This window comes from Prionailurus viverrinus, chromosome E2, assembly GCF_022837055.1.
Source record: "Prionailurus viverrinus isolate Anna chromosome E2, UM_Priviv_1.0, whole genome shotgun sequence".
Classification (NCBI taxonomy): domain Eukaryota; kingdom Metazoa; phylum Chordata; class Mammalia; order Carnivora; family Felidae; genus Prionailurus; species Prionailurus viverrinus.
The window spans coordinates 49638812-49761482 of NC_062575.1; the positions used below are offsets into that span (position 1 = coordinate 49638812).

At 54.6% G+C, this 122671-nt stretch overlaps 3 protein-coding genes across 21 annotated transcripts; 2 read left to right on the plus strand and 1 right to left on the minus strand.

The window, feature by feature from the left end:
- The first annotated feature begins 15621 nt into the window (after nt 1-15621).
- Nucleotides 15622-50824, plus strand: POU2F2 (POU class 2 homeobox 2). Of its 11 annotated transcripts, XM_047835487.1 has the most exons (17): nt 16256-16311; nt 22997-23234; nt 23448-23513; nt 23618-23652; nt 23792-23848; nt 27522-27638; nt 27903-28181; nt 40948-41053; nt 41142-41233; nt 42838-42999; nt 43233-43374; nt 43465-43613; nt 43715-43891; nt 45166-45232; nt 46460-46661; nt 46802-46875; nt 47130-50824. In XM_047835487.1, exons 3-17 carry the CDS (start codon nt 23456-23458, stop codon nt 47459-47461), a joined length of 2049 nt encoding a protein of 682 aa, XP_047691443.1. In that variant the 5' UTR covers nt 16256-16311; nt 22997-23234; nt 23448-23455; the 3' UTR covers nt 47462-50824. The 11 variants fall into 11 exon arrangements, with proteins under 11 accessions (XP_047691444.1, XP_047691443.1, XP_047691442.1 ...); XM_047835488.1 differs by lacking the exons at nt 16256-16311; nt 22997-23234 and adding an exon at nt 15622-15646; XM_047835486.1 differs by lacking the exon at nt 22997-23234 and having other exon boundaries at nt 16266-16311.
- Nucleotides 50825-57132: 6308 nt separating this feature from the next.
- On the minus strand, nt 57133-62663 carry ZNF574 (zinc finger protein 574). Of its 6 annotated transcripts, none has more exons than XM_047835862.1 (2): nt 62510-62663; nt 57133-60108 (listed from the first exon to the last, which is right to left on the minus strand). In XM_047835862.1, the coding sequence occupies exon 2, from the start codon at nt 60086-60088 to the stop codon at nt 57398-57400; it is 2691 nt and encodes an 896-aa protein (XP_047691818.1). In that variant the 5' UTR covers nt 60089-60108; nt 62510-62663; the 3' UTR covers nt 57133-57397. The 6 variants fall into 6 exon arrangements, with proteins under 6 accessions (XP_047691818.1, XP_047691821.1, XP_047691817.1 ...); XM_047835865.1 differs by lacking the exon at nt 62510-62663 and adding an exon at nt 60996-62155; XM_047835861.1 differs by lacking the exon at nt 62510-62663 and adding an exon at nt 60938-62155.
- Nucleotides 62664-62875: 212 nt separating this feature from the next.
- On the plus strand, nt 62876-121642 carry GRIK5 (glutamate ionotropic receptor kainate type subunit 5). 4 transcript variants are annotated; one of them, XM_047835855.1, is made up of 20 exons: nt 62876-63498; nt 70778-70906; nt 71212-71376; nt 73635-73732; nt 73829-73994; nt 75971-76149; nt 77628-77681; nt 77784-77945; nt 79553-79705; nt 80099-80203; nt 80287-80394; nt 88210-88413; nt 102437-102553; nt 102750-102859; nt 103238-103411; nt 113530-113695; nt 114989-115214; nt 117004-117132; nt 117227-117348; nt 120604-121642. In XM_047835855.1, exons 2-20 carry the CDS (start codon nt 70828-70830, stop codon nt 121030-121032), a joined length of 2946 nt encoding a protein of 981 aa, XP_047691811.1. In that variant the 5' UTR covers nt 62876-63498; nt 70778-70827; the 3' UTR covers nt 121033-121642. The 4 variants fall into 4 exon arrangements, with proteins under 4 accessions (XP_047691811.1, XP_047691813.1, XP_047691814.1 ...); XM_047835857.1 differs by having other exon boundaries at nt 62877-63498; nt 102440-102553; XM_047835856.1 differs by lacking the exon at nt 62876-63498 and adding an exon at nt 66307-67251.
- The last annotated feature ends 1029 nt before the right edge of the window (nt 121643-122671 follow it).

Genomic DNA, 122671 nt, shown 5'->3' on the forward strand with positions numbered 1-122671 from the left:
GGGTGCCTGCTGCCCCTCCCTCAGCTGGGGCTGCCTGGGTCCCAGGTGCGGGGGACCCCCCCCAGCCCCCAACTCCCGGGGGCTCCGGTTCTTTGTCTGTCCAGATCCTCCTCCCTTCCCAGCCCAGCCCAGCCTCCCAGAGAGGTTGAGGAATCACCTTAGCCTTGACCCGAGGGGGAGGGCAGAGGAGGGGCAGGCGAGCCCCACCCCCGCCTCCTGCCCATGGCCATCCCCACAGTCCTTCTCTCCCTGCTTCCCTGAGTACCAGGCCGCCCCCACCCAGCATAGGGATGGCTGTTCCCTTTGTTAGGAAGGGGGAGGGGAAAGAGCTGAGCTGAGGGGACGTGGCCTGACCCCCGACCTCTCCCCTTCCCTCCTCCCATCTGGGTCCCCAGGGGCTCAGAGCCCCCTTGACGGACAGTTCTGACCATCAGCCAAATGGCTCTGGGAGTGAGCAGGGGGCCAGGTAGGGGGGAGGGGAGGAAGGCCTGGCCAGGGCCCTGGGCCCATCAGAGAGGGGGGTATTTTATGGGTGGAGGGAGGCCCTTAGGATGAGTGGCAGGGGAGATAGGCACCCACAGGGGCAGGCTCTGGGGGGAGACTGATTGAACAAGGGATGTGGAGGCAAAGAGGGGCTCAGCCCAGAGCCAGTAGCTCTGGATGCCCTGTGGGTAGGGGTCTGGCCTGGGCAGGAGCCCCCACCCCACCCCCAACCGGCCTTCGGCATTGGGAGTGCAGCGAGTTTAAAAAAAAAAAAAATTAAAAGAAAAAAAAAATAACAGGAGCAGGAGAAGCTGGGGGAAAAAATATATAAGAAAAAATATAATAAGAACTAAGCGGTGGCTGCAGGAGAGAGAAAGGGCAGGAGGCGGGGAGGGGGGCGCAGGGGGGAGGGCAGCTCGGGCCCTGGTCGCTGCGGAGGCCCGGCCGCCGGCCTCTGCGCTGAGCCCTCCGCGTCCCCCCTGCCGGCCCCCTCCAGCCCCGATCGATCCAGTTTCTTGGCAATAAAGCATTTTTATTGTCAGCTGCCCTGAATGCCAAATGTGAGCCTGGTCCTGCTCCCCCCTCAACCCGCTTCCTCACCACCCCTCCCCCAGTCCTCCTCCACCCCCTCCCCGCCACCCCCCACTGCAGAACCAGCATCGTCCATCACCAAGACCCCCTCCTCTTCCTCCTCATCCGTGTCAGCCGCAGTCCAGTACATCCTCAATAATCCACCAGGCCCCCTCCCCATCAAGGCTGCTAACCCCAAACCTGCAGGGGAGCAGAAAGGTGGGCTGTGGACGAGTCATCTGGGGGGCCACGGGGATGGACAGGTCGGTGTCAGGGTGGGCAGGCAGGGAGATGATGGCCACAGGTTGAGGGAGATGCGGGCAGAAGTCAGGAGAGCTGGAGCCGGCCCCCAGAGCAGGGGATAAGAACAGGTGGGGGAAGGCAGGCCCCTGCCCCTGGGGCTGGCTGGTTGCGTTCAGGGGCCTGCACCCACCCCTTGCACACTGTCTGGGGACCAGGGGAAGGGATAGTGTGGGATTAGACACCCCTCCCACACCAGCTCCTCAAGGGCTGGGGACAATGACCCCTCCTCCACAGGACTTCCCCCCTGGGGTGTCGGGGGAAGCAGTTTACAGAGGCCCTGGGAGCCCCACCCGGCTTGCTCTTGCTCCCCCCAATTCTGTTCTCTCTTTCTCTTTGTCTCTCTTTCTTTGCATCTTTCTGTCTCTGTCTCTGTATTATTCCTGACTCTCTCCTCCCTCCAGGGATGTAAGAACCCCCACACCCTTCTCTGTTCTACCTGCAGAGTCCCCAGTTATTCTTTTCCCGCCACACGCTTTTTCTCTGCCCACTCACTACACACTTTTCCCTCTGACCTCTCCTGCCCTGCCTGCCCCCACATCGCTCCTCTTTCTTGGTTTCTCCCCGCTCCCTCAGCGTGAAAATAAACAGAGGCCCAGGCCCTTAGAACATCAGCAGGAAGTGCAGAGAGATCTCAAGCCCCTCTTCTCTTCTCCCCGGGGGGCCTCAGTGCCTGGAGTTAGAACGAGTCTGTACCTGCTGAGCCAGAGCAGGAGAACTGGGGATTGGGTCCCCCAGATGTGCCGTGTGACTTTGCTCCTGTCACCTGCCTGCCCTGAACCTCTGTTTTCCCCGTCCTGTGGGTGACCTGTGGGTGCCTTGAGAGTCTGGAGTTCTCTCAGGCTCCTGGGGAGGCAGCTAGGCAGGGTTCTGCTGCAGAGCCTGGTCATAACCCTGTCCAGGTGTCCTACGATGCAGCCTCAATGCTGCAGACCTGCCCTCTCACCTTCTCCTGGAGACCCAGAAGGGGAAGCTGGGGAAAGCCCAAGATGCCAAGACTTTCCCTCTGGTCCTGCCAGGGCAGGTGGAGCTTTAGGGGGTGGTGTAGGGCACGGGTTCCTGACCCCAGGTAACGCTTCCAGCATCAGCCCTGGAGGGCGAGGACAGCGTCACTTGTCCCTAGCTCAGTGTCTGCCATGAGCCATGGGTTCAAGAGGTCTCTGTGGATGGGTAAGCAAACAAGGAAGTGAGGAGGAGCCTGTGTAATGGTGGGGCATGCCGGAGGAGAAAGAGAGAGGGGGCGCTGAGGTGGGGGGGTGGGGGTGGGGGCGGGGCTGGGGGCAGAGCAGGGAGGAGCAGAGGGATTGGGACATCTCTAGGTTGAACCGATGGGGAGTGGACAGGTAGGGGGGCACTCGCGAGAGGGAGGATTCCAGGATGAACCCCAGTCTCCTTTCCAAGCCGCCATCCTTCACCTAGAACTCAGCGACCCCCCAGTCACCAAGCCCCTACACTAGTGCCGCATTCCCATTTCCTCCTGTCAGGCCCCGCAGCTCCCTGGCTTGTGAAGGGGAGTAAAGAGCTGTGTGTCTTTGATCCCGCTGGCACGTGGAAAGAGGCAGTGTGTGTTAAAAATGTGGTGTATATATACACACACGTACCTCCCCACACGCCATGTGCTTGCTTATGCCTAAAACGTTCCTACTTTTCGCCATCATGAAATGTTTTGTCCTATCTTCAGATAATAATTTTTTCTTTTTTTAAAAATGTTTTATTTATTTTTGAGAGAGAGAGAGAGAGAGACAGAGCATCGGCAGGGGAGGGGCAGAGAGAGAGGGAGACACAAAATCTGAAGCAGGCTCCAGGCTCTGAGCTGTCAGCACAGAGCCCGATGTGGGGCTCGAACCCACAAACCGTGAGATCATGACCTGAGCCGAAGTCGGACGCCTAAATGACTGAGCCACTCAGGCGCCCCAATTTTCTAATTAGTAAAAGGCCTTCCTAACAGAAGAGCAAAAGATTTCTGTGGGCTGTGTGGGGGAAGGGCCCCACCTGAGTTGGGGCTGGGCTGGACCCTGGGATAGAGATGAGGTTGGCAGGTGACTGAGATGTATGGGATACTGGTGGAGGCCCAGGAGACCTGGAAGGAGGTGAGGGGTCTGGAGACCTGGGAGGAGGCAAGAGGTCTGGAGACCTGGGAGGAGGCGACGGGTCTGGAGACCTCGGAGGAGGCAAGGGGTCTGGAGATCTGGGAGGAGGCAAGGGGTCAGGAGACCTGGAAGGAGGTGAGGGGTCTGGAGACCTGGGAGGAGGCAAGAGGTCTGGAGACCTGGGAGGAGGCGACGGGTCTGGACACCTCGGAGGAGGCAAGGGGTCTGGAGATCTGGGAGGAGGCAAGGGGTCAGGAGACCTGGAAGGAGGCGAGGGGTCTGGAGACCTGGAAGGTGAGGGGTCTGGAAGCAGAAGCTGGAGAGACGGGCAGGAGATGGAGGAACCTTATTGGTGGCCATTTCACCTGCTCCCTGGCTGCTTGAGGACAATCCCCCCAGATTGTCACCTTTATGGAGTGCAGGACATGTCAAGACTTCCCACTGCCCGCCTTGACAGCTGAGCGCAGACTTGGGAGTCCCAGTCCATTTGGCTTCAGGTGCCCCTCCTTTGAGAGGTCCTCTCTGATCAACCTTCTCTCCACTGCCCTCTCATCATCCCCCAAACCTCGTCCCCAAGACTTTGCTCATGCTGTTCCCTCCTGTGCAAGAGTAACGGTCCTAACAGCTGCTCCTGACAGCTTACTTCGTGCTAAGCTCTCGACCTGCAGGCTCTGGCTGAACTCCCAAGCATTGGTGAGCATGGTCATCATTCTCACTTTGCAGATGGAGTACTGAGGCTTAGGGAAGGGAAGTGGCTTGCCCAAGGTCACTAGCCAGTGAGACAGCCATTCAGGTCCAAACAACTCTGGTTGCCCCCCGCCTTTTTTTTCACTGATCCAACTGGTTAAATATTTGTCCAGAGCCCCACTGCAAGAGGTCAAGTTCTGCTGGAGATTCATGGGAAACGTGACTGCCTCCATGTGCCGGGTTCAAATCCTGACTCTTCCACAGACTTACTGTGACACCATGAGCAGGTAGCTTCCCCTTTCTGAGTCTCGGTTTCTCCTCTGGCTCACAGCCACCACCTCCTAGAAGTTAGTGAACGAGGAAATGTAAAATGTTTGGCAGATAAGGCTGCTTGACAAATGGCTGTGCCCTTCTCTCTCACTCTTCCCTGAATGTTGCTCAGCCTCTAGGTTCTAGCTCTTCTGAACTTTTATATTTGAAGAACATTTTTTTCCAGAGGACTTTCAATATTCCTTGTGTGTTTGGATCTTCCACTACCCTGTAAGGGAGGAATTATTATCTTGGTTTTATAGAAGTGGAAACTGAGGCTCAGAAGACTCAAGTCCTGCCTCAGCTGCTCGGCCCCATAAAGGATCCGTTTAATTGACACATTCCACACCTTTGCTGGGCCCTTGCCATGTGCCAGGCCCTGTGTTGGGCACTGGAGATAGAGCAGTAAACAGAACTGGTGCAGTCTACTTTTGTGGAGTCGACAAACCAGAGTGGATGTGGATCTTTAAGTGTAAATATCAATTAAATAAGCAAAATCATGGGGCGCCTGGGTGGCGCAGTCGGTTAAGCGTCCGACTTCAGCCAGGTCACGATCTCGCGGTCCGGGGGTTCGAGCCCCACGTCAGGCTCTGGGCTGATGGCTCGGAGCCTGGAGCCAGTTTCCGATTCTGTGTCTCCCTCTCTCTCTGCCCCTCCCCCGTTCATGCTCTGTCTCTCTCTGTCCCAAAAATAAATAAACGTTGAAAAAAAATTTTTTAAATAAGCAAAATCAGAAATTGTGATAAGTTACTCCAAAGAAGAGACAGTTTATAGGGAGTCAACAGCATCTGGGCAAGACATTTAAGTGGAACCTTGAAAGAGGAATAGGACTTAATTAGACAAAGAGTCTTCTAGGCAGAGGGAATAGCACATGCAAAGGGCCTGGGGTTGCAAAGATTTTGATTTGAGGAACAGAGAGGAGGCAGTGTGGCTTGGAGCAGAGTAGGTAAAGGGGAGAGTGGTAGGGGAAGAGATGAGAGGTGTGGACAGGAGTCGGATCACACAGGACTTCACAGCCTGGGTTAAGGGGTTTGGGTTATTTCTCTAATGCAGGGAAGCCCCTGAAGTCTTAAGCAAGGGAGTGACAGCCTGATTAAGTTTTAGAAAGACCCTCTTGGGGGGCGCCTGGGTGGCTCAGTCGGTTGAGCCACTGACTTCGGCTCAGGTCATGACCTCACAGTTTGTGAGTTCGAGCCCCGTGTCGGGCTCTGTGCTGACAGCTCAGAGCCTGGAGCCTGCTTCAGATTCTGTGTCTCCCTCTGTCTCTGCCCCTCCCCACACATGCGCGCGTGCGCTCTCTCTCCGTCTCAGAAATAAATAAACATTTAAAAAAAATAAAATAAAATAAAGACCCTCTTGGGGTGCCAGGGCGAGAGGAGACTATGAGGGTCAGGCATAGCAACACAGATCCCTGTAGGGAGGAGGCAGGAGATGGCACCCAGCCTGGGGGTGTAGAGGAATCAGAGGGAGCTTTGGGGATGGTGCTCATATGGAGGCTCCGAGCCAATCCAAGGTCACACGGCTGGTCAGGAAGAGGGTCTGACCCCGCACACACCCAAGCCTTTCCTGTCACTGTGCTACTTTTTCTCTAGGAGCTCAGGGGAAGCCTCTGGGAGGCAGAATCCTGCCTTGTATCTATTTCATGTTTTCTACACAAACCTCAAAGTGCCTGGTGTTTTTGGTACAGAGGAGAAGTTCACTGCCAGGCAGAGGTTCTGCATGGAGGTAACTGAGGGTCCTTCCTTAGGATACTCCATGGAGGAGGTGAGCTCTGAGCCAGGTGGTACAGGGGTCTGAAGGTGTTTGCTCTCCTCGCGGCCCTGGCCTTGCTGTGTGAACTTGGAGAAAGTACCGGGGCCCCGGGGACGCTGTTCAGGGTGCATCCCCGTGTTGCCGTGACTCAAGGGAGGCAACCGACACGGAAGCTCTTAGCGAATTGCTCCTATTGGCAGGAGGCCATAGCCAGGACAGGGATGGGAGGCATGTGATGTCTCAGACAGCAAGTCCAGGCCCAAGCCCAGTGTTTTCTGCCAAGCCAAAGGGAAGAAGCGAGTAAGGGTGTGGGGAGAGGTAGAGCAGCAGGATGGCAACATGGGCTTTGGAGTCCAATTGCCTGGATGCCGACCCTGGTTCCATCTGTGTCAGCCCGGGCAAATGATTCAACCTCGCTCAGCATCAGTTTCTTCATGTGTAAAATGGGCACATTGGCAGTAATTCTCTTGTAGAACCACTCAGTGAGAATATTCAATAAGAAAATGCGTGGGAAGTGTTTGTAGTCAGCCGGTGCAGGGTACCTCCTATAACTGTCTAAAGCTGAACTCTGGATTCCTTGTCCCTGAGCTCCTCTAGAAACTTGTCCCATCTCAATAAATGGTTGTCACACCAAAAACCTACACATCTCCCTTGATCTTTCACTTTCCTTCAAATGTCCAGAGAGCTCAGTTTGTTTTCATGGTGGCAGGGACTGTCTCCTACGATGTGGGCCAACCTGGTTCCCTCAAGTTAAACGCCTCCAAATAAATGTGGAGCAGCTCCTGCAGACAAGGATCTGTGGATGCTGCTCAGAGGCCACACAGCTCCGAGAGGGGCTCAGAGAGGTTGGGTGGCTTGCTTGAAATCACACAGCAAGGACTCAGCAAGCTCCATAGAGGCGGAGAGGGGCCCAGGCCACTTCTAATTTTTGAGCTTCCCAGTATGCTGAGAATAAAGGAACACCAAAGTGCAGTTATAGACTCATGCTCTCAGCAGCAGCAACAACAAAATGCCAAACGACTAATATTTGCAAGGTCGTTTATTAAATTATTTGATTTAGTGAAACAAGATTCATAGTGTCCCACAGGCGGTGTGGTTTGCCAGTAGCACTCAACTGGAAAGTTAAAAATGGGAATCTTGTTCAATGAGGCCCTTCATGAATGTGATACCTGGTGCAAATGCCACCCCTGCCCTTGCGTCACTGCCCCTGCCACGGGGACCTTACCACTATGTGACTCCGAACTTGACGCCTTTTCTGCTGCGTTCAGTTGCTTTTGCAGAAATGCGGGAGGTCCAGGACCTTGTGGTCTTCTGACAGGAGAAACCCGCACAGCAGCACACCCGGTGGGAAGGAGAGCCAGGCTCTGGAATCACCCTGCCCCTTCCTGGTCTGAGCAAGTCCTTGCCCACTCTGACCCGCCTCAGGGTGCTCCTCTGGAAAGAGGGGAAAGTAACAGCACCTGCTTTATTGGATCACTGGGAAGATGTCGGGAGATGAGCAAGGAAAGCACGGAGCAGGTGCCGGGTAGCTGTTTGTACTATTTAGGATAACAGTGGACAGCCTGGGGCCAGGGGCATGGTGGCTTGAGAACTCCTCAAGGGTGGGTGCAAGGCTGACATGCTCGGTGTCCTTAGTTCTTGGCACAGGGTCTGGCACAGTGGGCCCTCCATGAAGGTGTAGAATTGCCTTGCAGAGAAGAGGCTTTGGGCCAGGCTGGGTTGGGGATGGGAGCACCTAGGGACGATAGGGGAGCCTGTCCCCTGTGGAGGGCCTGGCCTTTGATTTCTTCTCCACCCCCATCTGCCTCCTTGTGAGGCCAGGCAGGCACTCCCATCAACTCCCTTTTGCATGGTGTGGAGGTCACTGTCCCTTAATTTATTCCTAAGTAAATAGCTACCAAATGCCTCCTATGTGAACATAGCGGTGGGGACATAGCGGTGAACAGGTCAGACAAGAGTCAGAGTGATTATTTTCATGATTCCAATCTGAATGTTAAGCGGTAGGTTCACATGAACACATTATTTAAAATAAATAAAATAAGCAAATAAATAATGGGAGCTCTGCCCAGCCAACAATGGGAGTAGGCAGTGAACCAAAGCTTATGATTAATGCAATTTGGGGTAGCTGAGGCCCTTTTAAAAAAAGGAGGATAAAACTGAACAGGACAGACATGCTCCCTATCCTCCTGGTGTGGAGATTCAAGTGGGGGAGGCAGATAAAAAACAAGTACGTAACCTGCGGAAACTTGAATGTGAGGCAGTGAGAAGTGCTGAAAGAGGATAGAAATGAGAGAAAAGGCTAATGTGAGGCAGGGTGACCAAGACCTCCCTGTTGAGGACATGTAAGTGGAACCCTGGAATGAGTGAGGGAATGGGCCCTGGAACAGCTGGGGAAAGATGGCACCAGGCAGGGGGAGAGCACGAGCAAAGGTCCTGAGGCATGTCAGAGCTTGGGCTTGGGTTGTAGGGACAGAAAGCCAGCAAGAAGGAAGTGAGTGATGGGTGGGGAACAATGGGAGGTGATGTGGTAGAGGCAGGCTCTGGTCGGGTTGCATGGCAGGGTTCAAGGTTGGCCAGCTGGTTAGGATAAGGAGTCTTGAAGCTGGCATATTTGGTCAGCCTCCTGAGGCCTCCCAGGCTTGGGCTGTTAGTACCCTGGACAGCGGCTCAGCCCCTTAGAGCACTTGCAGCTATGGGGCGCACCCTACTGAACACAGACTTCTGTGAAGGTCTGCTTCTGTGGAGTGAGTTAGGGGCAGGTGGGGAGCAAATGATACTACAACGTGTATGAATTGGCCCCTGCCCACAGGAAGCGCAGTCATGTGGACGAATCATAAATGTACAACTTAATCAATCTTTATGGAGCGAACATCTGTGCAGACACCACTTAGGTGGGGATAAAGAAGGCCACCAGCACCCAGCAGCCCCCACCCCTGTGTGTCCCTTCTCCAAGACACCCCTCCCTCCCTGCTGGAAGTAACCACTGTTCCTCACTTTGGAGATAATCATTTCTTTGCTTTTCTTTTGTAGTTAGTCACCTATGTCTCATTTAATGCATTCTAATTTGAATTCAAAAAATGAATACAATCTCCTATAAAAACCAAAACTGTAATAGAAAAGGTTAAAAGCTCTCTGCTTTCCCAGTTGGTCCCCTCACAAAAGGTAGCTGTCATTAGTTAGTTACCTTCAGACCTTTTTGTCTGCGTTTGTCAATTCTTGCACACCCATAGAAAAAGCATGGTGTTTTTTTTTGTAGCTGTTTTACGTGAATGATATTAATTTGTATAAATCCTTCTGCAGTTTGAGTTTTCACTTAACAGTGGCTTGGACAACCTTCTGTGTCCGTACCTGTATGTCTGTCTTGTTCTCTTTCATAACCGCATACTGGGGAGATGCGCATACTACTATAATTTACTTAGCCACTGTCCTATTGGTGGCATCTAGGTTGTTTCCGATTTTTCTCTACTTCAAACCTTGATGTGATGAACACTTCGTGAAATTTCTGAACTCCTTGACGGTGGCAAGTATTATGTTTAAAATTAGTGAAGTTCCTGTCAGCCCATGTTACTGCCCCCATTTCACAGAGGAGGACCCTGAAGCTCAGAGAGGTGAATTCACTTGCCCAGGGTCACACAGCAAGTGAATGAAGGAACCCGTTTCCAAATCCTCGTATGTCTGACTCCTAAACCAGTGCTTATATACACCGTATGGATAATTACAGTCTGCAGAGTGCGGGGCCCCAACGCAACAAACATTCCTGGAGCCCTGGCAGTCTGCAGGCCCAGGGCTGGGCTCCTTCTCCACAGCAACAAATCTGATGCCGCCCTGCCCTCAAGCTCTGCCCTGTGGGGCAGCCTCCATGGGAAGTAATTACAATGCAGTACCATTGGTGCTAAAGCGCAGAATGTTGCCTGGAGCTGTCAGAAGAGGAGGTCATTACTATTAATTGGGACTCTGGCAGAGTTAGAGAAGGCTTCCTGGGAGGGGAAATTTGAGCCAAGGCTGACAAAGGAGGCAGGAAGGCCAACCCAATGTGTTGAAGAAGGTGAGCTCTGAGGGCAAAGTAGCTGCAGAGGTTAGCAGAGGCCCTTACCCACTTGGGCTTGGAGAGCCAGCCTTGGACTTCATTCTGTGGGCTCTGGGAGCCCTGAGGGATTTACTTATTCAACAGAGAAAGTTGGAGCACCTACTGTGTGACAGGCACTGTCTCAGGTGTTGGGAATGTTACAGTGAACAAGACAAAAAAAAAAAAAAGACACCTGCTTTCAGAGAGCTTACATTTCACAGGGGTAACCAGACAGTAAAACAAGTTGACAGTAATTGAGTTCTAGAGAGTGCTACAATGAAAATGAAACCAGGTGATGGAAAGCAGACAGAGTAAGGGAGGGCCCCTCGGAGGAGGCAGCCTTTGAGTTGAGTTCTCAGGGACAAGAGGAATGGAAAGAGATGGGAACAGCATTCTAGGGGAGGGGTCAGCAAGGTCAAAGGCCCCAAGGTGGGGACAGACTTGGCTTCTTCCAGTGTGGCTGGGGTGCAGCGCTCTCCATGGGGAGAGGTGAAGTCTTTCAGAGCCCTGGAGGCCTTGATGGTGCAGGGGCCGGGCTTGTCTGAGGGGCAGAGGGGAGTTATTGGAGGGCTCCTGGACCAAGGACGATGGCCTTTGTGCTTCAGCCTTTGGACAGCTCCCTCCCTGCCCGTGGGACTGTCAGTGGCTTCCCACCTGCGGTCATGCTGGAAGAGTGGGAAGTCTGGGCTGGATTGGTGTGGACAGCATGGGGGTGGGTGGGGGCTCCTGGGTCAAGGGCGGTGCCTTGTCAGGGGAAGGCCCAGGGCCAGGCACCTGTTTCTTTAGCTTCCTTGGAAGCCCTGGTGGGTAGGTGTTGATGGATGCCAAGGACCCTGTTCTCAGGGGACCTACAATCTGAGAGACATATGCAAGCCAAGAGGAGGAGCAGTGAGCTCAGCACAGCAGTTCAGGCACAGGCTTTGGGATCAGGGAGACTGTGGGTGTGCCCTGGCCTAGCTGTGACTGTGGCCCTCACTTTCCCTCATTTCTTTAAAATGGGGATAACAAAAGTCCCTGATAAAAGGCAAGGAGTCAGTGAAATCCTGAGTATAGTCAACCAGGTCCTTCTTAGAATAAGCTGCAATACATTCCCTTTCTCTTCCTATATTTGTTGTGTAGCTAATTGATCCATCAGACTATCTTGCCCATTCTTGTTTCTTTCAAGCACAGAACGTTAGAGCTGGAAGAAGCTTTTGCGAGCTCCTTCAGCACACCTCCCACCTAGAGATGGGGAAACTGAGGCCCAGAGTGTGCCAGGGGCTGCCCTAGGCCACCAAATGGCCAGGTTAGAATGGGGATCTGCTTGGTCTTGTGACTTTTACCTTCTTTAAGTCATATCACAGTGCTTCTCAATTCCTTCTCAGTTGAGGTGAACTCCTGGGAATTCCGGCAGGTTTGGGAAATTGGTGTCAGGAGGCTGGAGGTGGTGCGACAAGAAATGTTGTGTCGATGTGAATTTATTAAGCATCTGCTGACTTCTCAGTCCATGGACTTACTGCTTCCGAGATGCTGCTTCCCGATCTTGTCCCCAGCACTGACCTGAGCATCTTCCCTCCCACTATCCATCTGTGACCCAGGCACTTGCCCAGTCTTCCACTTGCAGGCCCACTAGAGTCCTGTAGAATCTCATGTGAAAGTGGACCCTCATGGCCTCAGCCTCCCTGTCATCTGGGTCTTTGTCCCAGCCTCCTCTCTGTTAATCCTACCTCTAGATTCCACCGCTAGCCTGTCCTCATGCTGTGGATCTCTCTTACACACACTATTCCTGCTCAAAAGTCTCCCACCTACAACATCAAATCCAGCCTAAGGCACGTATGGCGCCCTGCCCAAATCTTTCTCATCCCAGCTTGAGCTCTGCCTCCTCTCCAACCTTTCTGCGGTAGGAAAGGTACTCCTGTGCTCCTGGGTTTCATTCTTGACTCCTCCCTCCTCCCCCCCCCCACACCCTACCTTCAGCAAATCGCCAATTTCGTGGGGTCTACTCTCAAAATTGCTTCTAGGGACACCTGTTCCTTTCCTCCCCCACTGCCACCACGCTGGTCCCAGCCATTATCCCCTCCATCTCATGTGGGCACCACCCATTTCCCCACGGCCGACCTCCCACAGCAGCCCGAATCATCCACAAAAACATTTACAGAGCCACGTCACTTCCCTGCTCAAGACCCCCTCAGTGGCATCTCACTGTGCTTGCAGTAAAATCCAAAATGCTCACCTGGCCTGCAAGGCCCTGGGGTGTGGCCCTGCCTCCCCACCTTGTCTCCTCTATCTTCCTTGTTCAGTCTGTACCGGCCAATCGTGCCTCCCTTCCGCTCCTGGAATGGCTGTGTTGTTTGCTGCCATGTTGTTTGTGAGGAGGACAGGTCTGGGTTTGATTCCTGACTCTACCACTCACACGCTGTGTGACGTGTGGCAATGACTTCACCTCTCTGAGCTCCAATTCATCAGTAAAATGGGGATGATAATAGACCTTACTTCCTCAGATTGTCGTGAAGATGGGAACCGCTGTATTGGCTCAAGTAGCACAGAATAGACAGTGACACTGCTGCTGCTGCTGCTGTTGGTAATGATGATTGATGATGATGATGACGATGATGATGAAGGCAGCAAAGGAGAAATATTTTAAGTCCCTGGATGCTGGGTGCTCCTAAGCAGATCATAGGGTGGCTGCAGCTTGACCTTGACTTAGGGGCACTGGAGAAGCAGTTTTGAGGGCAAGGCCAAGGGTGAACAGGAAATGAAGGCTCAAGCCCAGAAACCAGGAAGGTGGGGGAAGAGGTGGGCAAGCAGTGCCCAGGGCAGGCCAAAGCTAGGTTTGGTCTGAGAGTAGCTGGGGCGCACTGGAGGATGGCATGACCCTGCAGCAGGACTAGCCAAACACCCCTCTGTCTCTGTATCTGTCTGCCACTCCTCATCTTGTTTTCCTATGTGTTTGGGTCCCTAAGCCAGCTTTGCCTGACACCCCCCTGCCCCCAGAGGCTGCCCTGGCCTGGTCTCTGTTGAAGGCCGATGTGCTGAGATGCAGAGGAAGGTTGGTGTCAATGAATCACCAGTTCCTCTCCCGGCCCAGCTGTTGACTCAGTGTGGCCTGCAACCCAGTCTCCCTGTTTCCTGCTAAGCTGGGGGTCGGAGGGGCCTCTCTGAGCTCCCACACGCTGAGCCCTACAGATGAGTCAGCACTTGTGGAGAAAGACCCCTTGGGTCCCCGCGCAGAGCAGGGATGTGTTGGGGGCTGAGTAGAGAGGTTGCCAGAGACAGCGGGAATCCCGAAAGAAGCCAAGGAACCAAGCCACAGAGAGGGTCCCCAGGGGCGACAGAGAGGAAGAGGCCATGGCTGGGGGCCCTGAGGGGTGAAGAATCCCGCTCTGCTGTCCCCGGTGGGCTGGCTGCTCCCCCCCTACCACTCCCCGCCGGGCCCCCGGGGGACCTCGCTCTAATAATGTATTTGATCGACTCGCCGGCCGCGTACAAGCGATTATTGTCTTGTCGGGAGTCAAACGTATCGATCCGGTGAGAAATATGAGCAGAGCAATGGGGCCCGCGTGTCAGTTACCAGCCCCGCTGGCCCTGGGGAGCCCCCTACGTCTCCTTTAATTACCGCTCAGCCCTGAGCCCAGCCTGGCCTCCCCTGCGCTGCCTCCCTCCCAGGCTCCCTGCACCCCGAGAGGCCCCCCACTGCTCCCCAGCTCCCACACCCTACCTGCCTCGCTCAACATGGCTTGAGGCCTCTTCTCTGGCCGAGAGGCCACTATCTGCCCTGCCTGGGCCTCCCATTCCTGGCTGCCAGGGCCTCCTCACCCGGTGGGCCCAAACACTGCCCCTCTGTCCTCTCCCACCAGGCAGACGTCTCAGACCCATTCTCATTGGACTCCCTGACTCCAAGTCAGGGACTCAGTCAGCCTGGGAGGCAAGAGGGGTAGGGCGATTTCATCCCAAGGGGGAGTGCTTGAGCCCTTTCCTGGCTCCCCCACTCAGCTACAGACCTGAGAAGGCAGCGCCCGAAATGGGTGGTGCTTCTTTTCGTGCTCACCATAAGGGGCTGACACCCAGTCATGTCCAGAAAGCACGTACCTGACATGGATGACATTGACTGTGTCCGTGGCGGAGTATGGGGGTGGCTTGGTGAGGTTTTGGCCCCCCATAATGTCCTTATGACCTCATTTCCAACCTCCTCAAGACATAAATCCCAAATCCAAACAAAACCTGCTGTGCAAATGCAGCTTCAAGATGAGGCTCCGGTACCCCACTGCCGCCAGACCGCTATCGGGAAGGCCCTTGTGCACAGAAACCCTGCATCTGAAAGACAGAGAGGGGTGGGTGGACCAGGAGGCAGGAGGTCTGAGTTGAAGCTGGGTTGATGTCGTGTGGTCTGTGGATCTCCTCAGTGAAACGGTCTTTACAATACGGGGTGTTGTGGAGTGTCGGTAGTTGGGAACTGGCCCCTCTGTGTACAGATGTGAAAAACACTGGTCATTACCCTTGAGTGGGCCTGCCCGCTTGGGTGTGTCTGGATGCACAGGGCCTGTGTGCAGAAAGAAGGGCACCGGGGAAGGTCTGCCTGTGTGTTATATATCCCGAGTTAGTGTGCGTGGGTGTGAATGTGGGCACACGTGGCCAGGAGGCGTGCCTGAGCACACATGTGTAGATATGCCCTCGTGCCCACAGGAGGGTGCCCAGGGGTTTCTGTACACAAGAGTTAGGGATGTTGGGTAGGGAGCCTAGGCACACAGAGGAGGGTTCCCGTGTGTCTGCGCGTGGACACATGTGTGTGAAGTGCCGGGGCTCATGTGTAGAAATACTTGAGTGTATGTATACGTTTGGGTGAGTCCAAGCGTCCGTGTGCGCGTGTGGCTTGGGAGTCCTCCTCTAGCGTGGGGCGCGGCGAGTCTCGCGGGGCCCAGGGCGGACAGGCGGCCTGTTTGGAGGCGCCAGGTGGCCTGACAGCCTCGGACCGGGCGCGGGGAAGAGGAAGAGGGCAGCGGGCTCGGCCGCGCCTTTGTCTGCGCCGCCGTGCGCTGGGAGTCCTGCGCCTTTGTGTGACCCTCGCAGGTGTGCGCGCAGGGGTGGGGGTGGGGGGGGCGGGGAGGGGAGCGGAGGGAGGGGCTTCCTCCTCCGCAGCCGGCCCCTCCCTCCGGCCTATTGGCTGGGCGCTGCCGCCCTCTGGCGGGCGCGGAGGGAAATGCTGGGCCGGGAGCGCAGTTCGTGAAAGGCCAGCGGGCAGTCTGTCAGGGGACCCGGGGCTCCTCTCGCCCAAACCGCCTGGGGCGCCCGCATTTGTCCCTGGTGGACATCTTGGCACTCTGGGCCAAGCGGCCCCTCCCCTTCGCCCTCACAGCCACTGTCCCAGGGCACCGCTTCCTTCTCAGTGGACGGACGCCTCACCTGCGGACAGGTGCGTGGCTGGGTACCTCCCTTTCCACAGCCTTGCGGGACACCCACCGCGAACGTCACTTACTGTGCTTCTTGGCTTCAATGCTTCTTGGCTCTGGGCCCTTGGGGAAGCCACCTCAGCTCTCAGGTCCTCAATCTTTTCATCTGTAAAATGGGGCAAATAGTGATCATCTCAAGAGATGATGCCTGTCAGGTGCACCTGTCAAGTGTGGCATTGGGAAAGACCCCAAAAAACTTCTAGCCAGGGTTTAGTGTTGTTGTTGTTGTTGTTGTTGTTGTTGTTGTTATGGGCCCACCCTTTCTCCCAGACCCACATGCCCTGTTCCAGATGTGTTTGCCCTGGTGGAGGCCGCTGAAGGGCTGGGGCAGCTGTTGCAGGAACCTCCTGGAGACCCAGTGGGAGGATTCAGCTCCTCGAGGCTGTTGCCCTCCACCCCACTACCCCCACTGCCCCAACACACACATGATTTGGGGTCCACCGCCTCCTGAGGTGGGCCTTGGGGCCAGAGTATTTTCCCTTCTGAAGGGGGCGGACCCTGTGGTTTCCTCCCTGGGTGACTTCCGGCTGAGAGGGCTTGGCCCCCAGAGAGGGCGGGGAGATGACACAGTTGTTCCCCCAGCCCTGCGGGGCGGGCAGCACGGTTCACTCCAGCATGGGGGCTCCAGGTAAGGGGCCTGGGGCCAGCACCCGCTGCCTGCCCTGCCCTTCCTCCTTAGCTCTCTCCTCTGCACTTTCGCTCTGTACCTCAACAGCTCCCCCGCTCCCACCCTGGGTCCCCGCCCTCAGCTCTTCTTTCCCCTTCCCTTCCACTCCAGACACCTGGGGGCTTCTGTCCTCCCCCCACCTATCTCCGCTGCAGTGTTCTGAGGGCTCTAGGGGAGGGAGGATGGAGCCCAGTGTTGGTAGCAGGCTCTTATCAGGAGGACCAGTGGGTGAGGGCTGCGAAGGGCTGGGAACACTGAGCTGCAGGGCTTTTGGTATGTGCGTTTCTGTGCGTGGATATGTGAGTGGTGGTTCTGAGTCCTCTGAGTGTGACTCATGTGTCTGTGTGTGAGGGTCTGTTGTGTGTGGCACTGTGGGCTAGCCTTGGCAATGACCTCTTGGCTCACTGCCTCACTTCATTTGTCCAGATATCACCTCCTCAGGGAGGCCTTCCCTGATCTCCCCATCTGACTTGGCAACCAATCCCACCATTCTCGGACCCCTTGCCCTGCTCTGTCTTTTCTTTATGGCACTTATCACCACGCAAAAATGTATTATGTGTCAGCTGACTGAGTGAATGTTGTGTGCCGGGCACCCTACAAGGTGATTTGTATTTGTTGGCTCCTTTGGTGAAATGTGTCTATCTCTGCATAATGATAGCTATCTCTCAGCAGTGCTGACGGGAGAGTTAAATGAGGTAATACGTGTAAATGCTTAACACGGTGCCTGGAACACAGCAAGCGTCAGTACTTGGTGATTGTTTCATTTGTGGCCATGTAAGCATGACTGTCGGCTTGTGTCACATTTGCGAGTGTCCGTGGGGATGGGTCTTGATTTGGCATGTGCCATCCTATGCACATCAGTGTATGTGCAGGTATCCCTGTGGCCCTTCAGCAACGTGTATTTATTGAGCACTTTCATGTTGGGTGTTGGAAACACAACGGAAACAGGTCTGTCCTCCTGGAGTTCCCAGTGAGAGAGATGGACCTGTTGCCAGAAAGCGGAGGGAGCACAGGCAGAGGGGTCGGAGGCACGGGGAACTGTGGGAGCCCAGAAGACTTGCCCAGCTGGGCCAGTGGGGTGTCAGAGAGGGCTTCCTGGAGGAGGGGATGTCTGGGCTGAGATGTGAAGGATGAGTGGGTATGAGCAAGGCAAAGGAGGTGAGGGAGGGGGTTGACGTGGAGGGAAGACAACTTGCAGGATGGCACATGATTATTTATCGGGGTGACTCTATGTGCAATTATGTATATGTGTGGGTGCACGTGCAGTGTAGATGCAGAGCTCCGAGCTCTGCTCCACCACTGACTCCTCCCTGTCTGGGGTTGAATGGGGGCCTCGTGTGTGCTAGGTACTGAGTTAGACCCCCTACTTGGGATCTCTCACAGAACTGCCCTGCCTGGGAGGCCCGCCTGGGTTCCCTGCCTGGACATGAATGAATACACTGCGTGGCCTTGGCCAGATCACTTGGCCTGCCTGAGCTCAGGGTTTGGGAGTCCCCCCTGGCCATCTCCCAGGATGAGCTGATTCTAGGCATGTGAGTGTCTACACGTATGTGTGTATGTCTGTCTGAGTGACCTGGGTATGGATATGTATGCACACCTGTGTGTGTCTGTGTGTCTATCTGTGTATCTGTCTGTGAGTGACTCTGGATGTATGAGTGTGTGCACATCTGTGTGTATCTGAGTAACTCTGTGTGTGTGTGTGTGTGTGTGTGTGTGTGTGTGTGTGTGTGTAAACGCAGGTGTGCATGCGCATGTCTGGGTGTGTGTTTTGCATATCTACCCATGTCATTGTGTCTGGGCATATGTCTTCTCTACAAACATCCCGACCCAGGATCTCTGCACACCTGTCCCTGTGTGTGTCTGCATGATCTCTATCCTTGTCTGGGGCCCTGCCTGGCTGAGGCTGTGGTGTGTGTGTTCCGTGGCACAGCTGTGGGGCCACCTCTCTTGTTGTGTCTGCTGCCTGTATCTCCATCCTTCCCTCCTGACAGCTCAGAAGTGTTCACTCCCTTGAGGCCGCTCGCTCGGGGACAGACATGGGGTGGTGGTGGGGGGGGAGGTGCGGTGCTGCTCCTACGGAGGCAGGGACTGGGCCAGCTGGGCCCACAGAGGTTCCCGGCAGCGCAAACCCTGCCCACAGGGGCTCCCAGGCCACAGCCTTGATTGAAGCCGGCTGTGAAGGCAGGAGACCCAGGGGACAGGCCAAGAGGGGCCAGGAGGGGTGAGGGGCAGCCCTTGGGCCCTCTATATTTAGCCCCATTTTCGGTAAGTGCTAACGAGAAGCTGGCCCAAGTCTGCTAAAACCGGCTGGGGGAAATGCAGAGGAGAAGTGAAAGTCCGGAGAGGGAGGGGTAAGGGAGGGGTGGGGAGGGCGGAGGGGACCCAGAGTCCCAGGCCTGAGGCAGTGGGGCAAGCGAGTGTGACCCCAAGGGTGTGGGTAGCCCTGGGTGTGTCTGACCCCAGGATGGTAGGATTCAAGGGGCCCGCTAGGATTCTGCATCGCTTTTTCCTGCCTGGTCCTCTAAAGAGTGACACACTGCCAGGGATGAGAGAAGGGAGGGGTGGCTATGGCATATAACCAAGCAGCCTTTCTGTGTGAATGAGGCTTTGAGATGGATTTTGGAAGGTGCAGGGAGCTGGAGCATATTAGAATCACCTGGTGAAGGTGGCGGTGGCGGTGGCGGTGGGGGCTTTTCAAAATCCAGATGCCCCGGTCTTACCTTGTCCCAGTGAAAGCAGAGTGTCTGAGTGGGAATAGGCGTCAGTATTTCTCCAGAGCCGGGAGAGAGGGGCCTGGGCCGAGGCTGATAGCCTGCAGGATGGGCGCCTCAGCGGGCCTCTTAAGGGGATTGCCAATGTCCTAGAGTGTTAAGGCATCATTTGGCTTTGGATCTGTGGTGGAAATGGAGTCCCCTATTCATGCTTGGTGGGGATGATTCTATGAAACCCTTTTCTCAGATTGGGCTCTGATGGGGGAGGAAAGAAAAGCGAGACAGGCTTGGGTGAAGGGCGACACTGGCCATTTTGCCGTCAGCCCAGCCAAATGCTGTGGGGGTGCCCGGCTGTGTGGGAGTCCGGGTCGGGGAAGAATTAGGGACAACTATGGAAACAGAGTGGTGGAGATTTCTCCTTAAGCCATCTTTGCCTCCTCAGCCACTGTCCCTGCAGAGGAGATGTTACCTTAAAGGTTTAGGTGGGAGTTGCTTGGGGATTGGGGCTCAAGGTCAAGGTGGCAGGTGGCAGCAGGGAGAAAGGCTTGTCTGGGTCAGGATTGGGTCCTGGCCTGTCGGAGATTCTTGCATGCATTAGTGTTGTTATGACACCAGCCTGGGCTCTAAGGAGTTCACAGTTTGGGGCAAGGTGAGGCCATTGCCCAGGGAGTCAGGGTGTGTTAGGGGCACGGGGTTCTCAGACAAGAGACACCAACCACCTGAGGAGGCATGGAGGACCTCACAGAGGAGGTGACGTGTGAGCTGGGACCTTAAAGAGGAGCAGGGGTTTGCTCTTAGAGAAGAAAAGGTCACCAGGTGGAGGAAGAGCAGAGCCAAAAGCCTGGAGCGATGGGGGAGATCAGGGCCTCGGGCCCCCCTTGTTCACTCGACCCACACGTCCTGGGCTGGGCAGTGTTGGGGACCCCAAGAGGAGTCAGACCTGCCCTCAAGGGGTTCCCAGTCTGATAGGGGAGACCTGTTGGGGCCCAGATGGCTACAGCCTCTAGGACAGTCACAAGGGGAGACGCTGGGCCAGCAGGAGCCAGGGTGGAGGAAGCCACCGCCATAGACGACAGAACCTGTTCAGGGTCCTGAAGGATGAGTAGGAGGTCGCCAGGTGGCCAGAGTAAGGAACAGCCTTCCAGGCAGAGGGACCAGCCCACACCAAGGCCTCAGGAAATGTGTTAAATGGCAGAGGGACAACAGAACAGAGGCAGGAACAAGTAAGAGAGAGAGGTGCAGGGAGGGACGTTCGGCCAACATTTATAACCCATTCTTCTAAGCTGGGTGATGCCAGGGACCCAGCAGTGAGTCAGACCCGGCCTGCCTGCCCTCTGGTCTGGTGGGAAAGGACTAAGACACAGAAGGTCACAGCCCTGTGGGCTCAGGGCTAGGACAGTGGGAGGGCATGACCGTGGGAGGCTGTATCATTTTCCCAGGGCTGCCATAATGGGGTACTGCAGATGGGGTGGCTTAAACAACAGAAATTCATTTTCTTGAAATCTGGAAGCTGAAAGTCCAAGGTCAAGGTGTCAGTGGGGTTGCTTTCCTCTGAGGCTTCTCTCTTTGGCTTGGGATGCCCATCTTCTCCCTGTGTCCTCACATGGTCTTTTTCCTGCGCATCTGTGTCCCAATATCTACCTCTCATGAGGACACCAGTCATATTGGATTAAGGCCCACCCTAATGGTCTCATTTAACTTAATTACCTCTTTAAAGACCCTATCTGGGCTTTTCTTGAGGAGATAGGGAGCTGTGGAAAGGTTCAGGGCCAGGTTGTAGGCAGGATCTCCCTGGGGAAAGATGGACGACACTAGTTGGAAGGAGGGGCCAGGAAAGGGGGTTGGGGCAGGGGTTTCAGGGATGCTAGACGGGGTGGGATGCCGGACCACGCTAGCATTAGCAGTTGCCTGGAGCTGGGCCAAGTTCAGGGCCATTTAGAGGCAGGGTTAGGCTGGACCTCTGCCTTTGATATCTCAGAGTCAGGAGTGGGGTCTCCGCGCCTGGCACCAGCACCTGCTGCGTCCTCCTGTGTCTCTCAAGATCATTATCCACTCATGCCCCTCCTAGTGCCTGGAAATAGGACCTGAGCTCCCGTGGCATCCTGGGCACCTGTTCCCCACACCTCCTTCACCAACCTATGCCTTAGTAGGACTGTGTACTCATTTGTTTGTTTGTTTGTTTTAGCTTTTAATTTTTTTTCTTTTTTGTGTGTGAAAACATACATACAATAAAGTGCTCAAATTTTAAGGGTGCAGCTTGATGAATTTTTACATATGTATAGATAGAACCACAGAGCCACCCGACAGATCATGATATGGCACATTTCCAACCCTCTGCAGGCTTCCCCACACCCTTTCCCCATAAGCATCCCCCCAAAGGTACCCATAATCTGACCTTGGTCACCTGATATCATCTGGCCTGTTTTCTGAGCTTCCCGTAACTGGAATCCTACTGTCTGTCTGCTTTTGTGTCTGATGTCTTTTCCTTGGTGTCATGCCTGCAAGATTCAGCAGTGCGTGTGATTCAGGAGCGTGTTCTTTCTCTTGCGGTGGAGTGTTTCGTTGTATGGGCATACCACATTGTGTTGATCCACTGACGGGCCCTTGGGTTGTTGCCAGTTTGGGGTCATTTCGAAAGGGTTGCTGGGTACATGTGCCCATGGGCCTGGTGGGCAGGATGCCCCTCTCTCTCACATGGACACTCGGGAGTGGATGTGATGGGTCCTGGTGGGGGGGGGGGGCGCCTCCCCAGCTTTCCTGAATTGTGCTTATATCGATTCACACTCCCACCAGCAGTGTGTGACCTGGCTTTTTAATCAGGAATTTTAAAGCCGAGCAGCGTTTCATGTCAAGTAACCCTCAATTGCAAAATTCCTGGACATTTTTTTTTTCAGTTGCTGAGGATGTCCTAGCTACTGTAGCTGGCCTTTTTAAAATACCTTGGGTGCAGAACCCACTTGAGTTGGACAGCCCCTTTGATAGGGTGGCATCGTGTTTTAAGGCAGGGATGTGGAGTGAGTTGTGGGGGAGACCTGCTAGTCAGATTCAGGGTCAGGAGAAAGGTCTGAGGTCAAGCTGGGAGTCAAGGTCAGATGAAGGACTCGGACCATCGGGATAGGAGTTGGGATTCAGGGTGGGTAAGGGGATCGAGAACGGATAGGGCAGAAGCCCAGGTTTATGTAGGGTCTACCCGGGTTGGGTTTCCAGTCAGTGTCAGTCAGGGTGAACTTGAATAGGGGTGACAGCTGGAGATGAGGTGGGCGGAAGTCACAGTGGGGTGTTGGCGGGACGGGGGGGGGGGGGGGTCCAGTAGACCATAGCAGTCCTGATTAGAAGCGTGAACCCTGGAGTCATGCAGACAGGTGTCCAGTCAGGGCGCCTCTGCTGTCTCACTGGGCTCTTGGGCCCTCACTTTCCTCGTCTATAAAATGGGGGTAATATCAGCACCAACTGTTACTGTGAGCCCTGAATCATCCTTAACACTGTGCTTAGCACTGGTAAACGATCACCTTTCCATTGCCAGCATCAGAGTGTTGTGAGGACAGAGCATCGCTTTGCCTCCATTGCTTTCTGTCCCCGGTGCTAGCTTGCTGCCTGTCACCTCCTGTCATTTCCTGGGTTTATGGGACTGTAGAACAGGATCGCATTTGTACAGTGGGACACCCAGGCTGGATTGGGGTGTGCAGTTGGGATTCAAGGCTGAAGTCCAGGTGAGGCCTAGGATTAAGTCCAAGGACCAGGTCAGGGGCAGAGCCAGATGCAGTTGGAGTCAGTCGGAGTTCAGAGGTCAGAATGGGGCTGCTGGGCCCCGTGTGCCGAATGCGAGAAGGGAGGCCAGGAGCGGGAGGCCGGGTGGGAGTGAGGTGTGGACGGGAACGTTGTGGGCTGGAGGAGGGGCAGAGATCAGAAGACTCACTCCTTTGGGGACGCTGCAGTCCTTCACACCCCCAGGCCCCACTCAGAGTGGAAAACATGTCTCACCCGAAACCTGGTGAGGCAGGACGGGCGCGCCTCGGGAGGAGGCCCAAGGTTGACTCGCTCCTGTGGAACATCACCCACCTCCTCCTGGGCACCGAAGCCTTCTCACGACCACCGGCTACCTCCCACCCCGCCCCAGGCCTCACGGGAGGTGGCCCTCCCTGTGCCACCTTCTGCAGGGGTGAAAAGGATCAGGCAAGACCCCCAAGGCCTGAAGGCCCTTTCTTGTCCTGCCAGAGGAGGGCAGAGGCCCAGTAAGGAGGGCATGCCTCCTCAAAGAGGCACTTGCAAGGTGGCAGGGGGTGCGGGGGATTTGGGGAGAGGCTGGGGTGGTGCTGGAGGGGGGGCCCCGAGAGCCCTCCTGGCTTCCCCCCTCTCACCCCACTTACATGCCTCTTCTGTCCCCAGAAATAAGAATGTCTAAGCCCCTGGAGGCCGAGAAGCAAGGTCTGGACTCCCCGGCAGAGCACACAGGTGGGTGGGGAGGGGAGCAGAGAGAGCAGAAGTCCCGCATGGTGGGGGAGCTGCGGGGATGTGGGGGGCACAGGTGACACCTCACTCTTTCCCTCTTGTTGCAGACACTGAAAGAAATGGACCAGACACTAACCATCAGGTCCGGAGGGAGTGGATGGGCAGGAGGGGTGGGGAGGGGGAGAAGGGAACAGAGGTGGCCCCTGTGGGCGAGGGGCGAGGTGTCAGAAGCTGCTTCATCTCATTCGTCCCATTCCCCCAACCCAACTTTTTCTTCACAGAACCCGCAGAATAAGACCTCCCCGTTCTCCGTGTCCCCAACTGGCCCCAGCACCAAGGTAAGCACCTATCAGAACCGCCAGGATGGGGGAACCGGAGGGTGTCCTGTCATGGGTGGTGGTTGGTATCGGGGACGGGGTCCCACGCACCTTTGTGGGCCTGGGGCCTGAAGGGCACGGAGCCCCAATAACTCGGTGACAAGGCTCCTCTGGCTCCTTCTCACACTCAGGCTCCCGCCCCAGGCCTGTGACTCACCCAGGCTCCTTCCCCTTCCCTGGGGGGGTGGGGGTGGCCAGGGAAATCCCCCCCAGAGCCCCAGGGCGATGAACAACAGGAAGCTGAGGCCCCGCCCCCATCCCAACTTCCCTGACAGGGGCCTGCCCCACCCCAGCCCCCCAACACACACATTCAGGGGCCAGCCAATGGAGGAGGGTAAGGGGGGGGCAGACCCAGTAAGAATGGCTAAGGATGATGGGGTATCTGGACGTGGCCAGACAGAACAAATCCCTAATCCACATGGGGCCCTGCCTGCTGCTGGGCATCGTTGGGCTTCCTGAGGTGTCTGGGGCCCAGGTCTCCACGCTCCAGCCTGGTGGAGGCAGCCGCAGGTCCAGAGACCTGAAGGCAGCATGGAGGGCACGCGCCGGGTGGTCCTCGGAAGGACTGCTGACCCTGGCCAAAGGTAGCAGAGGGATGGCATTGGGAGCCGAGAGCTACTCTGTGACCATGGGAAAATCACTGCCCACCCCCCACCACCGCTGGGCTTCTCAGTTTCCTTTTCTCTAACATGGGGGCTATCAGATTGGATGGGCTCTGGGGCCCTGGGTGCAGCTTAGTGGGTGGGTATCTCGTGCTGAGTGAGTTGGACAGGGCCCAGGGGAGAAGGGGTCTGGCTCTGGCCTCCTTCCCTCTGATCTCGGGCACAGTTCTGGCCTTAGCCCTTGGAGCAGAGCGTATGTCCATTACCCCCACCCTCTCCTTCCCCAGCTGCATTTTTTGCAGCCTCTCCTAGTCCCACCGCAGCCCTGCTTCTCCATGGGGAAACCAGTGGGGCCCTGGGAAGGAAGGATTCTCGCGGCTCTTCCCCAGCCTGGACCCTGGTTCCCGGAGAAAGCCCGAGGCGGAGAGGGCTTTGGCCTCTGACTCCAGGCCTCTGTCCACACTACGTCCTGTTCTGCATCTCACTCGGCCTCTTCTGTGTTAGTCTTTCCCCAACTTCAGTGATTCATGTGCTCCCATCACGATTTCAGACACATCCATACACCACTGTGTACCATTACTTACATCACAATTTTGTTAATTGGCTTCATTTAAAAAAATATTTTATTATGGAAAATGTGAAGCAGATAACAAAGGAGGGAAAAAAAAAGAGTAGCATGAAAATAACCCCCCAGGTACCCACCAATCAGCTTCAACAATTTTCAGCTCATGAACTGGCTTGCTTTTTCAACAGCTGAAATACATTTTTTTTTTAGCGGAAATTTCATGAATGGAAAACCAGAATCACTTGCCATGGAAATAAATACAGTGATTACAAAAATTTTTTTTTTTTATGTTTATTTGTTTTTGAGAGAGAGACAGAGCGTGAGCAAAGGAGGGGCAGAGAGAGAGGGAGACACAGAATCCAAAGCAGGCTCCAGGCTCTGGGCTGTCAGCACAGAGCCAAACGCGAGGCTTGAACCCACGGACAATGAGATCATGACCTGAGCCGAAGTCGGATGCTTAACCGACTGAGCCCTCCAGGGACCCCAGTGATTTTTTTTTTTTAAAGTAATATCCACGCTCAATGTGGGGCTTGAACTCATGACCCCAAGATCAAGACTCAGTGTCTTTTGACTGAGCCAGCCAGGTGCCCAATACAATGATTATTAAAATGTACCCAGAGACTCTTGCCTGTCAGGTGTAAGCCTGAGGGCTTTCCTTCTTTCCTTAAAAAGGGAGATGAGTCATGCTGGGGACAAGGCCTTAGAGCCATCCTAGCACCTAATGGGGACTTTCTCAAGAGAACCAGAAGGAATGAATGAAAGAAACCTGAAAGAGGACCAATATTCTGACCATGTTGGTGTGGGTTTTTTGTTTTTTTTGTTTTTTGTTTTTTTTTAACATTTAATTAAAATGTGACATACACAGAGATCTTCAATGTATGGCTCTGTGGATTTTCACAAACTGAACACCCATGCAGCCAGCACCAGATCAAGAAGCAGAACATGATCAGACTTCCAGAGGCCCTTGATTCCCTGCTGGGGACGGCCACTGGCCTGGCTTCTAACACTCACGGTGGTTTGATGCATCTCGGCGCCCCTTAAACTTCCTGACGTTTGTATCCGTACCCTGGGACACTCCACTCACCCTCTGTTATTTGGCCTTTTCCCCGACCTCTGTCTGTCTCAGTCTGCATTCCAAATGCCACACCCCTGTCAAGCTGTTGGGTCACCTTGCAGCAGTTGCTTTCCCTCTCTGGACTCCCTTTTGCAAAATGCTGCTGGGCCATTGGGCTGAAGGATTAGGGATCATCCTTTCAGCCCGGTGTCCCCTCTGGGCCTGAGCGTGTGATTCTTCAAGGCATACCTCCTCCTACCCCCACACGTCCTTTACCAACAGCCCAATCAGGCAAGTCCACCATGGTCTGGCTTTCTGTCTAGGAGAGGAGGAAGGCCAGGACTGTGTCGGTCTGTCCTATGCGTTTGATGCGAGAGGCATCCACATCCTACACCGAGATGAAGGAGGGGCTCAGTGGACTTCTGGAGTGGAGGCTGAAAGGTGGCAGCATCTGGGCCACATCTGGCCCTCATACGTGCTTTGCTGGTCTTGCCAGCAATTTTGGTTTGTTTTTAGGTTTTTTTTTTTTTTTTGGTTTTGCTTTAGATTTTATCTATCTATCTATCTATCTATCTATCTATTTTTATTTTAGAGAGAGAGCACAAGCAGGGGGGAGGGGCAGAGAGAGAGAGAGAGAGAGGGAGAGAGAGAGAATCCCAAGCAGGCTCTGCACAACAGCAGAGTACCGATGGGATCATGACCTGAGCCAAAATCGGGAGTCAGACGCTCAACCCCCTGAGCCACCCAGGCGCCCTGTGTTTTTGTTCTCGATTTTAAAATGAGTGATTGGTGGGAACAGAGCGGGAGCTGGGCAAGCTTCTCCTTCGGGAGGGCTGCACACCCTGCCAGCGTACCCCATCCTCATCTGTCCGGGTCACCCATTTGCACTGTCTGCCTGTTTCCACACTTGTTTGAATTCCAGACCCATGTTCTAAGGTGGTGATTTTTTTTTTTTTTAATAACCTGAGACCCTTTCTTCCAGCGAAGTCTTACTCCATTAATAAGAGATGCACCTGTAGCTAACGCAGATGAGGGGTGTGGGACCCAGAACTCTACCCTTTGATGTTCCGAGTCCCCTGATGGCACATTTCCCATTTTACAGATGGGGAAGCTGACCCCCCAGAGGGGAAAACTGCTCCCCAAATGTGACCCTCTTCCTGTAGGGGGTTTGGGTGCAGGGAGTGTGTTAGCCTTATGTGATTGCTGAGGACACTGAGGCCAGAAAGGTGGCCTAAGACCCCCGGCCGGTCAGTACAGGGTCTTGCCTCTATACCCCGGTCCACTCCTCCTCTGCCGGCCGGCCCCAGGCTGCTGTTGCCACACACGTGCCCTCTCTTTGGTTCACAGGTGGGCATTCTCTCTGGCCTCCACTTAACATTCTGGGGTCCCGGACCCTGCCTCTCTCCCCCCCAGATCAAGGCTGAAGACCCCAGTGGCGAATCAGCCCCCGCAGCACCCCCGCCCCCCCAGCCAGCCCAGCCGCATCTGCCCCAGGCCCAACTCATGTTGACAGGCAGCCAGCTAGCCGGGGTAAGTACTCGGGGAAGCACGGGCACGTGGGCAGAGACCAGCCACCCCCCACCTGTTACAGGACCGGTGGCATGGGGTGTCCCGCCAGGACTGCGGCCGCGCTCTCGCGCCTGCCTCCTGTCCCCCTCAGTCGTCCTGCAAGACTTGTGCCCTAACCTGCTTGGCTCAGGCACTAACCCCTCTCTGCCTTCTCTGCTCCTCCCCACACCCCTCCCCCGGCACCCCACCCCCCTGCCGCCCACCCCCCGCCCCCCACCCCCGCAGCTCACGGCGCTGATGCCGGCTCAGCAGCAGCTCCTCCTGCAGCAAGCCCAGGCCCAGCTCCTGGCCGCAGCCGTGCAGCAGTCCAATGCCGCCGCGGCCGCTGCCGCCGCCTCCTCCACCTCCTCCTCCTCTTCCTCCTCCTCCTCCTCTGCCTCCTCCTCGACCTCGCAGCCCCCGGCCTCCTCTGGGGGAGGCGACCTGCCGCCACCACAGCCTGCCAGCCAGCCCCCCGGGACCCCACAGCTCACCCTGTCCCAGCCCATCCAGCTCACAGCACAGGTAAGGGCAGCCCCGGGGGGGGGGCCCACGGCCTCCAGCGGACGATGCGCAGAAGCCCGGCGTGCAGGGGGCCGGCCGGTCCACAGGGGCTGACCGTTGGGACCACCGGTTGTGTGCCAGGCAGTTTCCAGCAACCCCAGGAAGCCTTGGGGGATGCTGCCCCCCATGTCTCGGTGGGGGAAAGCGAGGCTCAGAGGGAGAACATCCCCCGTGTGATGGAGTGTCCAGCTAAGCGCTTTCTGTGTATCTTGGTGGGGTTCGTCCTCGGTTTACAGCTGAGGAAACCAGAGGACTCACCCCCGTGGAAGGGCGCCCATGTGGGCACAAAAAGGAAAGGCTGAGACTCTGAACTAGTGCCCAAAAATGTGTGCCCTGGAGGTTCCAGTGAGAGACTCTCAGAACGGGGGCCTGTGGCCACTGGGTCAGGGAATGCTGTGTCCTCTCTGGCCATTCTGGAGACTTTGGGTACACACTGAATCATGAGTTAGTGGCTGTATTTGTTTCCTGGGGCTGTCATGACAAAGCCCCACAAACTGGGTGGCTCTAGGGAGAACCCCTCTTTGCTTCCTCTAGCGTCTGGAAGTACCAGAAATCCTTGGTGTTCTCATAGCTGGATCGCTCCAATCTCTGCCTCCATGGTCATATGGCCACCTTCTCTCTGTGCTCGTCTGTCTCTGTGTTCACACTTCCCACCGATCACTGGATTAGGGCCCACCCTAATGACCTCATTTACTTTGATTACATCTGCAAAGACCGTGTTTCCGAATACGGTCATTTACTGGCACTGGGGGTAAGGACTTCTGACGTATCTTTTGGGGAGCCCTGATTCAACCCATGATAGTGGCCAAAAAATTTCCCATAAGGATAGTCGGCAGAACAGAGTAGGAGTTGAGCAGGCTTCCCCTCCTGACAGGCCTGCACTCTCCACCCCATTCACACTTGCCCCTGTCACCCATTTGTGCTGTCTGCCTGGGTTCTGTAAACATTTGAGTCTGTAGCCCGTGTTCCAGGGCAGTGAAGGTCCTGAGAAGTCCTGCAGCAAGGAATCTTGTTTGACTTCCCTCAGCCCTGTGTTTCCCACAATGGCTGCTCCTTGGGTTGCTTTTCTTTCTCTCTACCCACCCCTTTCCATGAAACCCCAGGGCCAGATGCCGTCTACACAGAGGTGTCCAGTACCCATAAGGTTGTTCCCTTGACAGAGTTCAGCTTCCAGCAGACCCGTTCCACTACTTACCAATGCTTCCATGTGAGACCGTCCTTAACACTGAGCTGGTATCTGCCTTCTTAGGGCTTCCTGCCTCCGGGTCTGGTTCTGTAGAGACACACACAGCAATCTGTGCCCGCTGCCCCGTGACGGCTCTTCCAAACTTAGCCTCACAATGGCTGGCTCGCCATGGTGACTGTAACTAGAGTCTGGCAGGTGCTGTACTAACGGTGACCTCCTTGAATCCACAAATCCTCATCCTGGCCGAGGTCACCTGGTGAGCACAAGGGGCAGGATAGCCCTGGAGCCAGGCCTGGGAGTCCAGGGCTGTAACCATAGGACCCGGGGCCGCTACCTTTAGCTACTGTCCCCAGCTTTCCCGCTCTGGCCACCAGAGACCCCAGCAGCAGGAGGTCACCTCACAGCACCTGCAGTTAGTTCTTCACGGAGCAACACCAAGGCTCGGGGCTCCTCACTAGGTCCCAAGTATCAGTGCCCCTGCTCTGTTCTCCCTTCTACCTGGAAGTCGGCTCCCTCCCTTTACCTGGACAGCTTCTCTTCAGCCTTTAAGCCTCAGCTTGGGAGTCCACACCTCCAGGAAGTTTTCCATGACTTCCCTCCCTCCAGCTGGTTTATAATCTCCTGCCTCCTGCCTCCTCTGGGGGTCCCCAGCCCTTTCCTCTCCTTCTGGCCCTAATCACCAGTGCTGTGTCTGAAGATGCCTGAGGAAATATCTGTGGAAGGAACAAAGGCCACAGGGAGGGGGAGGGAGAGAGCCACCCAGTGCAAACCGGCCAAACCATTCCCCCTTGGGAGCAGGAGGCATTCCTTCTGTTCGTAAACTCCTAGAACCACCTCCCCCAAGTTCCCTGCGACCCAAGGACCCAGAGACCCAGGCTGTAGCAGGCTAGTCCTCTGCCACCTGCTGTTCCGCCCAGTCTCTGATTCTCAAGGACGCCTCCTCTAACCGTCCTGCCAACCCCTTCCTCTGGCTCCTCCCTCCCCAGCTCTGATCTGCTCAGTCCTGTTGTCTGCAATTGCAAAGCCAGGACCAAGAGTTTGTTTTCTGGGAGTTCTGTCACCCTGTGACCTCGTTTCCCCAACAGACGAATGTTTATCCCCAGTTCCAGGCACCATGCCGACCAGGAACAACCCGGAACGTGGGTACCACATTCCTCCTGCGTTACTGCCTCCCTGCATCCACAGACATTCCACCCCTGGGCTTGACCTCTCTCCTCAGTCTATGTCTCTTGGGCCTGCCAGTTCTACTTCCCATGACTGCTCAGCTCTGTCCTATGGTCATTTCACAGACATTTCCTAGCCCCCCATGTGTCAGGCCCTGGCAGGAAGCTAAAGACTTAGAAGTGACTCAGACCCTTCCTTGCCCCCTAAAGCCTCCCGGTCTTGTAGGGAAACACACACCAATGAACCACTAAGAAATGTTTTACTTGAAAAATACTAAGAAAGTAAAAAACACCCCTAACCCTATCACTTTAAAATTACATAATGTACTAAGGGAAAGTCCCCCATCTGTCCCTGTACCACCAGCTTCCAAAGTAGTGTCAGTTAAACAGTTTGGCAGGAATCTTCCCTGCATTTTCCTAGCTAGTACAGAGAAAGGGACAATTATAACACACTTTTATAATTTGTGTGTCCAGCGCTCAGCATGATGCTTTCCACCAAAGGGGCCACCTGGATGTTTACTGAATCAATGAGGGATGTTTTGCTGCAGCTTTTCAATCAAGGGTAGGGAAGACATCTCTCCAGGGGAGTAATTCAGACTGTCTGGGGTAGGGGTAGACATTGATTGAAAATTTACATTAACTGTTAAAACATCATTTTGTATTTGGAAGGGAATAAAAAAATCCCTATTTTCATAATATGACTATGGCAAATAAAGCTTGACAAGATCTTTTAGGCTGGCAGGCCCTACTGAACGAAGGTTTCCCAGAGAAACCTACTGGGTGTGGTGGGAGTGTGGGAAAAGACAGGTGACCTGTGCCTGAGGGAATCAGAGAAGGCTTCTTGGAGGAGGTGGTGCCTGACCTGAGCCCGGACAAGTAGGAGTTTGCCAGGTATACGGAGTGGAGAAAGCTGTTTCAGGCACGGAAGGTAAAATGAGAGAGTAGGGGGGGCTCCGGGAGGCGGGGGTGGGGGGCCGGCAGTGGAAGACAGCGCAGGATGAGCTAGGAGGGGTGTCAGCTAGACCAGACTCCCCTCCAGGTGGCTGAAGACGTAGAAGGGGATATTTGGCTCAGATCACTGAAGAGGCCCAGCCCCAAACTCTGTCTCTTTTTTCATTCTGAGGCAGGCAGAATGGGTGCCGGCACTTTTAGACTTGTTCCCACCGACCAGGGTTGGGTTAGTGTCCTCAACCACTGCCCCAAGAAGGTAGGGTCAGCCCACTTGGGCCATGTGACCTGAGAATGGGGGAGGGCCAGTCCCCAAGAGGAAGAGATGGCTCCTGAGGCTTGGAGAAGGGGCAGCAGGTGCCAGGGCAGCCAAACCTGGAGGTGTGTCGTCAGTGTACCCACAGGCCCCTGGCGGCCAGGAGCTGGGCCGAGGCGTACCAGTCACTCCACAACTGGTTGGGGTCTGCTGTTGCTCATCTATCCTGGAATTTTAACAGGAGGCAGCACGGCATGTAACACACAATGGGCATGTAGGTGTTTCTTCTCCCCGTCAGATGGGTCTCAGCTTTTTGGTGTCCCGCCCCAATCTCTGGGACTTCCTGGGCTCCACGTGGCAGGGCCAACCTTTGGGGGACGGGGGCACACAGAGAATCCCACACTAGAGACAGGCCACCTCTGTCCATATCCCTTCCCCCCAAACTTTAGGGCTTCCTGTAGGGAAGTGCCTGGAATGACAGAGTCCAGCACTTATTAAGCACCTTGTGTATGCCAGGCGCCCGTTTGTGGCCCCAAGGGGACAGCTGTGAACAAGGCAGCAGTGGCTGCCCTTGAGGACCTTATGTTCTAGTAGGGAGCAGAGAGTAAACAGGTAAACAAAGGAGCAAAACAAGACCATTTTAGAGGAAGCGTACTAAAGAAAATGAAGTGGGCTGGTGTCAGAGAGGGAGGAGGCCACTCTTAATGGGGTGGCCAGGGAAAGTTTCACTGACAGGATGGCCTTTGAAAGCTGAGGTCTGAATGAGTCAGTCATGAAGAAGCCATGGGGAGAACTTAGGAAAAGGCAACAGCAAATGCAAAGGTCCTGAGGTGGAAAGCAGCTTGACATCAGGGCACAGAGGAAAGTGGTATGGCTAGAGCAGAGCAAGTGAGTGGAGGACAAGTTAAGAGGTGAGGGGGAGGCAGGTGGGACCAGGTTTTGCAGGGCCTTGTAGGGCAGATCAAGGAGTTTGGAATGTTTACCAGGGAAACATTGACGGGAAGCTGTTGGGGGTTTTAAGCAGGTGGGTGGCATGACCCCACTGACCCTCTCCACAGCTCCCTCTGGCTGCCATGGGGAGAATGGACTGTGGGGGACCAGAGTAGAAGCGAGGGGCCCAGTGGGAAATCCTTGCAGTGATGCAGGTGGGAGATGAGGGTGATGATGGGGGTCTGGGATGCTATTTTATACGGATAGGATAGATGAAGGATGACTCCTAGGATTTGGGCTTCAGCAATCAGATGGTGGTGAGGGAGCTTCCTGAGTTGGGGAAGACAGGGGAGGCACAGTGTGATTTGGAGGGCTGGAGTAGGGAACCAGGAGTTTCCCTTTGGACACAGCAGGGTATAAAGAGTCTATTAATCATCCCCGTGGAGACATCAGATAGGCAGACGGACATCTGAAGCTGAAGCTCAGTGGAGAGGCTGGGTGTGGACAGCTCACAGCTGCCGGGCAGAGGATGGGGCTTCCTGCCCTTGAGAGTTCATGATCCGGTGGGGTGACGTGGGGGGAGTGACATGGGGGTGCAGGGCTAGCAAATGCTTGTGCTCGGGGAGCGTGTTGTGATTTCCCAGACACCTTGCAGATGCTAATACTACTCGGGCCTCAGAGCAATCCTGTAAACAGTTAGACATTATTAATCCCATTTTGTAGATGAGAAAAACGAGGCCCTGAGAAAGGTGTGACTCAGTAATAATGACTACCATTTACACAGGCCCACTTCAGTGAACAGAGATCGGGCTAAACACGCTATGTGCATTGTCACACTGAATTCCTTTAAGAGCCCCGTGGGGTAACTGAGACTTAAACAGGGGAAGGGGTGCCCAGGGTCCCACAGTGTGTGAAGGACAGTCAGGTTTCCAGGCCTGTGCACTGTCCCCCTATATAGTTAAGGAGGCCGAGGCCCAGAAGAAAGAGCTGGCTTCCCCCGAGTCACACAGCTAGAAGCAGGCAACAGGGCTGAGACTCAGAACCCCCAGGTTCCCAGCCGGCAAGGACCCTTGCACCCCTCTGACTTCCCTCCCACCCGATGTGGGAGCTCCCGCGGCACAGTTCTGGGCAAGTGGGGGTGCAGTTTCTCCCCAGTGGCTCCCAGGACAGGTGTTCTCTGCCTTCCCACGCAGCCCACTCCACCACCGGGTGCCCTGACACGGCTCAGAGGGTCGGGAAGCCCATCCTCATGCTGAACACGACTGATGATAATGTAGTTTACGTGGTCCCCAGACACCCCCTTCCTGTCCTCCCTGCTATGGACTTGACAGCTGTCCATGTCTTGGAATGGGGTGTCCAGAACTGGCCATGGTTTGCCATCTCAGGGGTGACTGCTGAGTGAAACGCAGACACCATCCCAGGCTGGGTGGCTGCCAGAGCATGTGTGGGGGCCTGCAGTTGGGGGATGGGGAGTCTGCCCTGTGCGCTGGAGTGAGGCGCTGCACCTGGGCCCACGCGGCCCAGTTCCTTTTAAAGGCTTTCTCTCCACCTCCCTCCACCCCCAGGTGGAATTGAGTCCAAACGGGAAAATGGACAATTGCCCTCCGGTTCACCCGTGAGTCACGTAAACTGTCAGTCTTTCTGCCCAACTGTGGCCAAGATCTCAGTGCGTCAAAACGCAGCCAGTCTTGCTCTGAGACTCCACCGGTCTGTCCTAGGTTTTACTCATTCACTCATTGGAAATTCACTGATGGCCTGCTGGGTGCCTGTACTAGGGTGGAGGTGATCAGAACGCAGTGATGAACAAGAAACCCAAGAAACCATCTCTTCCCTTTTCAGCGTTGGTGGGGTGTGTTAATTTTTTTCACAGGTTAGGGACAGAGCCACTAAGTATCTTGGCCAGGGGCCCTTCCCCGGTTCTCTCCACTTCCTCTAACCTCTCTACCAGCTTGACTTGGTCGTAACACGCCCCCAAGTGGCTTCAGATTGCTCGCTGCCTGTAGATTGTGGAGAAATGGGGCCTCCTACTGGCTAACCCCAGTCCTGAGACAGCACAGCACCCAGAATCTTCTCTCTTTCTCCCATTCTGTAATTTCTTGGGTCAGCAAATGTTTAGTGAACATCCACTATGCCCGGGTGCCTTTTTGCATGGAGAATACAGTGAGGAATAAGGCAGACAAGTCTGTGCCCTCTCCAAGCTGGTGCCTGCTCATAGCTGATAATTGCTATAAAGGAAGGAAAAGAGTATGATGTAATAGACATTGAGGAGAGGAAGACTCATCAAAGCAGGTAGAGAAGGGAGGCTTCTCTCAGGAGGGGGCATTTTACAGAGACTTGAATGATGAAGAGGGGCCAGTCATGTGCAGATCAAGAAGAGGGGGTGTTGGACAGCATGTGCAAAGGCCCTGAGGTGGGGACCTCTTCTGGGTTCAGTAACAGGAAGGACACTAGTGTGACTGGCTTAGAGTTAGGGAGTGAGAGTTGTGAGAGACAAGGAAGGCGGGGTCATGCAGGGTCAGGGCAAGGAGTTGAATTGTTTCAAATGTGATAAAAACCAGTAGAAGCTTTATTGTTCAATTAACATTTCAGAACAGGAACCTCCTGGAGGGGGCTGTGGATAGAATTCCAGGGAGTCCATGAACTTGGATGGGAAAAGCTTATGTCTCAATTTTTTCTATCCTCTAACTGCAAATGTTGAATTTCCTTCTATTATGAATATAGACAGCAGACCACAATAGCATTAGCAGTACTTGGACTTTGTATAAGTATTTGGACAATGGAATACAAAGATATTTCGATACACTTGTCACAGATCCCTTAAAATAATTGTTTTCGTTCATCATCACTTTGAAATTACAGTAGTCATCAGATGTACTCCTTGACCTTGTTATTTAATGTGCTGTAAAGAAACCCAAAGATTATTATTATCTATTCAAAATGTTTGATGATTTTTTCAATACAGTTGATTTCCTATGAAATCCTATGTATTTCATCTTATGCACTTTTTATTAAAAATTTTTAATATTTATTTTTGAGAGACAGAGAGAGACAGGGTGTGAGCCAGGGAGGGGCAGAGAGGAAGGGAGACACAGAATCCGAAGCAGGCTCCAGGCTCCCGACTGTCAGCACAGAGCCCAACACGGGGCTCAAACCCACGAACCGCGAGATCATGATCTGAGCTGAAGTCGGACGCTTAACCAACTGAGCCATCCAGGCACCCCGTTTCACGCATTTTTTTAACTCTGAGAAGGAGCCAGTAGGTTTTGTCAGACACCAAATAATTCAGAGCACAAAAAAGTTTAGAACTTTTAGCACTTGAAGGTGTATTGGATGGTGGAGAGGAAGGGACGGAGAGTGTCGGGACTGATCCCTAAGTTTCTGGTCTTAGTAACAGTGAATGGGGGTGTGTTTGAGTTTTTCATTTGGACTTCTCACCATGAGACCTTTTGCAAATTGGGTGCATTTCCCCCTCCCTTTTCTTCTCCCTGCTGATTCAGAAAGAAATCTGCAGATACCTCTCTTTTAGACGTCTGGGGAGAAAGTGGGATTTTCACTGAGTCACACTAGGGAGACAGAGTAGTTAACAAATATTGCAATCAGCAAGCTAATCAGAAGAACACTGGTAAGAAGACTTTATTTCTGGCTTTATTCTTGGATTCAGTTCAGTGTGCATTTAATGGGGGCTTGCCAGACTGTGTTGAGGGACAGGGATGCAAGAAAACTAAGACATAGCCTCTGCCTTCTCGAGTTTCAGTGTAGCAGAGGGAAAACTGTATATAAGCAAATGCATTGCAGTTTAGAGCAGGGTGGGTTCAGTTTGTGGGGCCTGATGTTTATATGAGTTACAGGGCCTTAAATTTTTTTTTAATGTTTATTTATTTTTGAGACACAGAGCTCAAGTGGGGTAGGGGCAGAGAGAGGGAGGGAGACACAGAATCTGAAGCAGGCTCCAGGCTCTGAGCTGTCAGCACAGAGCCCGACATGGGGCTCGAACCCACAAACTGTGAGATCGTGACCTTAGCTGAAGTCAGACACTCAACCAACTGAGCCACCCAGGTGTACAGGGCCTTTCTGAGAAAAAGAAGACAAAATTATGAAACCAAAATTAGGTGTGGGGACTGGGAAGGGTTCTTTGTAAAGGGAAGGGGCTGAATCCCAAGCTTCACTCACTTGGGGGCCAGGCCTCATGTGGAAGGGAGGCTGCCATGTGAGTTATCAGGTGGAGGAGTCTTGGAAGAGAAGGCAGAATGGACAGTTTCAAAGGACAGAGTATTGGGACTTCAAACCCCTTAAGCCGAATTCTTAGATGACTGGCAGCTAGAGTGACAAAGCAAGAGGTCAGGAGCATTTGGGTACTCTGCCCACTTTCCGAAGCACCCGGAGAAGGCAGAAGCCTTTGCAGTAGACAGGGAACTGCCTCGAACAGTCGAAACAGGAATGGTTGGAGAAACAGGGATGTTGGGCAGAAGTGACTGTTCACTTGGGTCAGTGGGTGTGGGACAGGTTTATTTCTTTATGTAGGCTAGGTAAATGTTCAAAACTCGAGATACAGAAGGATTTACAGTCTTGCCAGTTTCTGGTGTAGTTTTCCAGGTATAGTCTACGCATACCCAGGGAACACCTAGATATACTTTAAAACACACACACACACACAAACAGCAGCACATCGTACCCTCTGTCATGCCTCTGGAGCTCTCCACTCAACAGGACATCTTGGAGATTGTTCCATATCAGGACACAAAGAGTGTCCTCCTTTTTCATGAATGCATAGTATTGCACCATAAAGACCCACCCTAATTCATTTACCTATTCCCCACTGCTGTGCATTCAGCTTGTTTCCAATCTTTTGCTAAAACACTGCAGGCCGCTAGGAATATCCTTCTAGAGAGATTACTTTGCACAAGTGTGAATGTATCTCTAAGATAAATTCCTAGAAGTGGAATGGGTCAAAGGGTATATGCCTTTGTAATTCTGACAGACATTGCCAAATTATCTTCTCACCAGTGACACCTAAGAGTGTTTGCTTCCTCATACACCCCGACACAGCATGTTATGCACTGCTGTTCTCTTTGTTGATCTGATAAGAGAAAAAAAAAAAGTATCTCAGTGCAGTTGTAGCCATATTTCTCTTCTTGTGAGTGAATCTGAATATTTTTTCATTCATTTGTATTGAATGTATTTTGTATTTGCTGGGCAATCACCAGACCTGTTGGCCAGATTACTATTGGATTGTTAGTTATTTTCTTATTGATTTGTAATCACTCTTTATATGTTGAAGAAATGAACCCATTTGTGTCAAGTTACTTATGTTTTTCCTCAGCTTGTTTACTTCCTAGGACATTAAATTGGTCTTTGGAATAATAATAGCATTGGGAGGAATTGAGGGTCATGAGTCATCCCTCTGTTTCCCCGAAGGCAAAATAATGTCACTCTAAGTAACATAATTTTCAACTGCGCATAAAAGTTGTTGAATAAATTATGAAGCATCAGTGTTGGGTCATTCGACAAATATATGTGGAGTATTTACTGGGTGCCAGATGCTATTCTAGATGCTGAGATTATAATGATGACCAAAACCATCAAGATCACACTCTCGTGGAGCTGACTTACCAGTGAGGGAGATGCACTGTGAAAGCGTAAACAGAAAAAGAGGTACCTTGAGATAGTGATAAGTCTTATAAAGGAGGTGAAATGGAGGTAACAGGAGGTATGGTGGTGGCTGGTTTAGATTAGATGATCAAGGAGGATATCTCTGAAGAGGTGATTTTACATGAGGACCTGAGTGACAAGAAGGGTCCAGGAATATAAGAACTAGAACTGCCTGGCAGAGGGAACCTTTGCACGTGCAAAGGTCCTGAGGTAGGAAGACTAGGACAGGTTTCAGTATTAAGGACCATAGAGATCAAATGAATAGTTTTTATTGTATTGTTCTGGCTACAAGAAGCCATCGGAGTGTTGTGTATGTGTGTGTAAGGGGGTCTTGCTTTTTCTTTTGGAAATGTTCAAACCTAAAAGTAGAGAGTATGATATAAAGAACCGCATGTACCTTCACCCAGCTCAATAGATATCAACATTTTGCCAATCCTGTTTCATCTATCTCCTCACTTTTTTGGTGGAGATGCTGGATTTTTTTTTCTCTCCCTCTTTCCCTTAAAAAAAGGGGCACCTGGGTGGCTCAGTTGGTTAAGTGTCCAACTCATGGTTTCGGCTCAGGTCACGATCTCACAATTTGTGAGTTCGAGCCCCACACTGGGCTCCATGCTGACAGTGTGGAAGCTGCTTGGGATTCTCTCTCTCCCTTTCTCTCTGCCCTTCCCTTGCTCGCTCGCTCTCTCTCTCAAAATAAAGAAATAAGCATAAAAAGGTTTTGAAATTTTTTCATTGAAGTATAACAAATACTAAAAGTGCACAGATCACTGACACTCACAAACTGAGCACACCCATGTAACTCGCACCCAGATTGAGAACTGTATATGGCCAGCTCCCTAGGAGCCCCTGGGATGCCTTCTAACCTCCACCTCCCAAACTTCTATCATGCAAATGGAACCATACAGGATGTTCTCTATCATGTCTAACTTCTTCCACGTATCATGTTTGGGAACTTTATAGTGCTGTGTGTTCTTATAGATTGTAGACTGCCCCTTCTCGTTGTTGTTCCAGTGAATCAGTTTACTTACCTATTCAATTCTTTTTTTTTAACGTTTATTTATTTTTTGAGAGACAGAGAGAGACAGAGCATGAGCAGGGGAGGGGCAGAGAGAGAGGGAGACACAGAATCCGAAGCAGGCTCCAGGCTTTGAGCTGTCAGCACAGAGCCCGATGCAGGGCTCGAACCCACGAGCAGTGAGATCATGACCTGAGCTGAAGCCAGACGTTTAATCAACTGAGCCACCCAGGCGCCCCAGCCTATTCGATTCTTGATGGGTACTTGGGCTTTCTTCAGGTTTTGGCTATTACAGATGGTTCTGCCGTGAACATTATGATACATGTCTTCTGATGAGCACACATATGCACTTATGGGGGCTTATACCCTGGCGTGGCACCACTGGGTCATGAGGCAGGCGTAGGCTCGGCTTTCATAAACAGTGCCAGTATTTGTCTGCTAGGGCCGTCCTAACAAATGACTACAAACTGGCTGTCTTAATGGAAATTTAGGGGCGCCTGGGTGGCTCCGTGGGTGAAGCATCGGACTCTTGATCTCAGCTCGGGTCCTGATCTCAGGGTTGTGAGTCCAAGCCCCTCATTGGGCTCCACACTGGGCGTGAAGCCTATTTAAAAACAACAACAACAACAAACCGTAGACATTATTCCACAGTTCTAGAAGCTCCGAGTCCCAAGCTAGTGTGTTGGCAGGTTGGCCAGTCTTCTCTCTGGGTCTCTTCACAGTGCCTGCCCTCTGTGCATGTTTGTCTCTGTGTCCAAACTCCCCCTTACCCTATAGATACCTGTCATATCGGATTAGGACCCATCCTGAAGACTTAGTTCTACCTTGATCATCTTGACCTTTTCCTCAGCTTGTTTACTTCCTAGGACATTAAGTTGGTCTTTGGAATAATAATAGCACTGGGAGGAATTGAGGGGCATGAGTCATCCCTCTGTTTCCCTGAAGGCAAAATAATGTCACTCTAAGTCACATAATTTTCAACTGCGCGTAAAAGTTGTTGAGTAAATTATGAAGCATCAGTGTTGGTTTATCTGACAAATATACATGGAGCACAAATATATGTGGTTCACATATATGTGAACCCCTCCAGGGTTCTGGAGGTTAGGATTCCTACCTATCTTCTGAGGGGAGGACACAGTTCAAACCATAACATTACCAAAGAGTCTTCCAAAGTGGTTGAACCAATTTACTCACTCACTATTTGCTGGAGTGTTTTAAAGGTAATTCCAGACATGATTATCATTTGCCTTGAGTGTTTTAAAAAGGAGGGAAGAGTTGGTCTGATTTACATTTTTAAACGATGCTATTTGTTCTGTGGGAATGTAAGACAAGGCAAATATTTCTTCAAGAAAGAAAAGGTAAATAAAGAGCGAGCCCTCCCGGGACAGCCCAGATAGGACGCTGTGGTAGCCACGGGGTTGGGGGAAGCCTCCTGGGTGCCCTTAGCTCAGGGGCGCCATTCAGAGACCAGGTTCTATCCCTCACTGCCTGCTGCCCGCTGCCCGGAGCCAGGGCAGGCAATGCAGATGGGGCCGGGCCAGGACTCAGGCTGTCTTTCTGTCCACCCCCCTCCCTGCCAGGACATACAGCAGCTCCTCCAGCTTCAGCAGCTGGTGCTTGTGCCGGGTCACCACCTCCAGCCACCCGCTCAGTTCCTGCTGCCGCAGGCCCAGCAGAGTCAGCCAGGTAAGGTCCCACCAGGATGGGTCCCTGACGATGTTTCCACAAAACTCTCCCTCCCCCCTCACCCCGTGCATTCCCCTTGTCTCTCCAGGCCTGCTACCGACGCCAAATCTCTTCCAGCTACCTCAGCAAACCCAGGGAGCTCTTCTGACCTCCCAGCCCCGGGCCGGGCTGCCCACGCAGGTGAGAATGTCCCCCCACGTGTGCCAGGCTGGGTGAGCAGGGGTGGGAAGGAGAGGGCCTCCTCTCCCTTTGACCCTCCCCACAACTATCAGGACCAGGACAGGAGTCAGGAGATCTGGGGTCCAGCCCTGCTGTGCCACTGATTTGCTATGGGACCTCAGTCAAGCTGCTCTCCCTGTCTGGGTCAGCTTCTTCCTCCACAGAATGAGGGGAGTCAGCCAGGCCAGTGGCTCTTAGCCCTTTCAGACACATGGACTCCTTTGAGAAACCTGATGAATGATTTTGATCTGACCCCTGCTGTCCCAAAATGCACACGTGCCTAAGTACACAAAAAACCTATAGGCTGTGGCCTGGCCTTTCAGTTTGCTGACTGGCTTCTAGACTTTAATAATAATCCTTCATGATTCTTTACGGATTTCAACGCTCCCTCCTACCCATTTTTTTTAACAGTCCTTTCAAAAAATATGAACAATTTCAGAAAGCCCCCCAAATGTACGGACTAATACAGGGCTGAGCTGCAATTCTGAAATCCAAAATGCTTGGAAAACCAAGCTGTTTTTGTAATGTGAGACCAGAAGTCATTTGGCTGCCAAACCCCTCTAGACCTGGGGCAAGGAGTATGGCTTTCCTTCCTCCCTCCTGTGTGATAGTCCTGCTTTGCTGGGGGCTGTTAATGTGTTCAATTATGGGGTGATGCCTTGACCCTGATGGGGGGGTCACCTTATTTCTGATATGTGCCCATGTAGGCTTTCTAAAATCTGCAAAATTTCTGAATTCCAAAACACATCTGGCCCCAGCATTCAGGTAATGGATCAAGGATTTTTGTGACCAACGTGGCTGCACTCACCACCTGCTTCAGATCTTTTATTTTTAGGGAAGTGAAGCATTCCAGAGAGAGAGAGAGCAGTTGCTTCTTTGTAAATCCCCCAGTCACCCTCCCCATCTACTTTAAAAAATACTTTCACTTTAAAAAAGTAAAAATAAAAATACTTTCACTTAAGTTGCAACCTTGAACCGGATTCTCCCAATAACCCCATGGGTTCAGTAGAGCAGCCACGATTATTTCCATCCTGCGGAGGGGAAAACGGAGGCCCAGGGAGATTTTAAGAAACTTGCCCGAGTTACTCTGGAATTCGGTAGCACAGTGCTTGATTCCCTGCCTGAGAGAAGGAGAAAACCATGGCCCGCATCCCACCCCCCCCCCCCCGGGGGGAAAAAACCCTGAAATAGTTCATAGTTTTTGAAAGGGGTGTTAAAAAAAAATGGGTAGGAGGGAGCGTTGAAATCCGTAAAGAATCATGAAGGATTATTATTAAAGGAGCTGGCTGCTCCTTTCTGGGAGTTTGCAGGCTGGGGGTGGGGGTATGTGCAGAGAGTTCCAGGCAGTGAGAGGACCCTAGTGGAGAAGCAGAGTGTCTCTTTGCTGGGGACTGACAATGAGTGATCTGGATCAGCCTCCTGGGGACAGGTAGAGGAGAGTGAGCAGGAAGAGGCTGGACGGCAGGGAGGGAGGGAGGGAGGGAGGGAGGGGGAACCGCGCAGCCGTTGCTGAGCCCCATCCCGGTCCTCGGCCCTGCATCCCACCCTCCTGCCGACCCCACCAGGCCGTGACCCGCCCCACGCTGCCCGACCCGCACCTCTCGCACCCGCAGCCCCCCAAATGCTTGGAGCCACCATCCCACCCCGAGGAGCCCAGTGACCTGGAGGAGCTGGAGCAGTTCGCCCGCACCTTCAAGCAGCGCCGCATCAAGCTGGGCTTCACGCAGGTCTGGGGCCACTGGGCAGGACGGGCTATGGGCAGAGGATGACCGGGCCTGGCCAGGTGGTGGGTGAGGCACGGGCCACGCCTCTCTTGGGCACCGGCTACCCAACTCCTGAGCCGGGGGGCGTGGCCAGGTGGTGGGCGGGACGAGAGGCCGAAGTCGGCTGGTGGGCGGGGCCAGGGTGTGGCCCAGAGGTCTGGCCCTGACGCCTTCCCATTCCCGCCCCACTGGGCCAGGGTGACGTGGGCCTGGCCATGGGCAAGCTCTACGGCAACGACTTTAGCCAGACGACCATCTCCCGTTTCGAGGCCCTCAACCTGAGCTTCAAGAACATGTGCAAACTCAAGCCCCTCCTGGAGAAGTGGCTCAATGACGCAGGTTGGGATTGCGCTGGGGCTCCCAGAGCGGGCGGCCGGCTGTGCGCGCGGGAGGCGCCCTCTCACGCTCCCCGTCTCCTCCCGGGCACAGAGACTATGTCTGTGGACTCAAGTCTGCCCAGTCCCAACCAGCTGAGCAGCCCCAGCCTGGGTTTCGACGGGCTCCCCGGCCGGAGACGCAAGAAGAGGACCAGCATTGAGACAAACGTCCGCTTCGCCTTAGAGAAGAGTTTTCTAGCGGTGAGACCCCGGCCTCCAGGGCGGCCCTGACGGCCGGCGGGGATGGGGGCCGAGGAGGGAGGGGGTCGGACCTGCGGTTAACGGAGCCCTTCTGCCCGCAGAACCAGAAGCCTACCTCAGAGGAGATCCTGCTGATCGCGGAGCAGCTGCACATGGAGAAGGAGGTGATCCGCGTCTGGTTCTGCAACCGGCGCCAGAAGGAAAAACGCATCAACCCCTGCAGCGCAGCCCCCATGTTGCCCAGCCCGGGGAAGCCGGCCAGCTACAGCCCCCATCTGGTACCGAGAACGCTTCTGGGGGGTGGGGGCATAAAGCTCTGGCAGGCTCTGGGAGACCCCCGCCCCTAGGCAGGCGCTTCTGTGAAGCCAGGCCTACTTGGTTGTCCACAGTGCCTGGCACGGAGGCAGGAAGACTCACCCTTGGGGACCGTCTGTCACATGGATAAAGCATAGTCACACAGGGACACAGTTTCCAAGGAACTGCGGTCTTATGTGAGAGATGCAGGCACCCACAGACACACACCGACATAGCCAAAAACAGTTATCACAGGGCGGGGCCTCACAGGGATGGATCCCAGGTAGGGGATGGAGGTACTCCCACACACACAGGTTCACAACCACACAGAGGCAGGCAGGGACAGCATCACATACTGAGTAATGCTCAGGCCCACCGCAGCACGCAGACCCACTCGGGATCAGACACACTGGGACACCCTTTCATTGCATCTAGTGTGGAAAGGGCTGCGACACTACAGTGAGGAACAAGGGGCCCGGAGGAGCGTCCCACCCCTCCCTGGTATGGAGGAAGAAGGGACCATCCGAGCTGAGTTATAAAGGACAAGGGAGAGGTAGCCAGCCCCGTGAAGCCCAGGCAAGGGGCTGCTGTGCAAAAAGGCCTGGAAGACTGGGTGTGCTGAGCCCAATCTGAGGAACTCCAGTGCAATTTAATGTGGTTGGAGTGGGAATGTATATGTATATGAGTAGGGGTAGGGGATAGCCGGGGGCCAGACTCCCAAGTAACATGCTGAGGAGCTCGAACTTGAACCTTAGGCGGTGAGGAACTGAGGAAGAGTTTTGAGTTGAGGAGGGAGAGGGTCACATTAAGAGTGAGGTTTCTAGAGCTGATGGAAGCATGAGACTGGAGGCACGGAGGCCAAGAAGGAGGCTGCTGGGTGGTTCCAGAAAATCAAGGCAATGTGACATCCCAACACTCTGATGCAGAGACACCCCTGGTCATCATAACCCCCCCACACACACACACACACATACACGTGCACGTGTGCACTTCAGACCTGCAACTGGTTGGTGTCAGAAGAGAGGTGGGGGAACACTCTCAGTTGAGGATTATTTCCTCCCTGTGGCTCAGGATCACTTAGGTAGATGCTAAGATAGATATGATGGAAAGAACTTGGCATAATACAAGCATAGCATTGTGCCCAAAGCCCCTTCTCTCCCCAGCCTGGGGGCAGATGAACGGGGGTCTTACCGTCAGAGAGTATCATGGGGGTTGTTGGGAAAGTGGCCTAACCATGCCTTCTTTCCTCTCTCCCCAGGTCACACCCCAAGGGGGCGCCGGGACCTTGCCATTGTCCCAAGCTTCCAGCAGTCTGAGCACAACAGGTCAGGGAGGGCAGAAGCCCGTGAGGGGGCATTGGGAGGACACAGTGCAGGCACCGGTTTTTCTAGTGGCTTAGGGTGCCTGTGGGCCTCAAGGCTGAGCTTGGGGATGAGGGAGGCAGGGGGCACAGAGGGGAGAGAGTGACCTTACCCCTCCTTGCGGGAGCAGTTCAGCTTTCATCTGCTCCAGGATTTCATATGAGAAAAGCCTGGGGTTGCTAAAAGTTGAACTTGGGTTCTGTTCCTGACATTTTAAACTATGTGAACTCCAGAAGTGACTTTACCTCTCTGAGCCTCAGTTTTTTATAAAATTATTGTGAATGTATAATGCCTACAAAGCTATATACGTGAATATGTACATATAAGAGTATGTATAAGTATTTGGGTGTGTGTAATACACACATACATATACACACGGCTACTTGTGCATAAAGCCCCCCTTGCTGCCTTCCTGGGGCAGGGCATGTGTAACGGGAGCCTGGCTGGCTCAGGCAATAGAGTAGCTCTTGATCTTGGGGTCGTGAGATCGAGCCCCGCATTGGGTGTAGAGATTACTGAAATAAATAAAGTAAAAAAGGGATGAAAGAAAAAAAACGCCATATTGATTTTTCTCATGTTAAGAAATAATAAGTGGAAGTTTATAAAGTAGTAAGAGTGTGCCTGGCACTATCTAAACTCTTTAGAAAGAATATTAACTCACTTTATCTTCACACCCTTTTAATGAAGTAGCTTCTATTATTATGCCCATTTTCCACATCAGGGAACTGAAGACCAGAGAGGTAAAGGCACTCGTCCAAGGGTACAGGTGGGGCATAACAGTCAGGAAATTGCTGCCTTGGCTGTCTGGCCTGAGTCTGGGCTCCGAGCCCCGTCCTCCTCGGCGCTCACAGCCGCAACCCCCTGCCTGGCCCCCAGAGGGAGCCACAGGGCGTGGTCTTCAGGGCGCCGGGTTCGGGTGCGCCGGAGAGGGGGAGCCGGCGCTGAGGTTCGGGGCGGGGTTCGCACCGTGTGAGCGCACTGGGCACAGGGCTCGGCTCAGTGCATGGCAGCTGCTCACACTGCGATTAGCGGTTGCTGTCACCGGGGCTGTGGGCAGAGAGGGCGGGAGGCCTGTCTGTTCCTCCGGAGGAGATACGAGCTGGGCCGCAAGACGAGCCGGAGTCGACCCGGGGTCCTCTGAGGAGGACGAGTGGAAGCTCAAGTCTCCATCTCTCTGTCTCTCTCTGGCAGTTACTACCTTATCCTCAGCTGTGGGGACGCTCCACCCCAGCCGGACAGCCGGAGGGGGTGGGGGCGGGGGCGGGGCCGCGCCCCCCCTCAATTCCATCCCCTCTGTCACTCCCCCACCCCCGGCCACCACCAACAGCACAAATCCCAGCCCTCAAGGCAGCCACTCGGCTATCGGCTTGTCGGGCCTGAACCCCAGCACGGGGTAAGTGGACGGCTGCAGTTAGGGAGGCTGTGGGGAGAGAAGCAGGGTCGCCGCCGCTGCTTCCCGGGTGGGAGCCGCGCCCCAGTTCTGCCGCCGGCGGGTCCCTGCCCCTGCTAACGCCTCTGCTTTGCCTCTTGCAGAAGCACAATGGTGGGGTTGAGCTCCGGGCTGAGTCCAGCCCTCATGAGCAACAACCCTTTGGCCACTATCCAAGGTGCGTGCTGCCTCATGTCACTCCCATCGCCTCCAGCCTGGCCCCCTGGGGCCTCGAGCCCCCCCCCATTGCTGCTCCAGCCATGCCATCCTGCCCCTGCTCACTGCATCGCTCGCCTCTTCATACCCATCTCACCTTTGGGGAAGGTGTGAGGGGTGCTGATGGGGATCAGTGGGGCAGATGGGAAGACAGGGGACGCTGCGGGCAGGATGCCAGAAGGCGCCCCCAGCCCAGCTTCTCTCTCTCCCCACCAGCCCTGGCCTCTGGTGGAACCCTGCCCCTTACCAGCCTTGACGGCAGCGGGAACCTGGTGCTGGGGGCGGCCGGCGCGGCCCCGGGGAGCCCCGGCCTGGTGACCTCGCCGCTCTTCTTGAACCACGCTGGGCTGCCCCTGCTCAGCGCCCCGCCTGGCGTGGGCCTGGTCTCGGCAGCGGCTGCGGCCGTGGCAGCCTCCATCTCCAGCAAGTCTCCAGGCCTCTCCTCGTCCTCCTCCTCGTCCTCGTCCTCCTCCTCCACTTGCAGTGAGGCGGCAGCACAGACCCCTGGAGGCCCCGGGGGCCCCGAGGCAGGGTCCAAGCCCGAGTGAGGGCCCACCTTGCCTCCCCTCCTACTCCTCTGACCCCCACCTCAGTCCCCCGCCTGGGAAGAGGGCGAGGAGGCCAGCAGTGGTGGGGCGGAGGGTCCTTGGACAGGAGTGACAAGGGAGGAAAGACCAAAAACAAAAACAAAAAACCCCAACTAACCAAAAACAAAAAAAAAAACCCAAACAAAACACACACACAAAAAGAAAGAAGGAAAGAAAATGAAAGAAACCAACCAACAAAAAAGAAACCAAAAATAATCACAACAGAAACCAGCTGCCCCAAAGGAACCAGAGGTGAAAAACAAAAACCAAAACCAAAAATCCCCCAACAAAACCAAACCAAAAACCAGTTGCGAGCCAGACCTCAGTGTGCTCACCCTCACCGCTACGACACCAAATACGAACCCCAGCCAGGGGCAGAGAAGCCTCTGCAGGGAGGACCTCGCGCCGAGCCTCTGGCTGTGGGGCCAACCCCCAACGTTGCCTCCCCCAGTGGGGGCCAGAGAAGGCAAAAGAGAATGTGCCAGCCTCCAGCCCCAGCCCCCAGCCCTGGGCCAGTGAAGACGGGGCACAGCCTGGGGCCGATGGGGTGGGCCCAGAACCACCCGCCAAATGTTCTTTTCCAGAAGGTGAAAGAGAAAGGGCCTGAACAACCTTACACCAAATATTCAGTAGCTTCATCCAAAGGATGTACAGAATTTTTAGCGTTGCGCTCAACAGAATGTGTCCCTACCATGTGTCCCCCCTTTCCCTCGACCCCCAACTCTCCCCACCTGGGCAGGGGGTCTTGCTTTAACCTCCTCCCCTCCCCCAGCCAGGGGAGAGTTCAGGGGCAGGCCTGGGATGACTTTTCAGCCCTCGTACCTCCCCCCTTTTCCCTTTGAAGGGTGGGCTAGGCTGTTTTGCGAAGTTCTAGCTCTCACATGTCCCCCCTCAACTCTGTCACCCTCCTCTGCTCTGGAATCTACCCCCCTCCCCAGCCCAGGGGAAGGTGGAAGCTTCAGGCAAGAGGGGATGAGGTGAGGGCATTCAAGTTGTCTTTTTTTCCATCCTCGTCTGTCAGTTTCCCTGAAAAAAAAAAAAAAATTTCATATTCCAGTGCCTATCCGTGGGATCCTTCACGTTCTTTGACATTGACCAGAAACCAAAAAGAGAACTCACCTCACTCTTCCCACCCTGTGCCCCTCTGATACTGGCAGATGCCTCTTCCTCTCTCCCCCCCCCCCCCACACATGTATACACGCACGCACCCCAGTGGTGGGGTTCCTCGAGGTGGCATCCCCATCAGGGTCCATGTGGCGGGGACAGTGCCATGATCTGTGGTCCCCATCCGAGAGGGCGCTGTGGTGGCCACCACTCCCACAAGACTTCCCTCGAGTGTTGGCTGGACCCCTGTTTGCCCAGCCCTGGACACATCTCGACGGACAGAGGAGAGACATCGCTGGGAGCCACTTTTGCCCTCCTGCTATTGTGGAGGCCAACAAAGTTTTGAACCAAAAAAACAAAAAACAAAAAAAACCAAACAAACAATAAATTAAAACTAGAAAAAAAAGAATTTATAGATATATATATATTTAAGGGAAAGAAGACGAGGACTCTTCAAGAATAAGAAGGAGCCGCGAGGTGGAACCAAGTCCCTGCGCCAGTGGTCCAGGCCCTTGGTCCCCAAGGCGGATGGAAGGACAGACGCTTCTTTCTCTTCACAAATACCTCATGGACGTCGTCTTCGGGAAAGCCGGAGGGGGAGGCTGGGGCAGGGCCTGTCCCTCAGCCAGGGCGGATGGAAGCGGGTGGGCAGGGCTGAGAGAGGGCGGTCAGGGTCAGGGGTGAAGAGCCCCAAGCTCCCTGCCCCCCAATCAACTGAAAAAGCTTTAAAAAAAAAAAAACAGGAAGAAAGGAATGAGAAAGCAAAAAGAATGGACGAAGGAAAACGAACAAACTTTCGGGCGGTTTGATTCCTCCTTTGATTTCTTTTTCTGTTCTCTTCAGTCTGTTCTCTCTCTGCTTCCCTCTCTCCCTCTTCCTTCGCTTCCCTCTCACCCCTCTCAATCCCCACTTGCTGTGTCTCTCCTCAAACCAAAGTGTTGCTGTGAAGGACGCGAGCCATGGAAATCAGAGGCCTGGCCCCCGCCGGGCAGCGCACACGGGAGCCAGAGGGTGCCGCTGGACACTCGGAGGAGAGGCGGACGCCGCCCTGGGCCCCGAGGCCTCAGCGTTCTCCCTTTCTTTCTTGTCTCCCTTCTCCCACCCGGGAGATGAAACTGTTGGGCTGGGCCACGGAGACGGCAGAGACTCGGCTGTTTCGGGGGTCTCGGGGTGCCTTGTCTGGGCAGCGGCGGAGTGGCCGCCCCTCCCGCCCTGGCACCGCCGGGCCTGGCGTGCCATCGACCCGTCCTCGCCGGAATGTAAGCTTCTCCGCTGAACCGACTCCCTGCCCTTACCCTACCTCTGAGTGTGTCCATTTTTATTTCCTGAAGAGAAGGGACTGGCGAGAGGGCCTGGGCCCCAGCCCAAGGGTGGAGAGGGGGGCCAAGGGCTCCTGAACAGATAGGAAGGACATTTGAGCAGAGCAAAGTGAAAGGAATTGCGACCAAAAACCCCTCCGAGAAGACAGGCAGCATGGAAGGCATGGTGGAGATGACTCAGACAAAAACTATGATTCTAGACCAAAAAAACAAAAACAAAAACAAAAAACACACAAAAAGAAAAAAAAAACCAAAAAAAAAAAAAAAAGAAAAAGAAAAAAAAAAAAGGAAAGAAAATCCAGGACTCACCACCACCCACTTCATTCTGCTTCCTCCCCATCAAGTCCTGCCACCTGGGACCTCTCCCCCACCCCGATGTGGGGGGAGTGGGGCAGAGAGGAGAGGAGGAAGCAGGGGGCAGGGATGGGGCCGATGCCCTGACGCTGGTGGAGGGACCCCTGTGCAGCCGGGGGTGGTGGGGACCCTCCCCATCCAACCCCCATAACTGGGAAAAGAAAAACAAGAAAAAAAGAAAATTCCTGGGAGGGGAAAAATAACCAAATCCCAAGCTTTAACTACAGCTGTGAAACCAAATATTGGGAAGGGGGTGGGAGGGAGGGAGGGGCAAGTGTGCCCCAGGTCTCCCCCCTGGGCCCCCCTCCCCCGAGGACTCGAGATAAGGCACCAAATACCTCATAGAACTTTAATGTTAAAAAAAGGAAACCAAATATCGTTGGCTGGGGGCCAGCCAGGGCAAGGGGCTGGGGGGCTGGAGAGAGCCAGGGTTGGGAAGGTAATGGGGGAATTCATGCCCCCCACCCCGCTCTGCCCCTTCCACTCCAGTACCCCCTGTCTCGACTCCGGGAAACAAAACTATCTCATCGTTTTTATTTTGTGGTCTGTACAGAGCCTGTGTCCGTGTGTCTGTGTGTGAGCGAGAGAGTTGGGGGGCTGGGGGACTTTATGTGGAGGATGGGGAGGGAGACCCCAAACCAGGCTCTGGGCTAGGTGAGATGTCTGAGGTGGGGGGCCAGGGGCCTGGGCTAGAAGGAGAGGAAGATGAGTGGATTGGAGAAAGGGGGAGCCTTCTGAATTTCTCTTCTCCCCAGCCCTGACCTCCTACTTGAGGGAGGGACAGAGAATGGGTCTACCCTAATGGTGGGCCTTTTGTGCCAAAAAAAAAAAAAAGAAAAAAGAAAAAAGAAAAAAAAGAAATGCCAGTAACTAAAACACCTCTCTCTGTTCTCTTCTGGGAGGGTGGGGGCTGGAAATGGGAGGGAGGGGCTGGGGGTATAAGTGGGGGTGGGTGGAAATGGGGAACCCAAACCCTGTATGAGTTGAGGCTAAGATCAGGAGTGGGGGGTGGGGGAAGGGTATGAGTTTCCCAGACATCTTCTCCCTTGGGAGGGCCAAGAGAGGGTCTCCAAGCCCCTTGCCCTGGGAAGACAGGGTAAGGGATTAGCCAAGTAGGCGACTGACCTCTTGACCTGACTAATTTCCTGGCCCACCTGAATCCCAGGGTGCCTCTCTCTCCCTTTAGCCCAGGGTAGGGGGAACTGAGTGAGAGAGAGAGAGTGAGACAGACTGAGCAAGATTGAGACACGCGGGCCCCCACTGGCCTCTGAGTGGGAAAGGCAAGTGCGAGAGATAAAGGCCTCCAAGAGAAAAAAGAAACAAACCAAAGATTTAACCATTTAAAAAAAAAAAAAAACCCACAGACAACTCCGCTACCTTTTTATACGTTGGAAAAAAAAGTGAAAAAAATTAAAAAATAAAAATTAAAAAAAATACACAAAAACTCCAAGCCGCAGTTCCTGCGTGCGGTTTGAACTTTGACCTCAGCAGTCTCCAAAGCAAGATGACGATGACAAAGGCGAAAAAAAAAAGAAAAAATAATGTATATTTTTAAGTATTTGTCCTTGAAATGTTAGCTCCTTGTTAAACAAACACAAAAAGGAGAGCAAAATCTAGAAAGAAGTGTTGCTGGGACGGAGACAACTATTTACTATGTCTGTGATCCCTCCCTACTGCCTCCCCATCCTCTCCTCTATCCCTGCTGCCCCTCCCCCAGCCTGTCCTCCAAGCCCAGGGGCTCAGTATTTATTTATTTACATAATTGCAGGGTGACTGGGGGCCTCTCTCCACTTGTAGAGAGGGCCTTTGGATCATGGTGGGGTGGGAAAGGGGCAAGGAGTCTTTGGGGGAAAAGCAGGGGCCTGATCTTTGATCAACTCCTCTCTCTGCTAGCTCCTTTCTGGCTTCTTATCCCACTGCTGCCACCACCAGCTCCCAAATCCAAGCCTGGAATAGGGCAAGATGACCACCCACCTTGTAAAGATCTGAGTGGCTCAGCCCTTTCTGGGGTGGGTGTCTCTCACCTACTCATTCAGATGACCAGGTTGGAATGGGGAGGGGTAGAGGTGGCTAGTAGTGGGCAAGGGAGACCAGGAAGGGCATCTGGAAATTGAGTAGGCCCTGGAGGAGACCTGCCTTTCATCCGTTCTCAGCAAGTTAGCCCCACTTTCAGTTCTGTCTGACCCCTGTGTTGGTAGCCCCTCCCTCCCCATCCTGTCCCCCCCACCCTGTCTCTTCTCGTGGTAGCGGGTTAGCGTTTCAGTGTTCTTAACTCCAATCTGCTTGTTCATTGTACAATGTGCTTCTTTTAAGGCCCCATTTTTGTAACTTGAGTGTGTCATTCATCTGAACAACATCAAAAAATAAAAAAGTAAAAACTGTACAGAGAGAAACGCTGCCTGCTCTCCCTTGGTCTCCTCTGTGTTCTGGGAAGGGTGGTGGGTACATGTGTGCTATGGAGGGGAGGGCTTTACTTCTGTCCAAACAGTAAATGTTTCAGAAGGAGGGCCCAAGCCAGGTTCTCACCAATCAGAAGACCTAAGTCTCAGAATTTAGGATGAATTCAAACGTCTGGATTCGTTTCTCAGTTCTGCCGTTTTATAGATATGTGTCTTTTCATATATTACCTTCGATGTCCTTCTCATCTGTGGGGTTTGTGGAATTAAATGAGATGATGATGTAATAAGTGCTTAGGACAGATCTCTAGCACACGGTCTTCAATAGATGAGAACGATGGGAAAGTCAGGAAACCGGTGAGTCCTCCCCCACTTCCATCCCCAGAGGACCAGCAAGACCCTTTCAAAACAGTCGACTTCGAAGTTGTCTGGTGGTCGAGGGCACGCTCTTCTTCAGAGTGACATGAACTCATTCACTCAAATTTTTGTGCCCAGCTTGACTACGTCAATTGGCAAGAACAACGGCTTCACAGGCCAGGCCACGGGCTGATCCCCACGACCTCACCACTGAAAATCAGAAACGGTGTCAACAACTGGGTTTTCTCACTGGCACCATGTCACCTTGTCATTGTTCCATCCTCTGATGTACGCTTGGCATACAGATGCTGGTATTCTGCAAACTCAACTGTAGGGGATGGGGAAGACAGGAGAAAGGAAGAATTGAAGAGGGGCTGGATCACTTGGACGAAAAGTATTAATTAGCACTGCCTCGTTTGGGCAAGACTGAAAGAATAAAAAAGCACCTCCCCGGTTCCCAAGGTAAGTCTGGAAGGATGGGGAAGTGGGATGTTGGTACAGAGGAAGGTCATTTGGTCCAGCCCCTTCCTGTAGGGTCGTGCGGTCAGAACCATACAAAGTTCCTTGTCACCCAGGCTATCCAGTGACGAGCACAGACAGCACACCTGAGAGCACTCTTTAGAGTTGAACTTGCATCCACTTGCAGCCCCGTGAATGTGCCCCACGGCACCACATGCCCTCCCTTGTACAGTCGTACTCGGGCCTCTTGTCAGGAACATAGCAGGCACTAGAGGACCACCATTCTGTTCCCTTAACATTTCTGCATAGGCAAGCCTTCCACATCCAACTAAAAACGGACGATTCAGGATCGTTAGAGTGATCAGCAAGTCGCCTGCATCAGAATTGTTTTTATTTATGTTTAAAGATTTTACTTTTAAGTAATCTCTACACTCAATGTGTGCTTGAACTTGTAACCCTGAGATCAAGAGTTGCACACTCAGGGTGTCCGGGTGGCTCAGTTGGTTAAGCGTCCGGCTCGATTTCGGCTCAGGTCGTGATCATGCGGTTCGTGGAGTTCTGTGCTCTATCAGCACAGAGCTTGCTTGGGATTCTCTCTCTCTGCCCCTCCCCCTGCGCTTTCTGTCTCTCAGAATAAATAAATTTAACAAGTCACATGCTCTACTGAGCCAGCCAGGCACCCCAGAATCGGTGTGTTTAAAATGCAGATTCCTGGATCTCATCCACCCGTTTGCTGGATCTGAATCTCTAGGGGAGGGGGGCCTGGGTGGCTCAGTCAGTTGAGCGTCTGGCTTCAGCGCGAGTCATGATCTCATCGTTCACAAGTTCGAGCCCCATGGGCTCTGTGCTGACTGACAGCCTGGAGCCTGGAGCCCGCTTCGGATTGTGTCTCCCTCTTTCTCTCAAATATAAACATTAAAAAAATCAATCTCTAGGGGAATTGCCTAATAAACATTAAAGTTCAAGAACTTTTGCCTGCCCAGGGCGCCTCAGTCGTTAAGCATCGGACTTTGGCTTAGATCGTGATCTTACAGTTGGTGAGTTGGGAGTCCCACACTGGATGAGCTTGAGCCCCGCTTCGGGTAAAAACACAAGCCCCGAGTGAGCCCCGCTTCTCTCTCTCCCTCCTCTCTGCCCCTTGCTCACTTGTGCCCCCCACCAAAAAAAGAAACTTTGCCTAACTCAAAACCCAGCATCCAACAAGGGCTTGATTAGTCCACCGTTTTGTTTAATTTTTATTTATTTTTCAGAGAGAGAGAGAGAGAAAGAGCAGGGGAGGGGCAGAGAGAGAGGGAGACATAGAATCCAAAGCAGGCTCCGGGCTCTGAGCTGTCAGCACAGAGCTCAACGCAGGGCTCGGACCCACAAATCAAGAGATCATGACCCGAGCTAAAGTCAGAAGCTTAACCGAATGAGCCACCCAGACGTTCCATGCCACCCTTTTTAAGACAGTAGTTCAACTGAGGACCATCAAGTTTCAGCAGAGTGACTGTGAACAATGAGTCTTGTCTTCATTAGAAGCTCTGAAAAAGAACCACAATTGAGGAAGGGTGATCATCCCACAGTCACAGAGCCATTCTTCTCTGCTGAATCTTGGAGTCAACCAGCACTCTCAGGGTCCGCCCCCACCCCACCCCCTTCCTGTCCCTTTTGATTTAACCTTATCTTTATCTGGTTTGGCAAGGATAAATCCTCCAATTGTTCTAAGCACTTATTCGATATGACTTTCAGGATGTTGCAGCTCTTCTTGAGGAGGCAGTTTGAGAATGAACCTTTACGTGGGGATTAAAGGGGATCTAGCATGCTGGGCTAAGATGGCTTGAGTCCTTTCTGCAGGGTATGAGGTCACTCAAAGATGGTGCCCACGAGCAACACGCTCTGAAACAACTACTTAACACATAATTGCTCTTCATTAGGAGCTGTCCAGTTGTCAAACAGGTTGAACTTTTATTTATTTTTCCTTTTTTTTTTTTTTTTTAATTTTTTTTCAACGTTTATTTATTTTTGGGACAGAGAGAGACAGAGCATGAACGGGGGAGGGGCAGAGAGAGAGGGAGACACAGAATCGGAAACAGGCTCCAGGCTCTGAGCCATCAGCCCAGAGCCCGACGCGGGGCTCGAACTCACGGACCGCGAGATCGTGACCTGGCTGAAGTCGGACGCTTAACCGACTGCGCCACCCAGGCGCCCCTATTTTTCCTTTTTAATGTTTATTTTTGAGAGAGACAGCGTGAGCAGAGGAGGAAAAGAGAGAGAGGGAGACACAGAATCTGAAGCAGGCTCCAGGCTCTGAGCCGTCAGCACACAGCCTGACGTGGGGCTCGAACCCAGGAGCCACGAGATCATGACCTGAGCCGAAGCTGGACGCTCAACTGACTGAGCCACCCAGGGGTCCCTGAACTTTTTTCAATAAAATGAGGCTTATGTAGTAAAATCTCTATTACTGGTTAGGAGATTTGGCTTCTAGCTCTGGTCTACCACCTATGTGGTCTTGATAAGTCTTCCCTCTCTCAATCCCTCGTTTTCACCTGAACATAAGGCAAAACCAGTGTAGGTCTCTAAGCCCAGTGCCCAGAGGCGACGGGGCTGTTGAGGGGGTGTTCAGAGTAACAGGGTCTGAGTGGACAGCTCTCAAGCCTCCCTCTTCCTGGTTTCCATACAAACGGTTTCCCTTCACCTCTCATTTATTAGGGTCCCAAAAAAGAATTTTCTCCAACACAAAGACTGGAATGACTTTGGCAGGGCTTATTTTTCTTGGGCTGCAGCTCAAGCAAAGCAACTGGACATTCCCACCAGTCACCATCATCCTTCTCAACCGCCCTCCTAAGTAAAAGGCATTAGACTGTGGAGAAAAGCAGAAGGGTGATAAAACCAGATGAAACTAGGCTTAAATTCAAGCTCTATCCTATGTGGGTTGGATGACCTTGGGTAAATCACCTCACTGCTTCTGACTTCAGACTCCTTCCCTGCAAAATGTTCCCCTCACAAGAGGAGTATAATTATTATAAACATGTAAGTACTAGAAGCAAACTAGACGTTCAAATACCAGCCAGTCACTCCAACCACCCCTCTCCCCACGTCTACTAGTTAAGACAGAATCCCATTCTAGGTAGGTGTCAAGGCAGCTCCCCTTATGAGGCTGTCTACCCCCAGAATCGGAGTTCTCCAACTCCACAGCTGGGTCTGGTCCCAGGAGCCACCTTCTTCTGCCCTGGAGATCATACCTTTCGGACCTGCGTTTGCCCTCAGGGTTCCAGTGAGACAACCAGATGGCTTTGAGGGAGATGGCTCACATCAGGCCAAGAATGGGGGTGCAGAAGGGGCAAAAAGAAATCTGAAGACTTTTCCCAATGTTCCTGCCACCAATTGAAACAGCTTCAGGCTTTTCTATGAGGCTGTGGGGACCTCTAGTGGCAAGACAGCTACGCTTCTTCCCCTGGAGCACCAGGGTGATATCCCGCTCCCTGAGCCACACCCTTGGACTCCACGTCCTCTTTCCACTCAGCAAATGTCCACTGAGCTCCTACCACTTGCCAGGCCCTGTTCCAGGTGCTGAGAACACAGCCATAAAAGCTCAGACCCAAGAACCTGGGCTCATGGCTCCCAAATCCCACCCCACACAGCTGGGCCAGACAGAAACACATAAACGTCCAACTCAGTCTTTATTGACTGTTCCATCTTGGGACCACCAGTGCTAAAAGGTGGAAGGTGGGGGGGGGGGCACCTTTACGGACATCAAGGACCGCAGAGCAACCCCCGCACAAGAGAGAATAAATCCAGTTACAGAACTTACACGGCTGTTGGGAGAGATGGAGAGAGGGGCATGGTATCTACAGATTTGAGGGGATGCTGGAGGAGGTTCTTCAGCAACGGGACATGGCGGTGCTGAAGGGGGAGAAGGGACGGGGTCAGCCGCTGATCTGGACCCCCTCGGCCTCAGCCAGAGGGTAGATCTCGATGGCCTCCACCAGGGGCAGCGCCTCTGCTGCAGTCTCCATGACGGCCAGCCCCACGGCAGCCTCCGCCTCTGCCAGCTGCTGGCGCACGGCGGCCTGATGCTGCTGCTGGTGGGTCTTGCGGTGTTTCCACAGGTTGGAGAAGGAGCGGTAGCTCTTGCCACAGTCTGGGCACGAGTAGGGCCGCTCACCCGTGTGAATGCGGCGATGCTCTGCCAAGCGCATGGAAATGGCGAAGGCCTTGCCACACACCTCGCAGGCAAAGGGCCGCTCGCCTGTGTGCAGGCGCCGGTGGTCCTTCAGGTGGGTGCTCTGGCGGAAGGCCTTGCCGCAGTCCGGACACGGGTACGGCCGCTCGCCCGTGTGGATGCGCCGGTGTACCTGCAACGACGTCTCTGTACTGAACAGCTTCTTACACTCGCTACACTCCAGGCCCCGGCGTCGGGCCGGGGCCGCGGGGGCCGCAGGGGCCGCACCCCCCAAGGCGGTCGGGGCGGCCACAGGCGTGCGAGCGGCCCGAGGGGCCCGAGGGGCAGGGGGCTCCTTAGCCAGGACCTCTCCGGGCCCGGCAGCCGCGTGCGCCGCCTCATGCGCCTGCAACCGGGCAGCCGAGCCCACTTTCTTGCCGCAGGTGCCGCACTCGAAGCGCCGCGGGGCCTGTGCGGCAGCAGCCGCGCAGCGGTGCTCGCGGAGCCGCAGCGAGGAAGGGAAGGCGGCCCCGCAGGATGGGCAGCGGTGGGGCTGGCGCCCAGCGTGGGCCACGAGCTGGTGCACCTCCAGCAGCCGGCGCAGCAAGAAGGAGCGGGGGCACTCGCGACACTTGTAGGGGTACTCGCCCGTGTGGTGGTAGCGGTGCATGAGCAGGCGGTAGGGGCGGTGGAAACGCACCCCGCACTCCTGGCAGCGGTAGGGGAAGTGCTGGGCGTGCACCAGGCGATGCTGCCTCAGGGTGGAGCTCTGCGTGAAAGCCTTGCCACAGTCCCCGCACCGGTAGGGCCGCTCCCCCGTGTGCGTGAGCCGGTGGCGTGCCAGGTTGGCGGGCGAGTTGAAGGGCTTGGAGCAGTCCGGGCAGGGGAAGGGCCGCTCGCCCGTGTGCGTGCGCAGGTGGTTACGCACGTGAGACTTCTTCTTGAACATCTTGCCGCAGATGCCACACTTGTGTCGCCGTTCCAGGCGGTGCACGAAACGCTGGTGCCGGGTCAGCTGCAACGCCTTGCCAAATTCGCGGCTGCACAGGAGGCAGCGGTAGGTGCCTGGGGCGGCGGGCCCTCCCGGGCTCTCTTCGGTCACAGGGGGCTCCGGGGCGTCTGCGTCTCCAGTCTCTGCTGCGGCTGGCTCAGGGAAACCAATGACAGGCTCCTCTGGCGGGACTGGTGTTGTGGGCAGAGGGACACCCCCCGCCCCGTGCGTACGCCGATGATACAGGAACTTGGTGAGGTTGACAAACGTCTTTCCACACGGACACGAATGCAGAGGATTCGGGGTGTGGGCTCGCCGGTGGGCCAGGAGGAGGGCCTCGGTGCCAAAGGCCAGGCCGCAGTCCACGCACAGGAAGTGAGACTCGCTGCTGTGGTCTCCAAGGTGCTGGTCCAGACTGGAAGGGCTGGGGAACACACGACTGCACAGAGGGCACTTAAAGACGCCCTCCCGGTGACTCCGCAGGTGCTGCTGTAGCTGGTGAGGGGAGAGAAAGAGCTGGTCACAGGCGGAGCAAAAGAGCTCCTGGGCGGCCGTCCCGCCTGGCTCTCCGCTGTTGTTCCTGCGGGCCTTGCGCCCCCGGCGATCGCGCCCAACGGCTTCACCGTTGCGCAGCTCGTAACTGTGGTCAGAGGACGGCAGGGGATCAGGCTGAGACGCGGGCACCTCTGCAGGGGACGGAGTCAGGGTGTCCTGCTGCAAGGCAGGCTCCTCGGCCTCCGGGGGAGGAGCAGGGAAGTGGGTGGCCTGGTGTTCCAGGAAGTCGGCCGGAAGCTGGAAGAGCTGGGAGCACTCGGAGCATTTGTAGAGGAGCAGCTCCACCTCAGTCACCACCTCAGCGGTGGTGGCAGCAGCAGAAGGGACAGCGGCCCCCTCCCCACCCTCTTCTGCCTTGCGGTATGAGTGCTCCACAGCCACGCGGGCCTGGCCCACAGGGGGCCCCAGGACAACCGGGGACCCCAGGACAACCGGGGCCGGAGGCTTGGTGGGAGTGCCCCGGAGGTGCGTCTGCCGGTGGTTCAGCCAGAGCTCCTGGCTGGCGAAGAGAGCCTTGCAATCCACACACTCGTAGTGGATGGTACTAGAGCTCAGGGCAGGTGCCTTGGGTGGTGGCTCGGCTGGCACTGCCTCCTGGGGAGCCATCATCTTCAGGTGCAGCTCCTGGTGCTCCAGGAGCTGGCTGGGCGACATCAGCAGCTGCCCGCACTCTAGGCACTGGTACTGGCTCTCCTGCACCAGGGTCTGATAGAGGCCCGTGCTGGAAGCTGCCTCTGCGGCTACAGTGACTCCAGGGTCAGCCACGCCCACCAGCTCAAAGTGCTGCTGAGGCACATGGGAGTTCTGGTGCATGAGCACCTCCTCCAGGGATCCATACAGCTGGTTGCACTCAGAGCAGACATAGCGGTGCTCAATGTACAGGACCGTCTCCTCCGACTCCTCAGTCATGGTGGCAGTGAGGCCCTGGGCTGTGAACAGAGGGAGGTGGAGACAAAGCACAGCTAAACTAGCGTTTCTTCAGTCCTTCCCAGGGACGATTCCTTCCCTTCATCACCCACCGAAACCTTAGATGTACCTTACCCTCGGACTTGTTTCCGTTTTCCACTCCCACCCCCCCACCTAACAATCCTTCCTCTCCTGCACACATAAGACCAAGCGCAACACCTCCCAGCGGTCCCTTCCCAGAATCTACCCTTCTCACCTCTGAACCAACACGCATCAAGCTCCACCCACCAGATCCTTAGAACCTGTCCAACCCCTCACCTCCCGTGCCTCACAGCTGGCCCACAGCCACGCACATCACACAGGAGCCCGTGTCTTCTCCACTCAAACCTCCTTCCACTGACTTCCTCTTCTTACCAACTCGCTACCCCATTCCCGCTCCCAGGTGCCCGGGAGCGTCCTCACAGGCCCTGACCGCTGCCGCTTCTTCCAGCCTCACTCCCCCTTTGTTCCCTCCCCCAGGTTCCTGACTTCTATTTACACCCAGAGGACTGCCACAGGGGCCCGCCACTTTCAGGGCCTTCACAGGGTACAGTCCCTCTCCTTTACCCCCAACATCTAGTGTACACGGTCTCTCCCTCTGGTGCCCAGACTCCTCAAACTCTCCCTTCCCTCAATCAACTTGTCTCACGTTGGCCTAACCCATCACATTTTACACTTTTTCCCCCTTCACCACTCCCCATGACACCCAGATCCCCGACTTCAAATTTCTCTCTCTATACCAAAGCCCTCTCCTACAACCCAGCCCCATTTCAAAAACACCTAACCCTTTCTTCACACCTGGATTCTACTCACCACCCTAATTCAAGACACACTTCACCGTAATTGCCTCTTCTTTATGCCGAGACCTCACCTCCAATCCTTATGTCCTCTCCGGTACCCAGATCCCCTCTTCACATTGACCTAAATGCCTCATCTTCATACACAACCACCCCAACCACTATGGGGATACCCACACCCCTCTTCATGTCAACTTCAGCTCCTCTTCTTTACAAAATGACCCACCCTAACCCATCTCAGGGACGCCCACATACCACCTTCACATCAACTTAAACCCTTCCTTACAAACCCACGCCAGGGACACCCAGACCCCCTTTCGCATTATTAACCTAGTATTTTCTTATTTGCAAAAAAGACCCCACCCTCCCTCCCTAACCCATCTAGGGACGCCCAGATCCCCTCTTCGTATCAACCTAAGCCCCTCTTCTTTGCAAAAAGGCCAAACCCCACCCTAACCCACTCCGGCGATAATCCGACCCCCTCTTCATTAACAACTTAGTTTCTCTGCTTTGCAGAAAGATCCCAGCAGAAAGATCTTTGCAGAAAGATAACCCAATCCAGGAATAGCCAGACTACCCCTCACAGAGCCTTAAAACTTTCACGCATACTTTTCCTACTACCCAAAACCCCTTTAGAAATACTCAGACCCTATCTTACTATTATGACGAATCCCTCCAGCCCCCAACCCAGAGGATAGCCAAACCCCTCTTCCTTACACCCAGAACCCTCTCACCAGCTTATTACCCTGGGGATACCCAGACCCCTAACTTCTTGTCAACCTAACATCTCATTCTCATTCCAGAGATACCAAGACCCTCCCCCATCCAGCACACCGATACCAATTCCTACTCTTCATCTGACCGAATTCCCTACTTTTCAAAACATTACCTCTACCCAACCTATCCTGGGGACACCCACCCTTTTTACATAACATAACCCTATGCACAGAGACTCCTCTCAGCCCATTCCAGTGGTATCCACCCCCCTTTGGTTTAACTCCTTTTCACGTTAACGTAACCCCATTCTCCACACTCGGACCTCGTCCTCAACTCTACATCTCCCCTCCAAAGATATCCATTTGCTACCATCTTTTCACACCAAATCCCTGTCACTGGTCTGATTCCTTACAAGCATAACTAGGTTTTCTCTTTATGTTAACTTCATTACCTCTTTCCTCACGCCCTCCCCCCCTCCCCGGACACCCAGGCCGCCTCTAACCTTCCACCCCACCCCCCTCCGGTCCTACACGGCCCACGGCCAGACCGTGGCCCCGATGAGCCTTGGGAGCCTCTCCTAGAGGCAGCCCAAACGCCTCCCTTCCCACCCAGGCCCCTCCCAGCCCCTCGCCCGAGCCTCGCCCCTCCTCACTGGGACCGTCACCCGACTCTAGCCCCCTTCACCACCCCCGCCCCCGGCCCGGCCCCCGCCCCGCCGCCCGCGCGCCCGGCCGGCCGTTGGTGCCGCTCCGCCCTCCCCGCCCGGCGCGCGTCCCCTCCGGCCCTCAGTGCGCAGGCGGGGTGGCACGGGGAGGCCAGGAGGGGGGGAGGGGGAGCCAGGCCGGCTTTCCGCGCGTCCGCCCGCACTCACCCGCCTCCGCCGTCTCGCACGCCCCGGGCCCAGGCCCGGGCCGCAGCTCCCCTCGCGCGGCCACCCTAGCGCTGCGCCCTCTCTAGCTCCCGCCGTAGCCTCTCGTCTGCTCCGCAGCCTCGCTCTCGCCCCCAATCGCCCTCAGCAACGCCCCGCCTACCTTCCTTCTCGGCCTCTCCGCGAACGGCCGAACGCGCCCAATCAGCGCCTGACTGGCTCCTGCCGTTCGACCAATCGACGCTCACGTCTCTGAGCCTTGGGCCAATAGTATGGATCGTCGGGATCCTTCGCAGTGCCCAACCAATCCTCTAGCGATGTTCCCTCACCGGCCAGCCCCGGGGTTGATAGTGCCCGCCCCCTTAAGCCCCCTGGAGGATGCACCTCCTCCAGCTCCTCGTCGACTCCGCCTGACGCCTGAAGAAGGGAGGGCCGCGCGGTGACGTCAGGCGGCGGAGCGAGACTGCGGGCGCCATCTTGGGGGCGCCGGGCTGGAGTCGGGTCGGGGTCGAGTAGGGAAGTCGGAAAAATTGAGGCACACGACACCCAGAGGGTGGGGGTGGGGGAAATGTGGCACTGGAACCGCGGCGGAGCGAACGGAGAAAGTGAAGCATCATCAGTCAGCGCGAAATGGGGAGGGGAAACTGCAGCAGCGAGCACATGGAGGGAGTAAAAAGGGAAACTGAGGCTCCAGACTCGCTTCATTAAAAAGAGGAACGGAAGCAACAAGAAGGAAGGGGAGAGAAGCCGGCGGACTCTTGAGGAAGTGGGGGAAGGGAAATGTCAAAGGAGAAGCGAGGAGCGAGGGAATCTGAGGGAACAAGGAAAACCTGAAGGAGAGGGGAGGAAATGGGGAAAAACGAAAAGCAAAGAGAGTTTCATTTAAGAAACGGGGAGTGTGGGCGGGGTGGGGGGAGAAAACCTGAAGGACGACTAGGATGAAAACCTGCAGAAAGTGACCCTGTAGGAGACGGACTCTGCTTCCTTCCAAGGTGCCTTCCTTCTGCGCTGACCCAGGGGTTCTGGCCGTCACTACTCTCCCCCTTTGGCCCTCAGGGCGTTGGCCTCGCACTGTTAAGTTCCAGAGCTACCCTCTGAACCAACCCAAGGACAGGAGCTTCAAGAGATTCTCTGTACTAACTGCTTCCCCCCCCCCACCACCACCCCATTTCTCAGAGGAGTAAACTAAGTCTCGAGGAGTTGGTCATTACCTTCCTGAAGCTAAAAGCTACTGAGGGACCCCCAAGCACTGAGTAGGACCTAGGTGTGACTTCTCAGTCATCACCTTTGTGGTGTCCTTTAGTTGATTTCTAACTGGCTGTCCTAACTTTCCACTAAATTGAAATCCCTAACACCAAGCCAATATAATTATACCAAGCTGTCTGGATTGACATCCTGACCCTGCCATTTCCAGCTGTTGTCTTGGACAAGCTAAATCCCCTGTGCCTCCGTTTCCTCATCTGTGAAATGAAGGCCCTAACCCCTGCCTCATGGTTGTGGGGCACAGAGTAAAAGCTGTGTGGGAATTGTTTTCATTAGGACCTCAAGAAGCCCAGAGAAGTTAAGTAGCTTGCCTGTCCTTTGGAGGAGACAGAGCCAGGGTTCCAACCCAGGAGTTGACTCCTGGTCTATGCTCTTGGTTCCGCCCCCCCCCCCCCCCCCTCCCCAGGCTCTACTGCCTGGCAGGCGGATGTCCTGTCCTGCAGGGCATGTTGAATGGATGAATGCAAGAAGCAGAAGAAAGAAGTTGGTGGGAATGTGTGAGCTCCAAAGCTGGTAATCTGCGTTTGCCATCAGGGTGAAATCCCCTGGGGTGGGAGCCAGAGAACCTGGAAGTTAGACTCGGGCTTTGATAGGCCCCGTGCACCAGGGCAGGTTCTCACTCCTGCCAAAGCCCCATTTTCTGCCTGAAAATGCAAGGGTCCAGCTTGGCGTGTCAGGCCCCTTTCTGCTCAGACCTTCTGCTTGGACTTTCCAGTTTATCTGGGTTGACTAGGATCTTTCTCTTCTGATGATACATGAGTAGGCTGAGCCCTGGGTCAGTCTTTGTGCAGGTGGTGGCATGGGACTAGATTTCTGGGGTAGGTTTATTTTACAGAGGATAGGCATTCTTTTTTGGGGGGGCCCTGCATAAACAAAGGCCTATAGGCTGGCATGAGTCTGGGCTTTCAGGCTTAGCTGGAGCTGAGGGTGGGTGTTGGGGGACCATGGGTGTTGCCCATGTAGGGTGAGGAAGTGTATGCAAAGTTGGTGGTCCTTCAGGATGCCATATATGTGTCAGACGTATGTCAGGGATGCTCCATATGGGATGAGGGCTTCCTATGCTCAGCTGGTGTAAGGGTTGCCATGTGCTGTGTGTGTGTGTGTGTGTGTGTGTGTGTGTGTGTGTGAGAAAGGCATATGGTCACGTGTGCTGGGGGGCTGCACGTGAGTGTGTCAGTGTCTCCTCCCCATCACGAGCATTGGGGGTGGTGGTGAGTCACGGGCTCAGCCTTCAGCGCCAACTGTCATGTTCCTTCCCCCCAAATTTCACCCCCCCCACCCAGCCGTGCACCACCCACCCCCACTCCGAGATCTGTGTCACTGCTTCTGTCTTCCATCCCCCTGTCCTGCTCAGCTCCCTCTGAGATGCTGCAGTGGGCTCCCTGGAAGGGAGTCTCCCACTTCTGGCTCTGCCCTCCAGTTCCTTGCCCTTTCCCACTGCCTCTCTGCTCAAGTGGTAGCTAGAGAAGGAAGGCCTCTTCGCCCCACCCACTCATGTCTTGGGTGCATCACGTCTCTATGCATTATAGAGAATTCCCATACTTGCCGCCCCATCCCTTCTCCTCCATGGGGCTATTTCTACTTCTGGGGGCTTCTCCCTTGTCTCCAGGAGTTGGCTCCTCCCACCTTAGGGGACCTCTTGTGTCCACATGTCCTTGTGTTTACGGGTTCCTGGTATCTGTGCCCACCCATCCCCATTTCTGTGACCTTCTCCCACTTTGCTTGGCCCGCCTCCCTGTCTCTATGATATGCATTCTTGTTTCCATTTCTGCGGGCCTCTCCTCCTGTCCGTGGCCTTCTCCTGTCCCCGTGGACCACTCCCTATGTCCAGGGAGTGCTTTCTGTTCTCATGGGCCTCTCTCCGTCTTCCTGGGGGACTCTCTCTCTGTCCACCAGCTGCCCTCATCTCTGAGGTCCGTCGCTGTCTCTGGTCTGCTCCCATGCCTCCATAGGCTTTTCTCTTTTTTATCTGGGCTTTTCCCCTGTTCTTGTCCTTGTGGGGTTTGTGGACCTTGGCCCACCTCTGTGAGTTTTGATGGCTGTCTTGCTTTTCCTCTGCATTTTTCTTCATCTCTGTAGCCCTCTCCCCCCAGCTCCATGGCCTTCTCCTCAGGTCTCCCTGCCTCTCATCTCCGTGGGCTCCTGGGCAGGGCGGTGGCATGGTGGTGGAGGGGGTGGCCCAGGGGTGGGCCCTCCATCCAATGCAGCGCCTTCCCCTCATCAGCATTCTCCTCGCAGGCCCCCCAGCCCCGACCAATACGGTCTCCCCCTCCCCCCCCACTCCCTTCCCTCCTCTTTCTCCGCCTGCTGCCCTCCCTTCCTCCTGCCCGCCCTCCTCCCTGCCTCCCTCCCTCCCTCCCCTCCCTCCCTCATCTCTCTCCCCCCCGCCCCGCGCTCCAGGACCCAGCGCGGGCGGGCGGCGGGCGGGCGGGCAGGCAGGCAGGCAGGCAGGCGGCGGCCTCGGAGGGGAGAAGGAGAGGTGGCAGCGGCGGCGGCGGCGGAGGTGGAGGTGGTGGTGGTGGTGGTAGTGTTGGCGGCAGTGGCGGTGGCAGCAGTGGCGGTGGCGGCGGTGGCCGGCAGCAGGGAGGCAGGCCCAGCTGGGGACCCAGAGCCGGCGGCTGCGCCTCGCAGGGGACCAGGAGTCCGTGGCCAGGCCCTCCCACTGAGGCCCTGCACCGGGCGCCCCCGGGACACCCCACCCTCCTCTGCCTTCCTCTTCCACCTGCTCCTCTCCATCCTTCCCTCCCTCCTCCTCTCCCTCCTCCCCATCTCTCCACCTCGCCGCCTGCCCCCTTCTCGGCTCTCCGGGTCTCCCAACACCCCGTCCTCCCCAGCCCCTCCACCCCTCGGCTTCTCTCCGCCCCTAGCATGCTTTTCCCGTGGGGGCTGAGGGCTTGAGGACTCCAGGCCCTTGCCTCATCCAGGGCAGGGCCAAGGCTCCAGGGGGGAGGGGGGAAGGGGTGCCCCCCTCCCCCCAATCAAGCCCTCCCCTCCCCCACTCCTCCTGATGGCCGGCTTCCTAGTCTCCAGCCAGTCCTCGCCCCCGGTGGCCCCCCCAGGCCGGCCCGGCTAGGGGAGGGGGCGGGGGCCCTTTCCTGGGCCGGCTTCCCCCTCCCCCGGCTTTGCCTGTGCCCCCCTCCCTTCCGTTTTCACCTTCCTCTCCTCCTTTCCTCCCTCCTTCCCCTCCATTTGCTCCTTCTCCCTCTCCTCTCTCCCCTTCTCTCCTCCATTTTCTCCTTTCCCCTTCCTCCCTTCCCTGGCCCGCCCTCTCCTCTTCCACCTGTCCTTCCTTCCCGCTCCGGGGAGCCCCCGTTTTGGATTAGTTGGGGGCCACTGCCGGAGGCGGGGGAGGGGGCCCCGTGGACTGCCCTCTCCCCCCCCTCCCCCCCGCCCCCGGCCACACCACCACCCAGCGCCAGAGCATCTCCCCGTTGTCTTTCTCGGGCCTCGAGGGAGCCCAGCCCTCCGTCCCACCAGGATCCGTGAGTGTCTGCAGGGCGGGGGTTGGGCTCGGGCCAGCCTGGGTCCTGGAAGGCTGGGCTCATGACCGTCTGGTGGGGCCCCCACCTCCCCCTGCCCCCCTCCACGAGCAGGGGCCTGCCCTGTGCCTCCCCCGTCTCCCAACCTCTGTTCACCTCAGCCTCTCTTCACCCTTGTTCTGGGTGCACAGCTCAGCCTTGTCCCCAGCCCCTGGGGTCCTGAGGGGCTGCCTGGCTCTTACTTGCAGGCTCACTCCTTCTCTGGGACTCCTGGCCAGTCTCCGCCCCTGCTTTCTCCAGCCGCGGTCCCACGGCGACCGGTGACCGGCTCTGTTCTCCCTCTGTTTCCGCCTCTCTTCTTTCCTCATCCTTTCTGCCTGCCATCCCTGTCCCATCCACTGTCCGTCTCCTGGAAATGTCTTTCCTTTTTTTTCCATCTCCATTTCATGTGTCTCTCAGGCCTCTCTCCGACTCTGTCCAACTTCTCTCTCCTTTGCTGTTAGCCTAACTCTTTCTTGTTGTGTCTCTGTTGATTCTCTCTCTCTCTCTGTCTCTCTCTGTCTCTCTGTCTCTCTGTCTCTCTCTCTCTCTCTCTCTCTCTCTCTCTCTCTCCCTTTTTCAAAACTCCCCTGCATCTCGTCTGGCTCTTTTGGAAGCACCCACAGGTTTGGCCCTCTATCCACTTCTCTCCATCCACGCTTTGCTCTGCCTGTGCCCCTGCTCCCCTGTCCTCCTCTGCCCCTGCACTTGGAGCCTGTCTTCCTGTTCACTTTTCTGCTTTCCTCCCCCAGATCCACTCTGGGTCCAGCTCCTTTCTCCTCAGCCGCAGCCACTCCGTGGTCTACTTTGTCTTTTCCTTGGTGGTCTCACTCACCCCCCATCCTCTGCTCACTTCTACGTCCTGGCCTGGCCTTTTTGTCCTCATCCCTCCCCATGCCTCGGGGCTTGTGGGCTCTGGGATTGACCACCTCCTCAAGACACCCTGGTGGGTGCATCTCTGTGTGGACTGGCCCCCTTATGTGGGCACTCACCCTGTCCCTGCCTGTGCCCCTCGCTCTTCCTCCCTGCCTCCATTTCCCTCCCTGGCCCTCACTGCCCCTTCTAGTGTGTGTCTGCCCCACTCGCCCCTCCCTCTTCTCTAGATCTGCTGTGTGGCTCCTGCATACATTTTCTCCGGCTCTCTTTCCAACTAGCTCTCTTCCTTTGCAGAGTTTTGCGGATTTTTCCCCTTCCTGCAGTCTTTGCACCTGTTGTGTTCTTGTGTTTTTGCCCTCTCCCTCACCCCACTTGTCTCACCGATTTGCCTTCTCACCTTGGTGATGTCTTGCCTTCCTGTCTGTCTGCCTCCCCTGGCAGGGCCCCTCACTCGGCTCCTTCTGCCTGGTTGGCTGCTATGCTTCCACCTTTATTTGGCGTTGCCTAAGTGTCTGGGCCTGTGGGGCTCAGGCCTGCCTGATTCCCTGCCTCTGCTACCTCGCGCTCTCTGTCTTGTCTCCGTTTCCTTTGGTGTCTCACTTCTAGGCGACCTGTGTGGGTCCTTCTCTCTCATTTAGCCCCAGGTACCTCTTTTTGGTCTGTCTGTCTTTCTATCTGGGCCTTCCTGTATGTCTTTGTCCATGTGCTGTCCCAGACCCTGGCCCTACACTCTGTGTTTCTGCTCCCACCCATGTCTGCCACCTGTGGGACCCTGCCCTCTGGTCCCTGTCTCTCCCTCCGTCTTCCCTGTCCTCTAGTCTCTGTTCCCTGGTTTGTCCCCAGAAGCCCCTGATGTCTCGGGATGACCCCCCTTCAACTCTTGCCTCTCTCCAAGCCCCGCCCTCCACAATCCTCCCCCTGAGAGTTCTTCCTCGTCCCCCAACTTCCCTTGCTCCTCCACCCTTGAAGTTTTCACTGTAGATCCGGATTACCATCTGCAGCCCCCAGCCTGTCCATGATGCCCTCCCACCCCTCAGCCTGCCTTTCCCAGAGGCCCTGAGAGAGGGAGCTGCTCAAGGTCATGTGGGAGTCAGGGGCAGAGCAGAGACTGTTGGGTCTCCTGCTGCCATGGCCTAGGTTTTCCTGGCCACCAGCATGGTCCAAAATCTTGCACTGTGCCTCTACCCTCCCCTGCCAGGTTTCATTCTGCTGTCTCACTACCTTAAGCCCTCCATCCATGGGGATCAGGTGGGGTGCAACAAGACCCCGAGGCTCACCTCACAGCACTCTGGGCCTCACAGTAATGCTCTCTCCTGGAAGCCCAACGCCCCTTCTCTTGGGGCACGGCTCTCGGCCAGGAGAAGCCGTGTATCCAGCCAAACTCATCCCTGCCTGGGGGTTGCCCCATAGAAGGCTGGGGTACCTGGAGGACTCTAACTCACTGGGGTTGGAGCCGTTCTGGGAAGCAAAGATGCATTGTCTCCCCCTAATCCTCAGCTCCCCTGAGCAGGGTCGGGGGCTGTAGTCTGGCACCTGCTTTGGCAGACAGCAGACTCCCTGCCTTACTCTTCCCTTCCAGCTCTCTCTGGTGGCATCTCAAGTGGGCTTGTGTCCTCTCTCCGTTCTCTGTATTTCCTGTTCTATTCTGTGTCTCTCTTATGCCTTGATTTCCCTCTCTGCTGCCTGCCCTATGCTCCTCTCCCCACCCTGACCTTCCTCCATCTCCATGGCTCCCTGCCTTCCTGCCTCATCCTTCCTCCTAGTCCTGTCCTTCCCTACCCAGAAACTCCTTTGTCCTCTTCATCTCTGTCCCCCTGTCTTCTTATCTTCTTGTTCCCTTGTATTTTTGTCTGTTTTTTCTCTTTCTCCTTTCCTGGGTGTCTTTGTATTTTCTTTCTCTAAGCCTCTCTTCCTATTTCTGTCTCCCTGTTTCTGTCTTCTCTTTCTTTACTTTTTTTTTTTTTTTTTTTTTTTTTTTTTTTTTAAGCTCCTTAGCTGCCTCGGATCCATCCATCTGTCTCCATCTGTGTGTCTCCACGTGTGTCTCTGTCTCTCTCCATCATTCCCTCTCTCCTCAAGTTTCCTTAACTCCCGGATACTCTCCCCTCCAGACCCCGGATGTCCAGGCCACTCTCCCCACGGGATTGTGGGAACCAGGGACGTCAGGAAAGTGGCAAGTGAGGCCTGGGATGGGGTTGCCTAGCAACCACCGCATCCTCTCCAGCCAGTTTCTGTTGCCTAGTAACCGCTGCCTGCCCAGAGACAGGGGCGGGACTGGGTGGGGGGTGGCACTTCCTGGTTTCCTACTGGGGTGGGGATGGTCCCTGGAATTTGCTCTTACTTGAGATCCCTCCCATTTTGGTAGCTGTGAATGTCCTCTAGCCATGCCTGTCCCACTCAGTGCCGTGAGCTCCTCCCCGGTAGTGCTCCTCAGAGCCTGAGCTTCCTTGGTATCAATGCCTTTGGTGTTGTCAGCTTCTGACAAGGGCAGGGCCTTTCAGCGCTCACTCACAATGTCCCGGGGTCTCCGATCACCACCCCATCTAGCAGTCCTCCAAAGGGCTCTGAGGCCCCCACCTCAGCAATCTCCCCATGGGTGGGGGGCTCCCTGCAGGTGGCGAGTGGGGGCCGCGGCAGCTGCGTCCCCATGAGGAGGGGAGGAAGATGCCGGCTGAGCTGCTGCTGCTGCTGATTGTTGCCTTCGCCAGCCCCAGCTGCCAGGTGCTCTCATCACTGCGCATGGGTGAGGCCCTACAGCCCCTGCCCCGCCTCTGCAGAGACCCTCCCAAGCCTGCCCATCCCTCAGGACCCGGGAATCTGGGCTTCAGGTCTCAGCTTTCCTCAGCAACAGGGAACAGCAGCCCCCAGCGCCTTCTCCCCCCGCCCGGACCCAGCAGTCCAGATCTCCAGCTGTGTCCAACCTTAGATTCAGGAGTCTAGACCCATATCAGCATCCCCACCCCTACCTTAGAGCCCAGGAGTCCAGGACCCCAGCCTCTCCTTTCTCAGGACCCAGGAGTCTGGTCCCCAACCCCCGTGTCCCCTCAGCTGCAATCCTGGACGACCAGACAGTGTGTGGCCGCGGCGAACGTCTGGCCCTGGCTCTGGCCCGGGAGCAGATCAACGGGATCATCGAAGTCCCAGCCAAGGCCCGGGTGGAAGTAGACATCTTTGAGCTTCAGCGGGACAGCCAGTACGAGACCACGGACACCAGTGAGCAGGGCCACAGGGGGCGTGGGGTGAGGCAGGGCAGGCTGGTAGCCCTCGGTCTGTCCCTCAGCTCCTGGCCTCCTCAGCTTGCTTGCTTTGTCTCTTTCTAGCTCCACCTGCCCCTTCCTTCATGTCTGCTCTGCTTTTTCCTTTCCAGAGATGGTGTTGCCGAGCATGGGGAGGTAGGGAGGGTGCCAGCCCCGGTCCTGCCTTGTAAGAGCTGAGAGCCTCATTTGAAAGATAAACTCATGGCTGGCTGGGGACACAGTGCCCAGAGCTGAGTAATGAGGGGCCTGGACAGTGAGGCCAGGGAGCCTCAGGGGCAGGAACAGTGAAGGCATTCTGGAGAAGGCTAAACCAAAGTTCTGAGGTCTGAAAGGCAAGCAGGATATAGAAAAAGTGGCATTGCTCAAAGTATGCCCTGTAGAACAGCAGCCACATAGTAGGGGTGTATAAGTATTTGTTGGATACTGACAGACTGAGCAAATGTTAATGGGTATCTCTTGAACAAATGTGTTGGGGTCGTATACCTCAGGAGATGCTGTCTTCAATGTGTTTTAGATTGGTTTTCTTTCTTACAGGCCTCATCAGAGCCTTTGTTATATTCACGTGTGTTTCGTATTAGCGAGAGGGAGAATGGGGTACAGTGTTTCTTGTACTTTTCTGACTGGCGCAGCACAGAACACAAACTGGGAGAAGCTGGGATGGAGAGTGAGGAGGTAAATGGTGTTCCAGGCATATGCTATAGTCTGGAGCTGGAGCAGAGGAGGGGGATATATGGAGCCAAAGAACAGGGTGTGGGGTTGAACCTGTCCTGGCTACCTGGACTCAGGACATGCTTGGTGAGATCATGAGAGACTTTGGGGCTGAAGTGTGACAGCAGTGGGAGGTGAGGCTGGGCAGAATGGCGGGCCAGTTCAAAGAGGTGACAGTGGCAGGCTAAAAGATGTCACCTTCACCTGTAGGCAGAAGGGAGCCACCAATGGGTTTAGGTCAGGGAGCGGGCTTCTGGAAGGTGAATCTGGAGGCTAGATTTGAACCTGAGTTGGCATGCCTGAGTTGAGAGCCCTAAAAAGTAGGGCAGGGGAGAGAAGGGGAAAGATATGAGAAAATTTGAGGACAAAAGAGACAGGACTTGGTGACTAATTTGTCTATTGAGAGAAGGATTAAAGGCAAGGATTGTTTCTAGATATTTGGTCTGCACAAACGGGGCCTTCAGTAATGTGGAAGGCACAGAAGAATCAAGTTTAGAGGAAGGTAAGGCATTTAGTTAGGATGCTTTTAGTCGGATGTGGCAGAAACCCACTCAGTCTGCCTTAAGGGAAAAAGAGAATTTATCAGCTTATAATACGGAAAGGCCCAAGGACTAATTTCAGGCATGGCTAAGTCCAGGTACTCAAATGATGTCCCAGGACTATTTCAGGCATGGTTAGATCCAGGCACTCATATCATGTCCCAGGAAGCTCTCTGTCTTCATCCGTGGGTCCTGTTTTCCTCTAAGTTGGGTTCATTTTGAGGAATACCCTCCCTAACTGGTGGCAAGACGGCCCCAGTAGCTCAAAGCTTACATCTTACCTATTTAGCAAACTACGTAATAATTGTAGCAGAAACCTGGGGAAGGCTCTTGATGGCCTGCTTTGAGCCCGTCCCCATCTCTGAACCAATCACTGTGGCCAGGACAGTGTGGTTCTGTGATCCTGGCTTGGGTGCCAGCCAGTCCTGGGAAACATATGGTTCCCTGAGGAGAAGTTAGGGTTTTGCCATGAGAATGGGCACCGGGCAGGCAGAAAAAACAGCTTCTGCCTCCCAGTCTTTGAGACACGCGCAAGTTCAAGGGGAAAAAAGAAAAAAAAAAAAACACAGAAGAAAGAGGAGCAAACGAAAGCCACAGGAGAGCGGTGTTTGGGATGTGGGGTGGAGAGGGGCCCTCGCTGTGGTTGTGGGGTGGAGGGGCTGTGAGGTGTTGTTGGAAAGGAGGAGTGAGACAGAGGCTGAGGAGCCGGGCGTTAGCTTTGCAGCCAGGAGGTCCCTGGTTTTTCCTCTTTGTTCTTTCTTTGTTTCTCTCGTGGTCTAACCCATCCCTCTTGCCATTTCTCCCCATTTGTCTCTGTCTTGTCCACTGCTGCGGGTGGGACCGGGGATTGGGCCTCTGGGTCCGGGGCGGCCAAGGGGGATCGGGCAGCTCCAAGGATCGGATGTGCTCCCGGGCCAGGTGGGGACAGAGGAAGGTCCCTGACTGCGGTCTCTTCCCACCCTCGCAGTGTGTCAGATCCTGCCCAAGGGGGTCGTGTCCGTCCTGGGGCCCTCGTCCAGCCCTGCGTCTGCCTCCACCGTGAGCCATATCTGTGGAGAGAAGGAGGTGAGCAGAGTGTGGGACAGGGCAGGGGTGGGTCCCTGGGAGGCGAGGCTGGGGAGGAGGCCGCAGGATAGAAGCAAAGCCTCCTTCTTTGTCCAGATCCCCCACATCAAGGTGGGTCCCGAGGAGACACCCCGCCTGCAGTACCTGCGCTTCGCGTCTGTCAGCCTGTACCCCAGTAACGAGGACGTCAGCCTGGCCGTCTCCCGAATCCTCAAGTCCTTCAACTACCCCTCGGCCAGCCTCATCTGCGCCAAGGCCGAGTGTGAGGGAGAACTGGGTGTTTTGTTTTTATTCCCCCAAACTCCCCTGCCCAAGAGATCTGGTCTCCCGCACGGCACAGGCTCCCCTGGTCCCCACCATCCTTCCCCGTCAGGAACCCAGACCCCCCCACCTCCCCCGAGAGACCATTTAGTCAGCAGATAGTAACTAGCACCTATGTGCCAGGCCCCTGCGAGGCCCTGGCGGTTCCGCACTAGGTGTGGTCCCGGATTGGACTCCAGGGTCCGTGGGGGATGCTGTGGCCGAGCGGTTGTAACGCAGAGTGATCCATACTCTGTCAGCGGGCAGGCGGGGTGCCGTCGGAGCACGTAGAAGGGAATCCTACCCGGGTGTGAAAGTTCAGATCCCGTGTCCCCGAGAAAGGGGCCTCTAAGCTGGACCTAAAGGTTGGGGAGGAGTTGGGGTCAGGAAGAGGGAAGAGTGTGGCAGGGCAGGGGCCGAGGGCCCAGGGAACGTGGCCGCTTTGAGAGGCTCAAGGATGCTTCCAGGGAGCCCGGTGCCCAGTGTGGGAACAGGCGAGCAGCACGTGCAGGAAGCATGACCACGCAGGGCCCCGCACCTCTGCCCGAAGATGATGGCGGTGGTGCAAGGTTCCCACGCAGGGCGGGGCAGGGGACAGGCCGGGTGTGTGTCGCAGGAAGAGCGCTGGCTGCAGCAGAGAGAACTGACTGGAGAATGCCACGAGCTATGGCCGGGAGGCCAGAGACGGGCAGAGAGAAGGGGCGCTGGTTAGGTATCTGGTGGTGGTGGCAGGCCGGAGAGGCCAGGATCGGTTTGAGGAGCCACGAGGGAAGGGAGAGGGCGCCGTCGCTGTGGTGACTGGGTTCCGCCTGAGGAGGAGGAGGAGGAGGACAGAACGGTCAGGTGGAGGTGCAGTTGGGGTTGAGGCGTCTCGGAGACCATCAAGTGGAGATGTCCGGAAGGCCGGTGGGTTTGTGGGTGGGGTGCACAGCTGGAAAAAGAGAGAGGGCCGTGCTCAGTAACTTCCAGGAGAAACTCGTCTTTCAAAAGGTATTTACTGAACACCTGCCACGGCCCAGACCTTGTTCTGGGTCCTGGGGCTAGAGCGGTGCGTGTGCGAGCCAGGCCAGAACCCCTGTCCTTGTCAGGCCTGCTGTCTTGTGGGAGAAGCTAGGAAGTAGTAAGTCCTCCCATTCAAGATGGGATGGTGATCACCTCCTCGAGGTGGTGATGTTTGGGTAAGAGATCTGAAGGTGGAGAGGGAGGGAGCCGCATGGGGGTCCAGGGAGAAGAGGGAACAGCTAGTGTAAAGGCCACAGGGCAGGAGCGTGGCCGTGGCGTGTGCGAGACAGGTCAAGGGGATGGCGAGGGGTGGGTGGGTGGAGTGGGGCCCGGGGGCTGTGAGGATGCGGGCCTCCACTCTCAATGGGCCAGAGCTGTTAGAGGGTTTGGGGCAGAGGAGGCACACATCTGCTCTACGCGCTTGTGGCTGCTGTGACGGGGACGGACGTGGGGACAAGTGTGGCTGTCATAACAGGTGAGGGAAGGCAGTGGCTTAGGCCAGGGTGGTGGCGGTGGTGCGGCACGTGGGGTCTGCTGCACTCTGCAGATAGAGCCTGGGTGGGTTGGGCGCAGCTGGGAGAGAGAAAGAGAGGGAGAGGGGGAGAGAGGGAGAGGGAGGGAGGAGGCCGGGCTGCTGTCCGAGTTTGGGCCTGAGTGGCTGGCAGGCAGGTGGTGGCTTGGGTGAGAGGAGTGGAAATGTGGCTTGCGTGAGTGAAGTTTGAGATCCCCGTCACACGTCCCAGCGGCGGAAAGGTGGCAGGGGACAGGTGTGTGGAGGTCGAGCACAGGGTCCACGGGCCCAGTATCCCAAGAGAGCCAACCACGCTCTGGTCAGTACAGCCCTCGTCCCCTCCTGGGCTCCCCTACACTGGAGGAGGAGGAAGTCACCCTGGGACACTTACAGGGACCCTAACCCGGGCCCTCCTGCTCCCCCAGGCCTCTTGCGGTTGGAGGAGCTAGTGCGTGGCTTCCTCATCTCCAAGGAGACGCTGTCAGTGAGGATGCTGGATGACAGCCGGGACCCCACGCCGCTGCTCAAGGAGATCCGCGATGACAAGGTGTCCACCATCATCATTGATGCCAATGCGTCCATCTCCCACCTCATCCTCCGTAAAGTGAGTCCCCCAGTCTCTGTCTCTCTATAGGGTCGGGACAGAAGCATTGAGTGACAGAGCAAGTCGCCCAATGCCCACGGGCCTCAGGGGTCACACGGTAGAGACCCGCTTCCTACGAGCGGATGATAATCGTGAGGTTTGTCTCAGCTTGTCCACTTCGCGGTCGCACCGGTGGTCGGGCTTTGGACAGTCGCCTCCCCTCTCTGTGCTCAGTTGCTGCCTCGGTGGGTTGCCGTGAGGGGTAGTGAGTGAATGGTGGGGAAGCACTTGGGACAGACAGGTCCTGGCCCAGAATAGATGCTGGTGCGGGGAGCTCCCTGTCATCTGCACTGAGTGCCCGTCCTGCCGCGTGGAGGCACTTTGCACGGACTCTTTAATTTGGCTCCCACCCAGGCTGCGGGGCAGGCGTGATGACCATTTTGTGGATTAAGAAGCTGGAGTTAAACAGGCTGGCTCAAGGGCGCCCGGGAGGGGGTAGCACCGGGGCCTGCCACACACCCTCCAGCAGTGACCCACATTCATTAATCATTCATTGCTTCCCTGCTCTTAATTCGTCCTCGTAATCTAATCTGTATTATTTATTTTTCTCCAGTTTTCTTTTTTCTTTTTTTTTAAATTAAAACCATATGTCACTACTGATTGTAGTGTACAGGAAGAAGCGTGGACAGAATCCATAGGGCCCTTGAGGCAAGAAGTTTTAGAGAAAAGGTTTCGTGTTCGGAAGGCAGGCAGGCCTGGGCTGGGGTCCCGCGAGCCGAGCCGAGGGACCCGTGGTCACTCTCCTCTCGTGGAATGGGCTGTGAGCCTCACGATAACAGCTCCTGCCTCTTGGCCGATGCTGGCTGGTGCCATGTAATGTTCTAATGACCGTAGCGGGGACAGGCTCGGACACCGTGGCAGGAGAGGCCTTCTAGTTTTGTTTGCCTCAAGGACTGTGAAGAAAGGGGCTCCAAACAGGCATTTTGAGATTCCAGTCGGTTGCCTTTCGCTGCGAAGTGCTTGTAAAGATGGCGGGGGGGGGGGGGGGGGTTATCTGGCCTGTGACCAAGCTGGGCCCCACATAGTAGCAGCCCCAACTTGGCTTTGGGGCAGCGCGGGGAGAAGCTTAAAGTTGAGGTTACCCTCCCAGCCTGTCCTGTTTCTAAGGCGTCCCTTTGCCTGTCTGTCTCCAGAAGGCAGTCTTGTAAGTGCCCTCCAGGGGGATGCGGGCATCTGGGGGTGCCATTCTCTCCTCCAATAAGGCCTTCCTTCCACCCAGGTCGCCTGTCCACTGGTGCAGCATCAGGGAGCAGGGTCTCCCTCTGCCCCCGCACGACTCCTTCTCCCTGTCTCCGTCTCTGGGTGTCTGTTACTGTGTTTCCTATGGGTGTCTTCACTAGGCCTGTCTCTAAATCTCTCTTTCTCTCTTGGCGTCTCCTCGCTTCTGCCTGTGGGCCTCCGCCCCTCCTGTCGCCTCTGTGCCGCCCCATGTCCTCCAGGCTTCAGAGCTGGGAATGACCTCAGCGTTTTACAAATACATCCTCACCACCATGGTGCGTACCCCAACGCGGCCCCTCCGGCCCCCACCCCCCTCCTAGGGTGTCTGCCCCATGTGGGGCCTAGCCCCTGGCCTCACCCCTTCTTCTTGGCCCCAGGACTTCCCCATCCTGCACCTGGACGGGATCGTGGAGGACACCTCCAACATCCTGGGCTTCTCCATGTTTAACACCTCACATCCCTTCTACCCTGAGTTTGTGCGCAGCCTCAACATGTCCTGGAGGGAGAACTGTGAAGCCAGCACCTATCCAGGTCCCGCGGTGAGCACTTCTTCTGTACTTTGGTGAGATGGTGCCAGAACCCTCCAGCGCCCCCACTCGCTTTCCAAGTACATACTGTGAGGCCTCACATTGTGGCCCCAAGATAAGTCTGATCTGTTTCCTCCTCTGTACCTCCCAGGCTGCCCCAGCCACACTGGCCTCCTCCAGGTGCCTCTATGGCCCTAGCACATGCCCACCCCAGGGCCTTTGTACTTGCTTCTCCCACTGCTTCATATGTGCTTCCCCAGAGAACTAGCGACTCACTCCCTCATTGCCAAGTCATTGCTCAAACACTCCCTCAGTTATAAGACCTTCCTTGGTCCCCACCATAAAAACGAGAAACTCCCTGCTAATCAGCTCCCTTCCGTACTGTATTTTTCTGCACAGTACCTGTCCTTGCATATCTAATGCTCTATGTTTTGCTTAGGTACAGATACGGATATCTAGACCGTAAGTTCAATGAGTGTAGGGTTTTCTTTCTGTTTTCTTCACCTTTGTATCACCAGCACCTAAATCAGCCTGGCCCAGGGTAGGTGTCCAATAATATATGTTGAATAAACACAAACATACAGAAGGTACACACTTAGGTGTATTTGTTCACAGACGTTTAGTCCTGTGCCAAGATACCAAGGCACTCCTACCGCATAGAAACGCACGTGGACACTGAGCCATGCAGTCAGGCGGTGCAGACATAACGTGGGTAGAGGTACATTTGTGTGTGCCCCTGCAGCTGTCTACACAACACAGGTATTCAGACCTTCACACCAACCCAGCGAAGACACTCCCAGCGAAGACACTCCCACAAACACACACACACACACACACACACACACACACACACACACACACACACAGAGATGCCCCATGTCCAGTCACAGCTCGGTGCCCAATTTGTATCAAGCGTTCACTGTGTGCCGGGCAGTTTTGAACTCTGACATGTATTACCTTCTTTGGTACCCACGTTAGCCTGTGGAGGCAGAGATGACAGTCATCCCCATCTTACACGGGAGGACATTGAGGTTCCGAGCAGGGTGGGGACTTGGGCCTCCCGTAGGAAATAGGAGAGCCGGGTCTCCAGCTCAGAGCCGCCTGCTTCCCAGGCACAGGCTCACAGCCCTTATGCTCGCCTGCCTCCTAGATGCCACGCCCACCCTGGCACTTTGCATGTAGACAAACAGGCACTTTCGTCCAGCCCCCACACACTTGCGCCCAGCCATAATCAGGCTGTGGCCCTCTTCCCACACCCTGCATCCTGCGTCAGCCACGCTGATGCAGATTCCCGGGCACACCCTGAGGCCCACCAGCATCCCCCTGTGGAGGTGACGCGGCTGGCCATCCAGCCCGTCCCCAAACAGACGCAGGGCTGCATGATTCAGGAGGAGCTATTCCCACAAAGCTACGGGCAGCATGCACGTTTTTCCCGCTGCCACCTGACTCCCTGAGAAAGACACTCAGAGGCCGGTCCTCACTGCCGACCTGGACCGTTTCATGCTCCTGGAGAGACGGGAGTTGTCTGAGAGCTTGTGGGTAGCACCACGGGGGCGTTGGGGCCCCCTGCCTGAGCTGCCTCTTCCTCATCCTCGCTCTACCTCTGCCCCCCACCCCAGCTGTCGGCGGCCCTGATGTTTGACGCTGTGCACGTGGTGGTGAGTGCCGTCCGGGAGCTGAACCGCAGCCAAGAGATCGGTGTGAAGCCGCTGGCCTGTACGTCGGCCAATATTTGGCCCCATGGGACCAGCCTCATGAACTACCTGCGCATGGTGAGCGGGGAGCGGGGAGGGCCGAGGGGGCAGGGCCGTCCTTCTCAGGCTGGGACACTAACTGTGTCCACCCTGTGGCCCCTCTGCCCTCTCCCCCGCTACCAACCCCACCCACCTCCTGCTATCTCTGGACCTCTTCCTCCTCCTCTCCTCCATCTCTCCCCTCTGGACCTCCCTCTCCCTGTCTGCACTGCCCTCCCCCTGCATATTTGTCCCATCTCCTTTCTTTTGCTGGCGTGTTGTCTTTCTCGTTTAACCGCGGTCCTTCCTGGTCCTTCTCCCTCTCTTCTTCTTCTCTGTCTCCTTCTTCTCTGTCTCCACCTCTCTGGGCTTCTCCCGCCCTATGTCTGGGCCCCTGCCACCCCTCCCTCTGCCCGCCTCCCGCCCTGCTAGGTAGAGTATGACGGGCTGACCGGGCGGGTCGAGTTCAACAGCAAAGGGCAGAGGACCAACTACACCCTGCGCATCCTGGAGAAGTCCCGGCAAGGCCACCGTGAGGTGAGCAGACCCGGGGACACTCCAGAGTCCTGATGGGGTGGGGGCAGGGCCGGCGTGTGCTGATGGTACCTTCTCTGCCCCAGATCGGGGTATGGTACTCTAACCGGACCCTGGCCATGAACGCCACCACCCTGGACATCAACCTGTCGCAGACACTGGCCAACAAGACACTGGTGGTCACGACCATTCTGGTGAGTGGCCCTGGGGGGGGCAGTAGGTGGAGGGGCCTTTCCTGAGCGGTGCCCCAGCCCAGTCCTAGTGAAGGAGGAGGATCCCTTGGCTCACACCGCACACAGACCAGCAGGGAATGTGACCCATGCACCCAGCAATCCTGATTGTGGCCAAGGTGTCACCGGCCTAATCGCTGCTGAAACACGGGAGGGCACAGGCTCCACCAGCTGGCTGTCGCACGGCAGAGATAGGAATGACTGCGGTCGTGGGGATCCCACGAGGCTGCACAGGTAGGGCGCCTCACACAGTGTCTGGCCCCCAGAAGTCACGGTTGCTAGAGTGGTCATTTTGCCACACTTGCCAACTGAGTGTGTTGACACGTGACAACTTAATATCCATCTTGAAGATGTGGAAACCAGGGCTCTGAGTGGTGAGGCACCTTGCCCCGGGTCCCGTAGCAGGTACGTGGCAGAGCCAGGGCGGAAGTCACGTCCCTGAGGCTCCAGAGCGTGATCCGTAGCCGCCGGGCTCTGCGTCTCCAGTCCTTTTGTACTTGAGCACCAGCCAAGGACGTGGTCCTGTAGCCCCCATGGGTGCTGCTTCTGTGCTTAGCAGATCAGAGACCGGGGCGGGAGGTGGGGGGGGCTTTGTGCGTCAGTGACAATTTACAGAGCACCCTGTTCTGCACCAGCCGCTGTGCTGGGCCCTGTCCAGGCACTGCTCTGTAAACCTCTCGGCCGCTCCATGAGGTTTGTCTTATTTTCCTCATTTTGAAGGTAAGGAAACAGGTCACAGGACAAATCCCAGCTGGAGCCGAGCGACCTGCTCGGAGCCTGTGCCCCTTCTCCCACACCCTGCCACCTCCCGCTGGGGACAGTGGGCCACCGGGGGGTCCGGCAGGGGGTGAGGCACAGGACCTAGTGAGCTGGAGGCGGCCCAGAGCAGCTGGGCCTGGAGGCTGGTGTGCCAGGCAGCCGTGCCCTTCAGAGCAGCCAAGTCCCTGGCCTGCTGGCACGTGCCATCTATGAGAGCCCCTCAGTAAGCCCACGAGCTGGGCCGGCTCCTAGCCGTGGATGCGGAGGCTGAGAGGATTACCACAGGTTCCGCAGGACATCAGAGGCCCCCTCGAGCAGCGCGGCGCAGAGCTGTTCTCTTTGCCCCTAGGGGACTCCTGATCTAATGTGGACCTCGTGTCCCCCTGGAGAAGGGCCAGTGAGCCTGCTGGGGAGGGACAGATGGCCCGCAGACGGGAAACCAGACACTTTGTAACAGCCTCACTGAGGGGCCCTGAGGGCCAGGCTGGGCTGGCTGGGAGAAGTCACACCTCCCTGCGTGGGGGAGTGTGGTCAGATCCAGAGGCTTCCTGGGGCCAGAAGAGACAGGGTCCTAGGTGGGAAGCAGGGACAGAGGTCAGGGAGGGGATGTCAGGAGAGCTGAGCCATGACCCTGGAGGCCTCATCTCTCTCTCATACTTGTCTCCCCTTTTGTCCAAGAGCCAGTGTTGTTTTCTTGCTGACACTTAGGCTTCTCTTGATGGATTCATTCATTCATTCACCATTCATTCATTCCACAAATAGTTACTGAAGTTACTGTGCACCAGACCTTACACAAATGCCGGAAGCATATGAATAGTCACAGATGGTCTTGTGGTTTCCTTACTCTTGGGTGGCACTGGGGGAGGGGATCCCAGTCTGATGGAGGAGACAGACCTGGACATAATAATTCCAACACAGAATAATGAGGGGACCCCCTCCCGAAGAAAGAAGGAACTGATTCAGCTTCAGAAGGTTTGAGGAAAACGTCACAAAAGTGGTGGCGTTAGACAGGGCTTCAGAAGCTGTGAAGGGGGTGCACCTGGGTGGTTCAGCCGGTTAAGCGTGCGACTTTGTCTCAGGTCATGATCTCACGGTTTGTGGGTTCGAGCCCCGAGCTGGGCTCTGTATTGACAGCGCGGATCCTGCTTGGGATTCTGTGTTCTTCTCTCTTTCTCTCTGTCTCACTCTCTGAAAAATAAACAAACATCTAAAAAAAAAAAAAAAAAAAAAAAAGAAGCTGTATAGGAGTGGGGAGCACACAGAGGGAAGGGCCGGACATGCCCAGAAGCATGAGCTATGGGAGCAGGGGGCCTTAGGAAATGTTTGCCAGACTGGACGTGGAGGCGGTGGCCTCATGTGCACAGCTGGGCCTGCCCATTTGTTCACCGGTGTTTTCTGACTTGTATTCCCGCAGCAGGGGCTGTGGGGCGGGAGGGAGAGCTGATGTGGGGGTTGAGGCTGGCAGAGGGGCTGGGTGTGAGGGAGCAGGGGGAGCAGGGGGAGGTCCGAGATGGAGGGGAGGCTGTCCCAGGGGTGAGGCCTCACTGCTCTGGAGCCGAGAGGGTGGCTGGTACCACGATTGAGAGAGGCCCCACAGGGAAGCTAGGGTGCAAAAGAAGGGCCAAGGTGGGGCACCTGGGGGGCTCAGTCAGTTAAGTGTCTGACTCAGTTTCAGTTCAGGTCATGATCTCACGGTTCGTGAGTTCGAGTCCTGCATCGGGCTTTGTGCTGACAGTGTGGAGCCTTCTCCCTCTCTCCCTCTCTCTCTGCCCTTCTTGCACTTTCGTGCTCTCTCTCTCTCAAAATACTAAACTTTAAAGGAAAAATAAATAAATAAAAATAAAATTAACAAAAAGGCCCAATGAGGCAAGGCTGTGCAGGGCTCTCCCTCAGCCTCCAGCCCCTCTCCCTCCTGCAGAGTTTTCCCAGAACACTTGGTGGACCCTGTGATGGTCTTCGTCAAGCTGGGACATTTCATCCTTCTCTTTGGTGACTCTGGGGTCGGTCAGCCCTCACTCTCCTCCTGACTTCACCCCCTACCGCTTCAGGTAGTCTATACCTTCATCTATAAAATGGGTCTAATAATCCCACCTTGAAGGCCTGTGGGAGGATTGCATGAGGTAAGAAAGCCGCCTGCTTTCCCAGCATGAAAGGCATGCTCTCCTTGCATCCTTGATAAGCTAGCACCCGCCATGGCTGATATCTCAGTGCTGTGCCAATTCTTGGCTTCTGTTAGTCTTCCCGACAGCCCTGAGCTCGGTACCCTTCTGACCCTCATGCCCACCATATTGTGGTTTTCATTTCCATTTCCCATTTCCCTAACAGGCAGGTTGACCACCTTTTTTGCGGTTTATTGGCTCTTTGACAATTGTCTTCTTTTTAAATGTCTATTTATTTATTTTGAATGGGGGGGGGAGGAGGAGGGAGGCAGGGAGGGGGAGAATCCCAAGCAGACCCCGAGCCGTCAGTGCAAAGCCCTACACGGGGCTCGATCTCACAAACTGTGAGGTAATGACCTGAGCCAAAACCACGAGTTGGACACAACCAACTGAGCCACCCAGGCGCCCAAACAGTCTTCTTTTGGGAAGTCCCCCATCCAAGTCTTTTTTTGTTTTTAATTAAAAAAAATGGGGATATATGACCTTTTTACTGATTTGTGAGTTATTTCTATTTTCTGGATACAAGTTCTCACCAGATACGTGTATTGCAGATATCTTCCCCTTTGTGGCTTGCCTCTTCACTTTCAATCTTTTGGTGAAAGGGGAAGATTTTTAATTTTACTAAAGTCCATTTATCCATGTTTTCTGTTCCTTTTTGATTAATGCTTTTAGAAGTTATAATTTTTTTTTACTGTTTGTTTATATTTGAGAGAGTGTGTGTGTGTGTGAACAGGGAAGGGGTAGAGAGAGAGGGAGACACAGAATCCAAAGCAGGCTCCAGGCTCCGAGCTGTCAGCACAGAGCCTGACGCGGGGCTCGGACTCGCGAGCCATGAGATCATGATTTGAGCCGAAGGCAGACGCTTAACCTACTAAGCCACCTAGTTGCCCCGATGCTTTTAGAATTTAAGAATTCTTTGCCTACCCCAAGGTCATGAAGATAGTCTTCTATTCGTTTTCTAAAAACTTAATCATTTTACCTTTTACGATTAGAGCTACAATCCACATGAAGTTGATTTTTATGTACCATGTGAGGCAAGGGCTCAGAATATTTATTTCACGTGGATGTTCAATTGAGCAGCACATTTATTAAAGATGACCATTCTTTCTCCTTCACCAGTCTCACCTTTGTGATAAAGCATCTTCTTTTTTAATAGTAAAGATTTTACTATTTTTTTTTTTATTTTTTTATTTTTATTTTTATTTTTTTTTTTTATTTTTTAAATTTTTTTTTCAACGTTTATTTATTTTTGGGACAGAGAGAGACAGAGCATGAACGGGGGAGGGGCAGCGAGAGAGGGAGTCACAGAATCGGAAACAGGCTCCAGGCTCTGAGCCATCAGCCCAGAGCCCGACGCGGGGCTCGAACTCACGGACCGCGAGATCGTGACCTGGCTGAAGCCGGACGCTTAACCGACTGCGCCACCCAGGCGCCCCAAGATTTTACTATTTTTAAGTAATCTCTACACCCAATGCGGGGCTTGAACTCACAACCTCGAGATCCAGAATTGCACACTCTACCCACCGAGCCAACCAGGTGCCCCTCAAGTATCTCTTTATGTGTGGGTTTCCAAGCTCCCTGTTCTATTGTCAGTTTGTCTATCTTTGGTCCCATACTACATTGTTTCAAATACCGTAGCTTTAAAGCTTATTTTATTTATTTATTTTTTAAATGTTTGTTTGTTTATTTATTTATTTTTTTTTTAATTTTTGAGAGAGCACGGGCAGGAGAGGGGCAGAGAGAGAGGGAGACACAGAATCTGAAGCAGGCTCGAGGTTCTGAGCTGTCAGCACAGAGCTCGATGCGGGACTTGAACCCACAAACTGCAAGGTTGTGAACTGAGCTGAAGTCGGACGCTTAATTGAGCCACCCAGGTGCCCCATCAAATACCATAGCTGTAAATTAAGTATTAATTAATACCCAATAGGGTCAATTCTCCAGTTTCTTCTTTAAGATTGCTCTGGCTTTTCCTGACCATTTGTGTTTCTGTATACATTTAGATATCCTACTTCAAAAAATTTTAATATTTTAATATTTAGTATTAAAATGTTTAATTAAAACAATTCATCATATCAAGGAAGACACACAATACAAACCTATGTGGGGCGCCTGGGTGGCGCAGTCGGTTAAGCGTCCGACTTCAGCCAGGTCACGATCTCGCGGTCCGTGAGTTCGAGCCCCGCGTCGGGCTCTGGGCTGATGGCTCAGAGCCTGGAGCCTGTTTCCGATTCTGTGTCTCCCTCTCTCTCTGCCCCTCCCCCGTTCATGCTCTGTCTCTCTCTGTCCCAAAAATAAATAAACGTTGAAAAAAAAATAAATAAATAAAAAATACAAACCTATGTAAAATAGAACCCAAACAGCACATGCGGGTGGGGAGTGAAAAGTCAGGCTCCTTCTCCCTCTAGGTGCCCATTTTTTCCCTCAGAGGCCACATCCTTCCAGAAGCTTCTATGCATGTACAAGCACTGAGTCTTTCCTTCACAAAGAGTAGCATATTGTACACGTTGTTCTGTGGCTTTTTTTCTCTCTTAATATATCCGATAGAACTTGTTATTTTAGTAGTTGCCTAGGAGTCTTTGATGACATCAATAATCTTTTTAACCTGTCCCAAATTAGGCTGTTGCAGTCTTTGTTCCCACCGGGAGCTGTGCTGCCATGATTCTGTCGGGCGTACATTTTATGTACAGATGCGCAGCCATTTGTAGGATGGATTCTTAGAATCAGACTTAGCACCAGCCCACTGTCTGCAGTACTTCCGCAGAAGGCTCTGAACAAGTCTGAAAACCCTGAATGAGCGGCTCCATAAGACCCTTGCTTCTGATGATCTGGGGCTCCCTGCTGAGTCCTAGATCATTGTTTTCTGATCCTGACTTCTGTTCACAGGCCCCAGTCTCTGTTTCTGACCTTATTAAGCTCAGACCCTGATCCTGAGACCTTGAACCCAGATCCACCACCCAAGCGCCTCAGCCTTGAATTAGGAGATCAGCTGAGCCCTGGTGGAAGGAACAAGGGCTTCACTGAACGTGCCCGGGAACCGGGTTTTGAGCCCCAGCTTCGCCCCACCTTCCCTCCCCACTGCCCTGCTTCACCGCCACGTAGCCTTGGACAAGACACATGACCTCCCTGAGCTTCCCTGCTCTGTATATCGAAAGAGCTTGGGGAGAACCTCCCAGCTCTAATGCTGGGTCCAGTCTGGGTCCCCCGTCTGTCTGGCTTCTCCCATGCCGCTCTCTGGTTCTGTCCACCTTGGTTCTGTCTGGCACGGGGCTTAAGAGCAGAGCTCTGGAGTCAGACCAGCTTGTCCGTCTCGGCCGCTTACTACTTCACTTCTTGGGACCTCAGTGTCCTCATCTCTAAAACAGAGGTAATAATATCGACTTCCCACGCCGACAGAATAGCTGTCACACAGCAAGCCTGCAAGAAATTCTAGCTACCGCTGCTATTATTAGGATTATCTCACATTCCTACTCCCAGTTCCACAGTTTTGGGCTTGGAAAGGCAGCTTCGTTGGAGAGTGAGAAGCACTGATTTCCCTCCATCCCACTACCCCCCAGCTGTGGGGCTTGGTGTGGTCCCGGAATCCAGAGCCTATAATAAGACCTGGCCTCATCGTCCCTGTCGCCGTGTAACCAGTCGCCTCACTTGACCTCTGTGAGCCTCAGTTTCCACATGTGTAAAATGAGTCTGATGATGCCTCCGGTGTGAGGTCAGTGCCAGGAGTTAAAGCGACTCTTTCCAGCAAGCACATGCAGTGCAGGGGCTGGGCACATAGCAGGGATTCCGTGGGAGGTAACCATTGTGGAGATTCTTGCCAAGGCCTCCCCCTACCCCACCTACCGCCACCGCTGTGTCCTGAGTCCTAACTTCCTTTGTGCCTAAGTCTGAAGTGACACTATACAAACACCCGTTCAGACAATAACCGTGTCAAGATAAGATTCCCTTTTTGCTGACATCATCTTCATATGCCTCGTCTTACTAGCCCTTTGGCACATTTCCTCTGCCTTTGTGCTTATTTGGTGCACTGGGGGTCAGTAAGGTTTGCTGGAACCCCTCAGAAATAAGCATCAAGGTAGCAAACCTCTGCACAGTCTCAGGTTATTTGTTTAGCCTGCAAAGCATCACAAGGATTGGTATTTGAATGTGTGTGGTTGTTAACCTTTATAATCAGGACGTTTTACAAAACAGCCGAGGTTTCCAACATTCTTGACATTGGGCCATCTGGCATCTCAAGCCTGCTTCCCTGGTGGTGGTGGTGGTGGTGGTGGTGGTGGTGTAGGCTGGAGCTAAGTCCTGGTGGCCCTCTGATCCCGTGCTAGCTCATCAAGTCAGTTCAGTGGGTCGCTACTGGTCGTGTAGGAAAGCGAGGTAGAGCAGGACAGAAAATAATCAGGGTGTGCTGCCCTTAGTCACTAAGGGTATGGACCATTTCAAGGAACAAAGTCTTATTTAAGTGCCTGTGTGCGCACACGCATGTGTGGCTCGCATTGGAAGGTAAAATGTATTTCTTACTGTGAGGTCCTAGTCAGAAATCTGAAAGCCCCTGTTCCAGTTTGGCATAATCTCCCAACAGTGTGATTCACTCTTAGGTTACTAACGCGCCTCCCCTGGTAGGCATTTGAGTTTGAGACAATTGAGCATCAGGTTGGCTGGTGGAGATTAAAACAGCTCCCCGTGATCTGCCAGAGGGGAAGCCCCCAGCGTCTGTGGCCCTAGCTTCCAGGCCCACTCCGCACCCTGAGCGTTTGTGCGCAAGGAACGGAGGCGGTGACTCCATCCCGCAGCGCGGTGGATTCCTGATCTGCGCTCCCCCAGCAGCCGCTGGACACCCGGGCCCTGACCTCGCTTCTCTGCTGCTTCCCAGGAGAACCCGTATGTCATGCGGCGGCCAAACTTCCAGGCCCTGTCCGGGAATGAGCGCTTCGAGGGCTTCTGCGTGGACATGCTGCGGGAGCTGGCTGAGCTGCTGCGCTTCCGCTATCGCCTACGGCTGGTGGAAGACGGGCTGTACGGGGCGCCCGAGCCCAACGGCTCCTGGACGGGCATGGTCGGCGAGCTCATCAACCGGGTACGGCCGGGCCGGGTCTGGGGAAGGGGCGTGGCCCAGGTGGGTGTGGGGAGGCCACCCGCCAGTGGCACTTCAGCCAGCCAGCCTAGTGCCTAACAAGAGGTGCGCCGTGTTGCTGTGCCTGGTGAGCACCATGGGGCAGGCGCGGTGTGGAGGATGAGAGGCGATGTGTCACCTCCAGTGGCCTGCTTTGCCTTGCCAGATGCTCCCCTAACGCCACCTTGGCTTAGCTGGCTCTCAGAGATGTTTTGGGTGAACAAGAAGAGACATGGAGCTGGAATCGGACAAAGACTGAGGAGGTCGAGAGAGGCTTCCTACAGGAGGCAGGGCTGGGCCAGGAGGACAGGGGTAGGGCTCGCTGGTGCACTGTGCCCCACACCCGCTGGGAGGGCCTCACACATGGCAGACCTCAGGGCTGCCTGTTGAACTCATTTATTGAGCACCTACTGTGTGCCTTGCACCATGCTGGGCGTAGGCTATAGCAGTAAGCACAGTGGACCTGCCTGGACCCTGCTCTCAAAAGCTTAGGGTGTCCTTAGGATGCAGGAACGCAGATGACCACAAGACAGCCTTTGGGGCTGTGACGGAGAAAATTCAGAGAAGGGACCCAGAGGAGGCTTCCGACCTAGCCAGGCATCCAGGGAGGCCTTCCCAGAAGAGGTGACACCCAAGCAGATTCCCAAGGTGTGTGAGGCAGTCAGCAAGGTGAGGGGATATGGGAAGAAGGGAATGTGTTCAGAGAAGAGGAAATGGCATTTATAGAAGGGGAGTCAGGGTGAGAGAGAATGGGGTCCCCTGGAAGGGCCTTGAGTGTGGGTGGGATTTGGATGAAGGGGAGGAGGGGAGAGAGGCAGGGGTGTGGGAGGTGGTAGGCAAGGGTGCTGTGGAAAGAGTATTTTGTTGGAGTCAGACCAGTCTGGGTTTGAATCCTCAGGTGAGTTGTCTCTCTTTCCTGAACCTCTGTTTTTCCCTGCCTAGGATGGGGATAAGGAGGCCTCATGGGTCTGTCATGACGGTTTCGGGAAACAGGGACAGTACCGCACGTGTTGTTTGTCAGAGGCAGGAGGACTCAATATGTGGTCCCTCCTTGTATTTATTCTAGGCAGGAGAAAACCATGTAGGTGAACGCCTGGGGGCAGGACTGTGTCCTGGGAGACAGGCCCCAGGCTTGCGGCTCACCTAGGGCAGGTGCACAGAGCAGGGACCTGTGGCCACGAATAGTCACGGAAGCCTTGACATTGGACTTGGCTGAGGACATCCAGGATCCTCACCCTCCTGTCTCCTCCATCCCATAATTCACTGCATCCAAACCCCTGAATGTCACCAGGGTAGACTTGAGAAGGCCACTTTGCTTAACAAGGGCATTTATTCCTCAGGGCACTGATTTTCAAAAGCTGTTTTGACTGCAGAACCTTTTTTCCCAATTGAAAGCACTCTCAGAACCCTTGGACAAAGCCGAATAACTCTGGTGGAGGCAGAGTGGGGGTGTCCCTGGAGTCCTGGTGGCTAGGTCTCTCCCCGCCTCACCCCAGGGGCAGGCCTGAGGCACTGCCCCACAGCTGCTAGCCTGTTTGAAATCTTCTGTCCTGGGTGGGTTTGAAGGGCCTGAGGCCAGAAACTGAGAAGACAGGGGGCAAGGAGAGCTGGTGGCCCAGCTCCCACCAGACTGGCCTGCTTCCCCATGACCTCCATTTCCACATCCTGGTCCTCAGTCATGTAGGCTCAGAACCATTCATTCATCGGTGTCCCCAGAAATAAGCAGATTCTAGGAGAGTAGCCCCTGACTTAACCCCCAGTGCCTCCGGCCTACCTGAGGGGAGGAGGCTTTGGCCTGATGGTATCATCTGGGGCAAGCATAAGACAGAGGCCAGGAGCTTTTCTGATGGGCTGCTGTGATTGTGGTCCCGAGTCCTGTTTGAATCGTGGCTTTGCGGCCTATTAGCGGTGTGACCTCGGGGAAGTTACTCAACTTCTCTGTAACATCATTTCTTCAACAGTATAATTGAGGAAATAATAGTCACTAGTACGCACAGCTGTCACAAGCATGAAACGAGTTATTCCTGGGGCTTAGAATAGGGCCTGGCAGGTAGTGGGTACTATAAGCATATGCTCTATTCTGTATTCTTTTTCTTTTTAAATTTTTTATGTTTATTTTATTTTTGAGAGAGAGAAAGAGAGAGAGAGCGCGCGCGCAAGCGGGGGAGGGCAGAGAGAGAGGGAGACACAGAATCTGAAGCAGGCTCCAGGCTCTGAGCTGTCAGCACAGAGCCCGATGTAGGGCTCTAACTCACCAACTGTGAGATTATGACCAGAGCCGAAGTTGGACGTTCAACCAACTGAGCCACCTAGGCACCCTTCTATTCTATATTCTTATTAACGTTCTTCCTACCAGCCTGGCCAGCACGTGCATACATTCACGTGTTTGTTCTCAAACCAGCTAGCATATGCCTGGGCCTACTGTGTGCCAGGCCTGTGCTGTACCCTGGGGATACAGTGGCCAGGCCTGGCGTTGCTATTACTGAGCAGGTTAAGAGTTGGGTCGTCAGTAGGAGGTTCCTGGTATGTGTCCCCAAGGTTTCAACTGGCTCAAGTGAGGAAACCGAATCACTTGGGCTGAGGGGTCAGCAGGATGGCCTGCAGGGAGGGAGGGGGATGGCAAAGGGGGGACAGGGGGAGGGCTCGGTGACTGCCTGGGGCGGGGGACGTAGGAGAGAGGACTGAGCCTCTCTGTTGCTGGGCAGCTGGGTGACGGCGGTGACATTTAGGGAGAGAACACTGGAGGAGGAGCAGGCTGGGAACACGAAGGGTGGGCGGGGCTTGGCCCTGCAGAGGCTCAGCTGCCTGCCTGCCTGCCGTGGGATGGCCAAGTACACGGAGATTCGTGCGGTACTCGGGTTCTCCCGGCCGCAGCCACAGCAGCAGCCTTTGTTGACTCCACACCACACGCCGGAGGCTTTTCAAGTGTTACTTAATGATCCTAACAATCACTGTCCTCCCACTGCTGCTCTGGGGCTCAGAGGCGAAGGGATTTCCACACCACCCTCCCCTCCCACGGGGCTGCAGCCAGGTGCCTCCGACCTCAGGTCCTTCCCAGACACCCAGCAGGTACTTGGCAAGCTCAGAGTGGACAGGATGATGCCCACTCACGCTGGCTTTCTGAACTGTATTAACCCCACCCCATGAGGAGGGCCTGGTCTCAGCCCAGTTTTCTCTAATGGAGAGAGTGAGGCACCAAGGTCCTATGTCTAGGCCACACGGCTAGTGACCGGCAGAGCCAGGGCTGGCCCCCAACAGGCTGGCCCAGAACTGATGAGTGACTTCCAGATGGAAGCCAGCCCGGGGCACCGGAATCTTCCCAGTCACCCCACCTGTCCCCAGGCCAGTCTTGAATTCCGGTCCGTTTATTCCACCCAGTGGCCACTGCTGGAATTGGCCTTCTCCCTGTCCTCACTGCTGTGGCCGTGAGTTCAGGCCCCGGCCCCTCGGACCTGCCTCCTCACTGGCCTCTTGGCCTCCTAGCTCTCTCCCTTCTGGTTTGTCCCCCAGTAGGATCTTCTACAATGCCAGTCTGACCTGTCACTCACACGTTGTAGCCATAGTGCCCCACACCATAAAGTCTGTGCCCACAGGCCCCGCCCTCAAGGGCAAAGCAGATATCTTAGGTTGGTCCAGGGAAGCAGACTCTGATGTGGAGATTAGCAGGCAGGAGGCCCCCCTTGGAAACCAGCCTTGTGAGGGAGTGAAGGAACCGGCCTGGGCAGAGTTAAGACTCTGCAGTTACGACTGGCTCTGTGGCGGGGGAGCTGGAGCTCTGGAGCCGGAATGGCCTCAAAGACAGCCCCCGAGGTGAGGGGCAGGACTTTAAATGCCCCACCGGCCTGTCATTGGAAGGGGCTGTCCTCAGGGAGGGTCAGTGCCTTGGGCGAGGAAGCTCTTCCACCCACAGAGCTGAGAGGGATCAGCCACCAGCACCCTTGGCAGCTGGGGCAGTGAGTGCCCCATCCTGAAGGACGGTTGGGGTGGCCTCCGCGGAGACCCCCTATGGCCAGCAGCTAGTTACAAGTCAGGCGGAGCCAGCCTCAGGTACCCATGTGATCCCCGCGCAACAGGTCGCCTCTCTGAACTCAGTGTCCTCTCTTGAAATGGAGATGAAATTACTGCTGTCACAGAGTCTTGTGGGGAGTGGGTGAGGGAGAGCACAAGGTCCCAGAGCAGAGCCTGGATCACGGGGCCTTGCGGGTAAGGAGTTTGGATGTCATTTTCTGTTTTCTTTTCTTCTTCCTTTTGATATTTATTTTTGAGAGAGAGAGCGTGTGCGCACATGTGCGAGCAAGGGAAGGCCAGAGAGACAGGGAGACAGAGAATTCCAAGCAGGCTCTGTGCTGTCAGTGCAGAGCCCGATGTGGGGCTCAAACTCACGAGCTGTGAGATCATGACCTGAGCCAAAGTCAAGACTCAGGCGCTTAACCGACTGAGCCACCCGGGTGCCCCCTGGATGTTATTTTCATTGTGTGTGAAACCAGTGGAAGGATCTACGCAGGAAATGTGATGTGATCTCATTTGTTTCTGCTTTATTTGTTGAGGTAAAATTCATATCATGTAAAATGAACCACGTTAACGTGTATAACTCAGCGGCATTTAGTATATTCACAATGTTGTACAACCACCACCTCTACCTAGTGCTGAAACATTTTTGTGACCCCCAGAGAAAACCCCATACCCATGAAGCAGTCAGCTCCCATTCCCCCTTTCCCCAGCTCCCAACAACCACCAGTCTGCTAACCCCTGCCACCAATCTCTCTGTCTCCCTGGATTTACTTATTCTAAATATTTCATGTAAATGGAGTCATCCAATATGTGGCCTTTTTTGTGTGGCTTCTTTCACTCAGCGTCACGTGTTCAAGGTTTACCCATGTTGTAGCATGGATCAGGACCATATTCCTGTGTAGGGCTGAATAATGTTCCATTGTACGGACGTATGACCTTAATTTTCGAATCATTTAAAAATGATCACTCCAGCTGCTCTCTTGAGAAAGAGCGTAATGGGAGAAGAGTAGACCCAGGATGGTCCATTTAGAAGTCCACTGGAGGGTTCAGAAGGCAGAAAGAAGGTGGCTTATACTCCAGTGCTGGCCATGTTGGGTGTGCTCACAAGGGAAAGAGTCAAGGGTGACTGCAGGATGTGGCCTAAGCAGCTGGGTGGGTGGTGAGTCTGGTTTCCCCCATGGGGAGGACGTTGGAGGAGCTGTTTGGTGGATTTGGGGAAATAAGAGTTGTCTCTGGGGATGGGTTGTTGGAAGTGACTCTCTGAAATTCAAGAGGAGAAATACGGATTTCATTGTGCAGCTGAGCATGAATTATTTAACTCATCCCCTGTTTGGGTGGTTTCCAGTTTTTGCTAGTGTAGACAATGCCACCATCAACTGGGCTGTGGATCTGTGGGTGTCTTCCTGGAGGATAAACTCCAAACAGCGGAAGCGCTGGGTCAGAGAGCGTGAACGATGTTGTTTAAGTGGAGACTGCCAGATGGATGTTCGAAAACGTTCCGCCAATTTGTATTCCCACCAGAAGTGCACGAGAATGTCAGATTTCCCACACTTTTGCCAACAAGAGGTATTATCAATCTTTAAAAACAACAACAACAAAAAAAACCCAAAAAAACCTCTGCCGATCGGAAAGGCCAAAAATAATACCTAAATGTTTCAACCTAAACAGAGTGTTACATAGCTGTATACTAATCCCCATGTGGAGAGACTGTGATTTAGCGAAGCCTTTTTTTTTTTTTTTGTATTTAGTTGTTTTCAGGTATTTTTATTTGTCTTTATGCACCCAAGCACGGTCTGCATTGCAGCTGATTAGAACTGATTCTCTGAATAGAATGACGAGGTAAAAGAGGAGGTCCCTTCGTATGGCTTTTGTTCTATATTATCCAGCCGCTTTCCGGAAAAGCTTACAGCAGTTTCTATACAGGCTCCCCCTCCCACAGAGGGTTGTGATTGGCTTTTAGATAGACAACCCCCACCCCTGCCCTGCTGCCTGCTGTCATTTTAATTAATTAATTAAAGTTTTTAACGTTTATTACTTTTGAGAGAGAAAGAGCGAGCTGTGTGAGCCGGGGAGGGGCAGAGAGAGGGAGACACAGAATCCGAAGCAGGCTCCAGGCTCTGAGCCGTCAGCACAGAGCCTGACCCGGGGCTCGAACTCACAAACCGCGAGATCATGACTTGAGCTGAAGTCAGACCCTTAACCGACTGAGCCACTCAGGTGTCCCCCACCATCATTTTTATAGATGGCGGATCACTTTGATTTTTCCTGGTGGACCACAGCAGGCCTTATGTGGTCAGGTGATAGATGGAGTCTGAGCCAAGCTCCACTCAGAATGGGTCCGATAGGTCCTCAGACCCACCCTGTGTTTTCCGTGGTCCCACTCGTATAATTGCAGCCAGCGGAATCCCACACTGGCTCGCTGAACCGTGGAGTCGGGGCTGTTACCGTCAAAGAACTGAGCGGAAGCCCCTAGAATTCCCTGTCCTTCCCAGGATAGTAATCCAAAAGCAATTCTACGTCCTTTGGGGGAATTGCAGAGATTAGTGCCGCCATTAACGGCTTGAAAGAAGCAGAGGTAGTGATCTCATCCCCAGTCAACTGGCCGGTTCGGCCTGTGCGGAAGGCAGATGGATCTTGGACAAGGACTGTGGATTATTGTAAATGTAATCAGGCGGTGACTCTGATTGCGGTGGCCGGACCAAATTAAGTAGCTTTGCTGGAGGAAGTCAACACAGCCCTTGGCAGCTGGTGTGAGCTACTGACCTGGCAAATGCTTTTTGAGGTCCACCAGGAGTCTTCAGTCTTGCCTCCGGGTGATACCTGTTTCCTTGCTTTCTGCCATCACATAGGCCACAGAGAACTTGATGTTGACAGTGCACCCGGGGTCACGCTGGTCTGCTCCACTGGCAATATTACACCGATCAGAGCTCGTGAGCAGGAAATCGCGTTTAAGGGGGTTGGCAGTCAACGTGCTGTTGATATCAGCCGGTCAGGATCCAATCTGGAGACAAAAATAGCACCAGGTACTTGAATGGAATCCCAATGGAATCCCTACTTGAACAGAGAGGATTTGGTGTAAAGAATTGTTACCTGAATGTAAAGTTGTTAACCAGATAACTGGAAGGGTAGAAAGCGAACTAAGGGATCACAGGGTGGCAGGAAGCAGCCACCATCCTGAGGGCCTAAGGGGACAGGGGAAGAAGTTGGAAAGATTAACACTTAGAAACTCAAAGGGCCCCACGGAGCTGAAACTCGGACTTCTGAGGAGGGGGTGCTGTTTGTCTGGTACTGGTGATGGTCGGGTGGGGCTTGGGGATTTGGGGATAAGTTGTGTGCTGGTTCAGCCCATTTACTAGAAACCCACACGGCTTTTCATTTTGAGGGAGGCCCAGAGCACGCGAAGACCGCTGCAGGTGCCAGCTGTGTGCAAGCTGATCTACCACCTGGGCCTGATGACCCAGCAGATCAGGGACGTGCAGAGTGCTGGTGGCAAATAGGGACACTGGCACCTGGAGGTGACTCACGGTGCAGACCTCTGGGGTTTGGGAGCAGATTGTGCCCTCTTCTGCAGATTAACTGTTCTCCTTTTGAGAAAGTGCTCGTTAGTGGGCCCTCCTCGAGGCTGAACCGTGCGTGACCCTGCGGCCCGAGTGCTCTCGTGACCTGGCTGTCGTCATTTCTGCATCAGTCAGGGTCCTCCCAGGACACAGGTTGTCCCAGAGAGTCATTCACTAGGAACCAAGTTGTTAACTAGGTAACTACGAGGGTAAAAGTTGAATTCCAAGGCAGGCCTCAGCAAACTTTTTCCTGTCAAGGGCCAGATAGGAAATCTTTTTGGCTTTCAGACCATACTGTCACAACTACTCAACTCTTGTGCCGGGTGGAAAGCAGTCATAGGCAATAAATACCTAAACAGTTGGGCCTGGGGGTGTTCCAATAAAACTTTATTCACAAAATCAGGCAGATGGACCGGACTTGGCCTGAGGGCCGCAGTTTGCACACCCTTGCTCTCCAGGTGTCATGGAGGTTGCAAGGCGGGAAATGGCTGCTTCCCTAGCTCTGAAGGAACTCTTCTTTAGAGAGAAGAACCGAAACTGCTGGAAGCTTAAGAGGCAGGTGCTTGCTGGCTGGCGCTGGCTTCCCCGAATGGGGCTTGGTGAGGCCGATGAGGCCCGTTCTACAAATGCAGGGAAGCCACAAACTGGATTAAATGCTGCCCTGGGAGGATCCACTGAGAGCAAGCCCAAAGGAGCAGGCAGGTCCCTTCTTCCTCCAGCCTTGCAGCGTCCCGCTATCGCCCCCTATTGGCAGAGTCTGACAGAGAGCTGATGGCAAAACAGAAACAGCTGGGATAGAAGGCTTTTGGGGCTGGGGGACAATCACGAATGCTTTGGTTGGTTGGCCTGTGGGCATTTAGACAGCCCTATCTATCCCATCATTTCTACAGGTGGCTCATCCTTTGGATTTCTCCGGATTTCATTCCAGAGATTAAATGTCAGGGTCCCCTTGTGGAGGAAAATCTTCTTTAGGAAATCAGTGACTGTGCTAGGAAATTGAGGGTGAGGAGGAAGAGGTAGGAAAGGGGGTTCCAAAGGCTCTGAGAGGACCTTAGAAGGAGCTTGCAGTTTAAGGATGGGTCTGTCCTCCAGAGTGAAACCCAGATCTGACCACCTAGCCCCACCCCAAGTATCTCCACGGACTTCCTTAGCCCCCAAGACGCCCACTTCCACTCTCGCCCCTGTGGTCTGTTCTTACAGTGACCAGATCACGTCATCCTGCTCACACCCTCGATGTAACGTCCTCTGTTGCCCTTGGAGTAGCATCCAGCCCCCATCCCATGCCTGCCCGGCCCAGCAGGGCTCTGTTTCCTGCTCTGCTGCATTGCCGGCCCCTCCCAGGGGCTCTGGCCACCCTGGAAACTGCAAGTCCCTTCCCATCTCGGGGGCTATATGTGCTTGTCCCTCAGCCTGGAACTCTCTCCCTAGTTCTTCTCGGGCCTCGCCCCACACTTCCTCCACGTTTGTACTCCAGACCTCCCCGCGGTGGGGAGTGCATCCAAACCAGCGTCTCCCAGCAGGCTCGATCACGTTGCCCTGCTTTGTCTTCATAGCACCTGACATTATCGGTTTACATTCACTGCTGGATTCCCAAAGCTGGAATCGTGCTTGGTCGGTGGTGGGTGTTCTGCAAACATTTGTCAAGTAGGCAAATGAATGGATGGACAGACAGAATGGGCAGCGTGGCTGCCGCAGGAGGTACATGGAGCAAGATGGCGGGTGTCTAAGTCTGTGCTCCTGTCACGGGATACCACGGATGGGGTGGCTTGTAAACAACAGACATTTATTTCTGTCAGTTTGGGAGGCTGAGCAGTCCTAGATCAAGGTGCTGGCGGAGTTGATGTCTGGTGAGGGCCCTCTTCCTGGCTCATAGCCATCTTGCGGTGCCTCGTATGGTGGAAGGGGCGAGGGAGCTCTCTGGATGGAATGGGATAAGGGCACTGACTCCACCCTCGTGCCCCCCTCACCTCCTAAAGGCCCCACCTCCTCACACCATCATGTTAGGGGTTAAGATTTCAACATGCGAATTTGTGGGGGGAACACAAACATTCAATATATAGCAGGGGGTGAGGCTGGTGAGGTAGTGAGGGGCTGGGTGGGGCAGGGCCTCAGGGGCCCCGGGTGAGGAGTTTGGATGGCAGAGGAAGGAGAATGAGAGTTGTTGCTGGGTTTAAGCAGGACTGCTGTGACCAGGCTGTAGTTTCTGGGGTCCCTTGAGCCGTTGGCTGGACTTTCCAGTCCTGAGATGCTGGCATCTGGGCAGGAGGAGGGAAGTGATTCCAGAGGTGTTAGGGGAGCAGAATCAGGACAGCTTGGGACAGAAGTGAGGGGTGGGGGGTGTGAAGGGGACCCCAGGCAGAAGCCTGGGACAACGCTGGGGACAGGGTGGGGGCCGAGTTTGCTGTGTGTTCACAAGAAGTTCAAGGACCTGCTCACTCTAGTCATTTGCAAAGCACCCATCTCCTGAGCTCCCTGGGACCAGAGAGGAGTTGCACACCTGGACCCTGTCCTGAGATGCCCCCGGCCATGGAGGGTGGGGACAGCGGACAGGTGACACTCCTCAGAGGGGGACCAGTTCTGAATCCTGGGGTCAGCTACATCCAGGTACTTACCCTTACTATGTCTCTGTTTCTTCAATGGTGGGAAGGACAGGGTCCCTCTGGGGACTATTCTGGGGAGGGGATGCCCCAAAATGGTGGCCATGGGGTACATGCTGTGTAAGTGTGAGCCTTTAGACCCATGTGCGGCTCCATGAAACACGGAAGGAGGGCTATCTCTGCTTGGGAGGCTCTGGGAGGCTCCCTGAGGAGGGGTGACATTCCCAGGCTCTCAGCAGAGGAGACAACGATGCCTCCAGCTGGCCCTGCTTTTGCAGGTTTGGTAGCAGAAGCCGAAAAGCAAACAGATCTTTTCCAAACTGAGCTCAATGCTATGATAGATCAAGGGGGGCCTGGCATGTGGGGAGCCCATAGAAGGTGCCGCAGAGGAGGGAGGGATTAAGGGGACCCTGTAGGAGTGGGTGGGTCCAGTTCTGCAGGGCAGAGTGGGGTGCCTCAGGCGGAGGAAGTGGTGTATTCAGGGATACAGAGGCCAGAGAGCAGCTGGCGCGAGAGGGAGCCAGAGGCCCAGGGATATGGTGGGAACTTTAGCAGCCCTGGGTGCCATCCAGAGAGGCGAGGCTTGGCCAAGCTCCAACAGTATTTGTTGGGAAGCTCCGTGTAGGTTGTGCCTAACCAGATAGGCAAGGAGCTTGTAATTTAGTAGGAAAGACAGTCCGTTAATAAGCAAATGGCAGGCTCATCTTCACTAGTGCTAAGCAGGATATAAAGCAGGATATAGAGTGTCCAACTTCTGCTCGGATCATGATCTCATGGTTCGTGGGTTCAAGTCCCGAGTCAGGCTGTGCGCTGATAGTGCACAGCCTGCTTCAGATCCTCTGTCTCTCTCTGTCCCTTCTCTGTGTGCTCAGTCTGTCTTTCTCTAAAATAAATAAACATTAAAAAAAAAAAAACCCAGGGTAATGGGTAATATGAGAAAGAGGACCCGGGGTGGAGGTGAGTGCGATCTGGATGCCACTATGGGGAGGGCTGAAAGAGTGAGGTATGAACTAAGCCTCGAATATTGAGGAAGAGCTACAGAGCACATGCAAAGGCCCTGAGGAGGGGAATGAAACTGCATATTGAAGAACAAAAGGCAGCCATTGTAGCTGGAACCTAGTGGGTGAGGGGAAAGGGCATGAGGTGAGGCCAGCATGCAGGTGGGTCTCACATCACCTGGGGCCTCTTGGCTGGAAAAGGGCTTTATTTTAGGTGCAGTGTGAAGCCACCCAAGAGTTTTAAATAGGACTTTCCCTTTGGACTGTGGTATTCTTTTTTCTTTTTTTTTTTAATTTGTTGAACATTTATTTATTATTGAGAGACAGAAAGAGACGGAGCATGAGCATGGGAGGGGCAGAGAAGGGGGGAGACACAGAATCGGAATGTGAGCTGTCAGCACAGAGCCCAACATGGGGCTCGAACTCACAAACCGCAAGATCATGACCTGAGCCGAAGTCAGACGCCTAACCGACGGAGCCACCCAGGCACCCCTTGGACTGTGGTGTTCTGAGTGGTGGCTGGGGGGCTGGTGAGCTGGCTAATGAGGTTGTCAGGAGAGACACATCGATGGTGGGGGCCTGGAGGGGGGGATGGAGAGAAGTGGACAGATCTGAGTTGTGTTTTGCAGCAGAACCACTGCTCTTGCTGCTAGAGATGTGGAGAATTCGGGAAAGGGAAGGAGCAGGTTTGGCCTTGGTGTGAGCCTTAGGTGAGGTCTCCAAGTGGGTGAGGAGGCTAGTGAGCAGAGCAAGGGATGGGACAGAAAGGAGCTGGGAGCCCGTTAGGGAGGAAGTAGGGTCCTGGCACCTGACCCAGGGACCACCAATGCCCTCCTGAGCCCATCCGAGAAGCCACTGCCTCCTGCCTTCTGAAATGGAGACTCGGGCCCCCCGTGGAGGGTCCTCCCAGGGCACACCTCCCATGGGCACCTATAAGTAATAGGATTCCTGTGTGAGCTGACGTTGTTCCTGGCAGTTCACATATTAGTCAGAAGAATGGCAAGTGCATAAGGAGGGGCAAAATGCTCCTTACTGTCCCCATCGAGGAATTCCCCCAATCCAGCCAGGTTTTGGGCCCCTGCCATACTTCGCCGCCTCTGGATTCTGCTCTGGGGCTGTGCCCTCTCCCTGCCCTCAAGTCACCCTGAGGCTGGTGCCATCTCCCTCCCCGCCCCAGTTCTGTCCAGACCTGTATTACCTCTTGTGTGTGCCCAGTCTCAGCCCCTCCTGGGTGAGTGTGTGTCTCTTCCTGGGCCAGTCTCCTGGGACCTCTGCTCTTATTTCAGCCCTGCGGGTGGTCTCTGCTTGAATTTGGAGTCAATTCTGGGGCCCGGTTGAGGCCTGGGGGAGAGTCAGTATGCCTGGAAGGGATATCCTGGGAGCCGGGTCCCAATCCCAGGACCAGGAGAGCCGTGTGAGACATCTTGCCCAACCCTCATCCCCATTTTGCAGATGAGCAAACTGAGGCCCCGAGACGTGGAAGCCCCTGCCCGAGGTCACCCAGCGAACTCAGGGCAGAGCCGGGGCTCCCCATTCCCGCACCGGGCCCTTCCCAGCGCCCTGCCTTGCCTGCTCCGTCATGTATGTACGCATGTGAGGGCCGCGTGTGCCAGTGTGTGCCCCGCGCGCCTCCCGGGGAGGCCCTTCCGCCGTGTGTCTCCGCCCCTCCCCGCACTGTGGACAGGGCATGAGTCTGTCCGCCTGCACCTGTGTGGGTGGTGCGTCCCTGGGTCAGCCTGTGTCTTAGCACGTGTGTGTGGACGTGGTGTGGTGTGCACACGTCAGTGGTGGCAGAGACACGGCCGTGCACAGTGCTCACGGGTGCCATGCGTGTGTATGTCTGTGTGGCGGGGAGGGTGTGCGGAGCGCTGGGTTTTTCCCCAGTCTTGTGTCCAGCCCACAGCTGAAGGCCGGCCGAGTCCTCTTGAGCTGGAGCAAAGTGAGCCTTTCGGATCAGGGTTTCTGGGCGTGCCAGCCAGACCCTAACCCAAACCCTTCTGCGCGTCCCACCCCACCCGCTCCCCACCCTCGCCACCTCAGACCCGGACCCCTGGCGCCCCTCCCCCACTCGAAACCACGTGCAGCTCCCCCCAAGGTCATTCCCTCCGTCGAGCTGGGCGCTGGTCCTGTGTCTGGGGGGCGCCTTCATGCACACGCGTAGGTCACCAGTGCCTGCCGGTGGCAGGAGAGTAGAGGTCCCACCTCTGCGTTAAGGTCCCCAGCTCCTGCCTTTGCTGACTGGTACCTTTGCCTCTCTGAGACTCAGTTTCTCCATCTATAAGATGGGGCTAGCAGTGGCCCTCTGGGAGCTGTTGGAAGGAGGATTCAAGGTAATCTATAGAAAGTGTCACCTAGTGTGGAGCCTGGTGCAGAGTCAGTACATAGTACGTGCTCCGAGTTGTTGACTCTGAAGACAGAAGTGGAAACCAAGGCCTGACAAGGGCCCTGAACGGGTCACCATCCGGGCGTCTCAACACCAATGCCAGGCTGTCTCCAGGACCTGGGTGGTGGGGGAGGTGGGAGATATGCGGGTCGGTGGGGGGTGTTGTTAAAGCAAGGCCTTAGCAATGAACGTGACAGGATGGGGAAGGGGCCTTGGGAGCCTCTTCCGGCAGACGTGAGATGACAGGGTTCCAGTTTTGGGCCCAAGGTGCCATTCTGGACCTGGTGTAGGCTCCTGGCCCCTCTGTCTTCATCCTTTCTCTTTGCCGGTCTCTCAGCTTCTGCTGATCTCTCTCTCGAGAGCTCTCTCGGGGCGTTTCTCCCTAACTGCCCGTCTGTCTCCCTGGCCCACCCCTCTGCCCCCGCCCTGCTTCCCCTCCAGCAGAAGGCAGACCTGGCTGTGGCCGCATTCACCATCACAGCCGAGCGGGAGAAGGTCATCGACTTCTCCAAACCCTTCATGACCCTGGGGATCAGCATCCTCTACCGAGTGCACATGGTAGGGCTCCCCTGGAGACGCGGAGGCTGTGGGGCAGGAGCCTGGTGGTGGGCACGACACCTGTGTCCCCAAGGGCAGCAGAGGCTGCGGGCTGGACCTTGATGGGCCACTCGGGCTCACGGGCGCCTGGCGAGGCGGGGGCTGGGGATGCAGCTGAGGTCAGGGCGGCCCCGGGCCTCACTCCCTCCCCCCACAGGGCCGCAAGCCTGGCTACTTCTCCTTCCTGGACCCCTTCTCCCCTGCCGTGTGGCTCTTCATGCTTCTCGCCTACCTGGCCGTCAGCTGCGTCCTGTTCCTGGCCGCCAGGTGAGTCCACTGCCTGCTGCCCATGAAAAGGAGGCGGGGAAGAGGCTGGGGCCTCCGTGACTGACCTGCACATTCTGTCTGGGCCTCTCCCCTTCCCCCCACTTCCATTTTCTCTCTGTCTCTCTCTTTCTCCCTCTGTGTCTCTCTATACATCTCTTTCTGCCTTTTCTGTGTGTGTCTCTCTCTGTGTTTCTTTCTTCCTCTTCCCTCTGTGTGTATCTCTTTCTGTTTCTCTCTGTCTTTTCCCTCCTTTTTCTTACTGCCTCCCCCCCCACCCCATCTCTTCACATCATGGTGTCTTTGTCGCTTTCCTCTGTTTCTCTCCTTTTTTTCTCTACCTTGGCTCCATCCACCCCTCGCCCCCGCGTCTCTTCACAGGCTGAGCCCCTACGAGTGGTATAACCCACACCCGTGCCTGCGGGCACGCCCCCACATCCTGGAGAACCAGTACACGTTGGGCAACAGCCTCTGGTTCCCTGTAGGGGGCTTCATGCAACAAGGCTCGGAGATCATGCCCCGGGCGCTGTCCACACGCTGCGTCAGCGGAGTCTGGTAAGAGGCCTTCTGTCTGTCCCAACCTGGGTGGGGAGGGCCCCTTCCAAGCCTGGGAGGATTCTGGTCCCCTTCCGGCAACTGTGTGGTGGGGAATGGGGTGGAGAGAGCTGAGCCCCAGCTCTGCCCGGTACTAGCCGTATGACCTTGCGTAGGCCACATCTTCTCTCCATGCCTCAGTCTCCTCATCTGAAAACTGGGGATAAAATCCCCATGCCGCAGGATTCAGTTGGGCTGTTGCAGAAAAGTACTTCTTCTGACGTGACAATTATAATTGGAACAGCATACAGATGGCTATTGCTGACTCGTACACACGCAGGCAGTCACAGAGACTTGGGGCAGCCTGCACGGTCCAGGGACGCATACTCCTTGGGGAGTCCCTTGGGGACCCCAGTAACCTGGACAGAGCCTATTTAGCCCCCATCACAAGCTCCAAGAAGTCACATGTCAGAGACCAGACACTGTCAACCTGTGTCTGGACCATGGTTTTTTAAATGTCTGTTTATTTTTGAGAGAGAGAGCCGGGGAGGGGCAGAAAGAGAGAGGGAGACACAGAATCCGAAGCAGACTCCAGGCTCCAAGCTGTCAGCACAGAGCCTGACACGGGGCTTGAACTCACAAGCTCATGACCTGAGCTGAAGTTGGACATTTAACTGACTGAGCCACCCAGGGTTTTTAAACATTTGAATTAGTTAGCAACATTTAAAAATTGGGCAAATCCACTCACAAATCCAGACTTCTCACTCTTCTTGAAAATTCAGGAGCACCGGATAGGCCAGCATCTTCCTGGTCTTATGCATGAGAGGGCTGAGACCGCGTACTCCTCCCAAGGCAGGGCCAGGCCAAGCGGGCTCTCTCCCCGGGGCCACTCACCCCGGTGCCACCTGAGCCCAGCCTCCTCCCCAGGCCCTTCTGGAAGAGTGTTTCTTCCTCCCCTCCTCCCTGTCAGTTAGAATTCACGCATCGACAGTCATTCACCAGATGCTTCTCAGGCCCCTCCTTGTGCCAGGCACTCAGGTGAAGAATCCGGCCTCGAGAGGCAGAGGAACCCAGAATAAATAGCTAAGCAAATAAACAGACACAGGAACGTCCCATTTTGTTCCAGGAACAAGTGAATCCCAAAGACATTGTCTCATTCAAAACTTGTTCCCGACTAACCTTTAATGGGTGCAGGTTTTTCTGTCCCAACTGAGTGGGACGAACTACCACAGAGCAAGTTGTCGGCAGTTCACTTGGCCCACTGTCTTTGACCCTTTTGGGTATCGATGACATTTTTTGGGAATGGCATCATTTCAAGTGTTACATACCCTGTATTAGTTTCCGATCGCTGCTGTAACAGGTTACACAGGCTTAGTGGCTTCAAACAACATAAACCCATAAACATCATATGGGTCTGGAGGTGAGAAATTGGAAATCTCACTGGGCTAAAGTCCAGGTTTTGGCAGGGCTGGGTCCTTCTGGAGGCCCAGGGCAGAATCCATTTCTTTGCCTGTTTCAGCTTTTAGAAGCCACCTGTACTCCTTGGCTTGTGGCCTCTTTCTCTGTCTTTAAAGCCAGTAGCATTGCATCCTCATATCTCTCTCTGTGGCTCTAACCTCCTTCTTCCACTTATAAGAACTCTTGTGATACCACTGGGCCCACCCAGATAATTCAGGAGAATCTCCCCCAACTCACATTCCTTAACTTGATCATTTCTGCAAAGATCTTTTTACCCTATAAGGGGACAATACCTCATGAGTTCCAGGGCTTAGGATGTAGACATCTCTGGGGGCGGGGCAAGATGAGGAGCTTTCTTCTGCCTCCCACATACCCCACCTGCAACCTACCGACATTGTCAAAGTCACACACGTATCAACATGCATGCAAACTACTAAATGAAACAAACAGGGCACAGTGAGAGAGAACAGCAGGGAACGTGGTCACTCCGGGAAGCCCCTTTGAGAAGGGGACACCTAGGCTGAGTCCTAAAGGCTAAAACAGAGGTGTCCACGCCCAGGAGAGGGAGGAACATTCCAGACAGGCCAGAGACCTGATGTGACAGAGACGGCCACATCCTCAGGCCAGGTGGCGGACCGGTGACCTCCTCTCTGCAGGCCGTCCCTTCTGCTCCTGGGTCAGGGACTTCTTCAGCTGGGAGTTCTCTGCCTGTACCCATCACCGTCACCCTGGAAGCTCCCAGTCACGCCCCCTCTCACTGGAGACTTTGACCCCAAGCTCACTCTCGTCTTCACTCTCAGCCCTCCCACACATTCGCTCGGTGAGTGGATGTTTCAACAGATGTTTGTTAGTTTTCAAATGTGACCCCAGCACGGTGACTCGGCAGTCCGGGGCCAGTATCCTAGGGGACTTGGTTGCCGGAGGGCCCTGAACCCACCTCCTGAGCCCCTCATCTTCAGTGTGCATTGGGGTCCCAGCCTCCTACAGCCACACCCAAGGCCTCGTCATCATTCAGGACAGCTCTGCCTCAAAACCAATGTGTGTGTGTGTGTGTGTGTGTGTGTTTTCTTTTATTAATTAATTGATTAATTAATTATTTTGAGAGAGAGCGTGAGTGGGGGAAGGGCGGGGGGGGGGACAGAGGATACAGAGTGGGCTCCACAATGACCGCACAGAGCCCGATGTGGGGCTCGAACTACAAGGTCATGACCTGAGCCAAAGTCAGACACTCAAATGACTGAGCCACCCAGGCGCCCTTCAAAATCCATGTTTTTGAGGTTATGCCTGACCTCAGCCCCATCCTCTCGGGCTCCCCCTTGGTCACTCTCGCAAAGTAGTCATTGGGGCTCCCTCTTTCCTGTTCCCTGAACCCTGCGTACTTTCAGGTCCATCCACCTCAGGTAGGCTCCTAGGCCGTGTCTTCAGCCACTCTTTTGCTGTTTTCCTCAACGCCTCCTCAAGGCGTCCTGTCCTCAGAGTCCTCCTGGCAACCTCAGATCTAGGCAGCAGCTTGGCTCTCCCTCCCCTGGCCCCACCAGGGTCACATAGGACCCCCTTACTGACGCATCCAGTACATGCATATAGGCCACCCTCCTTCTAGAAACTCCTTGCTTCCAGGCTGTAGTGGCCCTCTGGTTCCCTCCTCCCGCTTTGGATCCTCTGTTTCATTTCGCAGGGGCCGGCGGGGGTGGGGGGGTGGTGACCACCCTCGCCGTCTCTCACAAGGAGCTCCTCATTCCACACCAGTGACGTGACAGTACCTGCAGACCCAGCACCCTCATTTTGTGACAAACATTTTGTAGCATCTGCTTTCCTACCCTGATGAAATTCAAGGGTAATATATCTCCTTACACACCTACGTACACATGTGATTTGAAACAAATTGGTAATACGCCCTAATCGCAATACAAAGGGGGGAAAGGGGAGTGATCTATGATAGAGTAATAGGATAGTGATGCATAAATGCTTGGGCGGGGCTGTGCTAGAAGACAGAACGCGGGAGTCAGGTGGCTGCATTCGCTTGTAATGGGTACATTGGAAATTACGAGAAGGGAGACCATTTAATAGAATCATGTGGACACCTGAGACTTGACGATTTGAGCTATTCGGTAAATGAGTGTGTTTGCACAAACACAAATCACCATGCACGTGGCGATTTACTAACACAACTGTTCCAAGAGTCTTGATTCGGTGACTCAGATACCGTGAGCAGGGCTGCTGTGTCAGAGGCCTGAGCTCCAAACCGGTGAGGGGTTCTTGGCAAACTTTCAAACACAAGAACATCTGGTTGTTCCTCAATCTGAACAATGCATGCGTTTCTAGAAATTTCGGTTTCTGTTATAACCATGCAGACATTTTTTTGGCTTTTGTCTGCCAAGGAGTGAGGGTCAGAGAGTCGGGTACTGGATTTTCCCTGTTGTTTAGACTGGACTGCATTGCTGGACACCTGCCCCCACCCAACAACACCAGGAGCCACTAGGGTGCCCAACACCTAACCACGTGTCTTCCTCAGACGCCTCCCAGGGGGCTCTCCACTCTGTACGCTCCGAGGCCTTCTCATCCAGCCCTGGTTCCCCTTGCATTTTGTAACTGATGCTTACCAAGTCCTCACCTCCAGACCCTCCCCATGTGTGCTCTACAGGCATCCCCAAAATAGCTTGTCCAAGATGGAGTGCACATCCTTGCTTCCAATTCAGACTCCCCATCTGTGTCCCCCTGCTCTGTCCCAGTGAGCACCCCCACCCCCACCCCTGCCCAGTCATTATCACCAGTCAGCCATGCTGTATCCTTGGGGTCAAGGTGGTACCTGCTATGTATTAGGCACTGAACAGTTTTGTCTTGAATGAATGACATTGGCCCTTGCAGTGGGTTTGAAGGGACTTGGTTTCTGGAGAGTTGTGTCAGACCCTGGGTCTTTGCATGTCGGGTTTTGATTTTCTTTTGCGGGAGGCTGTATTATTCATCCCTCTGTCCTCTATTCCACCCCCACCCCAGGGCCTAGCACAGCGCTGTACATGTGTGCTCAGCAGAGGTTAGCTGCTGTGTTTGTTACTATCTGCTGGAGGGGGTGAGTGGGTCTGGGAGGCTCTCCCAGCCTCTCCCTGTCTTCATGCCCCACAGATCTGGACTATCTGCAGGGAACCCGGCCACGCTCACCTGCCAGGCAGGAGGCCAGAAAGGGTCAGGGTAAGACAAGTGGTTGCTCTTGGGCTCCATAGCAAGGCCAGTGGGTGCCTCTTCTCCCAAGTCACCAAGATAGTGAGCGCACACACGCACGGTGCTCCTTCTGTGTCAGATGTGACTCACTCTTCCCACAGCCCTGTGAGGGGCAGCCTGTGACTGTCTTAGCTCACAGGTGAGTCCAAAGTCACACAGCTAGGCAGTGATAGAACCAGGATTTGTGGATTTTCCAGAGATCTTTCTGTTATTGATTTCTTGTTCAGTTCTGTTGTGGTCAGAATATTCTCTGTAGGATTTTCATCCTTTGAAATTTATTGAGACTTGTTTCATGGCTCAGCATATGGTCTATCCTGGTAAGTGTTCTGTGTGCATTTGCATAGAACGTGCTGTCAGTGGGCGCAGTGTGCTATAAATGGCAATTAGGGCCAGTAGGTTGATAGCGTTGTTCAAGGCTTCTATATCCATACCGATTTTCTGTCTGCCTGTTCTATCAATTATTGAGAGAGGGGTGTTGCAATCTCCACCTGTAATTGTGGAGAAATCGTGTCTATTTCTCTTTTCAGTTCTAACAGTTTTTGCTTCATGAATGTTGAAGCTCTGTAATTAGGTACATAAATGTTTAGGATTGTTATGTTGTCTTGATTAATTGATCCCTTTGTCATTGTATAATGCCCCCTCTTTATTCCTGGTAATATGCCTGCTGTGAAGTTACCTGTATTTGATATTAACATAGCTACCCCAGCTTCTTCGTGCTTAATGTTGGTATAGCATATCTTTTCCCATCCCTTCACTTCCAACCTACCTGGATCATTTTATGTATATATGTATGTATGTATGTATGTATGTATGTATGTATGTATATTTTTTAGGGGGAGAGAGAGAGGGCACATGAGTGGGGGAGGGGGAGAGGGAAAGTGAGAGAAAGAGAGAATTCTAAGCAGGCTCTGCACTGTCATTACAGAGCCTAATGCAGGGCTCAAACCCACAAACCATGAGATCATGACCTGAGCTGAAATCAAGAGTCAGACTCTTCACTGACTGAGCCACCCAGATGCCCCAGATCATTATATTTAAAGTGGTTTCTTTTTTTTGTTTGTTTAGTTTATTTATATTTGAGAGAGAGTGAGCCAGCAGGTGCCTGGGTGCACACAGCGGAGGAGGGGCAGAGAGAGAGAGACAGAGAGAGAGAGAAAATCCCAAGCAGGCTCCACACTTAGCACAAAGCCCGATGAGAGGCTTAATCCCACGAACCACAATATCATGATCTGAGCTGAAATCAAGAGTCAGATGGGGCTCCGGGGAGGCTCAGTAGGTTAAGCATCTGACTTCGGCTCAGGTCATGATCTCGCAGTTTGTGGGTTCGAGCCCCTCTGAGCTGTTTGCACAGAGCCTGGAGCCTGCTTCGGACTCTGTGTCTCCTCTCTCTGCCCCTCCCATGCTCATGCTCTGTCTCTCTCTGTCTCTCAATAATAAATAAATGTTAAAAAAAAAAGAGCCAGACGCTTATCCCACTGAACCAGCCAGGCACCCCTAAAGTTTCTTATAGGCAGCATGTACTTTCTTATAGGCAGCATGTACTTAGGTCTTGGAGCAGGGGTTGGCAAACTTTGTCAGTATTAGGCCAAATAGTATATAGTTTAGGCTTTGTTGGCCATCCAGTCTCTGTCACAACTAATCAGCTCTGACTGTATTGTGAAAGCAGCCATAGACGATACATAAATGAATGAGTGTGGCTGTGTTCCAATAAAACTTTATTTATGGACATTGACACTGAAAATAGAATTTTATATGTCACGTGTCTTGAAGTAATACTCTTCAATTTCTTTTTAAACATTTAAAAATGTGAAAACCATTCTTAGCCTGCGGGCTGGACAAAAGCTGATAGCAAGACAGATTTGGCCTGTAGGCCATCGTTTGCCAGCCCTTGGTTGGGACCATTTACCTTTAATGTAATTACTGTGACGGTTGGGTTTAAATCTGCCAACTTGCTATTTATTTGTAATTTGTTCCATCTCTTTTGATTCCTTTTTCCCTCTTTTCCTACCTTCTTTTGGATTTATTGAGATATTTAGGATTCTGTTTCATGTCTACCATTGAAGCATACTTCAATAGCATACTTCTTTTTAAATTTTTCTTAGTAGCTGCTTTGGGTTTACGATATGCATCTTTAATTGATTACAAAATACTTTCAAGTAACATTGTACGACTTCACATAAGATGGAGATCCTTATGACAGTATGCTCCCATCTCTCCCCCTATCCTTTGAGCTATTCTTGTCATATAGATTACTTCTACTTGTCTTACAAGCCCCATAATATATTAGGAGTGTATGTGTGTGTATTTGCTTAAACAGTAAATGTCTTTTTTTTAATGTTTATTTATTTATTTAAAAAATTGTTAACTTTTATTCATTTTTGAGAGACACAGAGAGACAGAGCATGAGCAGGAGAGGGGCAGAGAGAGAGGGAGACACAGAATCCAAGGCAGGCTCCAGGCTCTGAGCTGTCAGCACAGAGCCCGATGCAGGGCTCAAACTTTCAAACTGCGAGATCATGACCTGAGTTGAAGTTGGAGACCTAACTGAGCTACCTGGGCACCCCTGGAACTTGCAAGTCTTGATTTTGGGTTTGTGAGTTTGAGCCCCACATTGGGTGTAGAGATTACTTAAAAATAAAATCTTTTAAAAAATAAAGAGGGGGTGCCTGGGTGGCTCAGTCAGTTAAGCATCTGACTTAGGCTCAGGTCATGATCTCATGGTTCATGGACTTGATCCCCATGTCACGTTCTGTGCTGACAGCTCAGAGCCTGGAGCCTGCTTCGGATTCTGTGTCTCCCTCTCTCTCCACCTCTCCCCTGCTCACAATCTGTCTCTTTCTCTCTCAAAAGTAGATAAACATTTAAAAATTTTTAAATAAAAAAAAAACAGATATACAAAGGTACAGGAAACTGTGAGAGAGAAGTCACTCATTTGAAACACACCCAGAATTGGCAGAATGATGGAACTAGCAGATGAGGGTATTAAAGAGCTGTTATAGATATAGTCAGAATGCTCAAGGATATAAAGAAAAACCTGAGTGTAATGCAGAGAGAAATATAAAAAAGGAGCAAGTGGAACTTGTAGAGATGAAACATACAACATTTGAATGGGAAATTTTACTGGAATGGTTTATACAGATCAGACACTGCAGCAGAAGAGAAAGGAGAATTGGAAGACAGCAATAGAATAGAATAGACAGAATAGAATCCAAATGGAAGTCACAGTGGGAAAAATGACTGACAATGGGCACAAAGTCTAAGTGGCCTGAGGAATAAAATAGCAAGTGGTCTTACATAAGTGATTGAAGTTCCATAAGGAGAGGAGAAAAAGGGAGTAACAGGAAAAAAAAATATTTGAAGAAGTAATGGTGAAAACTTTTTCAAATTTGATGAGAATTATAAACTTGCAGATCTAAGAAACTCTATAAAACCCGCGTAGGATAAACACACATACACACAAAGCACTTCAAGGCGCATTATAATCAACTGCTGAAAACCCGTGATAAAGAAAGAGTCTTAATGCAGCCAGAAGGCTGGGGGGGGGGGGGGGGGGCGGACGACACACGCAAGAATCAAATAACAGTGACAACAGACTTCTTGTCAGAGAGTATGCAAGCCAGGAGACAATGCACAAATGTGCTGAAAGGGAAAAACAACCTGTCAATCTAGTATTCTATATCCATCAAAAAGATCCTTCGAAGATCCACTAACAAATGTTTCATACAAACAAAAGCTGGGAGAATTAATTGCCAGCAGGACTGCGCTTCAAGAAATGTTATTTTGGGGACGGGGGTGCCTGGATGGCTCAGTCAGAAGAGTGTGCAACTCTTGATCTTGGGTTGTGAGTTCGAGCCCCACGTTGGGTATGGAAATTACTTAAAAATAAAATCTTTCTGGGGCGCCTGCATGGGTCAGTCAGTTAAGCTTCCCGCTTCGGCTCAGGTCATGATCTCATGGTTGGTGAGTTCGAGCCCCTGTCGGGCTCTGTGCTGACAGCTCAGAGCCTGGAGCCTGCTTCGGATTCAGTGTCTCCTTCTCTCTTTGCCCCTCCCCACTCACACTCTGTCTCTGTCTCTCAAAAAATAAATAAATGTTTAAAAATTTTTTAAATGAAAATGAAATCTTTTTTAAAAGCAAAGGAAAAGTTATGGGAAGTTCTTCAGGTAAAAGTTCTTCCATCTAATGCTAGATGGAAACTTGGATGCACATGGAGCAACAGAGAATACCAGAAATAGTAGATGTGTGGGTAAATATAAAAGACATATTCCTCATTTTAGAAATCTCTTCATTAAAAAAATTTTTTTATGTTTATTTATTTTTGAGGGAGACAGAGTGTGAGTGGGGGAGGGGCAGAGAGAGAGGGAGACACAGAATCCCAAGCAGACTCCAGGCTCTGAGCTGTCAGCACAAAGCCCCACCCAGGGCTCGAGCTCACAAACCGTGAGATCATGACCTGAGCCGAAGTCAGTTGCTTAATCGACTGAGCCACCCAGGCACCCCTATCTGGTAATTTTTTATTGGCTAACAGACATTTTGAATTTTACATTGTTTTACATTGTTGAATGTATTACTTTAAAGAGTCTTGGACGTTCTCTGGCGGGCAGTTAAATTCCTTGTGGATAATTTTGATCCTTTCCAGGCCTGTTTTTTAAAGCTGTTAGAGATCTGGCATAGTCTTTATTCTAGGGCTGACTTAATTCTGTTTGTAATATGTTGTCCTTTGGGGTCTCTACTGAATGTCTCATCTGTTCGGTCAGATCTCGCTCCTCAGGCTGGAGAGATCTCAAAAGGTTCCCAGCCCTGTGCAAACCCTGGGAATTGTTCTGTCTTTGAAAGCGGTTCTTCTCTGGCCCCTTAGAGTTCCACCCTATGTGTACACAGATTGATATTCAGCCAAAGACTCAAGGGGACTCTGTGCACATTTCTGGAATCCTTTCTCTCTGTGCAGCTCCCTCTTCTTAGGTTCCTTGTCCCACAAATTTTAGCCATCTTGGCCTCTCCGGTCTCCACCTCTGCAACTCATGAGATTGCCAGACTGTTTGGGTTTCCCTTTCTGGCACCTCACTCTATAAACTAAATTCAGCCAGACAGCCTGGGCAACGATAAGTCTCACTTTGTTGCTTTTTTTTTCCTCAGGGATTACAGTCCTGTGATGCCTATTGTCCTACGTCTTTAAATAGTTTTCTATATTCTGTCTAATTTTCTAGTTGTTGATGGTGGGAGGGTATTTTCAGGATATCTTATTCTCTTAGATCTGAAAGTGGAAATCTCTGGAAGCAGTATTAAACCCAGGGAATCTGGCTCTAGAATCGGTGCTTCCAGCCTTCCCACTAGTCAGCAGTCACTGAGCCTTCTAGATGCTGAGGTCATTAAGAGTGGCACCACCAACAGGGTGCATGGCCACAGTGGGAGGGTGGCCGGGGGCGAGGGCCTCCAGACTGTAGCTTGCTCCTTCTCCCCCTCAGGTGGGCCTTCACCTTGATCATCATCTCTTCCTACACGGCCAACCTGGCTGCCTTCCTCACCGTGCAGCGCATGGAGGTGCCCGTGGAGTCAGCTGATGACCTGGCAGACCAGACCAACATTGAGTATGGCACCATCCATGCTGGCTCCACCATGACCTTCTTTCAGGTGGGGGCCTTTGAAGTTGCCCAGGCTTGGTGTTGGTATCCCCATCGTGCATAGCTGCCCAGGGTGGGGCTGGGCAGGGCCTCCTGGGTCAGAGGGATTGATTGTCATGACAGTCAGGGAAGCTGAGAAGCAGAAGACACACTTGTGGGGTCACAGGGAGTGTTGCTGTCTGGCTGGAGAAACTGGACTTTCCCCCCAGGGAACAGAAGGGAGGCAGATATGGGATCTAATGTTGTATCAGTGCTAGATGGGCCAAATGGGGTCATGGAGGCTGCTAGAAGGGTCAGGCCTGGGAAAATGGGCCAGCAGAGAGGAAGGCAAGGCCCTTCAAGATGAAAGGTGTGCGTCCCTGTGTATTATGGGGTGGTGGGAAAGAATCAAAGGAAAGCAAGCCCGGCAAGGAGGCTTGAGTGACCGTAGAGGCCCTAAATGCCAAGATAGGGCTGAGATTAGGACCTGGAAGTGGGCAGGTGGGAATAGTTACTGGGCAGGGGTGACCTGTTTAGAGCTGAAAGTTCCCTCTGGGGCAAACAGGGGTAGACTAATGGTCTGAGGGAGGCTGGAGCTGGGCAGGGGCCACTGGTTGAAGCATGAAGGAGAGGAGGTCTCGCTGGTGGGTTGTGGGAGCAGTTTGCAGCTGGGAAAAATAGAAAAGTAGGTTTGGGAGGTGGCTGAGCCCTGGGGAGGGGCCTGTGGGGCACATAGGAAGAGCAGCGTCTGAACATCAGATCAGAGAAGGAAGGCGTGTGTCAGGAGTAGTGATGGGGGTGGTCATCCCCAGCTTGGCCTCCACAGGCCTCTGCCTCGGGGCTCTATCTGGGGCAGGGTGGGGCATTCGCCAGAAGGTTCCTGCAGGGCCTAAAGGAAGTAAATGGTCCTATTTGGCATGCTGCAGGTCTCCCCGACCCAGGCTGGGCCCTGGGTAAATTTGCGGTTGAGCTTCTGTGCATAAGGCCTGGGAGCGCTCGGAAGACAGGGCTGGGTGTCAGGCTGAGCCAGGCCCAGGGGTGGAAGAGAGAAGAGGGGCTAAAGAATAGACCATGGCTCCTTCTTCCCAAGCCTTCTGTCCTCAGGGCCCTCGCTGGCCTGGTGGGCGTGCAGATGGCTTGGACCTGACCTTGAGCAATCTGTCTTGTCCCTCTCCTCTGACTTTGGCTCTTCCTGCCTTCCTCTGGTCTCCTCACTCTTTCCAGTTGAGAGAGACTTCCTGGAGGGCAGGGGACAGGGTTCAGGGGAAATGCAGGGGGTGGAAAGACCCTCACCTGACTTCCCCGTGTCCCCTCCTCCTCCCAGAACTCACGGTACCAGACGTACCAGCGTATGTGGAACTACATGCAGTCGAAGCAGCCCAGTGTGTTTGTCAAGAGCACGGAAGAAGGCATCGCGCGTGTTCTCAACTCCCGCTACGCCTTCCTGCTCGAGTCCACCATGAACGAGTACCACCGGCGTCTCAACTGCAACCTCACCCAGATCGGGGGCCTCCTCGACACCAAGGGCTACGGCATCGGCATGCCACTGGGTATGGCAGCCTTGGGGCTGGGGAATGTGGAGGGGGCGCTGGGTATCCTAAACCAAGCCACGTGAGCCGGCCCGGGACTGGGCCAAGCCCTCCCTGTGGCAGGCCGGGTATGTTGTGCGTGGCCTTGGGCGGATGTCACCGCCATTCTGAGCCTCTGCACTCAACCCGCAAACACGGGCCTGGCAGCAGTCAGTTCCAGCCCTCCATGGCTGTTGGGAGAATCCCGTGTGACTGTGCACAGCCCAGTACTTGCAGGCCATGACACTTGCCCCCTTCCCCTTTGGCCCGAGGACCCCTTGAGGGGGAAGACCTGGGTTTATGTACCTTACAGTCTCTGCACGGAGCCCACAGCCCAGCTCAGAGCAGGTGCTCAGAATATAGATGGTGGAAGGGACGGGGGCAGGGATGGGTCTGCCTGGGAGACTTGGACATGCTTTTTCAGGGCTCAGTGCTGGAAACCCAGCAATTTTATCACCAAATCTTGACATTTTGACCTTTAAATCCATCTATCTGCTGATGACTGCTGTGTTAGTTATCTATTACTGCGTAACAAATGACCTCCAGTCTTAGCAGCTTCCCTGTGCCAGGGAAGCACATAGCCCGGTGCTTCGGGGGGACGGGCTCTGGAGTCACACCGACCTGGATTCAAATCCCAGCTCCACACCACCCCCCCGACTCCGTGCATGACCTTAGGCAGGAATGTCACCTGCCTGGTCCAGAAAATGGGGGTGGTAACACCCGGTAATACCAGGATCACGAGGGACTTGAATTAATGTCCATTAACCAAGGGTCTACAAACCCGGCACATCGTAGGGGCTGCTGAATACTAATGACTCCACCTGCCCATGTCCCCAGTTTCTGGTACCTGGGAAATGCTGAAGAGGTGTGGTGACTGAGGAAATGACAGGACGGGACACGTGTGGGGTGTTTGGGACGGAAGGATGGTTTGAGGAGAGGATCCGAGGGTAGGGAGGAGAGAGGTGGCTGGAGATTCATTCACTGAGCAGATTGCCTGATGCCCTACTGTGTGTGGCACGCACTGTGCTGGAAGACCACAGCAGAGGGCCGCGAAGCCCCCAGCCTCCTGCCTGCGACCAGGGGCGCAGACGGCAAGGACACAATAAACACGCAGCTTTATAAAGTGATGTCAGGTGGTGATAACTGCTCTGAGGTGAAGTAAGGGGAAGGGACTGACAGGGAGGGGGTGCTTGGTGCCATTTTAAGTGAAGGTCATTGGAGAAGACCCCTTGAGGACGCACCATGCGAGCAGAGGCCTGAGTGACAGGAGGGAAGGAACGTTCCAGGCAGAGATCCTGAGGTGGGACTACCTGGAGGACTCGAGGCACAGCCGGGAGGCCGGTGTGGCTGGCACAGAGAGCCTCGGGGGCAGCAGGAGCCTCAGGTGGCGGGGCCAGTGGACCCCAGGTCTCGAGGCCGAGGGAAGGACCTGGTGCTCTCTGCGTCGGGAAGCCATTGGAGAATTTTGAGCACAAGAGAGGCGAGCTCTATGACTGTTTCTGAAGTTGTCCCTCTGGCTGGTGGGGGGAGGTGAGGGGCACGGCAGGGAGGGGACGGTGACAAATGTGACATGAGGCCTAGTGGGGGCCCAGCCCAGGGTGGTGGCAGCGGAGGTGGCAAGCAGTGGTCAGACTTGAAGGTAGAGGGGGAAGAGCCCCAGGGATGCGGCGGAGGCAGGAGGAAGGGTCGTGGTGAGGGGGCAGTTGGGGGTTGGGCGGGCAGGGCTCCGGGGCCCCGACGGCCAGTCCACCCCCTTGTCCATCCGGTGCAGGCTCCCCGTTCCGGGATGAGATCACCCTGGCCATCCTGCAGCTTCAGGAGAACAACCGGCTGGAGATCCTGAAGCGCAAGTGGTGGGAGGGGGGCCGGTGCCCCAAGGAGGAGGATCATCGAGCTAAAGGTCAGCTTCCCCACACCTCACGCCCATCCCGAAGCCCTCTAAAGCCCCTGTGCCCACGCAGCCCCCACCCTGTGACTTCCCCCTCGACTCCCAGGTCTGGGCATGGAGAACATTGGTGGCATTTTTGTCGTGCTCATCTGTGGCCTCATCATTGCCGTCTTCGTGGCGGTCATGGAATTCATATGGTCCACACGGAGGTCGGCAGAGTCCGAAGAGGTGAGGAGGCTGGCAGAGGGCGTGGGGGAGAAGGGGAGTCTCAGGGGCGGAGGGGCATGGAGACTGTGGCATTGGTAGCCTTCCTGGAGGGGGTCTAGGAGCAGTGAGGGGCCAGGAGCAGGGCACAGAGAGGATCCGAGAGCCCCTAGGGGCAAAGGGGGTCCGAGGAGAGGTGCGTATGGACAGAAGGGAGAGGGAAGCCGGGCGTGAGGAAAGCCAGAGGAGGGAAAGCGGGCATGGGCAGAGGTGAGGATGCAGGGGAAAGAAGGGCTGGGGAGAAGGAGTGGGGAGGGGCAGGGGGTAAAGCAAGGAGAACTGAGAAGTGACAAAAAGGCAGCGGGCTTGCTGGCTGGTCCCAGCTCCACGGGGCCGGTGCTGCCCAGTGACACTCCTCCATTTCCACTCGTGCCCCTTCGGTCCCTCACGGGTCCACCTCCGCCTCTCCAGGCCCCAGCCCCGTCCCGCTCCTCACCTTGGCTGTTGACCTTACTTCCACTTCCCTGAGAAGAGCAGAGGAGTTAGAGGAGAGCATACAGACCTCTCCACATCCAGGCACCTGCCTTTCTCCACTCGCCCTGTCGGTTACTCCGAGGGAATACCCATAATTCCAGCTGAGGCACCCTCCCCTGTGCCCCCATCTCCTCTCTCGCCCCCCCAAAGACATCCCTCAGCGGTTCTTTGCTCCCTCCGCCCACCATCAGTTTCCTCCTCTCTGTTGGATCAAGGCTGTCAGGATACAGACGTGCTATCAGCTTTCCCATCTTCCAGAAATTTCTCTTGACCCCGCTTCCCTTCCTGGCCACCACCCCCACTCCTCCCCTAACCGTAGAACCTTGAAAGAGTGTATCTTTCTGCTGCGTCAGTTCCTGTGCTGCATCTAGTCTCCGACACACTCCCATCCACATCCCCACTGAAGCTGCTTGTCACCAGTGACCCCAAATCCAGCCCAGGTCTCAGGCCTCGTCATACGTGAGGTAGTGATGGGCTTTGGCACAGCTGAGCTCTCACCTCAAAACCCTCTCTTCATGCTTACGCCCCCCCTTTCTCCTTCCTCTGTGGCCCGTCCTTTGTTGAGGGGTTCTAGGGCTCCGTCCTGGACTCTTCTGTGTCTTTCTCCACCCCTTGGTGACCCCATCCAGCCAAATGGTTTGTAAGACCACCGCTATACTGATGACCTTTATTAGCTGTCTATTACCACGTAACATTCCTAAGATTCAGCAGCTCAAAACAGCAAACTTACATCAGTTTACAGAGCAGCTTAGCCGGGTGGTTCTGGCTGCCAAGGTCTCTGGTGAGGTCATGATGTTGGCCGAAGGCTTGCCTGGACCCAGAGGGTCCACTTCCAAGGTGGCGTATTGTCTCCAAATGTACTTGCAGGATTTTGATTTATGGAGGTGACTAAGTGATGACACGGAGAGGCCAATGCCACCGAAAGAAGATTTTTATTACATTTTCCAGGAGGGGGTGATGCCACCCACGTAGGGCCACAGGGGACGCACCAGGTTTTGGTCAGGAACCGGAGCTGAAAGCCTAGGCCACAGACGGCACTGGGGCACCGGGCAGGCAAAACAGCTTAGAACTGGCTAGTGTGGATAATGTCGGTGGGCTCAGGGCTAGAGGGTGGTCTGTAGCTGTGTGTACCTGGTCCTGGGTGATTTAGGGCAGCCTGGTGTGAGAGTCAGCTTAAGCTGGAGGGTGGGGGTACAAGCTGGGATCGGTTGGTTTGCATATGAGAGGTGGGCTCTCAGCCCTCTGCTATCCCTAAGAATCTAGCTGTGGAAAGGCCCCTCTCTCCCTGACCAGCAAGGTTTTCTCTGTGTCAAAACATCCTAGGATAGAATAAAGAACATGGGGAACATACACACTCAATGGCAGCTGACAGGAGGCCTCAGTCCCTCCCACAGGGACCTCTCCGTAGGGCTCCTTGGGTGTCTTCACGCCGTGGCGGCTGGGCTGGCTTGCCCCAGAGCAAGTGATCCAAGGGCCAACCCAGCAGAAGCCACCAGCCATATTCTGTTGGTCACAGAGCAGCCCTGATATAAAGGCAGAGGGGACCACACAGGGTGGGAACACTGGAGGGCAGGACTCTAGGGAGCCGCCTGCCATAACCCCCAGTGAGCATCCCTCACAGGGACTTCTCCCTGGACCCAGGGTCTGTGAACTCTGATCTTCCCATGGATGTCTGACAGGTAACCCACTTAACATCACATGGCCAAGGCAGAGCTCCTGCCCACGCACCAGGCAATGTTGTCATTCTCCTTGCTCAGACCAAGATGTGATTACCCTTGGCTCTCCCCTCTGTCTCATGCCTCCTTTGGATCTCTCAGCCAGTCCTCTCAGCTCCACCTTCAAAATACACCCAGAATCCAGCCCCTTCTCACCTCCTTGGCCACTGCCACTCAGCTCGCCCTTGGCCTCCTCCATCTGTTCTCAGCACAGCACCAGGGAGATCCTGTGTACAGCAGTCCTCTACTTAAAGCTCCCCAGTGCCTCCCACCTGGCTCAGAATAAAAGCCAGACCCTTACAGTGGCCTGTGGGCCCCATTGCTCTTCGACCTTGTCTTCTCTCTCCCCTGGGAACCTCACTCCAGCAACCCTGCCCCTGCTTGTGGTTCCTCCCACAAACCACCCGGTGCCCTTTCGGCACCTTTGTCCTGCACAGCCTTGCAGTCTTACTGAAGAAGACGTCTTCCTGGTGCGTCTTCCCTAATATCCTACTCCAGATGCAGTATCGCTCCCCACCTCTTGCCAATTTTATTCTCCCCAGCACTCATCACGGGCTAACATACTCCCTGCATTTACATTTTTGTTAGTTTTGTCTCTGCACTGGAATACAACCTCCACGAGGGCAGGGACTTCCTGTTTTGGTCCCTGCACACAGCAGGCGCTCAGTAAATAGGTCTTGCCATAGGTGGTAGCATGAGTTAGAGGCAGAAGATGGAAAACAAGCAGGAGGGAGTCAGAGACTTTGGAATGACAAGAAAGGGAAAGACAGGGGCCTGGATAGAAGGCGAGGGCAGGCTCAGGGAGAAACCCGAGGACGGAAGCAGAGAGAGAGGCCGAGAGGTGAGACAGAGCACTCGAAAAGCGGAGGCGGGGAGGGGAGGGGAGGGGAGGAGTGGAGCCCGGGGGCGCAGGGTGAGGGGGGTCGAGGCAGAGAAGTGAAAGCGGACGCAGAAGCCAGGCGAGGGGGCGGCGGCGAGGAGAGCGAGCGACGGACCGTGACCACCGCACCCCGCCCTGCGCCGCCCACAGGTGTCGGTGTGCCAGGAGATGCTGCAGGAGCTGCGGCACGCGGTGTCCTGCCGCAAGACGTCGCGTTCCCGCCGGCGCCGGCGCCCAGGCGGCGCGAGCCGGGCCCTGCTGTCGCTGCGCGCGGTCCGCGAGATGCGCCTCAGCAACGGCAAGCTCTACTCGGCCGGCGCGGGCGGGGATGCGGGCGGCGCGCACGGGGGCCCCCAGCGCCTCCTGGACGACCCGGGGCCGCCTGGCGGGGCCCGGCCCCCCGCCCCCACGCCCTGCACCCACGTGCGCGTCTGCCAGGAGTGTCGGCGCATCCAGGCGCTGCGGGCGTCCGGGGCCGGCGCGCCCCCGCGTGGCCTAGGCGCCCCCGCCGAAGCCACCAGCCCGCCCCGGCCGCGGCCAGGCCCCGCAGGCCCCCGCGAGCTGGCCGAACACGAGTGACCACGGGCGGAGCCGGGCTGGCGGCGGGACTGACCGCAGGGACGGAGCCCGGGCCGCCCCCGCTTCCCCAGCGGGCGAGGGTCGGGACTTGTGCCCCGGTGCTCCGGACGCCGCGATTTTGCCTTCGGCTCACGGTGTCGTCCGAGGCCCGGCTCCGGAGCCTTCCTGCGCCCCCTAGTGGACTTGCCAGAGGGTGCCGCGGACCCCGCACTGCGCCCCCGCCCCCAACCCCCCCCCCCCCCCCCCCCCCCACTGCGGACAGGAGGAGCGCAGGAATCGAGGACTCCGGGGGCCGGGGACTGCGGGGCCGTTCCGGAAGCGGAAAGCAGTCCGCGAGGAGAGCCCCATCCTGGGACTGCTCAGGCTCCCCAAGACTTGACACAGCCCTCCCCACTTCTGGAGAACGGGAGGGCCTCTGGGCATATGGGTGTCCCCTGGCGCCCCTCAACTCTTCTCTTTCTCTCTTTTTTTTGGGGAGAAACCTCGGAATTTCTATGAGACACCCCCCAGGGAGGAGGTCAGTTGGGCCCCCGTCCCTCCCCCTGCCACGCCCCAGTCCCTGTTGGAATAAAAAAAGAACAAAACCCCAAAAACTGGGGATACCTGGGTCTCATTTCCTGGAGGTATGAGGGCATTAAAGGCTCGGGCTCCCCAGGGAGTCTGCTGAGAACCACACACTGGATGGTCACTCCTGGACTCTCTCCACCCTTGGGCCCTGCCCTCAGCCAGCAGGTTAGCCCAGGTCCTGGCAGCTGGCCCCTCTCCACTGACCTTCTCTCAGGACAGAAGGAGGCTGCGACAGAGACCCTGAGACAGATGGAGAGAGATGCAGGGATCTGGAGAGGAGGAGACACCAGGGAACGGAGACACAGAAAGACAGAAACCAGATGGGGTTGGGGGAAGGGGAGGGTGAGTGAACTGCTCAGTGTGACCCTGCCTGGGGTGGCCACGCAAGTGGCAGGTGTGTGCTTGGGCCAGGGTGATTTGGTAACTTGTTAATTGTGTGCCTGTGTGTGTACATACGTCCGTGGGGCCATCTCCACCTGTCTGTGACTGTGACCCTGTGTTTCGGCTGAAAATGTACCTCCCCAGTCCCCAGGAGAGGAAGTGAGAAATCCCAGTAGACTGGGGGTGGCTGAAGGACTGGTTGAGCAGGGGAGAGGGGTGGGTCTGCTTTCTGTCTCCGCCTTCCCCCGCCCCGCTGGAGGTTTCCACTGGAAACTGCAGCTGAGAAAGGACGAGTGAAGGTCACACAGCGAGAGCCATAACGAGGCCGAGTAGAAGGGGGAGAGATGGAGAGGTGGGGTGAGGAAAAGATGGGGCAGGGGTGGGGGAGAGGGAGAGCTGGGGAGAGACAAGGAGGGGGGTAGAGAGGGAGGAGTAGAGAGTCGGGCAAAGGCGGGGAGAGACAGAGACAAACCGTGATGAGGTGAGGTAGAATGGAGAAGGGGACGAGAGGGATGAGACAGACGGAGAGACAGATGAAGCAGGAAAGTTAAGAGACCTTGGGGAACTGGGGCTGAGAGAAGGAGAGATGAGGTGGGACAGAGACAGGCTGGAGACTAGAAGCCAAAGACAACTAGTTGGAGACAGGAGGGGGCCGGAGCGGTGAGGGAAGCCAGACTGAGTGGGACAGCGT

Excerpts from the sequence above, each read along its gene's own strand:
- POU2F2 (XM_047835486.1), top strand. Across the intron at positions 28,182-40,947 it reads CCATCCAGCTCACAGCACAG|GACATACAGCAGCTCCTCCA; the intron begins GTAAGGGCAGCC and ends CCTCCCTGCCAG. Across the intron at positions 41,234-42,837 it reads GGGCCGGGCTGCCCACGCAG|GCCGTGACCCGCCCCACGCT; the intron begins GTGAGAATGTCC and ends CGACCCCACCAG.
- ZNF574 (XM_047835862.1), bottom strand. The coding sequence starts at position 60,088 with ATGACTGAGGAGTCGGAGGAGACGGTCCTGTACATTGAGCACCGCTAT.
- GRIK5 (XM_047835855.1), top strand. The coding sequence starts at position 70,828 with ATGCCGGCTGAGCTGCTGCTGCTGCTGATTGTTGCCTTCGCCAGCCCC. Across the intron at positions 77,946-79,552 it reads GCACCTATCCAGGTCCCGCG|CTGTCGGCGGCCCTGATGTT; the intron begins GTGAGCACTTCT and ends CCCCCACCCCAG. Across the intron at positions 117,133-117,226 it reads GGAGGATCATCGAGCTAAAG|GTCTGGGCATGGAGAACATT; the intron begins GTCAGCTTCCCC and ends CTCGACTCCCAG.